The sequence below is a fragment of the Mytilus galloprovincialis genome, chromosome 9, assembly GCF_965363235.1.
Source record: "Mytilus galloprovincialis chromosome 9, xbMytGall1.hap1.1, whole genome shotgun sequence".
NCBI classification, from domain to species: Eukaryota; Metazoa; Mollusca; class Bivalvia; order Mytilida; family Mytilidae; genus Mytilus; species Mytilus galloprovincialis.
This window is the reverse complement of record NC_134846.1, coordinates 80,478,299-80,585,546: the sequence shown is the minus strand read 5'-3', so window position 1 is coordinate 80,585,546 and position 107,248 is coordinate 80,478,299. Positions and strand designations below refer to the sequence as shown.

Here is a 107,248-nt window from a genome sequence, read left to right as displayed (position 1 = left end):
TCAATTTAGAACAAACTCCTTTCATTTTTGGTGTTGAAAAAACTCAATAAAATTGTTTGCGGTTTGCGTCGAAATAAAACTGACTTGGACCAAATACCATATTTATTAATATTACGGTGACCCTATCTTTTCTGTTGATATTTTCAAAGCATTTTCTAAAAGCTATATTCTCGTATTTTATTTTAAAATTTTATAATTTAGTTTAGCTTCTAATCACATAATGATGTTTTTCCTGCATAATATAAAAAAAGAAGATGTGGTATGATTGCCAATGAGACAACTATCCACAAAAGACCAAAATGACACAGACATTATCAACTATGTATAGGTCACCGTACGGCCTTCAACATGTTCAACAATAAACAAAGCCCATACCGCATAGTCAGCTATAAAAGGCCCCGATAAGACAATGTAAAAAACTGAATTCAAACGAGAAAACCAATTAACGGCCTTATTTATGTAAAAAATGAACGAAAAACAAATATGTAACACATAAACAAACGACAACCACTGAATATACAGGCTCCTGACTTGGGACAGGCACATACATAAATAATGTGGCGGGGTTAAACATGTTAGCGGGATCCCAACCCTCCCCCTAACCTGGGACAGTGGCATAACAGTACAACATAAGAACGAACTATAAAAATCAGTTGAAAAGGGCTTAACTCATCAGACACATATTATAACCATATAAAATGTATCATTTGTTCACACTATCATAGTCACTACTGTAGATTGAGCTTGAAAATGCGCCGTGACCTATAATTTTTATTATATGCTTGAATATATATATATATATCAATATACTACGTTTTTGCAAAGTATATATGATCAAATTCTATCATTTCTAATTTAGACTCCAATACCACCTTGAAATATAAAATTATGCAAAAGCACATCTTTAACAATGACATAAGAATAGAATAATATCCACATTTGACATAAGTAAATAAAAACGTAAAAAAACAAAAACAAAAAAAATAAATAAATTAAAATCTTTATTAATATGCTAATGTTCTGATAATATAGTAATTTGATTAAAATTGTCAATTGAATTTATCATTTACAAAGAAAAAAAATATTTAAACTTGGATATTATATGAACTTACTATCACAGTAATAAGTTATTCAAATGAATGCTCCCTTAATCTGTAAAAACAACTGGTTTTTATGTCGGAATACACACAAAACTATTTCGATTATTCAGTTTTAGATAAATATCATTTGTGTTATAATGACAATAATACATGAGTGCCTGGGTGGAGGTCCGGCTTCGCTTCAGTTTCCGAGTTTATCTTTAATTGAGCCGTTTTTCTCTATTCTGTACAGTGGCGGATCCAGGGGGAGGGGGTCCGGGGGTTGGAACCCCCCTTTTTTGGCCGATCAATGCATTTGAATGGGAGCATATAGTTGGAACCCCCCTTTACTCTGGGTTGGGACCCCCCCTTTAAAATGGCTGGATCCGCCACTGCTGTATATACAAATCCTTGCCTAAACTTAGCATAAATCTAAACTTACTCTAACAATGAACTAAACCCTGTCTCCTTAAGAAAATGAAAACCCGGTCAATTAAGGATATAAGATAAGAGGCAGAGGCAATCTCCCCTATGTTTGAGATGTCTTGGAGATGAATATATAGAAGACATTCACCTATCCACTATAGTTTATATTACCATTATTTGACCCATGAAAGTATTGTATTGAAAATATAGGACCATGTAATACCTCTATGGTTACCGAACATCATCACAGTCTCATCAAAATAGACCATACACTTTTTTTTTGTTTTTTTATATCGTTGGTTAAGTCCGTACTAAATTGTTTACATCCACTTCATTTGAACTTTGGTGGATTGTCTATTTATTAGACTGTTTTGTTTCCACAGTTTTAGTCTTGTTTTTTTTTGTTATCCGTCATATAACTCATCTGGTACACCCATGCCTAGTCGCGAAGACCATAGTGGGCGGCAGAAGTGAGAAGCAGGAGCTGCTTACCCTTCCGGATTACCCGAGACCGTCCCAGTTTTTCGGGACTCGTCTTTTCTCCCCTCGCCAACGTATAGGAAAGCCTCCGTCCGTCCGTAACAATTCTTGTAAATATCCTAGAATCAACATCACTTTTGTGATTTAAACAAACTTGGTACAATGAATGTCCATGGCAAATCCTTGAACCCTATTGATTTTCAAGGTCATGGGTCAAGGTGATTTTTGGGACTTCGAATTTTTTGGGGGCATGTTTTGTATAATGAAATGTCTAATATCCTTCAAGAACAGTTTGGGAACAGTTGGAACAGTTTGGGTATCAAGCGCATTACAATAATGAAAAACCGTATCATAATAGAGAAAAACCTCATCATAATAAAGAAAAACCTCATCATAATAGAGAAAAAAATTCATCATAATATAGAAAAACCTCATCAATATAATGATAAACCTCATCAAAATAGAGAAAAGCCTCGTCGGAATAAAGAAAAAACGCATCATGACGGAGAAAACCATCACCAAGATCAAGAAGGAGGAACCATAAGGCAGTTACGGCGTTCCATAGAATGTGTATTTCATTATTTGGCCATTATTCTTTGTTCTGTAAACCCCATCCACAACTGTTACATCAATTATGATTTCGAATGGTCCCCGTTTTTCTTTCTCTGTTTTATTTTGAGTACAATTATAGACACACTGCTTCAAAAGCTCAAACTTGCGCTTTAAAAGAGGGACGAAAGATACCAAAGGGACAGTCAAACTCATAAATCTAAAACAAACTGACAACGCCATGGCTAAAAATAAAAAAGACAAACAGAAAAACAATAGTACACACGACACAACATAGAAAACTAAAGAATAAACAACACGAACCCCACCAAAAACTAGGGGTGATCTCAGGTGCTCCGGAAGGGTAAGCAGATCCTGCTCCACATGTGGCACCCATCGTGTTGCTTAAGTGATTACAAATCCGGTAAATAGTCTAATTCGGTAGGTCATATTCATGAAAGGGAAGGGGATTGTAGTTACGACGTAAGGAACATATCCGATATCATTTGTGATTAAGTACGTAAGGAACATATCCGATATCATTTGTCATTAATATATACTCAAACTGTAGGAAAGTCAACACACCGACAATAAAAACTTATACTACCTAGTCTAGTGAGACTGCAGATAGATTTTATTACATCTCGTCTAGGACTGGTTCCCGCCAAACTACTTTAAACCGGAAAGACAGATATTGTAACATACTACATATATATTTTTTTTCAATATTTCATAAAACTGTAGAAGATGTTACCATTCAAACATCGCAATCCCCACTCGAAAGCATTTTCCGCTGGAAAGCACAGACATTTGTCGATCTCTATTTTTATTTTTACATTTAGTACTATAATTAAGGCGTAGCTTACGTTGCTTCAGATTTATTAGTTGATTACTGGTACCTACATCCGGCTAACCAGGTTTATGTAAATCAAATCCTTAGTGAACATCCCAGGTTTTAATTAATATGGAAATGGATAAACTTAATGTTTTTTTGTCATCGGCTTGAATAGAATATTTTTTTCTCATACTATGATGGGTTTTTTTTTAAAGTTAAATGGTCGTTCCCTTACATATGAATCCCACGTACAATAGTTTTTGATAACAATTTTGGTCAAAGTTTGTTTAAATAGATTGTAATTAAAAGTTGGGATTAAAAATAGCCTCTCATCACGGTTTACTCGTCTATGGATCATTAATTGTTTCAGACAAAGTGTGATAAATAAACTCGATAAGGACATACGTTTTTGGGAACTTATTTGAACAAGCTGAATAAGCACACTTATTTTCCTTACATTTATTTTGTCAAATTTCAATTTCTGCCCTTTTGCATGGAATTTCTGTAGTTCTGTACTGAGAAAAATCAAATAAATTAGAAAAAGTGCATAAAAGAGAATTATTTGTGTACGAAGACTCTCATATCAACAGTTTCTTGAAAAGGCTAAGATGCCTTCTTCATTGCATCTTAATAAAAGACAAAGATCAATGGCAATTGAAACTTTTATATAGTCAATAAATTAATAAGCACCTGCGTATTCGCAGGGTAGCATAAAAGTTGACATGGATTATGATCCGTAATCTACCGGAAGTCGAAACACAATTTCCGGCGGAAGGTCTTTTCTAATATTTTGACTCAGGTCTGCATGAATATTCTCGTTAAATCATTAAATATCTTTTCCATCTTTCTCATAATTCCTCTATCATCAATGAATATGTCTTCAACAGTTTGTATTTTAAACTTGAGAAACGATTTTAACGCGCTAAGCCTTGAACAAAAGAAGAAATTTAAATTGATACTTGATATTTCAAGTTCTTCCAATATTTTGAAAATGTTGCAACTGCTTAACATATTGGCAGACAGTAAACACTTAAAAGCATTATATAGTTATAGAAAGGATCAACAACTTTCGCAGAACGTCTGTATTAAACGTAGAATTGCTGATGAATGTATGCATGAAGATAGTTCATAAAAATATTAACCATCTCTTGACAGACACAAATTTGGGAGCTGGATAGTTTCTGGTCACTATATATAAGCTAACCTTTTTGCCATACACATTATGCCTAGAACACAAATACATAGATGTCACTGTCATATATCCCACATTTCTAAATTTTCCAAGAATTGGGTATCTGTTTTGTCTAAATTAATACACAATACACCTTATCGCTATTTGTACGCAATTACTGAACTTCACACAGGTTCCCCGTAAAATTTTGACGTCATAATATTTATATCTGATGCCTTAATGGAAAAGTGATTGTTGTATGACTTCAATAGTTCAAGCAGGAAAGATTCACGGGTCAGCCGGAACAGTGGTTAGGTCTTTAGTCTTTTTTGTGACGTCTTCGAAGATGTGATTATTATTATTTGCACTAGATATCTAGTCTGTTGGCTCAAAACTTCTCAAATGCGTAAATTAACACACCATGCTTTATTTTCCAAAGTATGTTTCTCTGTGATACATGTATGTGGTGAGATTGATCTGGAGCTATATTATCAAATCTTCCAGTTCTGTTGATTGAATACACATTATCGCTATATCCAGCTGACCAGAGAATCTATCCCGCTAGAACTAATGATTGTCATACAACAATAACTAGTTCATTGTGGTGTCAGATGTTTTGTTTAAAGACATCAAAATTTTACGGGAACCTGTGTGATGGCCAGTAATTGTGGACAAATAGCCACAAGTTGTATAGACGTCACGTATTTAAACTTGTAAGTAAATATGTCCGCCATAACGTAAAATCACACAGGTTTACGTAAACTTTGATATCATTTGACGTCACAACTATAAAGTGATGTTTCTTAATTCAGAAGGTTATTCTGAGCCGATCTAACAGGTTGGGAACAAATATAGATATTGTAGAGTGATAACAAACCCTCTATATGGTGTTTATACCTGTATTGACAGATAAACCTTCTATAGAGGGATATTTTTCTTTAGACTGGGTTTAAAACAAAGGAAGGCAAAAAGGCATTTTCTACTTATTATGGCAGTAACCTGCAACATTTGATGCACCAATTGATATACTTAATTAAACATGCATATGCCCAGTTTACTGCTACACTGACTGGATATACAATCTACATGAATTGTTCATCATAATTGAAAGCTATGATTGTCAGGTAAATTCTCAGTTTCAATGATCATAATTTCTATATTTAGATTTAACGTAAAGTTTAAAGGTCAACTGTCCCTTTTGTTGTTGATCAGGTGTTCAGATAGGTATGTAATAGATTGCAAGTTTTGTCACTTCAGCAGAATAGTGGTCATCCCAATTTTTGCAAAGTGCAATAAATAATGCATATAATGCTATAGATTATAACTAGAAAACACCATTTTGCCTTCTCCTGCTTTAAATCCAGTCTACTGGACAAAAATATCGCTTTCTATATACATATATAGAGGGATAATTTTACCTCCCTCTACATGTTTAACACCATATAGAGAGTTTGTTACCAACCTATCTAAGGTCATTCAAGAGACCAAATTCAGCAGCTAAATATCAAAAGTGTAAATAGTTTATTAAACTAGAAATCTCTCATGTTACTGACAAATAGATTTGTTTTGTTTGAGGCAACAAATATGAAAAAATGTCTTTTATCCATCACAATGGAAAATTTAAGCTGCTTCTTACACAGAGGTATAAATATTACTACAAAGTAATGATCAATAATGATATATTTTGTTTCTTTTATCAGCATGGCACCCAGAAAGGGGAAAACTCAGCAGACTGAGCAAGTGGTGTTAGGACCACAAGTAAAAGAAGGCGAGAATGTGTTTGGAGTTGCACACATCTTTGCCAGTTTCAACGACACATTTGTACATGTGACTGACCTGTCTGGAAAGTAAATATAATTTAGTATCCTCAGTTTGTCTTTCAGTGTTGAAACAAAGCTTGCATACCATTCTCTCGACATTTCAATAGGTTGAAGTGTTATTGATAAGTTAAACGACCGATGTACTTAAGGGAAAATTAAACATGTGAAGTGGATAAGATAAGATAAGATAATTTTTATTTACCAATCATGGTGCCCAAAATTTGAGCTATACAATCAAATGAATTACAAAATAAAGCACAGAAAATGATTAGAATGATTAAAGTACAATTAAACAAAAAAAACCACATGAATACACATTTACACTAATTAACCTGATATAAACCAAGTTATTGACAAAACATAGTTGTTATGGGTGCCACTGTGACCTGGAGAAATTACATAAATCTTTAGGATAGTTCTAGGTCTATGGGAGACAACTCCTGATCAATTTTAATTTATATATATATATATATATATATATATATATTTTTTTTTTCTTCTATTTTTTTTTTTTTTTTTTTTAAACAACAATATTTTCTATAATTTTCTTTCGTTCTTCAAAAAGGGAGTGCAATAAATTAGATAAGTTTGAAGTAACAAACAAATCTTCAGATGAAAGAATCCAAACAAATTTCATTTCATCAGATAATCTTGAAAAATTTTTGAATTTAGAATTTAAATTAGATAGATGTTGAGATCTAGTATCTTTTAGAACAGGACATTTTAAAAGAAAATGTAGTTCGTCTTCAACTGCGTTCTTACATAGCTTGCACTTTCTGTCTTCAGCTTTAATTCCAATATACCTCCCTCTTTCTATTTCAAGATCATGACAGCTAGTTCTAAATCTTGTGATTATTTGCCTGTCTTTTTTTGAATTCATTTTTAAATATGGTTCAAATATAAAAATATTTTTAAATTTTCTGTAAGTTCTTAATTTATTGCCAGATTGTAAATTAGTACACTTCCCAGAATTGCTTTCTAAACTCGCTAACCAGCTTTCTTTAAATTTAATAGTTAAAGATGTTTTTACTTTTTTTAGAATATGGTTTTGTTTAAAGTTTGACTGGTTAACAAATAGATATTCTAAGTCTAGAAATTTAAATATATGTTTAATGCTTCCTATCCAAGATTCCTGGTTATGTTTGTCCATAGAATGAGATAGATTTATGGCTTCCCTTAGAATAATATTTGAAGGTTCAATATCTTTCATAAGATGGATCCAATATTTTACCATATTCATTATTACATAATACAGTGTAGGGAGTGAACCTAGTTCTCCTCTACATGCCATATTTGATGTTTTTATATTAACTCCAAGTGAAAATTTACAAAGCTTAGTATGAATTTTCTCTAGTACAAGATAATCAGTTTCTTTTGATATAAAGTTATCCAAATGTATTTGTTTCTTATGTGGTATATAACCCCAAATTTCAGATCCATACAACAAGATTGGTCGGATTGTATGGTTATAGATGTGTAATAAAGTACTAGGTTTTGGGCTTTCCACTGAAAAGGTCTTCCTTAATTTGAAATATGCTTTCATTCCTTTGTTATAAAGTTCTTTCTTTGCTATTTGGAAACTCCCAGACGATAAAAAATTTATACCTAAGTATGTGTAGTTCTGTACACATTCTAAAGTCTGGTTTCCTAATGATATTTTAATATTTTTAAGTCTTCCTGATTTGTTAAATACAAGAACCTTGGTCTTTTTTATGTTAACTGTCATTTTATAATCAACTGTAAATTTATTTAATTTGTTAACACAATTTTGAAGTCCTTGCTCTGATGATGATAAAAGAACTACATCATCAGCATACATTAAAATATTTAAAGGATGTGTATTTAATGGGATTGGGTCACATGTTTGGTCAAAATAGGTTGGCAAATCATTTAAATATATATTAAAGAGACAGGGACTGAGATTATCCCCTTGTCTTACTCCTATATTTGATTTAAAAAGGTTTGTCCTGTGTTGGTCTATTTTCACACAAGTTTCTGTGTTTTCATACATACATTTTATAATGTCATAAAATTTTGATCCAACACCTATACATTTAAGTTTGTAAAAAAGGTGGAGATGTGAAACTGAATCAAATGCACGCTTAAAATCTACAAAGCATGCATACAGAGGCTTCGAATTATTTTTCACAAATTTTTGAATGATGGTATTTAACACATACATATGGTCTGTTGTGCGACATCCTTTAGTAAAACCAATTTGCTCACTTCTAATTATATTTCTAGTTTTTAAAAATTTTGTCAACCTGTTATTTAGAATTGAATTAAATAACTTGCCTATGTTATCTGCAATAGTAATGCCCCTGTAGTTTGATGGATCATGTTTAGATCCAGACTTGTGAAGGGGGGTGATAAAGCCTTGGCCCCATAATTTTGGATAAATACTACTGGAAAATACTAAATTAAAGAGTTTTTGTATTAGAGGGATACAAACGGTTTGGCTATATTTTATCATTTCATTCGAGATCATGCTGAATCCACTCGATTTAGAATTCTTAAGACTTTTTATTGCTTTTTCTATTTCCTCAGGTGTTATTAAGTAGTCAAGTTCATTAAAAACATTTTCATTATGGAATGATTCAAGTTTCTTCTTAATCAAATCATCACTATATTGTTCATTCTTATTTAATTTTTGAAAGTATTCTTGCCATTCAGATGGGTCGATAGTATTCTCAGATTTGTTTTGACTATTATTTGAGATATTTTTAATTTTATCTAGTAGTTGCCAATAGGCTTTGGGATTTTGAACATATAAATTATCGAGTTTATTCATGATGTCTTGTTTGAATTTTCTTATTTTTGCTCTTCTTTGTTTTCGATATGATTTCAGGCATTTAAAAAAGGACCCTCGTATATAAGGATCTGTGTTGTGATTTTGCATTAATTTGTATTTTCGATATAAGTTTTGTTTTAAATTTATTATATCTTGATCTTGCCATTCTCTATTCTTTTTAATTTTCTTCTTCTTGCTTTTTTTGGGTTTTCTAATAATTTTCTTTAGTGATAAATCTGCGGCTTTTAGAAAAATCTTATTTAAATCTTCTGCGGCATTATTAATTGAATCTTGGTCATAAATTTTATCTTTATACTGTCTAATAAAATTTTTGATTTCATTTGAATTTATGGCATCTTGAAATGCTGAGACTGAGTTATCATCCCATATATATTTATCTGGCATTAAAGCTAGATTTAAGTTTCTTTCATAAATTTTTGTGTTGCATTTTAACATGCATGAGATCTGACAATGATCTGAGAAATCAGGTAAAAAATTATGAGTGTGAAAATATGTGAAATTTGGTAAGAGTTCCTCAGATGCTAAAAAATAATCAACAACACTACTTCCTAAAGGTTGGAAGCAAGTGTGTGCACCCATTAAATCACCCATTGTTCTGCCATTAAGGATACGCAATGATGAAGATATACATAGAGATAGGAGTTGTCTGCCCCTAGTGTTAATAGAACTATCTTTACTTTTTCTTTGAATTAGACTAGAATCACATTTGTAATTGTCAAATAATGGAATATGTTTGTCTGAATCCATTTGGATATGATCAATTTCACAAGCAGTTCTTGCATTTAAATCTCCTGCTATCATGATTTTTCCTGATTGGGAATATTTTACTAAATCATTTTCAATCATTTCAAGAATATTATAATCCAATTTTCTATAGTAGGAAGAATTTTCAGGTGGATTGTATACAAAACAAATGTATAAATCTTCCTGAAACCCGAAGAATGTTCTGTCTAACTTTAACCATATAAAATCATTTGTGGCATGTTCTAAAAATTTAACACCCGGTCTTATTGTATTAAGTATATATACTGACAAGCCACCATGTCTTTTCCCACTAGGTTTGGTTCTAGGTCTTATAAGATGAACCGGTCTTTGAAAATTTGGAAGTTCTAAACAATTATCCAGATCACAGTGGGTTTCTTGCAAGCAAAAAATGTCTTGCTGTAAAAGATTGTCAACAAAAATATCATCTTCAAATTTGTTAAATCCCTTACTAATATAACCATTGATATTCCATGTTGAAATTTTCAAATTTTTTTTTGTATAAATCATGTGTGCTTACAATGATCAATAAAATAAGCATACACTAAAACCAGTAAATATAAGTCATAAAAATATGAGTTGCATGTAACTGTGTACCACAGAGATTTGTGATGTATAAAATAAAGTACATATATATATTTCTTTATATTCATAAAATTGTACATTTTCTTAGGAAATGTATACATATATCAGTTGTTGCGTGTGTGTACATACATGTATTTATAATGAAGTGGATTTTATACAGTAAAATTTGGAGAAAAAAAATAAAAAATGCCTGAATGGATCATTGAAAATGAAAAGTTCACTGGCAGCGGCCTACATTGTACTTTCAGATTTAATATCAGATTAATAACGTAAAGCAGTAAAAGCATACAGTACCATAGTATGTTAACAGCTTTTAAGTCAGGTGGTACTTTCAACTGGTAAAAGTACAGGTTACCACAATCTTTTGAAAATAATATATAAGCTAATGTGGCCAAATGGATAAAAAAAAATGTTGTTAATCATTTGGTTTGTACGTATTATTCAAATGTTGCAAGAAATATGAAAGTATTTCAAAGTAGTAATCAAAACAGTTTTTTCACAAGGTTGGGGTGTTAATAAAACGTTTACCTTAGAAGCTTGAGGGAGTCCACCAGAATCTTGTTTTAACCAATCAAGTATCAAGTAAAAATGATAAAAACATATTCTTTGTTTCATATTTTGTTATAAGAGAATTTTCATATGATCAAGCCACGTTAACTTGCACATACAATGACAAGATGTGAAACGATTATGATTGATCAATTTATTTATGTTTGAGATTTTATTGTTTTCTCTGTTTCATAGGGAAACCATTGCCAGAGTGACTGGTGGTATGAAAGTGAAGGCTGACAGAGATGAAGCATCTCCATACGCTGCTATGTTGGCTGCACAGGATGTAGCTGAAAAATGTAAAACTTTGGGAATCAATGCCCTTCACATCAAACTGAGAGCTACTGGAGGAAATAGGTAATTCTAATGAATTGTTCCTATACACTTTTAAAATGCACATCAGTTTTCCCTTGGTATATGTTCAAAATGGCCCATCTCTATTGTTCATTATCTTTGCTGTTTTGATACTATTGCAGTTTTGAAAAGTTTAAAATTCACATGGCTACAGAAGGTTTTTTTTTTTACCCATTCTTTGCATCTCCTGAATCAACTGAGCTAAAAAAAAACAAAAAAAAAAACCTTGACATGAATGATTCTTAGTGTCTAGATTTATCTTAATTATATGCTGGTCTATCAATAAACACAGTTGGTGTGAATAAATATAGATCATAGAATTATCTTAAAACTGTAATAATAAAGGTAAAAGATGCCAGGGGTTAAATGCTCATAAAGTCTAGATATACTAATAAACTATAATAATAAGGTTTAAAGATGATGAGGCTTAAATGCTTATAAAGTCTGGATATACAATGTACTAATAAACTATATTCATCAATTTTATCTCCGATGGGGTTGGTTTGCTTGGAATATTTTTAGAGTTAGTTATTTGTATCCTTAATAAAATTTAACTTATTAAAAACTACACTGAAGAATAAAACATTTTGGCCTGATTACACTAAAAAAGCATTCCAAAAGCTACATAGTTGAAAATGAAAATTTTGTTTCTTGAATAAAAATTGTTTGATTGGTATTTGGGGTGAACACTAAATTTTCCAATAAATCTGGAGGCCTGTGAGATGACTTAATTTGTTTAAAATTGGTATGAATGAAAACTTAAAAATGCAGTACAAGCTAATGTTTATTTGTCACAGAAATATGTTTCAATGACATTTTTGTCCAATTTCTGTATTGTACCTTTGGTATTCGTTCACTTAGATATATGAAATTAACTGAAACTTGTAAATCAATACATTTTCTTAAAAGTAAACATTAGCTTGTACTGCATTTATGCTACAGTATTCATTCATACCAATTTGTAACAAATTATGTCATCTCACAGGCCTCCAGACTTTTTGGAAAATTTAAGTGTTCACTCCAAAAACCAGTTTGGTCGTAAAAAAATTCAAGTTTATGAACAATTTTCACAGTGTGCATATGTTAAGTATGTTTAAATGAACATATGTTTCTGTAGTGTCCTATATTTTGATTTGAGTGGAACCTTAATCACAAACACGTGTTAAAGATTCAGTGAAAAGGATCATGTTTAGCCCTCCCAATGGTGGGATGAATTAAATATCAGGACTTTCTATGGGGAGTATTATATGTCTGGACTCATCATTTGCTTAACTGGTGTGTCAAAATATGCATAAAGATAGTAGCTAACCCACATATCAGCTTTTTAGCTCACCTGTCCCGAAGGGACAAGTGAGCTTATGCCATCACTTGGCGTCCGTCGTCGTCTGTCGTCGTAAACTATTTCAAGAATCTTCTCCTCTGAAACTACTTGGTCAAATACTTTCAAACTTTAACTGAATGTTCCTTAGGGTATCTAATTTATAAATTGTATCCGAAGTTTTGATCTATCAACAAACATGGTCGCCATTGCTAAAAATAGAACATAGGGGTCAAATGCAGTTTTTGGCTTATAACTCAAAAACCAAAGCATTTAGAGCAAATCTGACATGGGGTAATATTGTTTATCAGGTCAAGATCTATCTGCCCTGAAATTTTCAGATGAATCAGACAACCTGTTGTTGGATTGCTGCCCCTGAATTGGTAATTTTAAAGAAATTTTGCTGTTTTTGGTTATTATCTTGAATATTATTATAGATAGAGATAAACTGTAAACAGCAATAATGTTCAGCAAAGTAAGATTTACAAATAAGTCAACATGACGGAAATGGTCAGTTGACCCCTTTAGGAGTTATTGCCCTTTATAGTCAATTTTTAACCATTTTTCGTAAATCTTAGTAATCTTTTACAAAAATCTTCTCCTCTGAAACTACTGGGCCAAATACTTCCAAACTTCAACTGAATGTTCCTTAGGGTATCTTGTTTGTAAATTGTATCCGAAGTTATGATCTATCAACAAACATGGTCGCCATTGCTAAAAATAGAACATAGGGGTCAAATGCAGTTTTTGGCTTATAACTCAAAAACCAAAGCATTTAGAGCAAATCTGACATGGGGTAATATTGTTTATCAGGTCAAGATCTATCTGCCCTGAAATTTTCAGATGAATCAGACAACCTGTTGTTGGGTTGCTGCCCCTTAATTGATAATTTTAAGGAAATTTTGCTGTTTTTGTTAATTATCTTGAATATAATTATAGATAGAAATAAACTGTAAACAGCAATAATGTTCAGCAAAGTAAGATCTTCAATTAAGTCAATTTGACCAAAATTGTCAATTGACCCCTTAAGGAGTTATTGCCCTTTAAAGACTTTTTTCACAATTTGTTCATCATGTTGACTTACTTTAAAAAATCTTCTCCTTTGAAACTGCTGTATCAATTTCAGCCAAACTTAGGCTAAATGAGTTTCAGAGTATCTAGTATAAATTTTATATTTTATTTCCTTGTATGTCAAGAAACATAGCTCCTATGGCTAAAATAGAACATAGGAGAAAATGATTATTTTTTTTGGCTTTTGAAGAAAATAGGACGATCCAAAAAACATTTAAATAAATTGAAAAGCCAAAATAATCATTGATGAGAGATTTAACCAAAAGAATTAAGGTGAGCGATTCAGGCTCTTTAGAGCCTCTTGTTTTTCTAGTAATAGTTTGAAATTAGGTCCTGGAACTGAAATAATAACTCCAGTAGCAATACATTTTCTTATTAATATAGGACTCGCTAAATATAAAAGTCCCTTCACACAATTTCAAAAATCCTTTGGGAATCCTAAATACATCATAATACTGTTAGTTTCAGATTTCAAATTCAAGTCTCGACTCACCTGCATAGTTGTCAGGCAATTACACATTTACCGCTGTTTATGACCATCTTAACAGCATGCATACATGCAATACATTTTATTGATAAAACTCATCATTGTAAAACCATATTTGTGACTTTATTGTTCCATAATCAAATGAAAGCATTTTAACTTTCAACTATATCAGAAAATAACGAATCTGTTTTAAAAAAAAATGTTCTTATTTCAGGACCAAGACACCTGGACCTGGAGCACAGTCAGCTCTTAGAGCTTTGGCTCGTTCAGGAATGAAAATTGGCAGAATTGGTAAGTAAATAAAATTTGTTGCAAGGCTATTTAAAATTATGTAGGCAATTTTTGCTGGTTAGTCTTCCAAAGGCGACTCCAATGGTTGTTTTCAGTGCCAGAGGTCAATAAAAATATTGTATTTGTCAGATGCTTCTCAACTAAAACACTGCATTTAGATCCCAATGTAATGAGTAAAGACTGAGTCAGAATAATCAGTTTAGCATGGTGACATATTTTCTGTTGAATGTTACGTTGTGAACCAGCATGTTGATAATCTATCCAAGTGTGTTGATTAAATACAAAGCTGAGGACATATACATATCCAATTAAAATGTTTGCTTCCTTAATATGCATTTAATTTCCCCCTAGATGTGGATAGGTTTTACCAATGCCCAATGTTCTTGCTGAAGCTATTTTTAAATGAGTTGTTTTCTTGCTTCGTTGTAGCTGAATAAAAAATTATTTCATTGATTATTAAAGTTATTGCAAAATATAATTGATAGTTCAAGAAACTCTATTACATATCACTATGCATTGTAATACAAAATTGTTTCTTTTTTGCAGAGGATGTTACACCAATCCCATCAGACAGTACCAGAAGGAAGGGAGGTCGTAGAGGACGTCGTTTGTAAACTGCAAATAAATTATCAAAAAGACTAGTGTTTCAATATGATTGTAAACTGATATTCTTTATGCCAATGCATGATCTAATAGGTTCTCACCATCTTGTTCAGTAAAAAAAAGCATAAATAAATGCCAGATATCTAGAAGTTTCTCCTATTTATTAATGTCTCAAATGGAGATGTAGATATGCTTCAATGATTAATCTGTGAAATGCTGTACGCTTACTGTTTTGAGTTTTTTGTCTTTTTAAAAGCTGATTCTTGTCATATTTATTGTATATAATGCAGTGTTTCAGTTTGATTGCTGTCCTTTTTCTGACGCTCTGTGCCATATTTTGCAAGTCCATGCCTTCGTTGGCATATTATTTTTATGAAAATACTATAATTCTACCCGTCCATGTTTCTGACAAGTTTATGTTCCTTGCCCTAAAAAGTTGGATGATTAGCAAGTGTGATAAGTTATAATTAATAATCTACTTGTCATCTTCAAATGGGTCATAAATTATTTGTCAATAAAAGTAAACCTCTTAATTGACAATATTAGGTCTACCCCTGCTTTAAAAAAGTGGGGGTATGCTGTTTTACCTTTGTCTGTCTGTCCCATGAATAGTTTTGCTTCATTAGGAACTACTTTACAAGGATTTCTGAAATTAAGGTTTCTGGGTTTATATTAGTTGGCTATATAATACATCTATACACCGTGATGAGTTCTCAGATTCACTCATCAACTTGGAACACTTGCATAATTTTCACATAAGTAGCAAGGTAAAATTTTTCATGCCATTTTTCTCGGGAACTGTATTACAAGGACTTCTGACATTTGATTTCAGGGTTTGTATAAGTCAGCTATACAGTTTGATGCATTTTCAGAATAATCACTTGTCCACTTTCTGTATACCAAAATATTTTTAGAGAGAGGTGTATCGTCAATGAGCAGTGGCTTGCAGTTTCACTTAAATTCCCCAGTAATAATGGTCCGTCCGCATTCTCTTTTTCAGAAGTTTTTAGACTTGCCTATTCATTTATATTGGATCCCTGTCCTTTTGAAATCCTTGCTGGAACCCTAATGAGTAGGTTCTCATTTTTTGTCTCGCCTGCAAGACGGTTAATAAACTTTTAAATAAAATTTTATATTACAGAAGGTTGAAGACCTGAATGCTTCATACCTTATATGCAATTGCCTTGACCTCATTTTCATGGTTCAGTGACTGCTTGAAAAAAAATAATTTGTGTGCATTTCTGACTTATTATAAGCAATAGAATAACTATATTTGGTATATGGATTCCTTTCAACACTTGCATGTCAATCGGATTAGAGTTCACCTTATCTGTACCTCATTCAGTGATCAAGGTAATTTAATAGGTCTGTTTCTCCGATACTGAAAGCAGTAGGTCAATTATATGTGGTATATAGAATGATTGTAAGGGTCACATCCGTCGCAGGTTTTTAAACTGACCTTGACATCAATTTCATGGTTTACTGGTCAATTAAGTTTTGGTGTATGTAATGTTGAGCGTTTCATCTGACCTTGACCTCAATTTCATTGTCCATTGGTCAATGTTAAGTTTTTGATGTTTTGGTCTATTTAAACCATTAATAGCAATTGGTCCGCTTTATTTGATGTGTGAAATAAAAGTAAGCTGTATATGTCTGATTGGCAGGTATCATCTGACATTGACCTCATTTTTGTCGCAGAAAGGTTGACATAGGGATAGTGATACGGCGACGTTGGGTTACTTCTTAAAAAGCTATATATTTTAGAAGGTGGAAGACCTGGATGCCTCATGTAAGAAGTTCCGTCAGTCGTTTTCATGGTTCACTGACTACTTGAAAGTTAAATTTTTTGTAATGTTAAATTCTCTTATAAGTTATAGGATAACTATATTTGGTATGTGTGTACCTTGCAAGGTCCTCATTCCTGTCAGTTTTCAATTGACCTCAACCTCATTTCATGGATCAGTGAACAAGGTTAAGTTTTGGTGGTGAAGTCCATATCTCCGATACTATAAGCAATAGGTCAATTATATTCGGTGTATGGAAGGATTGTAAGGTGTACATGTCCAATTGGCAAGTGTCATCTGACCTTGACCTCATTTTCATGGTTCAGTGGTTATAGTTAAGTTTTTATGTTTTTGGTCTGTTTTTCATTTACTGTATGCAAAAGGTCTTCTATATTTGGTGTCTGGAATGATTGTAAGGTGTACATGTCTAGCTGGCAGGTGTCATCAGACCTTGACCTCATTTTCATGGTTCAGTGGTCATAGTTAAGTTTTTGAGTTTTGGTCTTTTTTTCTAATACTATATGCAATAGGTCAACTATATGTCAGTCGTGCAGGTGTTATTTCACCTTAACCTCATTTTCACGGTTCATTGCTCAATGTTCAGTTTTTGTGTTTTGATCTGTTTTTCTTAACTTTAAGCAATAGGTCAACTATATTTGTTGTATGGAAAAATTGTTAGCTGTACATGTCCGACTGGCATGGGTCATCTGACAGACCTTTACCTCATTTTCATGGTTCATTAGTCAAGTTTAGTTTCCTTGGTTAATGTTAAGTCTATGTGACAGTTGTAATAAAGCTTTATATCTAGGACTCAACATATCAATGGTTAGTAATGAAAGCGAGACAATTTAGCGTGTGCTCTCGTCATTGTCAATGTTAAGTCTTATGTGTGTAGGTCATTTTTTTTAATTACCTTAAGCAAAAGGTCAGCTACATTTAATAAGTCCTTTATCTTCAAGACTTTCAACATAATCAATGGTTAGTAAGGCAGCTGAGACATTTCAGTGTGTGCACTCTTTGTTTAAACTAGATGTACCCTCTGAATGATGATTGTGGCAATTTAAAGAAACGTAAAAGTTAACAGATGCCAAGTGATGAGAAAAGTTCATTTGGCCATTTTGCCAGGTCAGCTTAAAATGAAGGATTTTACTGCATCTCCAACTTCAAAAGTAGGTCTTAGTGACCACTCCTCTATCAGGCAGACACTGGTAACATAGTAGTGACATTTTGTTAGGCAGCAACCATTTGATTTTCTGGGGCGGGCTATGGTTTTTTTTTGAAAAAAAAGTTTGTTTCCAGTTTTTGGAGAAAAAAATAATTTGTTTTTGATTCTGAGTAAAAAAAATTGTTTGTTTCACCCTCAGCTGCCACTATATGTAATGCTAAAATTGAAAGAAAAAAATTGTTTTTGACTTGTCGCGAAAAAAATAGATTGTTTTTCGCCGCAGGCGAAAAAAAAAGTTTGTACAGAAAAAAAAAACCATAGCCCCACCCAGAAAATCAAATGGTTGCTGCCTTAGCTTTAGAAGGAATGATTTTATATTTGGTCTGCAGCTTCATAATGTTAAGTTGTAGTGGTTAAGCTATTTTTATGCCCCATTTATGGGCATTATGTTTTCTGGTCTGTGAGTCCATCTGTTCGTTCGTACATCCGCGTGTCCCGCTTCAGGATAAAGTTTTGGTTAAAGTTTTTGGTCAAGGTAGTTTTTAATGAAGTTGAAGTCCAATCAACTTTAAACTTACCAGTAGTACACATGTTCCCTATGATATGATATTTCTAATTTTATTGCCAAATTAGAGATTTTCCCCTATTTTCACGGTCTACTGAACATAGAAAATGATAATGCAGATGGGGCATCCGTGTACTGGGGACACATTCCTGTTAAATCTGCTGTGCAACCACTTCCTGTCTGAACTTTGAAATTCAAATTACACTCATTGTACAGGGAACAATACTTTCTTTGGCTTCTGTGAAAGGGAATGATCAGTTAGGCTTCAGTTTGCATGTTGTGTGTAGTATCAAAGATATGGACTTGACTACCTGTACTAAACTTTCACAACCTTGACCAGTTCCATGAAATTTGAAGACCAAAATTAACCCTGTCTGGTTGCTATGTACAAATCTGTAATATTTGCATTAAATATACCAAACTGATGCTTTTAAATTAATGTATACATGCTGTACAATGTTTTTCGGAATTATTTTACTCCATTCGCTAACATATTTCTATGCTAAAACATCACTATATTTTATATTTGTCCCTTTAAGGGTGCAATCAACAGTTTTTTTGAGGGACCATGTATAAGTGACCCTTAGTGGTGGACTGATTAATAAAGATACTTGTATAAAACTAGATATCACTGGAATCAGAATGTTCTCTAGTTTATAATGGAATAAAAAAACAGTGTACTTTTAATGGTATAAAAAAGTTTTATCCAGAGAAACTGGGAAAAACATTGCCTAATTTAAGCTTAAAAAACCTGAAATCAGGTCATGTGCACACCCCTGAAGACATGATACCTGCACATTTTTCATAATCAAAATTGTATGAACTTCATAGATTTTTACCTGGTCTTTCAAAAAATTCATGCTTCAGGGTACGTTCGCCTGCTCCGAAAAGAGCTACAGTGGCTGCAAATAAGTTTTCAACTTTCACTGCCAAAAAAACAGACTGTTTACAGTGTTGTCTCCCCTTAAAACATGTATATTTAATCTAATTTTTTAAATTAGTTTAATCATTCAACCTGCTTTAATTGAAGTTAATTAACATATCTTTACAACCAAATACAAAAAACATGATACTGTTTCACCAATTATGTTGATAAAAAGGGACTTCCCTCCATGTCTATTTTTAGTTGGGGAATAACCCCTAGTTTTTTATACGAAACTGTTTATAGCACCCTGGACACATGAAATAAACTTCTAAATCAACATAAGACATTAATTAGCACACAAGGTATAAAGCATCAAGGTCTAACTTCTGAAATATAAAGCTTCGAGCAGATTGTTAAAGGGGCACTAGCTGTTAAATTTATGTTTTGATTTTAATCAAATTTTCATATTTGATTAATCTAACAATGTAAAACATTTATCCAAACTATTTTAAAAAGTCTAAAATAAGCAATTAACAGGACACAGGCATGAAAATATGTAGCTTTGTTTCGTGTGTATTTAAGTATAGACACTATCTAATTAACTATCGAGTTGACTTCTAGTCATCAGATGACCATATAAGCAATGTAAACATAAATATAGATATAAATAGATTAAGCAAACTCATGCTCTTGGATTTTTCTAGGTCTATTCAATTTTATATTATAGATGAAAAATAAATGTTTATCATCGTTTTTACCTGTACAAAAATGATTTTTTTGAGGATCGAATCAGTCAATCAAATGATTTACCTTTGTTTCACTTTCAATGTTGACATTCTTTTCCTTTAAATAACTGTACACATACAATTCACGTGATATCAATCTCAAGATAAATTGGTTTAATTGAAGTTCACATGAATACAGATTCAATGAGGTCGAATTATTCACTTGCAAGTGAATAATTCATAATCAATTGTTGGTTTTTTTTAGCTTATTTTGACAAAATGGAACCATACTGGCTGCTAAAAGCAAATTATTATTTCATTATTGACATTTCTTTAATGATTGAGCCAAAAAAATAATATATTAGATGTTTTATACATCTCGTAGCTAGTGCCCCTGTAATGCAGCCAAATTATTATCACTATGTGTTACATCATTCGACTTTTGTCACCGGACTCAAAGTTCCTATAAGGACATGTGTGTAATATTGGTGGACAGTTGAGTGAAGATCCAGTCAACAGTTTGTTTTACATTTCTTGCTATAGCCGCTTAAATTATTTGCAGATTTCCTTTATAATTTTCCCCCAAATTCACCTAAATAATATATATATATATTAAAGGCATTGTTTATAATGAGACATTGCCAGCTGGTTGAGAAATGAGAAAGTAGCACGGGGAAATGAGATGTTAAGCATAAAGGGAGACAAAAAGTTGTAAGTGTACAACAACAAGAGTCAAAGGTTACCCCTTAAATCATTTTCTGTTTTGTGTTTTCTTCTAACAGACACATTTTGTATTTTTTGTGCATTCCATGTATATATATTTTTTTTGCATAAGGCTTCTTTGATTTTTGGGAAAACTTCTCTCATAATATAATCAAAAGAAAAACACAAAACTGGTATTAATTTAATGACACACAAAATAAAACTAGCACATAATCTAAGTGTTTGACGAAGCATAAACAAAATAGTACTGTAACATACCAAAACAGCATTTAAGATAAAACAGATATATTGCATTAAAACACTTTGTAGGACAGTTAAAGTGACAGATTTGGATACAGCATACCCTGATCCCATTACATTATGATGAGCATTATCAGAAAAGTTCATAGAAATTGGATCATTGAAAAAAAAATCCAGTGATGGATAAATCCTATCTATTGAATCTTTCCTAATTGGGCTTATATGTTGGTAAGTATAATGAAATACAATGTATGAATAAATATGGTTCTGTGCTCAACCTCAACAAAAGCAAATAAATGTAAAATATACCCATTCACTCATTAATTATCCTTCACATAAAACATTTGAAAACACAATTAAAAAAATATTTCATGATGGAAAGTGGTATATTTTACTTAATTATACATAAACAAATGGCACAATTTTAAGGAATTTAAAATCAAGAAAACAGAATGAAAATTTACAAAAAAATTCACAGTAGATGTTTCAAAGTTAATAATTAACAAACTGTCAAAGTATTAATAATTTGCTCATAATGGAATAACTGACCTAGAAATGTATATTTTTTAAGTCACATAAGATAGATAAAAGTATAGCAATACATGTTTAAGTTTTAAAGTAATGTCTTATATACTACAGAAGATAATACCTGAAATGTTATAAAAAAGTATAATGAATTTTGAGAAAATGGTGAATATACCTCCCAAAATGAAAATGTTTCTGTTTTTCGTGTGTATAAAAGCAACCTGCATGAAAACTGACATACTGCACAAATCACAAAAATATGACCTTTCATGAAAATTAATGTCAGTATATAAAGTAGAAACCTTTTTATTCTGAATAATACAGAAACAAACATTGACATAATACTAGGTTGTCTTGGTGACCATGCTTCTTATACATTATAACTCTAAAGTAAAAAAATAATTTACCACTCGTATTGATTTTCTCATTTGGGAATTTAAAATCAAGCCAATCACACATTTTTTTCAAAGAAAGTAGAATGAGAATCTTGTTAAAGTTTGTCGTTACCTGGCTTTCAATTATTTCTATAAAGAATTCTCTTTTTATAAAGCTCATTATAAAATCTATTTGTTTCCTTACATGTCATGATTTTAAGAAATTAGTTAAAAAAATCGTTGTCCCTACATTTGCTAACTTTTGTCAACATCCTTTCTCTCTATCCAATTACTTGCTATCCCTTTCTATGATGTATAAAACATGCTACAGCCTATATGAGGAAAATCTACCATTATATTGATAATTCTGTTTTCCGAATTTACGAAAATGTCAAAGAGCTATTGTTTGAATACTTCAAATCATTTTACATTAAAACCGTTGCTTGAAATATCAAAGATTTAAAATGGAATGTCTCCAAATGATTAAAGAACTGCTACAAATGGATTAGTACTTTTTGCAATCTCTAGAAGTAATAAACAATTCAATTTAGAGTGGAAACAAAAGAATATCCTACTGCCCATTTCATTTTATAGTTAAGAAGTTTCGTTTTTATTTTTTAAAAGAATATCCTACTGCCCATTTCATTTTATAGTTGAGAGTTTTTATTTTTTACCTAAAAATTTTAAACCAGTCATATGGTGACCATAATGGTGAATGGCTAACAAAGTAATTGAGACATAATCTTTTTTAAATAAATTCCCATCAGCAGAGAGTAAACTTCAGTTTTACATGTTCTGGCCATGTGGGTCACAAATGCATGATGTTATTAGCCCAAATCATTTATCCACCATTGAATAGCTAGAACCTTTATGGAAAACAATTAATTTGTCCTCTAGCAAAAACTTTTTGACTTTCAGAAACCATAGGAAATGGTGAGGAAGTATTAAGAAATTAATAGTCTTAAGGCCATATCAATTTCAAACCCTTTGATTCTGCTAGCGTCTACAGTGACCAAATGGTAATGATTTCTCTGTTATACAAGTTAGTAGAAAAACATAAGTGTTATATTTGTATTGAAACATGAAAAATAATAATAGCTAAATTGTGCACTTGACTTACTGGTTATATAATTTATGAGTAGAAACAATGAAAATAAAAGGTTCTACTTGATATGAAATTATATGGAAATTATGTACAAACAGTTAGTATTGCTTATCCTCTTTAGTTCTTTGTCAACACGATAGGATTTTGGCCATCTTTTTTTACATAAAATACAATTTATTTACAAGAATATAAATAAAATCACAATCGTAGAATATTGCACAATGAATACAAAAACAATAGGACAAGCTGCATTAACATAAAATATTTTTGATTAAAAGTAAACTGACAGGGAAAGGAAGGTTTAGTTATGGATTGATTACAATTATAAGGATTTGTATCGATATGGGATTTCCTTGGCATCATATTTCAGATCTAACATATAGAAGGAAACTTCAGTCCAATAACAAGGTCTGAATTGAGTAATCTCTGGTCCCTTTTAATTATCAATAATCCATCAAATTATTTCAATTTAGTTTTTATCATTTCTCAGTAAAGAAATCAGATCGACATTTGATCATTTCATTGTACGGAAAACATATTGCGTACAACTAACACCAACAAATATTTCCCTTGAGGTTAAAAAAATAAGTTCCAAACTGGTAAAATACATCATTGTTCAAGATATAAAGTTGAAAAAAAATGAGTTGTATGACCGAGCCATTATGAATCATTTTAAAATTGAATGATAGTTTATATATTAAACTCAATCAATTCTGGTACAATTGTTTGATTTAATATTTCATAAATATTGATATTTTGCTAAGAGAACATTTTTTTTTAAATTCAATTAACAGTTTTCTAACTGTAATTCATATACCTATAATAAAAAAAATATGAATTATTATTCAAATATTATTTCAAAGTACAGTCAAGAAGTTTAAAAAAAATACAGAAAAATATTCATATATACGGAAACTTCTAAGTTACATTTGAATTCACAATTTACAACCTTGTTTATAACTTTTTCAACTTATCAAAATGATCTGAGATTCAATTATCAAATTATTTCCTCTCTGTGGAAAAGAAATTGATATTGAACTTGATAATTGAGCTTCGTAAATTTACCGGTAGTCTCTCTTATATTGGACCCATACCCCTCAAAACAAACACAACATTCCAGTGACAAATCAGCTATACTATAGTGCATTCAAAGTCTATGCCCTTATAGATACACTACTTATACTTGTGATAAAGCTATTCTTAAAATATTTTGTATGGAATGAAAAATATTCAAAATGTAAGCACAAAGTTTAATAATATAAAAGAAAACACTGTATGGGAACTAAAACCACTTTCTTTTTTCTGGGATCAAGATATTAAAATTTCGAATTTCAACAATTTGATTGTTATATGGCACAGCACCTGAGTAAAAAAACATGTTAACAATAATTTTCAGCCATTTAAATAGAAACAATTTGCTACAATTTTCTCAAACTATGCAAGATATTATGTCAGATAGCAATAAATTCCCAGAATTCCATATTTTCTCTGAAATGTTGGATACCAGACAACACAAAAAACATCACCAGACGACACGTTTACAAATAAGTAACAGCATTTTCCTGACTGATATAATCATCAAAGTTCCGTGGCGTAGTTGATTCGACTCTGTGGAAGAAACAGAGAAAAGTTAAAATTTGTATTTGTTTATTATCTTTTGTTGCTGTTTGAAGATGAATTTTAATATATATAATACTAATATTTCTTTCTCCATTTTTTTGCCTCAACTATGTGGATATCATTATTATAATATTTATGTTAATATATTAATAGTAGCAATAAAATCTTAAATTCTGAACACAATGTTTACTATAACATTGTATTACAATGCATTGCTTGACCTATTTTGAACTTATGCATAAAGGACAACATTTAGCGTAAATGCTCCTTTACCAAAGATTTGTTTAATTTGATCTGTTTTCAATATCTAATGCTAATTTACTTCTTCAGCTTGAACAAGTGTTATTTTGATGTTATAATCTTTGTTTTAGGTTTAATGAAGAATGGTTTAAAAATTGAAAATTGTTTTTAAGTCCTTACATTGATTGAGTGATTCTATAGGTTATTTATCATGCATCAAGCATAATCAAATTTTATTTGGTATCTAAAACATGCATATGTCTATTTCAATGAAAAACTTCTAAAACATGCAGAAATATTAGATAAAAAGATTAAAATATAATGTAATGCTTAAAACAGGGACGGAAGATACCAGAGGAACAGTCGCCAGATACCAAAGGGACAGTCATGTTGAAAAGACATGTTTAAAAGAAGTAAACAAAATTTATGTTTCATGACCATTGGTCAAGCGAAATGTTTCGGTATAAATGTTATTAATATTCCTTTCTATTTAAAGTTTCTGAGACACATATCATTAGACAGTCATTTCAATTCTTTTTCTCTCAATTTTTTTTAATAAAATCCATAAAAAAAAAATTCTGAGAAAAGGGCAATGTATGCCATCTCACCAAAGATAGATTTAGGAGAGACGGTAATATCCCAGTCCATAGCAACCATGCAATAGTTTAGTAACAAAATGGTGGAAATATTTTTCAACCACAAAAGATTGTTAAGATGAAGTTAATCATGCAAAAAGGGGGAAAATCCATTCACTCAAATGAAACAAAAGATAACTACGAAAATAATACTGAAGTGGTGCCCCATCATTCTAATATTGTTGATACACAAAACTAGGCTTGGATTTCAGCAACAAAAATGGTTTCAAAATAACAAAAAAAATCAACGTATAATTTCTGAATCCTCTCTGAACTTGTTCGTTTTTAGAAATCCAAGTTGGAAGGCTATTGGAAATGAACAGACTTTATGTAAGAAGTTATACTTATTACTCACCATAAAACAACCAATTGGGTGCAATTTGAATAACAAGAACAAAATGTTAAATAGGCATACTATACTTTTGTTTAAATTTAGAACAATTTGCCTTATTTTTTGTAAACTTCTAAGACTATGCAGTTTGATCATTTTATAAAGAAATAATAATATTGTTTATTTATATGTTATCATAAAAGTTATTTAGTAACGTAAATCAAAAAGTTATTCGGCCTGAGAGATTGACAAATCGTCATCTCTTAAACAGATATCTTCTTTCATAATATCATAATTTATTGACAAATTGTTTTCCCAGATCTTAATACTGAATAGATGAGGAGTTATTATAAGGAGGGGGTATGGTTTGGTGCCAAGTTTGCCATAAAATCAAATTACTTCAAAATTAAAAAGCTAACAAGTAGAACAAAATTTGTACATGTACTAAAATAAAACATCGCCTTTTTTATAACAATTTTCATTTCATGGATAATACCTCTGTGACTTCATCAAGGTGAGACAAAAACTGAGACGCAAAACAAAATATGAGACAAATAATCAGCCGAACCTTTTCACATAAAAATGAGCACATACATGTACATTTAGGCAGCAACCATTTGATTTTCTGGGGGGGGCTATGGTTTTTTTTTCTGGACAAATTTTTTTTTTCGCTTGCGGCGAAAAACAATCTATTTTTTTCGTGACAAGTCGAAAACAATTTTTTTCTTTCAATTTTAGCATTACATATAGTGGCAGCTGAGGGTGAAACAAACATTTTTTTTTTCTCAGAATCAAAAACAAATTATTTTTTTCTCCAAAAACTGGAAACAAACTTTTTTTTCCAAAAAAAACCATAGCCCCCCCCAGAAAATCAAATGGTTTCTGCCTTACATAAAAATTGACCATATCAGAATCTGTGGAATTTATCGATCTTATAACAAACTTGAAATAGTTATTTATTTCCACATTATAAACCAATCAGCATTTTGATGAATATTAATAAAAAAAATCATCAAGAATCCACAAGTATCTGATTGGCAAATTAAAGAAGCTATAATAAACTAGCTTCTGAGTATGATTCATGACCTCCTATTCTCAAGCAGTACAACCTGATGAAACTAACACTAAATTAACCTAAAACTAATGTTAAAACTTTACATATATTATTTTTTTTATTGATTTAAGGTATATAATCTGAATGAATTTGTGACTCTCAGTTCAATTTAGATATGGTAAAAACAGCTCTTTGCTTTTGTTTTACATCTATCAACATTTTATTTGTTAGTACTGGAAACGTTCCCAAAATTAATGTCTGTCCACCATGTCTCATTTATTGATTTATTACTATAATAATCAATATTAACCCTGCTTCCATGTGTATATGAATTTCAATAGTTATAAGTTTTTTTAAAATACTTTATTTCATAGTTAGAAAGATCTGACTAGTTGCAAAATCACTAAGCACATGAATAAAACATTCTCGAGACATATTTACTTAGGAATATCAGGATCCTTCCACCATTTTAAACATAATACCATATAATGTTAAAAATAGGATTCAAAGCATGAGACAAATAGTTAAAAAATCATATTTATATAACAATGGTATATTGCCAAAAAAAATCCATATAGCACAGTTAACTAGAAAATGTTTGGCCAATACGTAATAAAAAGCACTAATGTTAAAGCAGCCTATACATACATAAGTCATTATCAAAGCAGAAACATAAAAGTCTGAAATCTTTGAGATTCCTTCCAATTGACAAATATATACTAAATTAAAAAAAAAGTTGACTAGTAAAAAATAAAATGTCTAAATTAATATGGCACCCTGCTGCAATTCAACCTTAATAGAAAGAAAAAAATCATATAAATAACCCCTGACAAAACCAGATCATTTGTAATTACTAAGCCCCAATATACTGTATATTGGCACACATGTAATGTTAAAAAATGAACAAAAACATTTTAAACACTTAAATATGCTGTTTGATACAAGAAACATCTTTACAAACAATGAGAACAATATTGGTACTTTTGGCCCCTAATTCATTTTTATAGTTCACATTTTTTTCTTTTCAAACATTTTTTTTCTACATGTGATTGTGATTGTTGATCTGGCAATTCAACTAAAAAATAAAACCTTGTAAGCAATAAAATTGGAAACAAAAATTCAATTAAATCTCCTATGGTGCAAAGTTTAGGAAAGGGGTGAATAAAAGTTATTGGACACTCTTCAAATGTTCAAATTACAATGCATTAGGTTCCCATCACGGACTAGCATTCCATCATTTCATGCCAGAATACACCTGTCATATAAATCCCAAGCAGACACACAAACACACAGTTTTACTGTGTATCATTCTAAAAATATATCATACCAAGTATTTACACTAGTGTACCAATCACTGTTAGGTTTTCTGTTCTAATAAATAAATAATAATAAACAATTATTTTACTTTCTGTAGAGTCACCCCCTTAGGATTTTTCCCTTAAAGGTCTGACTTAAATAGAAGTTGCTTAAATTATAAACACATCATTACACATGCTAAAATGTAATATATCTACACCTAGAACAACATCAGAAAATTTTATATAAAATTTAAAAAAATTTGCTCTGTGAACCTAATAAAAAGGAGGGAAAATTTTGTGGTGTATAAAGTTTCATAAAAATATATATTTAATGTTTGAAATTGTGAGCAGGATTGTCTTAGACAGTTTAAAAGTTACTTCAGGATTCCTCCCATGACGGTAACTGCAGAATCATATTTTATGTTGGATACATAGTTTGATGCTAAAATGATAATTTGAACTGGAGGCCCCAAGGAGCTAAGCTGGCACTATGCCCTATAATAAATATGTTTTATTAAATCTTTATAATGTAAATTCATACACTCAATTGGGATGTCACACATTCAGAAAGATTTTTAATCAGAAACCTTTACAGTGCTTAGAAGTTGTAAGCTTAACTTAATCTAAATTGGCCTTAAATTGTTTAAAGGAGATCTTTGAATGTACTATTCAACAACATCCTATGCAAATCTATACTCTAAGAGAGCAGAATTCTTAAAAACAGGCAGATTGTCAAACCAACATCTAGTAAAAACAGAACACAATCCAACAATTTTTGATTTTTTTTTCAAAAATTTCTCCATTACAGCAAGTACATTGGATGAACAGGAGGGCTTATTAAAAACATTATTCTGAAAATTGTCCAATATTGGGTTCAGCAGTTGCCTATAACTGATGATAATTTAACAATAATTATAATTAGTATGTTATCCTCTAGATCTATTTACTATTATTTGTAACTGTGGTGCTAATTCCAGGTTAACAAGGTCATCAACCTTGAAATTGAAAGAAGACCAATGGGCTAATTCAGGTAAACTTTTGTTTTGTGTTTTAAGAAGAAAAGTTCTTTGAAAATAGTTACCAACAAACAGTGGACACTTACATTAGGGAGCAAAGCATAAGCAATAGCTTACTTGGTTTTAAGCAAGGTTAAAATTAATTGTTTATACCGTAATAATAATTTTTTTCAAGAAATTTGATCTAATACTGTAGTTTTCTGTATGTGTATGTATGAATCATTATTCATGGTACATGTATAACATGTATTTATAATTTTACTATCAACTTGAATGTAAAAATTAAAGAACTAAGAAATTGCAGCAAAGATATCCACCTCTGTAGTAGTACAACTATAGTACTACTATGTTTTAGTCAACAAGACTTTCTGGCTAAAGCAAAGAGACATTATAGATGAATGTTAGTAGCCTTCTCTCCCATGCTCCCTTCTCCATGCATGTCACTGTCGTGATAACTATTTCAGCACCAATGTTACAAATACTGTTACCACAGTAACCTTATTTATATAATTTGGAAGTCTGAGTGTTCATTATTATAAATAGCCTCACGGTAACTGTACCTATCTGAGAGACTGCGTTGAACAGGATGTTGACGTGCTGGTCGCCCAACCGTGACAGATTCATCATCCTCTCCTATCACAGTTTCCACTAATGAAGGCTCTAGTTCTGGATATGAAGACAAGCGTGACTGTATTAGGTATACATAGGTTTTATATCTTTTTAACTGAAACAAAAAATGATATGTCAGTTATATAAACAAGATTTGTCAAAATATCGACCTTTTTCAATTATTCAATATAAGCATCCTTTGAACAGTAGCAACATTCCAGCAGCACCTGCATACAGGGTAGATATCTCCCAATTGATACGATATTCCCGTGCTTGCATTTCTTATCATGATTTTCTTGATAGAGAGTTGCTGCTCACAAGGAAGCTATTAAACCAAGAGTTCAAAATGGTTAAGTTGAAATCATTCATTCGTAAATTTTACGGACGCCATCACGAGTTGGTTGACCGTTATGGTTTCACAAATGATATCAGATATGTTCCTTATGTAGTAACTACAATCCCCTTCCCTTTCATGAATGTGACCTACCAAATTAGACTACTGTAAAAGCAGAAATTTTCGTGGGGGATTTAATTTCGTTTATTTCCTGGATAAGATTATCCACAAAATTTAAACCCCAACGAAAATTTAACTGTAGATTTACATTATTTTATGATCTGACAAAATCTTATTGATATTATATAATAGGTGAACATACATGCATACAATGAAATAAATAGGTTCATTGATTAGACATCGATATTCAAAGATTTTCTTTGAGTCAGATGATAATCCTAATTCTTTGTTTTTACAGTAATTAATAATGATCAAGAACTGTCAAACAATGTCATTTAACAGACTGATGCGTCTGTAATGCCCTCAAGTCGCAATACATTTATCACACAAGCATTGTCCTTTGATAAAACATCAAAGGTGTGTAAAAGCCAATTAGCGTGTGCAGGTAACAACACTTCATTAGTGCTCACTGTTACTACGAAATGCAATTATTGATTTTCCCATCATCGAAAGTTCAGATCAATATCATTGAGTATTGTCAATTATAAAGTGACATTATTATAATTGTTTTCTAAACTTAAAAGCCACGAAAATTAATCCCCAGGAACTTACTTTTGGATACAAAACCATGAAATTTTAACCCCACGAAAATTAATGTTTATACAGTATTTACCGGATTTGTTATAATATAAGAAACACAACGGGTGCCACATGAACAGCAGGATCTGCTTACCCTTCCGGAGCACCTGAGATCACCCCTAGTTTTTGGTGGGGTTCGTGTTGCTTATTCTTTACTTTTCTATGTTGTGTCATGTGTTCTATTGTTTGTCTGATTGTCTTCTTTCATTTTAAGCCAGGCGTTGTCAGTTTATTTTTCGATTTATGAGTTCGACTGTCCCTCCGGTATCTTTCGTCCCTCTTTTTCAAATAATAATCTTTTTTCTGAATATAAGAGATTTCTAGTAATTATTACAAATGCCTTACTACGCAACTTATATTTCTTTTTGAAAAGTCCACCTCAAGCTCTATATCAAATGAAAAATGACATATTCCTGAAATTTGAAAATATAATGTATTTATAATAAATGCTCAATATGTATAAACTATATTTTACCTCATATTCTAAAAAACTTTCTTTTTCCATATAATCTGCAATAATTCTGGCCTTAGCACTTTTATCTGGAGGATACTGCCTATGATCCTTTAGTTCTTGCTCTAGTTCTTCTGTTTTCACTGTATGTTTGGCAAGCTGCTCTCGCTACATATATAAATTATTATTCATATTTTAACTTCATTACACTTACACTCTCAGTATACTTCAAATTTCCAACACCAATGAGAACTAGTTAATTTGTAATTTTTTTGAATGTGAAAAATACTTCTTTTTTTTTAAATTACCTAGTAAAACCAATGTTTTTTGGGGTAAACTTGTGCTTCTAAGTTAATTAGAAGACGAAGAAGGACGCCTCTGGGTGCGAGAATTTCTCGTTGCATTGAAGACCTGTTGGTGACCTTCTGCTGTTGTCTGCTCTATGGTCGGGTTGTTGTCTCTTTGGCACATTCCCCATTTCCATTCTCAATTTTAAGCATAGACAGTCTTATATCTTCTTTTTGTTTAAAACAAAACAAATAAACACGAAACTAGAAATAAATGTTTTTTTTAATATTAGCATTGATTTTTCAGATTACAACAACACTGTACAAATTTCATTTTCTTCATCTTCTTGTGAATATGTTATCTTACCAAGTTAAATCTTGTGTAAGTAGCAGGCAGTAATGGCCGTTGAAATTTTCTCTGTGAGCCAACACCACCAGATAAGGCAGGGGCAGATAATGTAGCTGATACAAAGTTAATAGTGTCAATCCAGTCCTGGAGTTCTTTACTGTCACTATAATGTATAAATACAAATTCTATTACAATTTACCACTAATCACGATTTTTAATGGAGAAAATCATATATTACAAAGGGGTAACTGTATTTCAGTCTGTAACTAAGGGATGTCACCATTTTCAATTGACAATGTTTGCAGAGTTTTGATTCATGAGTCGTATAGTTTGTTTATCCCTTCTACAGCAATGAAATTCCTTATATTTTCTAAATACTGGCCAACTTTTAATATCTTTTAATGATGTAAAAAAATAAACTTTACAATATGCTTTAACTGTGCTGTACTACAATCTTTAAATGATGAACTAACCTGGTTTGGAATAAGAATATTGCCCAGTCAGCTGTCTGTAATCGAAATACATGTTGTTTTTTGGTATAATCAGCAGCTCTCACTGCAAGGCTATGGTGGACACGTATGGCATTCTGGTTACCTTCAGGTAGCTGTCCCTTTTTCATCATATGTTGGTCTTTATAAAGGTACAAAACCATGTCTTGTAAACTGGCATAAAACATCTTCCACCCTCTCTTCCCCAAAGGAGCTGCAATAGAAAAATAAAAGTATTGTGAATCCTAAACCGAATGTTCATTTATAAAATTCTTCACAACTTTGAGGTAGCTGTGCACTATTCTTCTACATTTACTATCCTTTAATTATTATTTTTTTCTTTTTTTTATTCCTTATTACCCAATTGCAAAGTTTTAAAGTTCCTGACTCAAGACTGAAGAGTAGATACTCATATTTGCTTGTTGTTCATGGAAGCTATTGTAACATCATATAAATATAACTGATTCCATTTATATACTGTTTTATTAAAACATGTAACACTAAAAGAGTATCAAAATTCAAAGTTACTAGAGGCAGCTAAAAGCTGCCAGCTGTCAACAGAAATGCGTTCATGAAAATGCAACATAATACAAAACATATTAATAGCAAAACATAAATATTTCTAGAAATTTTAGCATTTGAACAATATATACTGAGTAATGGGCCTCACAAACTGAACTGAATTGAAATGTATGAATGATAATGAATCATGATAAAAAAATATCAATGACCAGTTAGAAGTATTTTTCCTATAATTGATTATCATAAACTTAACATAAGGTGATGCGTATGTCATCGATTGAAAATTAACACCTGTTTTGCATCACAACAAATCTTCATTATGTTCAACAAAAACTATCCTATCAAATTATAATATATTTCTTTTTCAATTTGTACTATAGCCATGATAGCCCACTCAAGAGTTTGGTACTTACTTTTCTTTTTATCTGGTTCTTTACAACATTTTCTCATGACATATCCATGTTTAAATTCTGTAGCATGGTTTGGATCTGGTACCTGTTTAAAGTATTTAAAATAAAATGGAGGATAAAACAGGTAGGTTTGAAAAAATATATATCACTTAAAACAATCAAGATTAAGTACTCTTCTAACATTAACTTTTCATTAGTTAAAGTCATAGCTATATTAATACAATTTTTAAAGTAACATGGAAGAGCAAAACTTGAAACATGTGAAAAGAGGATTAGGTCAAATGATCACTATCAGATAGAGATGTCGCCTTACAATGATTTTACAGACATAATACAGTTGAATTATTCATTGGTATCTTAAACTGTCAAAGTTAACATTGCTAAGTGAAAATCATATTACAAGGTTTCTATCGAACAAAGAATGTTTTATATAACTATAGTTAACCAAACTGTCACTGAGCAGTGGACCAAAGGCAAGAAACTTAGGTTGATCATTGAAATACGAAACAGAGATCAATGTCATAGTATTCACGACAGACAAACAGAAATAGTGTACAACAATTCTCTAGATTAGATTACCTGATAGTAACTGAGAAACTGTTTTAAACATAAATGAACTTAACAGTGATAATTGGATCATGAAATTTTGATTTTAAGAAATTTGATTAAGATATGTATGAGCTCAAAGAACTAATAATGTATCTCCCTTAAACACTGTAAAAATTCATTTTGTATACACTAACTAATGTTGTCATAGCCATTACAATTCAACTTTTATTTCACTGAATCAAATTTAAGATAACACCCGAACAACATTTATATTTGAAAATTTCTACCACCGTGAGGTATCCTTACATCTAAATATGGATTATGTCCTATGGCACTTTGTGGCATTGTAGCTGACACTGGGGCCATCTTTTCTTCCACATGGTTAGTCTCTTCCTCAGGGTTGTCTCTGTCAACAAAAACATTGAAATGGAAAAAAACTATAAACTAGACCTATTTTTATAAAAAAAAATAATCATGTTTCAAGAATGTTTGAATGTTTCATTTCTCAATTTACTGTATGAGGTATCGGAATGATAAGAAATTATTCCAAAAAACATAGAATAATAATAATTTGTGAAAGACAGTTTTGTGAATTGAATATGTAAGTTTACTTGCCATTTTTTAAATCTGTGTACCATAATTATCACTGAACATATTTGGTTAACTATGATATTCATCTTGCAATGCCAATTTATAAAAGCACTTTTTTTTTATGGGGTGTGTGTGCCAGAAACAGAGTTAGCATACTTCAATGATAATAAATGTTAACTTGTTATTAATGGCTTTGTATAAAATAATGTCTTATGTTACAAAATACATGTGAGCCCATTCAATGGAAATAAACATGCTCTTCTATTTTTCATCTTAACAATAACTGGAACCTAAAGATAACTGCAGACGCTTTGGTTTAAAATAAGTAAAATTCATTCAAACTTACAAAGCCCACTCAAATGGTTCATGCTTTATATTTTGGTATAGAGTCTTAAGTAATTCTTTAGGGAAATTTTCCCCATCGTTTAATTCTGCTAGATTGTCAATAAATTCTGAACATGTCATCCTTTTTCCTATATTCTGTAAAAAATAAATTAAAAAATAATATTAAACATAAACCTGTTCCAAAGTTTGTTAATTAAATGTAATAAGTATTTTCATACAATGGCCATACCATTTATAAATATACGGTAAATAAGAACACCTTCAATACATTATTACTGAAATTTTGGTTTGGATAAGTCATGAAAAGGGAACTACAGTTTCAAGGATTATATGATAATCAGGCTATTCAACAAGACAATGCTACTTATTTCTGAAACAATATGAACATAATGCCCTTGTATGAAGCTTAAGGTGTTATGGTAGATTAATGCACGAGGGAAAACATTATCATTGGTCTTTAGTCACAGATGATAATTTTTCACTGAGGGTGTTAATCACCCTAACACCTTCATCCATGTATATATTTTTACTATACATAATGCCTTTGACTCAAGTGTGCACTCTATTATTAAAAGGACAATTGTAAAAAAATAAAGCCACAAATTAAGATAGTTTACTATAATAACTGTAATTATTTTATTTTGCGCGTAACATTTTACTTAAGTGTTCCATATACATATAACATCACATCCTTGGTTACTTTTTTAAAGCTTTCTTATATAGATTCATTTATATACTTTCCACTGTCATTTTTGTTGTCTAGGTTTTTTCAATGATCAATCACATCAACAGAACGATAGAGAATCAGTAAACCTTGGCCGTAGCAGTTGTTAATTGTTCCAAATTTGCAGACCTTGAGCTCAGGCCGGTGTTAATTTTAAACATTAACACGCGTTGCTAATATTATCACATGTTGCTATGGGTGGGCCGGGTTAATAATACATGTAGGTCAGTCAAAATTAACAAATTGCAGTATGTCCATGATGTCCAATGAAATGAATGGATGATATAAAAAAATTGCATAAAGTGTAATAAATATACTTACTGAGCCATGTAGATCTGTGTTCAGTAACATTATTGCACATGTTAAAGTATGACAGGAATCTGTAGAAATAGAAACAAAAAAAATCATTAATTTATTGTTATCTAATAAAATGTGTGAGAATCCAAGAAAGACGATTTTTTTCTAATTATAAAAGCAACCAGGTGCTCCGCAGGGCGCAGCTTTATACGACCGCAGAGGTCGAACCCTGAACAGTTGGGGCAAGTATGGACAAAACATTCAAGCGTGATACAGCTCTGAATTTGGATTGTGATCAAATTTTTGACATTACATGGTTTTTTTTTACACAAAACAAATGTCAAGATTTTACAAATCAATTAAAGATTTCTTCTTCAAACTTTTTAAATCTAAAATTAAATAGTTGACACAGCATAGGTTTCTGACACAGAATGAATGTGGTCTAATGAACTTTAAAGTTTTTTTTTGCCTTTGAGCAATTCACTATGCTGTTGAATATTAATCCTCTCAAAAAAATGTTTGAAGAAATTTTCTTTTTATTTATGAAATCTGAAATGAGAAAAATTTAACCCCCCCCCCCTTTTTTTTCACATCCCTGTTTTCCTTTTTCCAAAACTGATATCAATTCAAATTTCTAAAGTGCTTGTTATCACTGAATGGTAAAGATTGGTTGGTAGTAAAAGTGAATATACATTGTTTATTGTATAAAACAATAAAAATGAACCCTGAACGGTTGGGGCAAGTATGGACACAACATTCAAGCTGGATTCAGCTCTAAATTTGGATTGTGATTAAATAGTTGACACAGAATGAATGTGTTCTAATGAACTTAAAATTTTTGTTTTCTCTTAGAGCAATTCACTATGCTGTTGAATATTAATCCTCTCAAAAAAATGTTTGAAGAAATTTTCTTTTTTATTTATGAAATTTCAAATGAGAAAAATTGAACCCAATTTTTTTAATCACATCCCCCTTTCCCTTATTCCAAAACTAATCTCAATTAAAATTTCTAATGTAGTTTGCAACAATAACTGTTCATTTAAATACATCATAAAATATTAAGATGTAAAAAAACTGCTTGTTATCACTGAATGGTAAAGATTATTTTAATTTATCAGTTGGTAGTAAAAAGTGAATATACATTGTATATTGTATATAACAAAGATTTAAGTTGATTCTGGACAAAGAAAGATAACTCCAATTAAAAAAAAATCTTGCTATTGCACAATATTTTGCAATTAGATATTTCTTGCTTACTATTCTGGACAAAGAAAGATAACTCTAATTAAAAAAAAATTTGCTATTTCACAATATTGTGCAATTAGATATTTCTTGCCATTGCGCAATACTGTGCAATTGAAAAGACTTGCTATTGCACAATACTTAATATAATAATTTTAGATCCTGATTTGGACCAACTTGAAAACTGGGCCCATAATAAAAAATCTAAGTACATTTTTGGATTCAGCATATCAAAGAACCCCAAGATTTCAATTTTTGTTAAAATCAGACTAAATTTAATTTTGGACCCTTTGGACTTTAGTGTAGACCAACCAAAAATGATGAATCTACATACACAGTTAGATTTGGTATATCAAAGAACCCCATTTATTCAATTTTTGATGAAATCAAACAAAGTTTAATTTTGGACCCCGATTTGGACCAACTTGAAAACTGGGCCAATAATCAAGAATCTAAGTACATTTTTAGATTCAGCATATCAAAGAACCTAACTGATTCATTTTTTGTCAAAATCAAACTAAGTTTAATTTTGGACCCTTTGGACCTTAATGTAGACCAATTTGAAAACGGGATTAAAAGTTAAGAATCTACATACACAGTCATGACAGTTAGATTCGGCATATCAAAGAACCCCAATTATTCAATTTTGATAAAATCAAACAAATTTTAATTTTGGACCCTTTGGGCCCCTTATTCTGTTGGGACCAAAACTCCCAAAATCAATACCAACCTTCCTTTTATGGTCATAAACCTTGTGTTTAAATATCATAGATTTCTATTTACTTATACTAACGTTATGATGCGAAAACCAAGAATAATGCTTATTTGGGCCCTTTTTTGGCCCCTAATTCCTAAACTGTTGAAACCAAAACTCCCAAAATCAATCCCAACAGTTCTTTTGTGGTCATAAACCTTGTGTCAAAATTTCATAGATTTTTATTAACTTAAACTAAAGTTATAGTGCGAAAACCAAGAAAATGCTTAATTGGGTCCCTTTTTGGCCCCTAATTCCTAAACTGTTGGGACCTAAACTCCCAAAATCAATACCAACCTTCCTTTTGTAGTCATTTACATTGTGTTTAAATTTCATTGATTTCTATTTACTTAAACTAAAGTTATTGTGCGAAAACCAAGAATAATGCTTATTTGGGCCCTTTTTTGGCCCCTAATTCCTAAACTGTTGAAACCAAAACTCCCAAAATCAATCCCAACCGTTCTTTTGTGGTCATAAACCTTGTGTCAAAATTTCATAGATTTCTATTAACTTAAACTAAAGTTATAGTGCGAAAACCAAGAAAATGCTTATTTGGGCCCTTTTTGGCCCCTAATTCCTAAAATGTTGGGACCAAAACTCCCAAAATCAATACCAACCTTCCTTTTGTGGTCATAAACCTTGTGTTAAAATTTCATAGATTTCCATTCACTTTTACTAAAGTTAGAGTGCGAAAACTAAAAGTATTCGGACGACGACGACGACGACGACGCCAACGTGATAGCAATATACGACGAAAAATTTTTCAAATTTTGCGGTCGTATAAAAATGACAAAGTCCATGTCTTGATATGAGAAACCCCCAAAAATCGCTCAGATTAAACATAAAATGGCAAGTGCACAACTTCATGCCTATATGTATATTTGGTGGAACTCTATTTTTAAGGTGTTGCAGATACACAAAGTATATGACACAGACAAAGATGATGCCAGACAACAGAAGTGACCCCTTTGTTTCACATCAGCAATGCAGCATTGATGTTGGGTAACTCCAAAAATATCTTTACCAGGTAGTACATGATACAACAACAAACCTTATGATTTAATACTTACTAATATCAATATTGTTTTTATTTATTATTTTTAGGCCTAAACCGCTAAATGTACATAATTATTAAGAACATTCATCCTTGTAATGTCTATAAAGATTGTTAATATTCAACTTTTAAGTCTTATGTATGATTGATTAATTCATGGTGTTTTAAAACTACTTTTGGGGTATTTCGTGACGGCAAGTTTTGATTGGTAGAAGTATCCAGAGTGCCTGGAGATCTTTTGATAGGAAAACTGAAAATTCTTGTCATTTAAGATTGGCGTTGAGCTCACAACCTCAGTGTTGACTGGCTAGTGATTCCAGCAGTAGAACTACTTAAGACCACTTGGCCACTAAGTCCCCTGTCTTATTGGTTGAATGTCTACTGTGCATCTTTATGGTCTAAATGTATGTCTGCATCTTTAAACAGAATGTGAGTTATTTATAATAATGCTTTCAGAATAATAATGGGATATCAATATAGATGTAGTGCAAGTAATATGATTATCGGACATGAAGTTATGTCCTTCAAGGAAGTTATTCAAAAGTCAATGTTATGTTATTCAAATCACTTGGTTAACAGAGATTTATTGTATTCTTCAACATTGTTGAAAGTATAAAGTATGGTTATGATGCGTTATATAATTTTTTTTTACAATAATTAACTCTGTAAGTATTTTAACATTGTATCCTGTTTAAATAGAATACTTTGTGTCATGTTTAGTTTGATTTTTTTTTAAATAAAGTTTATGTTATCTTATTGTATCTTATAACTGTAGTAAGACACGATAAGATAACTTAAACTTAATGCGCGATTTCGTCATGGTGAAAGTTCCCCAATTGTTTAATTTTCATCCATGGAGATCCCTGTTGCATGCATTAAAATTTAACAATCATTGTTCTCCCAACTAAAATTAAAAGAACATCCTGGTAAACAGGAAACTTTGAGATTACATCTTGTTTCTAGAAATGAGCATCACATCCATAACATAATGATAGATTGAATCTATAATATTCAAGCAATATAGCACTGAATTACTAGGATTCTAAAACTTTTTGGGGAAAAAACTGAAGTAATGTTTGTTAGCTTGTTGCTGTCTAACATAACTTTCAGTGCCATGAGTCTATAATGGCTGCCAGCTTCTATTGGAAAAGGAAGCTGGAATGCCTGGCCACAGAACTTTGACAGGAAAATGAACATGCCTTGTCAAATAAGATCAGAGTTGAACACCTTGCCATGGGCAGGTGCAAAACTTACAATTTGTAAAATTGATCACTGGATATAAAAAAAACTTCCAAAAAGTTGTGCCAAATACATCTAAAGTAATCTATGCCTGGGATAAGAAAATCCTTAGTTTTTCGAAAAATTCAAAGTTTTATAAACAGGAAATTTATAAAAATAAGATCAGAGTTCAACACCTTGCCATGGGCAGAGGCAAAACTTACAATTTGCGAATTGATCACTGGATATAAAAAAAACTTTTATCACAGAGGTCTAAAAATATAACCATAAAAAATATTACTATTAAATTTATTAACTTTTGATTTGACAATAAATTAGTTTTCACTATGAGGGTTTTTTTTTTTTTTTTTTTTTAAATAAGTTGAGCATAAGTCATGAAAGGACTTCTAGTATGTTTCAATGTAAGGTCAAATATATAAAGTACCAGGTGTACTATTAATTCACTCACCTTCTGAATTATAAATTCCTGTATTACATTCACAATATCGTCTAGAGAAATGTGCCAGCACTCTTTCTCGTTCCTGAGTTTCTCCAGATAAACAAAACTGCTGTAAAAATTCTCTTAAAGCATAGTCTAATGTACGATCCTCAAAGGAAAAAAGTTTTAAATACTCTTCAGCAACCAAAGTGCTAAAGTCATTTCTGAAAAGAAGTAAGTATAAACATACACATATTTAAGTTGAACCATTCGAAAATTTATCATTTACTGAAAATACTGACATGACTGAGAAATAATTAATTTGTTTGTGCTACGTGTGTATATACATTATGATACTTGTGATATTTTGACTCGTCTATAAAAATTACACTGGATGAAATTAAACATATATAAAGTATTTGCCCATACTTACATAATTTCCAATGGGGTGTAATTTCAAAGTGGTATACATATATCACTTGGTATACATGTAGGAATTTCTTTGTCAAGTGTCTATATACATGTATGCAAAACTTTTATATATGAATGAGGTGTGTCTGTTTCAAAGCAATCTGAATGTCTGTACAAGAAATTTGAATGTTGAGATCCCCCCTCTTGGAATACAATATTATCAAACATTAAAGGTGTTCTTACTTTTTACTCAGATGTCTGGAGACATCAGATTTTCTGAAGCCATCCAACTGATACAACCTTTTGGCCAGTCTTTGTGCTGATGGTCTATCAACACTTGTAGAAGGTGGTTGATATTCCAATAAGTTAGGATCCCGTGAAGGATCAAATGAGTCTCTATCAGACCGATTAGATGATATACTACTATCAGGGGATTGATTAGATATATCATGTGGAGAACCATTATAATGTTCACATGGCCACTGTGAATTATTATATTCATTCAAATCGTCTGTTTTTAAGGCAAAATCATCATTCTGTACTCCTCTACCTTTTTTCATATCAATGCTAATAAATCCAGGAATAAATGCTTTGTCACTACTGCGATGTTCTGGTGAGTTATGCAGACTCCTGGATACTTGATCATCTATTATTGTTTCTATTGGTTGTGAGCCACGTTGAGGTATCTGATCTAAGGAATAAGCCATATTATCATCAATGTCAATATCTACTATAGCAAATTCCCCATCAGATTTTAGTTCTTGACTTTTGCTTGGTCTAACATACTGCTGATGAGCAGACTTGTCCAACGCAATTTTTTCAGCACTTTTGCTAGTCACTATTTTTGATTTTTCTGATTTCTCAACTTTTACAGGTTTTGGTGAACTATTACCATCTGAATTTTCATTATCAATGAATTTCATATTATCATTCAAATTTTCCTGACCTTTTACATCTTCTTCATGAGGTGAAATTAATCCTGAATCACCTTCATTGAGTATAACAGTTTGTTCAGAAATGTCCGACTTCATGTCTGATGAAACCGATGATATAGTACTGCTAGCTGCAGATGACTGTGATTGACTCATTACATCACAACCAGTATTTGACAATGAAGGAGCACTTTTTGTTTCACCGTTTTTACTAGAACTTTGCAGTTCAAGGGTACTGGAAGCAGACGCCTGTCCCTGATCTTCGAAACCTGATTCTGCTGACCTCTGAAATTTTTTATCTAACTTTGGAGAATCCTCTATTAAATCATTAGTGTAGTGAGATGGGGCATCCATATCAGCAGCAACACATGAATCCGAACTGTCAGAAGCATTTCTACTTGATGCATCTCGTCTTGTTTTTGGTGATGCAGTAGTTCTAATGATCATATCCCCTGTCATAAGGAATGTCTCAAATCCTTTATCTTTCTTCCCGTTTTCCTCCTTAGAGGTGTTCCCATTTTCTACTTCAAAATTAGATTCTAGGTTTCCATTGACATTTTGATCAGAGATGTTTAATTCCAAGGATCCATTTTGCACAACATTTGTGGATTTAACAGGGACAGGGATACGGGACAGACCATGGGGAGACCGGTCAACCATGGCAGGAACAGCATAGGTCCTGTCTAACCTTTATCTACATACAACATGGTATCTATCCTTACACTAGCCTACAATATAGAACACAATAATAAATCAGTCACTGTTTGAAACGTAATTTATCTACATACAGCATGGTATCTACATTGTATCTTATACTGGCCTATAGTGTAGAATACAGCAATAAAGCAGTGTAAATTTTATACATGTATTTGTCTATATGTTCTTGTTCAAGGAATTTCAGTCATTCCTTACACATTTAAAAATCAGTTCAACTATGCTTAAAACAAATTAAAACAGAGACATGTAAGAGTAAAAACTTAAGTAGTTTTGAGAAATACACTTCGGAATGTTCCCAGAAAACTTCATCATGCTCATGGGCTTTTCCTTATGACTTTATGTGACCAAGTGCAAGTCCTACACATAGTTGGCTCATGGTCATAATACAAGGAACTATTGTTAGAAAGTTTTGATATTCGTGGGAGATTTCTAATTAATATGTTTCCTGTTTCATGTATATAGATATAAGAAGATATGGTATCATCAGTGACAAACTGACAATGAGACATCTCTCTTTCCAAGTCATAATTTGAAAAGGTAAAACATTATATAGGTCAAAGTAAGGTCTTCAACACAGTGCCTTGGCTCACACCCAACAGCAAGCTATGAAGGGCCCAAAAAACAGACTAGTGTAAAACCATTCAAATGGGAAAACCAAATACCTTGAATTATTTCAAAATAAATCAGGAAACAGTACATACAAAATTTAATGTGTCGTTTCATATGTCCATATCTGTTTGTAAATTGAATGTTTACAGTTTAATATGATGTTATATTAATGTGTCCTGAAATTGAATATACAATGCAGTACATTCTAGATTAGTTAGCATATAATTTTCCAAATAATATTCACAAGATGCACCCAACACCCATTTAAGATTATATGATTACTACCCTGAGTTTTTGTAATTTGGTTCGCTTTCGGGTCGATCCGGCCCAACGTCGATCCGGCCCAAGTCGATCCGGCCCTACGTCGTTCCGGCCCATATGTAAAGTCGATCCGGCCCCAATAAAAAATATATTTATAAGGAATAGAAATAAAGATATATATTAATTGTAATTCATAAATGTTTATGATTTTTATTATAATGTAAAAGGTGTACGTTAAAAAAAATAAAAAAGGCCTTTGAAAAATATTTTTTTAGATGAGTATAAAACAACTAGGTTGATTATGTTTTTATTACAAGTTTTCAAGATTATTGTATAATTATATTAAAACGTATATAACAAATAGTTACATACACAACGGTACAAGCCGATCCCCAAGCTGATACATACAAACTTTGTTTTTCTTTTAATTTCTTTAAATTTCTAAACTGTTGTTTGATTTGCCGAATCCTTGTGCATTCAATGTCATGTTATTTTCTTCAATAAAGCATAATGGATACTCATATAACTTGTTTTTATTTATCTACACACAACTGTTCAAAATATTGTCAACTTTAAGAAAAATATATTGACTCAGGGCTCACACTACTTCAGAATTATAGGGAGAAGTGACTTCTCTTTTTGAAACTGATAGGGAGAAGTGGTGAGATTTGAAAGAGAAGTGCTCATTCGGGCGGTGCGCTACAATGTTTGGATTTTACTATAGTATAAAGGGTCATATGTAAATAATGTTCTTTTTATATTATTCAATTCATATCTTAGTATACAATTAAAGTAACATTTCAAATTAAAAGTTGTTTAAGTTTAACTAAGGTTTTGAAAAAAACTACAAACTAAGTATTTATATCTAGCACAAAAAAATATTTTTTTTATTTTAAAAAATGTAAAGAAATTATAATATATCAATTACAATTTAATTCAAATCTATCTTGTGTATGAAATTCAATGTTTCTCATAAAAAATATAAAAGTTATTAAGCTGGGCCATAATATAATTAATAGTCTCACAGTTGAGCAACTTTGAAACAATCCATAAAAAATATAGGGAACTATATACACCAATCAATTAGATGTAACCAAAAGTCTCTTAATGTGTGTGGAATACGTAATTTTTCCCTTTGGGATCAATATTCTTCTGTCAGCTGTTTCATCCGTGCCTCCGTAGTAATTATTGTAAAAGTACGGATTTCTGTCATAGCTGGTCCGGTTCAGATCCGTAGTTTAGAAATCGGTCAATGGCGGACAAATGCAAGAAAATTTACAAAAATAAACGATGTTTGACAAGTTATTTGGAAAGGAACATGACGTTTTTAATGCAATAAATGGATTGAACATTTACTGGAGGCAACTTTTATCACGTTTAAATGAAGTAATAAACTTATTTTGCCGCCGAAATTTAGGTTGATGTACGTTTTCGAGTAACAACCACCGGAACTTGCGGAAATGCACGAAGTAATAAAAAGTTGTATTTTTATCAAATAACCTGCTACACACTGCAAAGACAATGCTTCAACCTCTTTTCTCAAGATAATCACTCGTTTAGGTGTAAATTTCTTTAATTATCAATTAAAAATTGATGTTTCATCAACTTGGTAAAAATTGAATATGTCCGATGACGGAAGCGACTGAAAGCGAGTATTGTCAAGAACAGGGCGACTTGTTTTCGCTTTTGGGGGTCGGGGAAAGCGAAGTGACGGTCGGGAAAGCGACTTCTTCGCCCAAGTCGCCTGGTAGCGTGAGCCCTGTTGACTATATTCGATATTAAATATTTTATTTAGCTACTCTGTGTGAGAAGTAAATAAAATAAAAATCGCCATGACATTCAAAGTCAACATGGAAAATATCTTCACATTTTAAAATATGTTGTAGCTGCTATACACACAGACACAATACCACTCAGTTTCGTTTCGATTTAAAATAGTTCTTTAACTGGTACTCCAATACTTCACTTTACCTGTTGTCATCCATCATCGACACTTTTTGCAAATTCCGTTTATATTGTTCAAATTTGTGACAAATTCGTCCATATAGTGAATATAGTTTATTCATATTTTATTATGGGGTCGGATCGACTTGGGGCCGGATCGACGTTGGCCGGATCGACTTGGGCTGGATTGACTTTGGGCCGGATTGACTTGGGGCCGGATCGGTTTGAGGCCGGAACGACCGGATACCTTTGGTTCATGTACACAAAGAAATTAACCTACAAATATGCATTTTCAGTAGAATTTCTGGTGCTCAAATAATTGAAACTGTCTATTTTTGGACAATTTTACAGGAAAAACAACTGGTGAGATTCCACTTTTTGCAAGAAAATAAAATTAACCCTCCAACATGTCATAATTTTTCATTTTTCAGACTGGCAAAGAGGAAGCAAAATATAGAAGTAATTAATAAATGCTTGTAAATATGACATATTACACAAATATGTGGGCTTTAGTAAATATAATAATTAACAGCAGATATTCTATTATTTCTTAAATTATGTCTCTTATAAAAGAGGTAGTAACTAATCAAGTGGTCATCTTCTTCAATGGGCATATCCCTATTCAGAAGAATGCTGTGATTAATTTGTTGACAAAGGCATTGTTTAGAAGGTGGATTTTAGATGGGATGAGGTGACTTCATTCGATTATTTTGTTGTTAGTAAAAAAATCTTCTTACAGATACATAAATACTGTATAAATCAATTGGTTTAAGAAGGATTTAGGATAAATTACACAATATTACCAACAGGAAAATAAGCCACTTCACCTATTTCCTCCCAGGAGCGAGTAATAAAAGAAACGGTGTTCGGATTACCGGATTACCGGAAGTGAATATCTAGATGCATTCGAAATTTTTACTTGGGTGTTACCATCCAAGCCACTCCATTAATTTTTAATATAGGATCTCATATTGATGATAAACTTTCTTTTCCGTAGTAACAAAGAACTTCTTTCATAAAGAATGTATTGTTATACGTGAAAAGGACAACATGTATAATGAACTTTCTGTAGAGAGACTCAAAAGTTTAGAGAGAGCCCACTGAATTGCCTTGACATAGGACTCTTTCATGAATATTAATGGGTAGAGCAAGCCAGTGCTTTGGGGAGCTATTTTTTTCTAATTTCCTTTATTGGGCTATTAAAGAAGGCACTGGCTACGGTTACATGGAAATGTAACAATAATAAAAGTATTATTGTTACATTGGAGACTAATTGCCGGAATGCAAAGTTGGGTGAGGAACCGATTAATTACGAATGTAACAATAATTACTGAGGCTACGGTTACATTACGTTATTGTTACATGAAAAACAGCAATGTACGCTAGATTTATTAAACTTAAATCTTCTATAGTTGTTTTGCTTAATTCTTTCATATGTACTAAACAATACTTGTAATACTGATAAATTTAATATTACTAACCAACAATCAAATGGTGTTTAACTTGAATAGTTTTACGTATTAATGGTTTTGATGTTCTTAAAGATACTACTCAAGATTAGGAGTGTCAAAGGCGAAACATATAGTTCAATGGTTTCTCTTTTTTAAAGTATTTAACTGCACACCTACTCTTATTACTGTCATTATACTTTGAACCAATTTTGTTTAGGGTGAACAACTTAAAAAATTGGGATGCTTTTTAAACCGGCGAAACTTAAACAAAATCAAGACATAAATTTCATACAGCTATACAACTTGACCCAAATTGATACATCAAAAGCAAAGTTTGCTAACTGTAACTTGAATACTAAGAACTTCTGTATGTACACGTAACCGTGGCAGACGCAATTTCGTTCATCAAAAATGTGTCGGACTTTAAAAACCACTTACTTGATTTGTAGAAATTGTCATTGTAAATACTAAAAAAAATTACAGTAAATAAATTGTATGTAATAAATGTACATTTATGTATTACAAATATAAAATAAATGTCTTCATTTTTTATTAGTTAATACATATTACTAGTCCCATCGTACATGCTGTTTTTCATGTAACAATAACGCTATGTAACCGTAGCCTCAATAATTATTGTTACATTCGTAATTAAACAGATCCTTACCCAACCATGCATTCCGGCATTTAGTCTCCAATGTAACAATAATATTTTTATTATTGTTACATTTCCATGTAACCGTAGCCAGTGCCATTAAAGAAACTTGCCAAGTTGAGACAGTAACTGCACATTATTTACTAAGAAGGATCTATTAAAAAAAGAGGGACGAAAGATACCAAAGGGACAATCAAACTCATAAATCGAAAATAAACTGACAACGCCATGGCTAAAAATAAAAAAAAATGTAAGGGTTCCAGTGTCTCGCCTACTCTTTCTGTTTATCGCAAGCTCAACAAAAATGAGGAAACAAATCAATAAAATATTCCTGTTGATACTATCTTTTGATTGTAAGAAGCTTCTGTCCAAGTTTGGTAAAAATCCAGGATAGTTTATGTAATAAATGTTTAAAAAATTTAACTGCACACTGAATGTTATGTTAACTAGAAGAAAACAAAATTTCCTTCTAGATACTAGCTTTTGATCATAAACAAGCTTCTTTCCAAGTTTGGTACAAATCCAAAATAGTATAAGAAAGTTATTAAAATTTTAAAAAGTTAAACCACAGAGTGAATGTGTTGTTTCGCAGTAAATTTAAGTCACTTTAAAAGTAAAATACAAAAAAATAGATTTATTTTTTTACAAAATTTCCTTCTAGATACTAGTTTTTGAGCATAAACAAGCTTCTTTCCAAGTTTGGTACAAATCCAAAATAGTATAAGAAAGTTATTAAAATTTTAAAAAGTTAAACCACAGAGTGAATGTGTTGTTTCGCAGCAAATCTAAGTCACTTTAAAAGTAAAATACAAAAAAATAGATTTATTTTTTTACAAAATTTACTTCTGGATACTATCTTATGAGCATACACAATCTTCTGTCCAAGTTTGGTACAAATCCAATATAGTATAAGAAAGTTATTAAAATTTTAAAAACTTTAACCACAGAGTGAATGTAATATTTCCCGGCAGAAAAACTAAGTCCATTTATAAGTAAAATACGGAAAAAATGGAATTTTATTTTTACAAAATTTACTTCTGGATACTATCTTTTGATCATAAACAAGCTTCTGTCCAATTTTGGTAGAAATCCAGGATCGTTTGAGAAAGTTATTCAAATTTCAAAAACTTTAACCACAGAGTGAATATTTGTGGACGCCGCCGCCGACGACGACACCGACGACGACGGAATGTAGGATCGCTTAGTCTCGCTTTTTCGAATAAAGTCGAAGGCTCGACAAAAAGACAAACAGACACACAATAGTACACATGACACAACATAGAAAACTAAAGAATAAGCAACACGAACCCCACCAAAAACTAGGGGTGATCTCAGGTGCTATTAAATTGTCCCTCTCTTATATGCTGCCTTAACTTAAGTTTTACGTGAATTTTGATACCTGTATGGATAGTTTATGCTTTCAGCTTTCAGGACAATTCAATTACTCATTTGTTATCATATTTCATTTATAAATGTGTGATAGTAACCCCAAAATTTTGATTCATTAGCCTAAAAAAGTACAAACTTTGCAATGAGAGGTAAATGGACCCAAAGGGATCTGATAATGAAAGCAAAAAGGTGCATGAGTGGTGTTGTCATCTCAGAATCATCTTTTGTATCAATATTCAACTGGTTTTATGCAGAATATTTGACCATTTATTGGAGAACTTATTGCTCTACACTATATTCTTTCATGATGCAGCGTGATTTTATTTGTTTGACAAAGTTTTGCACAAATCGCTGTAGATTTCATTTTAATTTATACTTAATTTCTCTCAAACTTTTAGCTTATAGCTTATTATAACATAAGTTGGCACTAATGCTTGTTAATGTAGTGATCGAAGTGGTGTAATATACTGACGACTGGATTAATCGGGTTATGAACATGACGAAGCACCTATGCATTCTAAATGGGACAAAATAACATAAAATAACAGCTTACTACATCACCACAAAGTCTTGTGGTGTCTTACTTAATTGCATGAATGGTGGTAAACATATATTTCCATTCAACTGTTGTAATGTTCTTTTTGGCATTTTGTCTGTTGAAGTATTTTAACTACTCAGTTTCATGTGCAAAAAATATTGATCCCCCATATTGAATTTATATAAAATTTGAACCCCCCTTTTCCACATATATAAAAAAAAACTTGACCCCCCTGTATTTTGACCAGCCCCCCCCCCCCCCCCCTCCAGATAAATAACGATAAGTCCCTAAAGCAGATCATAGGTATATGTTTCCCGAGATAGAATTTTCTTATACATTACTTTGCAAAAATGAAGATTTTACTATGCTCTTTCAAAAATATAAAAAAAAGGATGGGTCACCGTGCTATTCAGTTTCACGCAAAGAGTCGTTGAAAATTGTCTTATGTGCATAAAAAGGAAATCTATGAGATAGAATTTTGAAATAGATTAAGAAAAGATGGGTTTTGTAATATGTTTTAAGAATTTAAAAAGAAAATATGGTGTCGCTTAACTTGTTTGCTTACTACAAGTAACAAAAATAATTTCCTATCAGACCAGTATAAATTTTGTACTAACAGAGTTATCTCCCCTTAAATGGCTTAGTTGAAAAACTTTATTCTAAAGCGCAAATGTTTGTTATTTGTTTAAATATTTTGAATAATGCAATAAATGTGCATTTTTTCTTTATATAGATAAACAGTGTAATTAATAAAATTGCACATCTGTCTACAAATTTGAAGATTTGGGCAAATGACTAGACTAATTGTGTACTGCGATTGTACAATCAAAGATGGCGGAATACCATGAATCTACCTTTTGTTTAAATCTGGTGATCCGTTTATTTAGCAATCGGATTTGCCATGGCAGTCAGCAGGGTTCAAGATCATCTGTTGTTCGACCTGCTAGTCAAATGCGTTATGTAGTTAAAATATACATTTTCGCTTTTTTGGTCTTTTGAAAAATGTTGTTCGTGCTGTATTTAGACCCTCTGCCAAGAAATTTGTCTTGCATGCACACGTATAAAAACTGCGGTTTGCATCCAATGCAATCATAGGTTTGAACGTTGTTTTTAATTAAGACTTGTTTAAAAAAAAATCATTTGGGCTTTTATTATATTTACCATCGGGTTTATATGATCCGTTCATTCTATTTAGACACTTCAAAATTCAAGATTCTATCCTAAATTTAGGAAAATTATAAGGTCCTGTCAAATACTGTTTCGATTTCTAACATCACTAAAGAGACATTAATTGTCGAAATCCGGATATGGTGTACTAATTTTGGCACCTCTTGTTTGGGGTATACCATCTTTTCCATAAGTTTATTGTACACTTTGTGATTGCTGCTCTAAATTTTGTTATTTTATGTCTATATTTTTAACTTGAATACCTTCACGAGGGGCTTCAATAATGGTACATTATCAGGTGCGATTCCAGGAAATTGAAAAGGACGAGGTCTAGTTAACCAATGTTTGAACGGATGCTTGTAAAAAGTATATTCATTTATCAAATATGTAGCCCCATTAGGGGTTGGTGGCCATCTGCCCCAAATCCATCTCTGTTTTGAAATAGAGGGTATATTGGATAAAGAGTTGTTGGAGGAGTTCATTGCGTGCAGAGAGCGTGGTATTCTCTCTTCACGCCCGATATTCTCTCTTCGCACCCTATTCTAACTGGATACTGCATACTTGTAATTTGCTCTAGATTGATTGCCGTACGATAAGTTTCATATGTACAAATATAACAAATACGGACCTACCTCTTAATAAAAAAAATCAAATACCCTGTTTCCTTCTATTTATTCATGTAGTAATCACAAAGTTGACAAAGTGCATGTGACAACATCAGGTCTAACTAATTGATTTTTCGACTTAAACAGTTAAAGAATCATATTAATCATGTTCATCCTGTAGATCAAGCAAGTTAGACTCTAGTTTCATCTTATATAAAAAAAAAATCATAAAACATTTTTTTCGCTTTGATTTGTTTTTGTTAATTTTTATTTCGTTTTGTTACGTTCTTATTCTGTTATACACTTGTAACAGGTATCCGCTTTTGATTCATTTCCGCTTTCCTATATATTTTATCAAAAATCAAAACAATCAAACATCAAAAAGCGAAATGATAAACTGTACGTTCATATTACTATTATTAAAATTTGCTTAAAAAATATCTACACTATTAAATTCAAAAACTAATTCATTATTTTGAGAAATTTTCAAAATTAAAAAAAAAAGACAATTAGGGAATACAGATTTAAATAATAAGCATTTAAACTACTTTTTTTTAAATCCATCGATAAAGAAAGTATTCTTAAATAGGCAAACTCGCATTTGAATGAATAAAGCTTAATTGAAAATGTTATTTCAAAATATTAATTTCTATGATAAGAATGTAGAATATAAAATAATAATTACCGGTACCTGGTAAAAACGAAAAATTCCAAAAACTAACTACTTTATTCAAACTGGAATCTCATGACAAAAGACGAAAAAAAACAAACTCTCTTAAAAAATAAAATAGCAAAACCAATGAAGGAAAGTCCTTGGTTAAATGTCAAAAAACACCTCAAACAAATGCATGGTAAACAACAGTCAAAAGGATGGTTGCCCACGTGCCTAGAGATCCCATTTTTTCCCGTTTTTCCAATGATATGTTTTAAAATTTCCAATTGCAAAATAGAAAATATAACAAATGTTAAAAATCAATTCTATACTCTTCTTCAAAACACCACCAAGAAAACGTAAATTCCCTTGACTAGTGCACCATTCCATGATTGAAGGAGAATAGGCAGAAGATACAAAAGGAACATTCATAACTCAAAGTAACTTCATGGCTATAAAACATTAAACGACGACAAGAAAATCAAGCCCACAAAACGCCAAATATAGAAAGACTGATCATTACGAACCGCAGTAAAAAACTTGTGGGTGATCTCAATTGCCCTGAAAGGGTAAACAGATCCTGCTCCACAAGTGGCACTTGCCGTTTTACTCATAATAAGAACAAGTTGCACAATCGAGTCAAAGAGGAAGGGGTTGCGGTTATAACTATTGGAACATGAATGTTGTCATCTGTAACACAGATATTCCACAACAGTCAACCAACTCTTGATGGCGTCTGTAAAACTTTCGAAATAGAGACCGTCGGCGAACTTCGTATTTTACCGTTTGAACTATAAATTCAAAAGCTTACATACAGCACTCATGATATAGGAAACATACGCTCCAGAATAACGTATAAAATTGGAGATATTTACGCCTTTTCGTGCAGGTGCTGATCAGGAAATGTTGCTAAATAGAAATGGAGAGTTCACTTGACACAAGTAAAAAAAATAGTTTTAACATTGATATTTTTTGACGTTGGTACTAAATGCATTGATAGCCTTATCCAATTTAAAAGTTTTAAATCTAAGTCTGCATGGCGACAGTCATCAGCTGCTAAACATAACTTTTTCTAACCCTACATATGAAAAAAAAACCCAAAATCCATCAATTTCCTAAACCAATAAATTGTATATTTGAAAATATAATTCCTAGCCTGAACTGAGTTAATTCCTGTACAACTATAATGGTGGGATTTATGTATTTTGACGGTAAATGGTATTAGACCTACAACTTAGACGTGTATGCACAGAAAGTGAGACTCACAGTGTGGACTGGTTCATTTTGGTCAGTTTTACTACGTTCTTTGTTGTGTTTTGTATACTGTCGTTTGTCTTTTGATCGTTTTATTTTCTGCCATGCATTGTCAGTTTATTTTCGCTTTACATGAGTTTAAATGTCCTAGGCTAGATTTATTTTCGAATTTATTTGACGTGTAGTACTCAGTGGAAAGATATTGAGCCCTATTTTGTAAAATTGTTTGTTTTAAGATTGTAACACAGTGATGACTGCTGTACCCATGTTTTGACTATTTTATTTATCATATATGTCTGTTTTGTTCACGTATCGTTGTAAATATAACGGAATTTGATGAGTCTGTCGTACAAGTGAGAGGTTTAGCGCTATAAAACAAAACAGAAGGAATCATACCAAAATTGTCTGGATAATAAAAAGGGACATGGAAATCAAACTAAGGATTATTCATATTGCTGATTTATGATAATCTATATAAATAAATATTATTGATACCCGGAGTTTCTGTATTTTCCGGATATTACAAAAAAAAATCAGTAATCGCTTTTCTTCAAACGCACCGTCGATGTTCGTCGGTCATGTGACACAAAACCCAAACTGTCAAAATGTCGAACGCTCTGAAAGTTGTATTGGTAAGATATTTTAACATTTTTGATTACACTATTTGACATACCTTATGACTTAGAACATGAAGATTTTTTTTTTAATTTTCAAGTGAACTTTATTGATCAGACCGGGAGAAATGAGGTTTATATAAAGTGTCTACCGTAATCTTGTTGGCAATGTTGCATAACAAATCGATTGGTAACCATATTATTAAATACGAAGCATGTGTTACCCGTTAAGGAGGACGACGTCCATATAATTAGCTACATTGTATCTGAAAAAGCATTGCTTAATTTTTCAAATTTGAATAATAAACTAGTTTTGAATTGTGTTACATCATGTACATGCTGTCTGCTGTCATGAGTCATGACCAAAGTGACTAACGTAACGGTACCCAAATTGCACAGAGTACCCAAATTGCACCTATTTAGCAAAAGTAGCAGCGAAAATCTTACAAGATTTCATAGAGACTAAACAATTTGTATTTTTATGATTTGATACTAAGCACATCTTTCAACATAGGTAAAACTATTTAAGGGCATACGATACAGTAGAGATCCCTCGTTGATTTTTTCTTAAAATTTTGATAGAAGGTCAATTTCAATGTGTACTTTTCAAAAATGCGAAGAAAACAGTACCTTCATGACTTACTTTTTGAGATAATTTGGTTCGAAATTTGCATATTTGGAAGAAAATCCATGAAATTTCATAAATTATGACTTTTAAAGAAAGTAACAATACTTTTGAATGAAAAGTCACAACTTAACCGGTTTTTTTGTAAAATATTCCCTTGATCCATGGCATCAACATGCTGAAACAAGTTTAAGGTTAAATCAAATCATCATGTTCCGGATTTAGATTGCTATATCTGAAATAAAGAAATTGAACATATTTTTGCGTCTTTTCGGCAGTGCAGAAAAAAATTTGATCGTTGATTTTTTCCTGAAATTTTGGCGGAGTGTTCTTGAAACAGTACTTGATTGATTGCAAAAGAAAAAAATTGGGGTCCATGTGCTTGTTTTTTCAATAAAAGCCATAAACCTTAATTTTTTACGACGTCTGTCAGTATGGCGCTAAATTACGTTAAATTTAGTTTTAATCGCAACAACGTCGTGTAAGCATTCCCGCCGTACACGAGTTTGCAGGTGTTTTTCAAAGCGTTGATACTTATCATAAAAATAAGATGGTAAATCATAAAATGAAAAAAAAACATTTGTGCTAAACATTTACGAAACGAAATTTGGACAGGAACCTTTTCATTAAAAAAAAGACTATAAAAAAGAATTCTAGCAGATTGCTTTGTCAGATGTACGGCAAAAAAGAAAATCTGATTGAAATAAAGGTGCATCTCCGTCCGAGATTAGTTCTAAATTGCTTCATGAACTGTAAGAGGATAGACAACTTTATTGACATCACAAAATGTGAACCAACTATAAATTATGTGAGGCGATACCTTAAATTGACAACAGTATAACCTTCAACAATGACAAAACCGATACCGTATCGTCAACTTTAGGTCTCGACGTACTTTGATTTTTATTTTATTTTTACATTCAAAAGATAATCATCTTTCAAATTTAAATTATAAGCAGTACTTCTTGTTTTATAATAAGAGCTGTTTTGTGCAATTTAACTCATGCCATTATTGCCTCAATCGACCGAAAATGAAGTTGTAATATAATATTTCATAGGAAGTGCAGCAGCCGGTATAAGAGAATAATATTGAAAGATGTCTTTATCAATAGATAAGTTACATAACCTTTTTTTACAGCGTATACATATGAATATTGGCGTACTTGTTTGTCTAGAAGTAGAGCTATATTGAAAACAATTTGTTCGTCTGTCCGATCGTCTAATTATACGACGAGTTTTAACGTGTGTACACTTTCTGATCTGTCTGTCTGCAATTAGTGTAAATTTGCCGATACTTCAATTTTTATCTCTCAATACATTGAAGTATAATAGGGACGTGCTTATACATGCAAATAAGAAGACGTGGTATTATTACAAATGAGGCAAATCTCAATCAGAGACCAAATTGCTTAACGACTATAGGACATCGGACGGCCTTCAACAATGAGTAAAACCCATACCGCATAGTAAGCTATAAAAGGCCCCTATACATGACAAATGTAAATCAACTCAAACGGAAAACTTACGGCCTGATTTAAGTACAAAACAATGAACAAAATACAAATATGATGACCAATACCAAAAGACACCATTTAATTACAAACCCTTTTAACAGCATGTGAAAGTGCGTTTTCTTGTTTTGGTCTATTACATCCAGTTTCATATACAAAAATAATACATCCAATTAAACAAACTAACGTGTGACAATTCTGCATCTATTGGTAATATTTTGCTTAAATTCAAACCAAAAACGGCACCAATATTTTTTTTTTAAATCTTTTTAACGGACTTTTATTGACAGTTTTTCTACATACACATACAATATAATATGTTTTTAAAATATCAATTAAAATCGGCAATTTTTTTTATGTACCAATTTCAAGTCCAGAGCAGGATGAGACAATCTCTTTTTTATTATTTTATTTACGAATAGGGATGTTATACGACCTTGTCCACCAATGAGGGTCTCGCACATGCAGTCGGTTTTGTTATTTCATTGATAGTCTGTTAAATTTGGCCTTACAATGTACAATGACAATGTTCCGTAAAACTTGGAGGCTGCCAAATTCTAAACAAGAAAAGAAAAAAAGACACAAACTTAACTATTTTGATTCTGATATTTTTCAGTTCAAGATAGTATTATTTACTTCGAATTCATTATCAATAAATGAAAATAACTGTTCTCGTCATGAAAAATATTGCACAGCTGTACAACACTCCGTAGTAATGACTTTTGTGTATGGATTTCAACACCAGACCCGATTCGGCCACCCTATAACAATAGATTTTGTTAAATTTTTACTCATTAATCACGGGTTCATACGTTTTCTCATTTCTATAAGTTTCATTAAAATGACATTTGGATGTCATAAATGTGTAATTAAATATTTGCCGCTGGACGTTAAGTAGCTACCAATACTCATAATTAGCTATTGCAGGTCGTTATGTTCCGAATTGTGTTATTGGGCCGTGCAGTTTTGGCAGTTATTCAGTGCCAGACTAAAAAGCTCCACAATTCTTCTTCCGTCTTTCCATGTCAGTACTCTCTTCTGTGTCTAACACCATTTCATCAATTTCGTCATGCAAAATTGTATTTGATTTATTTTTGTACATCTCAAGTATTTCCTTTAATCTCACTGCTCTTCGGTGGGTTTCTCGGTCTTTTAGAAACGGCATGGCCACTTTTTTAGCAGGTACTTTTTTGAAATTCGCGCAACCGAAATTAATGACGTCAGAGAATATTCCGCGAAATATGACTTATTCTAAAGCGACGTCGCGAAATGTTAACGTTCTTATTAGAAACATCGCGAAATTACAACGTTCTGGTTACCAACGTCGCGAAAACAACACGGACAGTTTTGAAAACGTTATTATCTGCCCCTGCTACTGTATCGTATTCCCTTAAGGAGACTCAAGGGTATAAAAATTTCAGAAAAAAAATAAACATTTGTTTTTCATTTCAAATTTTATTTGTTACCATTTGTAGTTGTTACTTATCATATGGTACAAAAATCATTCAAAACAAACAATTCGTGTTGGCCCCAGATGACTTTTAAAATGTATATATCATTGAAAAAGTTCCAAATTATCTCCCTTTGGTGGAAAAATGCCATTTTTTGGCTTTAAAATTGAAACATCTTTTTTAACTCATCGGTGACCTATATTTTTTAATATAATTTCCATATAAGCTGTACTTAAACTAAATTATTGTAAAATTTGAGCGATTTCTGTAATAAATTTCTTTTTTTTTTTCGATATTATATTTATTTTTCCTATTGCTTCAACAGAAAAAACTCACTTTTACAAAAATGTATGCTTCTTTCGAAGGCAAATTGTGAGCGCAAATGAACGGTGACCCCACTTTTTTATTTTATTTTTCTATTAACTATAAGATAAAGTTCATTTATAGAAAAATATAGAGAAATCCTATATAAATGATTTAGACCCGCGAACCCCCTTAAATATGCACAAAACGTTCACAGTATTTATCAACAGATGAAGTATTTACTGAAAAAGCAAAATGTACTGAAACGTCGCCATGCGACGTCATCAAAACGTCATCTTTTTAAAATGAGCAAATACAATATTTTACAAGTATCCATTTAAAAAATAATGAAGAGTAAGCATGGACTAATATCCAATTGTTCAAAATATTTGAAGAAATTAAACAAAAGCTCTGTTATTAAACTTTTGACGATGTGAATTTAGGCATGGATGCAATTTGGGTACTCCTCATTTCAGAATCATTGATGGTTTGGAGGTCAGTTTAGACCAATTTTTCTATGATTCCATATGGAATAAAAATCAAATTGGTGTACCTTTATAATAAAGAAGGATACGGCTACAAAATAAACACAGAATGGACATTTTTGTCTTTATCATAAAAAAATGTAGATGAAAAAACTGTCAAAATAGGTGCAATTTGGGTACCGTCACGTTAAACTAAAGCCATCTTTTACTCCTACATCATAATGATCGTACAAGAAATAACATAAATGATAAATAATAGAATACATTTACTTATGTAATCAGTCACATTTCAGAGTTATACATCAGCAGACTTGAAACTTCTTGTAAGTTGTAGTGATCATCAATAATTTAATTTTTCAGTGTGTCAGAGTTACTAATTGGCTAGCTGAGTAACCATAGCTCTTAGGTCCTTATGTTATATTTTGACTACATGTATTTGTGTATGGTCTGCAAAAAGTAAAAAAATAACTTAAGGACCTTTAGAAGAGCTACCGTTCCACAGCTACTAATTGGCTCGTCAGATGTAAATAAATATTAAAGAAATTATAATTCTGAATAAAGAAAATGCAAGGGGTGTCAATGTTACTTAAAACCAGTGGTATATTGATCAGTAATTAATCAATAACTGTGTCACCAGCTTTCAGTGATAATAATTTGCTTCAGACAATAAGCAAAATAGCCTATTAAACAGGTCTAAACCCTTAGATATGCAATAAATATAATAAATTGTATTTACTTTTATTCCCAATATCATTATCTTGGAACAGTGTATGACATTTGTATTTTCAATTACAAGAATTGCATGTTTAATAATTATAAAAAATCAATTCTCATTTTGATAAAAACAATTTTATTTTATCCTCTGGTAAACTAAAACATCAATTAATAAAATGACAATGCGATCCTTAGAAGTGAGAAACATCCTCTTTCCAACCATATAGAAATCATCAAATAATCAGAATAAAAGGAGATGTAAATAAAACACACCATCCAAAATCTAAATATTTGAATATTAAAGTTGCTAAGAAAAAGAAAAATTCTCTTAACTTGGAACACCAGAATAACAACTAGATGATAAAATTATCCTATGCCTGTAACCCTTCAATTATTTTTTTCCAATGTCATTATCATATCATTTTTATGGATATCAAAAGAAAATCCAAAAAGAGGTTCAAAATAAAAAATAGACACTGAACAGAAATGCTTCTAAAAACAGATATATTTAAAGGCATGACAGGTAAAGTTAGCTGGGCAATAAATGAATGAAAATGAAAAATATAGTTACAAGACCCTCAGCCCTCTATACATATACATATATAATGATCGCATTGTCATTTTATTAATTAATGTTTTAGTTTACCATCTCAAGTTCGATACATGTACATGTGATAATTGAAATCAGTTTTTGTTTTCAATTATCATTTCCAAAAGTCTCTGATTACATATAAGAAGTGAATAAACTTGGTAAATCTCTTGGTGGAAATAATGAAAGATAAAGAAATACCATCTGCAGGAAATAAATTGATTTTTTCTATATTTTACTGATCAGCATTACATTTTAAACTGACAGCAGCAATCAAGGGCAAGACTGCCACAAGAGATACCGTTTTTCGTAGACCCTTTGCAAATTTTTGTCATTCCTTAAAATTAGGAAGGTATTTACTCAAATCATTCAGTCAATTGTAGAATTGCCTTGTTAATAGTATTTATTTTTTAATAAATATACCATGATCATGTTAACATTCTATTATTTATTTTCAGGATCCAGCTTTTGCTGGACTAGACATAGTGAAGGATAAAATAAACTCAGTATGTCAGAACTTACAACCTTGGCAGGTAGTCCTTTACACATGTGGTACTACAGTTGTTGTTATATCGGTCAAGAATTTTTTATTCAATGAAGAAGAAGGTGAGTTGATGACAATAATTGATTCAATTCTTGAAGCATTTGTTATGATTAAGATAAAAAGTCACACAGAATTACTACCTAACATTGTATAATGATAAAAAGTCACACAGAACCACTACCTAACATTGTATAATGATAAAAAGTCACACAGAATCACTACCTAACATTGTATAATGATAAAAAGTCACACAAGTGTGAAAAACAAAATCTGATCATGTAAAAGTCATTGGTTTTAGAATGTTTTAATTATGGTTCAAACTAATGCAGACAAAGCAATGGTAATTTAAAATGGTTTAGTATTGAAATTGAAAGTTTTTAATGATCTAAAAGAATTCATTATTTAAAGTACTGAAAACATATCTTAATTGATATAATGAGATGTGGAGTGTATACAAAACGTAACAAAAGAGATAGCAACCCATCAACACTGAAAGACACACATCAGACATTGAGACATCAAGTTACAAGTCTTATTTCCATGGAAATTATAAAGCCCTACCCCCTCATCATGGTTCATTGACTTTGAAACTTTAACATAGTTTACAAGTTAATGTTTGAGTTTAGGTTTGTATAAAGGGAACGACTTATGATAAGTCATTGGTATTTGGTGTGCAGTTGTATTAACATTTGCACACCTTATTTCCATGGAGATTGTTCAGCCATGTACCTTCAGTGATGGTTCATCGACTTTGAATATTTACACAACTTACATGATACAGTACTGCTATTTTAATTTCAAAATTACAAAAAGGCGAGATATATCTCTGTGATGACAGTTTATGTTTGTTTCTTATAGATCTTGTACCTCGTATGAAGAAGAAAATCTTCAGACTTGTTAAAATGATTCCACAAGTGAAGAAGAGAATAAAGGACGAAAAAGCCAAAATGGCTCATGAAATGGAGGAATCATTCCACAAACAAGTAGAAGGTTACATCTTAGCTCTTCCTGCTAAAGGATTGCCAATGGTAAGAGAAATAGTAATTTTATTAGAAATATAAAGGAAAATAACTACCTGTATATCATAAATAACATCTTTTAGGTACAAATCTGCATTTGACAAGTTATATAGATATAAGAAGATGTTGTATGAGTGCCAATGAGACAACTCTCCATCCAAGTCACAATTTATTAAAGTGAACCATTATAGGTCAAAGTATGGTCTTCAACACAGAGCCTTGGCTCACACCAAACAGCAAGCTTTAAAATGCCCCTAGAATTACTGGTGTAAAACCATTCAAACGGGAAAACCAACGATCTAATCTATATAAAAAACAAGAAACGAGAAACACTTATGAACCACATCAACAAACGACAACTACTAAACATCAGATTCCTCACTTAGGACAGGTGCAAACACTTGCAGCTGGTTTAAACGTTTTAATGGTACAAACCTTCACCCTTATCTGAAACAATAGTGTACCATCACAACATAGAAAGACACACTATAAAATATCAATTCTAATGCTAATCGTTTGTAACGATAATTTTGATTGGGCGTTGACAAATCTTTTCAAGTGGTAAATTCCATGTTCTACCAGTCTGTAACTAAGAAAGCCACCATTTTTAATTTCAATTTTTTTTTAGTATGTGATTTTTCACAAAATAAACATGAAAGTCACATTTTGTCAACTTTGAAACCATTCTGAATTGTACGAAAGGTATAAATACTTCTAGAACTTGATGTTTGACATTGTGAGTATACATATGACGTCACATTGTTTAGTTGCTAAAGACAATTCTACAGTTTTAGGGACTTTTTCATTTATGTCATATTAGTTTAATGTTATTTATTTTGATATGCTGCATTAGAATGGAGATAACTGTATTGTATTTTAAGCTTGGCCTTTGTAAAACTTTATTTTACTGTCGCAAATATCCGTATACTACGTGTCACTAGGTAAACTCAATTTGTGACAGTAATATCTATGTTTTAAGAAGGGCAAGCTTAAAATACAATACAGTTATCTCCTAATTGAAATTGCTTAACTCAAACAAAAGACAAATGTTTGAATCATTCTACAAACACATTGTAATAAAATTAGTGCCAGGCTCTTCTTGCATACACATAGTTCTTATTCATCAGGTTCAGAATTTAGCAATACAAGAAGAAATCTGACAGTTGAAATCATTTTGTATAAGATATAGTTTTATGAACGTAAAATAAGTAATTCCTTGAACTGTAAACTTTTGTGTGAAAATTTATTTAAAAGTTTTGATACAAAATAATATCACATTAACAAATATATTTGATTGCTTAATAAACAGTGGCAAGTATTTCATGTATATTGATGCATATATTTGATAACTGAAAACAAATATATTATTGTAATTTTTGTTTCTAGGACGGTGTTATCGACGAATTAAAGAAATACCAGCAGATAGGTAAGTAATGTATTATGAGTGTTACATGCATGGTCATTATCACCTAATTTAAATAAACATTCCTTTTTTGAGAGATTGAAATAATCCTAATGGAATAAATTTTATGTTTGGTAAAACTAAAATCTTGATAGAAAAGAATAATACAGTACACAGAAGGTCATTAGGAAGGCTCAAGGGTACAAGAAAATCAGCAAAAGTTGAAACATACATTACAGTACACAGAAGGTCATTAAGGAGCCTCGAGGGTACAAAAAAATCAGCAAAAATTGAAACATTTGTTTTTTCATTACAAATTTTATTTATTACGCTATTAGTTGTTTCTTTATGATATGGTATAAAAATCGACAAAAAAAAATCAATAAGTTTTAGCACCAGATGACTTTTAAAATGTTTATATCATTTAAAAAGTTCCAAATTATCTCCCATTAGTGAAAAAATGCCATTTTTAGCTCACCTGACCTTATAGGTCAAGTGAGTTTTTCTCATCACTTGGGGTCCGGCATCCTGCATCCGGCGTCCGTAAACTTTTACAAAAATCTTCTCCTCTGAAACTACTGGGCCAAATTTAACATACTTGGCCACAATCATCCTTGGGGTATCTAGTTTAAAAAATATGTCCGATGACTTGGCCATCCAACCGAGATGGCCGCCATGGCTAAAAATAGAACACTGAGGTAAAATGTATATTTTGGCTTATATCTTTAAAACCAAAGCATTTAGAACAAATGTGACAAGGTAAAATTGTTGATCAGGTCAAGATCTATCTGCCCTGAAATTTTCAGACAAATCGGACAACCTGTTGTTGGGTTGCTGCCCCTGAATTGGTTATTTTAAGGAAATTTTGTAGGTTTTTGGTTATTATCTTGAATACTATTATAGATAGAGATAAACTGTAAACAGCAATAATGTTCAGCAAAGTAAGACCTATAAATAAGTTAACATGACCAAAATTGTCAGTCAAACTTTTTAGGAGTTATTGCCCTTTATAGTCAATTTTTAACAACTTTTCGTAGTTTTTTGTTACTTGTACAAAAATCTTCTTCTCTGAAACTACTTGGCCAAATTTAACCAAACATGGCCACAATTATCATTGTGGTATATAGTTTAAAAATGTGTACGATGACCCCTCCTACCAAACAAAATGGCCAACATGGCTAAAATTAGAACATAGTAGTAAAATGCAGTTTTTGATTTATGTCTTTGAAACTAAGACATTTAGGGCAAATCTTTCAAGATTTAAATGTCCATCAGAATAAGATCTATCCCCTCACAAATTTTCAGATGAATCTGACAACCCATTGTTGGGTTGCTGCCCTAAAATTGGTAATTTTAAGGAAATTTTGCAGATTTGGTTATTATCTTGAATACTATTATAGATAGAGATAAACTGTTAACAGCAATAATGTTCAGCAAAGTAAGATCTACAAATAAGTCAGCGTGATCAAAATTGGTAGAGGACCCCTTAAGGAGTTATTGCCCTTTATAGTCAATATTGAACAACTGTCATTATTGTAACTTGTACAAAAATCTTCTTTTCTAAAACTATGGGCCAAATTTAACCAAACTTGGCCACAATCATTACTAGGGTATCTATTTAAAAAAAGTGTCTAATGACCCCACCTACCAACCAAGATGGCCGATATCAGTAAATACAGTAACAGGTGAGCGATACAGGCTCTTGAGAGCCTCTAGTTTTGCATAAAAATTGAAATAACTTTTTTTAATTCATCAGTGACCTATATATTTTTTTTTTTTTTTTTTTTCAAATGAACTGAACCTTAACTAAACTATTGTAAAATTTAAGCGATTTCTGTAATTTACTTCTTTTTTTATTTCGATTTTACCTTTTTATCTGCTATTAGTTCAACAGAATAAAAGGACCTTAACAAAAATGCATGTTTCTTTCAAAGGCAGATTGTGAGCTTAAATGAACGCTGACCACATATTTTTATTTAATTTTACCATTCAGTATAGGTTAAAGTTTATTTATAGAAAAAAATAGCAAAATCCTATATTTAAAAAAAAAATTGATTTAGACCCAGGAGCCCCCTTAAATAAAACAAATAATCATGCTGTTTTTTTTGAGTGAATTCAGATGATTTGAATGAAAATTTTGATGTCACGTTGATTTATTACCATGTCATTCATCATCTATTGAATATTAAGATAGATATTCCTGTAGAAAATAAGAAGAATTAGTATGGTTCTTTTCATTATGTCACATTTTTGTTGTCTGAAAAGAGATAAACAACTTTAATATTTTTAATGACTTTTTTGTTTGCAGCTGAAATTGACTGGGAGTCAGGACAAGTATCTGGTACAGTATACAATGGAGACCCAAAACTAACAGATTTAATGTCCAAGGTATGTATTATCATGTGTTTTTCTCCAGTTCATGTACATACCTTTCTTGGTATGATAATTATTGTATCCCTACTCTAAGAGTAGGTCCAAATCTGAAATCTGCATTTGATTTTTCTATCAATCAATCTGTATTTTTGGTTGCCAATGAATATTTCAGTCATACTTTTCTCATGTACTTTACAATTTGACAACTCCATTATTAAGTTAGAAGATTGACAAGGAAAATGATGAGTTTTTAACTGTTGTAAATTGAGAACACTTTTTGTATCCTTCAGACACCTGTTTTCCAATACTTTGAGTTATGAGTGACAATGGATACATGGTGTTGATATAATGTGAATTCCTTTTATTCTTTGATACCAGTTTTAGTGGATATTTTTGACATATTCTGAATACTAGCCCATAGGAAATTCCTATTTTATTAAACACTTTAATTCATGGTTCACCGACACCCATGAACACCTAGTAAATAAGTATCCCAAAATTAAAGGTTTAAACCACAAAAATGAATATGGTAAATACCTCTAGTTAAAGAAAAAATTTTTGAGACTGCAGGTGGGAATTCTATAAATAAACCAACACCAGAAGTTGTGATTGTGCAATAGGCTAAAAATGAGTGGATACCGCTGGGTATTCTCAGTTGTCTGAAAATAAATAAGAATATGTCACCATAAAGGCAACAACACTAAAATTTTTACAGCATTGCAATAGTTTATTTGACGACAGGTTTTACCAGCAAGTGTTGCGTCTTCAGGATAAGTGTATACGAGAAATAAAACAGTAAAGTACACATTTTGTGGTTATTTCTGTTGACCAGAAGAAATATTAAAATAATGGTTGTTTTGACACCTTATATAAATAAAAATAGTAAGTGAAAAGTGAAAGTGGAATAAAATTAGTTAAGTTGAATAAAAAATGAAAGTAAGTCATTAAATTATAAATGTTTGTTTTGCTTCTATACACATATATGCATGTATGCAGTCTTATTAGAGGTTCCTAGTGGTATTGTTATTGAGATGTTGATAGTGAATGATAAAATGTTTGGTTTAATTTCTCAAGTAAAATATGAATAAGAAATGGGGATTAAGTACATGTACAAAGACATGACAAAAAGCATAGTTAAAAGGCAAACAAACGCAGACCAAAAGACGGTATATATGTATATATATTTAATCAGTTATTCAAAATTCTCAGAGTTGATAGTTAAGTATCTCACATTCAAATTTTACATGAAATTTGAAAATGAATTTACTTACATTATGTGTATATATTGTAGACATATGGGATGTTTGCCTGGACTAACCCTCTACATGCTGATGTTTTTCCTGACATTAGGAAGATGGAAGCTGAAGTAGTCAGGATGTGCTGTTCTTTGTTTAATGGAGATTCAGACACTGCTGGAACAGTAAGTTTAACATCAAGTAGTAAAAAGGTATTCCTTGTTTAGGAGGAGAGACTAATTAAACATTAAGTCTATTGAGGAGGAGAGACTAATTAAACAGTAAGTCTAGTGATTTTGGTGTTCCTTGTTGAGGTGAGAGACTAATTAAACAGTAAGTCTAGTGATTTTCGTGTTCCTTGTTGAGGAGGAGAGACTAATTAAGCAGTAAGTCTAGTGATTTTGGTGTCAACATTAACCAAAAGTTGAACTAAGTAGTGGTCAATATTTTAGTGTAAATGAGCACTTAAAATAAAGCATGCAAGTAAAATATAAATTTATAAATTCCTAATGCAGGATATGAATGAACTTATGACTAGATACTTTTTACTATTTCATTGCAGCCAACTCAAATAAAATCATATTTTTGGAGTCAAATTTCTACGTGCATGAAAGAGTTATAATCATGTTATTATCTTTTGTTTAGATGACATCTGGTGGAACTGAGAGTATATTAATGGCTTGTCTAGCTTACAGAAATATAGCCAGAGAAAGAGGCGTAAATATTCCTGAAATGTTAGTAGTTTGTATATGATTTATTGTTATTAAATATTTAAGTCTGTGTATATGTATAAAGAGGTTGTTTAAAGGGATTGATAAACATACCATAAAAGCATGTTATTTCAAAAGGTATGAGAATTAGATGACATATATTTGGTTTATGTAATCCTTATGGTATGAATGTTCCATCTAGAATATTTTAGTTTTCAACCACACATTTTTGGATCAATGAATTGATAAAATTATGGTATATATTAATGAGATGGTCAGTGTCTAAGTCTATAGAATACCTAGACACACACTGCTTGGTCTATTGATGCTTTGCCACAAGTTTACATCAGTCTGACAAATGATACTCTTCCCTTATTTTTAAGTTCGACTGAATCCCAAATATTTGGGTTATATTTTTCCGTATTTACTCTGTTAATTTATCTTAATTTAAATTAATTTTCAGTATTGCACCAATCACAGTTCATGCAGCTTTTGACAAGGTATTTATCTTTTAGAATGTTTACTCTGTTAATAAACAACTTTCGAGTTCGATGCATTTCTATCAAAAGCTTTGGTTTTAGTGAACATCATTCGTGCGTTTAGGGACATCGTCACTTTCGTTCCAATGTTGAGCGAGTGGTAGGAAAACTATGATGCTATATTGTACAAATTTATCAGCAAATTGAGTTCTCATAATTGACAATCAGCACTGCTGTCATTAGGGCATTGTGATTAAGTATCTTCTGAACAACAACAAATTTACATGTAAAACAAAATACTGATTTTCAATAGGCTTATTTGCAGTATATATTTAAACCACAAAATCAGTCACCAATGAAAACATTATTTTCCTTGAAACCTTGTTAGCTTGTACCCACAAAAATAAATGAATCCACAAAGTTTCTGTGTTTAAACTTAAAATATTTATCATAGGCAGCATCATATTTCCGAATGAAGTTAACTCATATACCAATAGATGAAGAAACAAGGATGGTTGACATCAAGGCTATGAGGAGAGCTATCAATAAAAATACATGCATGGTAAGTGTTAATGTTTAGGTTAATTGATAAAACATGAAAAGGTAAAAATTAATTTAAAAAAAACATTGGACAACAGAAAAAACTCCACATACCACCAACATCAACTCCTCATTAAAATCAACATCAAAATAAAGAAAAACAGCCGTGAACATCACATGGTTTGTTTTGGTAAAACATTTGATGGGGTTAAACCAGTTATGTGTGCTCAAACCTCTCCTATTGTGTATTGATATAATATAATCAAGGAAGGAATAAAGAAAAGAAATTATCTTGAAGATACTTACCAACTTGCAGGATTTAGCCTTGAACTACACAAATTGTATCCCTTGTCCAGATTGCACTAATATGACCCCAAAAAATTGTGTAAACTGCATGAACATTTTTTATAATCCAGAATTTAATTGTTGCAAACAGGAGGCAAATGAGGCGTTTGATAACCAGTCAATCAAATTTGGGTAAAATTTTGCTACAGGTTCTTCAGCTCAATAATCTTGTCATGTCATGACAAAGTTGTTGTCCGGATGGAATGATTTTAGAGTGGGTTGCATTAATGATAAATACTTATTTTTGTTTACAGTTGGTTGGATCAGCACCACAGTTCCCTCATGGAATTATTGACTCAATAGAGGAAATATGTCAGGTAAGTCAACTTAATGAGCTCTTAGATAGGATTTTAAAACTATAAAAGAATATTTTCTGGTAATTGTGTAAGTAAAGTATAGACGTTACAAAAGAAATTTGAAAATCTATCATAAAAATTTGTTCAAATGCTATTTCCAAATTGGTTTATCAATGACTCCTCACTTAATATATGAACAGATATACATTTGTATATATATATATATCATTATTGTCCTGTCCATCCACATTGCCTGTTGTACTTTCATTTTATATAAAATGGGTTTCATGAGGGCATGTGGAAAAAATAGTTGTGTAACTAACTTTTTCATTTTATGAATAAAGAAGAATTATAATAATGGTCTGTTTGTCACAAAGATTTGTTGATACAAAAAAATCTTCTACATTTTACATGGGTATTGAATGAAACGTGAAATCTGTTATTTTGTGTTCATGGTTACATAAAGCAAATTCCACACTGCTGTAATAATAAATTCATTGAAAAGCTATTTAAGGGAATAATTGAAATTTAACCAATGAAGAAATTAAAACAGTAAACAACAATGTCTTTTGTAAAATAATACAAAAATCAGTGATGACTTGGTGTGCTTAGCTTTGTACTGTTGTTTTATTAGTTGGGAGTGAAATACAATATACCAGTCCATGTGGATTGTTGTTTAGGAGGATTCTTGGTGCCTTTTATGGAAAAAGCCGGGTACAATATTCCTGTGTGTGATTTCCGTGTAGAAGGAGTTACAAGCATATCAGCTGACACACATAAGGTAAAATATGAGCGATTTGAAAATATTATAGTATTTAAACAATTTCTTGTGTTCAGTATTTAAACCAACTATTCAGCAGAGATTTTCATATTTTAGGTTAGGGGACAAGAACATGGGATATGAATATGAACATTCCTTGATTTTATATGACACACTGAGCAGGATGTTTAATGCAATTCTTTACAAGATGAATTTTGTAATGATATTATATTAAAGATGTTTTTTGATACTAGCATTTTGTTTGAGTAATCATTATTGTATTGAAAAATCCAGTAGCTGGAGATATTTTTTTATACCCCATTTATGGGCATTATGTTTTCTGATCTGTGCGTCCGTTCGTTCATCTTTCGTCTGTTTTTCCATCCCGCTTCAGGTTAAAGTTTTTGGTCAAGGAGGTTTTTGATGAATTTGAAGTCCAATCAACTTTAAACTTAGTAAACATGTTCCCTATGATATGATCTTTCTAATTTTAATGCCAAATTAAAGATTTTCCACCATTTTCACGGTCCACTGAACATAGAAAATGATAGTGCGGATGGAGCATCCATGTACTTTGGACACATTCTTGTTTAGAATGAAAACTAGAATCTGTGTACATTAAACAAGCATCATAAACCTAAAAATAGACCAATAAAATGTCACAGTATTGATTGAGGTATTATTTATATATTTTAGTATGCCTTTGCCCCTAAAGGTTCATCAGTTATCTTGTACAGAAATAAAGACATAAGACAGAGACAGTTCTTTGTTCAACCAGAATGGCCTGGTGGAATCTATGCTACATCTTCTATGGGAGGTAGGATTATTATCTTAAAAATATAACATCAGACATGGTGGAATCTATGCTATATCTTCTATGGAAGGTATGATAATTATCTTAAAAATATAACATCAGACATGGTGGAATTTATGCTACATCTTCTATGGGAGGTATGATAAAAATATAACATCAGACATAGTGGAATCTATGCTACATCTTCTATGGGAGGTGATAAAAATATAACATCAGACATGGTGGAATCTATGCTACATCTTCTATGGGAGGTATGATAAAAATATAACATCAGACATAGTGGAATCTATGCTACATCTTCTATGGGAGGTGATAAAAATATAACATCAGACATGGTGGAATCTATGCTACATCTTCTATGGGAGGTATGATAAAAATATAACATCAGACATGGTGGAATCTATGCTACATCTTCTATGGGAGGTATGATAAAAATATAACATCAGACATAGTGGAATCTATGCTACATCTTCTATGGGAGGTATGATAAAAATATAACATCAGACACAGTGGAATCTATGCTATATCTTCTATGGGAGGTATGATAAAAATATAACATCAGACATGGTGGAATCTATGCTACATCTTCTATGGGAGGTATGATTATTATCTTAAAAATATAACATCAGACATGGTGGAATCTATGCTATATCTTCTATGGGAGGTATGATTATTATCTTAAAATATAACATCAGACATGGTGGAATCTATGCTACATCTTCTATGGGAGGTATGATAATTATCTAAAGAATATAACATCAGACATGGTGGAATCTATGCTACATCTTTTATGGGAGGTATGATAATTATCTTAGAAATATAACATCAGACATGGTGGAATCTATGCTACATCTTCTATGGGAGGTATGATAATTATCTTAAGAATATAACATCAGACATAGTGGAATCTATGCTACATCTTCTATGGGAGGTATGATAAAAATATAACATCAGACATAGTGGAATCTATGCTACATCTTCTATGGGAGGTATGATAAAAATATAACATCAGACATGGTGGAATCTATGCTACATCTTCTATGGGAGGTATGATAAAAATATAACATCAGACATGGTGGAATCTATGCTACATCTTCTATGGGAGGTATGATTATTATCTTAAAAATATAACATCAGACATGGTGGAATCTATGCTATATCTTCTATGGGAGGTATGATTATTATCTTAAAATATAACATCAGACATGGTGGAATCTATGCTACATCTTCTATGGGAGGTATGATAATTATCTAAAGAATATAACATCAGACATGGTGGAATCTATGCTACATCTTCTATGGGAGGTATGATAATTATCTTAGAAATATAACATCAGACATGGTGGAATCTATGCTACATCTTCTATGGGAGGTATGATAATTATCTTAAGAATATAACATCAGACATGGTGGAATCTATGCTACATCTTCTATGGGAGGTATGATAATTATCTTAAAAATATAACATCAGACATGGTGGAATCTATGCTACATCTTCTATGGGAGGTATGATTATTATCTTAAAAATATAACATCAGACATGGTGGAATCTATGCTACATCTTCTATGGGAGGTATGATAATTATCTTAAAAATATAACATCAGACATGGTGGAATCTATGCTACATCTTCTATGGGAGGTATGATAAAAATATAACATCAGACATGGTGGAATCTATGCTACATGTTCTAAGGGAGGTATGATCATTATCTTAAAAATATAACATCAGATAATAATAGTTTTTGTAAGTTCCAAACCTTCTATAAAAAATGAATGAGGGAAAAAAATAAAAGTTGAAGGTTTGTAATGCATGTAAATATTTCATTATGATTTGAATTTTCAGGTAGTAGAGCAGGAGCTATCATTGTCATATGCTGGGCTGTGTTGGTATTATGTATATAAATATTACATTAAGTTTTGAATTTTCAGGTAGTAGAGCAGGAGATATCATTGCTGCATGCTGTAGTGTGTTTGTATTATGTATGTAAATATTACATTATGATTCGAATTTTCAGGTAGTAGAGCAGGGGCTATCATTGCTGCATGCTGGGCTACACTTATTTACTTTGGTGAAGAAGGATATGTTAATTCTACAAGAAAAATAATCAGCACAACTAGAAAAATTACAGATGGGTAAGTAAGAAGTACTTTATTTAAAATATAATTATTATATATTTAGGAATTAATTTTCAAACATTGGAATTTATTTTAGGTTATTACTGTGCTATGAATATTGGAATATCTTAATACATGGGCTGCATCGGATTTAAATCGACCTTATGAAATCAGTATCGGCATCTATATATCTGATAACCTATTTCTGGTTGAAAACTTCTCCTTGGAAAACCTGTAACTGTTTGAAAATTGAACTGTTATAAGACTCCAACAAAATTCATCTCTTGTTTTGTATTTGAATGATCCAAAATCAATCAAAGTCTTATAGATATACTGGTATACATGCATTTGACTTGCACAAGGTCCATTTCTATCTGACACAGCTCACATTATATTGGGTCATTTTTACCTCACCTGACCTGAAAGGTCAAGTGAGCTTTTCTCATCACTTGGTGTCCGTGGTCTATCATCCGTAACCTTTTACAAAAATCTTCTCCTCTGAAACTACTGGGCCAAATTTAACCAGACTTGGCCACAATCATCATTGGGGTATCTAGTTTTAAAAATGTGTTTGATGACCTGGCCAACCAACCAAGATGGCTGCAATGGCTAAAAATAGATCATTGGGGTAAAATGTAGATTTTGGCTTATAACTCTGAAGCCAAAGCATTTAGAGCAAATTTGACGTGGGTTAAATTGTTTATCAGGTCAAGATCTATCTGCCCTGAAATTTTCATACAAATCGGACAACCTGTTGTGAAGTTGCTGCCCATGAATTAGTAATTTTAAGGAAATTTTGCAGTTTTCGGTTATCTTGAATATTATTATAGATAGAGATAACAGTAAACAGCAATAATGTTCAGCAAAATAAGATCTACAAATAAGTCAACATGACCAAAATTGTCAATTGACCCCTTAAGGAGTTATTGTCCTTAAGGGGGTTCGCGGGTCTAAATCATTTATATAGGATTTCTCTATATTTTTCTATAAATGAACTTTATCTTATAGTTAATAGAAAAATAAAATAAAAAAATGGGGTCACCGTTCATTTGCGCTCACAATCTGCCTTCGAAAAAAGCATACATCTTATAAAAGTTTTTTTTTTCTTCTGTTGACCTAATAGGAGAAATAAAGTTAATATCAAAATAAAAAAAGAAATTTATTACAGAAATCGCTCACATTTTACAATAATTTAGTTTAAGTACAGCATATATCGAAATTATATTAAAAAATATAGGTCACCGATGAGTTAAAAGAGATATTTCAATTTTAAAGTCAAAAAATGGCATTTTTCCATCAAAGGGAGATAATTTGGAAGTTTTTCAATGATGTTTACATTTTAAAAGTCATCTTGGGCCAACACGAATTAATTGTTTTGAATGTTTTTTGTACCATATGATAAAGTAACAACTACAAAAGGTAATAAATAAAATTTGTAATGAAAAACAGATGTTTAATTTTTTTTCTGAAATTTTTATACCCTCGAGCCTCCTTAAAGGAGATGTGACATGATTTTTTTTTTTTTTTTTTTTTTTAAATAAATATTTATTTATACATAATTACCCCCCAAAAACATCGATAACAATATAATTATCGTTTAAATGGATAAAAAATAAATTTAAATATATCGATCTGTCGACATACTAATTATGCATATTTCAATCCCGGAAGTCACTCAGAACGAGGCTGTGACGTCAGTGGTTACATCAATCATATTTGACTGACGGGTGTAAAGGCATAATAAGCCCAATTTCATATTCGAATATCTTCCAACAAAACCCATGACAGTGATTAAAAATGGTTCTGTGTTCTGCCAGTAGATGCAACAATAGGCATAAGGACAATTTGATAAAAAAAAATCCGTTTTCTGAGTAACCCGCAGATTAGTCCCAGGAAGAGATAGGACTTCCTACCAAGCACTAGTCATAGACTTTGTTCCGCCCACTTTACAAATGCATGTTACGATCGTGACCCAGAAGTTATGAAAAATCTCGAGGGATGTCCTACCATGAAGCCAAAACTTCGTCCAAATGTGGTACCTGACATTCCATTGACACACCCAACAACAGCTGAGCCCCACCTAAGCGGGGAGCTTGTGAAATGCGGAGAATGGCTGAGGGAGAAAAAAATCTTTTTCTTCGCAAATATTTTTTGCGTCCCTTATTAATGATTTTTTTAATAGTTTAGTCATATTTGTGTATAATTTTATAGCCAAATTTATCTCAATGTTCTAAAATCTAAAATTTGGTATTGTGAACTTCCTGTACCTCCTGCGTGTACCTCACTACCTGTTCACGTGTGCAGGTGTGTACACTGAAATTGGACATAATAAATTAAAAGTCATCAACATCGATCAGAAGTTACAGGTATGCGGCACACTTTCTCTGCAGTGCTGGGTTACCTTTGAATTTGAAAGCTACAGGTGTCATGCCCCCGGGTGGTGATATATATATGACATCGGCAATACGCACTATTGCGTAACATGCGTCGAATCTGTGTACATCCATGATCACCTGCTGGGTGCACAGGTGAGGTTGGAAAATATACTAGAGTAATGGTTACAGATATAGGTTACGTAATGCATCTGTTTAACCTGTTTGAATAAACAATAGTCAATACCTTACTGTCGGCTATGGGGGTTTACAGAATAGAGAAAAGAGGACTGACAGTGCAGCTTAAAAAAGGGGGCGGATACAAAATAATGTGTTTGTGAATTTACTTAGTAAAGAATGGAATAATATTAGATAAGCAAAATAAATAGAGAATTAAGAAGAAATGCTTCTAAAGTAAATAATTAATTAAAAAAAAAGCCTGTCAGTCCCCATAACTAATACATAACCTGTAGTGGGTACATAAATTTCCTTCTGAGTTTTCTAATAAAAATTAGGCAGATATGAAGTGTGTCATGCAATAAGTTATTAGTACTTACCTATTCTATTTATTTATTAAAAATCATTTTATTTCTTAATAAAAGATAAATTGTGAAGAGATATCAAGTGATGCTTTTAAAATGACAGACCATTGATGCAAGGTTATCGTGGTGAAAAATTATATGCAAAAGGTGACTTGAATGAGAAACAAATATTTTGGCTAGTGAATGTATGCAAGTCTTTATATTGCATAAGACATGGAGATGAATAACATAGTTTTAACTTAAATAATGCGGATAAATCCAATCGATACAGACCTGGGAGTAGTAGATAATGTATAAGTATAGACTGAGTTAGTTAAAACATATTTTACTTGCTGAATTAAAGCAAAAAGGATTAGACACAAGTAAATCATACTTATGAAGTCTTCTCCATAATACAATATAAAATTACAATAATAGTATTATATAATGGACATGCATATAAGGAAAACAGTTTATAGAATAATACTAGCTTTCATACGTAAAAAAGAGAAAAAGAAAGTTTGAAAAGTCATATGATTCTGTGACGGTGACGTGTGTACTGATGATGACAATGATGTTCCGTGCCAGTAACAATAACCTCTATCAAGGCATAAAAAATCTGTTTGACCATTTTATGAAATTTTGAACATGTTTGAAAATTTGAATATTTTGTGTTCATTCGAAAGTTCCATGTGTCCGCAAATTAATAGTTTTGTATTTAAAACAATGTTTTCGGATAGCCAGTTGAGATTATTGAATAAGGTTTTTCTACATAATGTGTATTTTGGACAAACAAAGAAGTAATGGTAGACATCATCAATATCTGACCCACAATGACAAGAAGGATCATTTATAAATTTATAATATTAGCTCTAAATAGATCATTGTTTAAGAATGAAGGGGAACATCTCAATTGCGTTAAATGATATTCAATTTCCTTGGGCCGTACAAATGAAACGTTTCAATTTTACATAATGGCCTATCGTTTTTTTAATTCTTTCTGTTATGCATTACTACTCTCTGTTTTCTGTCGTGTAGATAATCCTGAAACCAATTCAATAAGTTTCCGTCAATACCATAAGCTTTCATTTTACATATAAGGCCCCTATGCCAAACTTTGTCGAAGTTGAAGAGAAGTCACAAAATACAAAACAATTTATAGACTGAGGATATACCACACGGAAAAAATATCACAAAAAATAAGCCAGTACTCATAGAACATTTTCAATGGGATTATTATGGAGGAGAAAAAGACATATGAATATATATTACTGTTTTAAAACTTCTTTAAATCTTACTTATAATATCCCCCCCTGTTATGTCATACTTATTACACATTTATTTGGGGCAGCTTTAGTAATTCAAATTTTACACCCAACACTCTTGGTAAGGTGATAGGTAATTTATGACGATTGTTGAGAATTGTTTTTAAATTATAAGAGAGTGATCTTGAAATATTTTATTTTATTACATTTATTCATTTTCGAGTTTAGGAAATTTTTCATGAAGCTTGATTAATGAAAAAAATTTAAATTTTTACAGGAATGTGATCGACTTCGTCCTTTTTGAGACATTTTCTCAGATTGTATCCACTGACGTCATCACGATCACGTGACCGGTATCTCATTAAAAATCAAAGATTACGACAAGCACTGGATTCTTTGACCATTAAAAGGCCGTTAAATGAGGTTTTGACAAGAAAAAATTATTACAATATGTTATTTGACCGATATTTATTAATTAATTAAAAAAAAATTAAAAAAAAAAATGTGTCACATCTCCTTTAATGGTCAATTTTTAACAATTTTCATAAATTTTTGTAAATTTTTGTAAATTTTTAGAACATATTTTCCACTGTAATTACTCGGCCAAGTTCATTATAGATAGAGATAATTGTAGCAACAAGAATGTTTAGTAAAATAAGATCTACAAACACATCACCATCACCAAAACACAATTTTGTCATGAATTTATCTGTGTCCATTGTTTAATATGCACATAGACCAAAGTGAGCGACACAGGCTCGTGAAAGCCTCTAGTTTTACAACCACACATTTCTAGATCTAAATTTGTATTCCCTCAGACATTAAAATGATGCTGAATGCATTAGAAAAATAACTTACACTTGTTGGAGAAGTGGTTTCTGTATAAGGATGACAGACAAACTCCTTTGAAACTAGAAGCCAAAAATGGCAACTGAATGTGAGGTTTTATTATTAATAACCTGATACTAGTGTTTTTTCCACATTAATAAAGACATTACAATCATTTCTGAATGTACAGTAGTTATGAAATATACCATGGAGACTTGGCAAAAAAAAAAGTTTGTATGTAAAGGTAAATGTATTATCATATTTGGTTAAAATAGCATCATTGTTGTTTGAATTATAGGTTAAGAAAAATCAGAGGAATGAAAGTATTTGGTAATCCCTTGATGTCAGTAATAGGCTTTGGTTCAGATGAGTTCAACATCTTCAGACTGGCTGATTATATGACCAGTAAAGGATGGGCATTAAATTCACTGCAGTACCCAAACAGGTAAGACTTACTCTAAACAGTGTTTATCATGCTTACATCAATTGGTTTATGAGACTTAAAACATCCAACAATAGAGAGGCCTGAATTTCACAAAAAATCTTATGACTTAAATTAATCAAAATTTTACTGAATGGTTCATGACAAACAATCATCAGATAGCATATTTACCTGACCATATCAGGATATTGGTATTTAGTGAATTTTTAACCGGAATTTGTGACACAATTAGAATTCCAAAATATACAAAATGTAAACAATAGGTAGAAATGATTAGGCTTTAAATAAATATATATTTGGATAAGTTAATGCAAGCACATGAGGTGTATAATGTCTTATACGACTACAGGTTTGTAATGTTTACAACTATTTTATATCAGTGTGTAAACACGTTAGTTATGAGCTTTGAAAGTCAAGTAGTTAGAGCATTTTTCTGAGTAAGTGTTAAAAGATTTTAAACAAATATTCTTTACTGTGGATTAGCATTCATTAGTCGTCAGTATCCTATAGATTAACAACTTGTGGTTATATTGATATTTTAGAATCTTCTTTGAAGGTGGTGCACAAATGTGCAGCTAATTAATTCCATTGATGTGTCATTTGTATGCAAGAGTTATTTTCCTTTGAACTATGTTCAATTTCATAAAGTCAATGTGTTAATTGTCTACCTTGATCAGGGTTATAATTTTATTAACCGGATTTTTGTGACAAAAATGTTGGTTATTGATTTGGGGATGTACGGCAGGCGGCCGGGCGTTACTGACAACAAAATGAAGGTCAAGTTCAATAATGACAATTTTAACTTTTACCGTTTATGGTTCTTGAAAGATTGAAAAATGGCATTTCCAGTCGTGTCCTTGCATTTACTCATGAACTGTTTAACCAAAGCTTTTAAAATTTTAATATGTTGTTACTGATGACAAAATGGAGGTCAAGTTCAATAATGTTGATTTTGACTTTTACTGTTCAGGAGTTATGGTTCTTGAAAAATCGAAAAAAGGTGTTTCCATTCATGTTGTTACATTGACTCATGAACCATTCAACCTTAGCTTTTCAAATTTTAATATGTTGATACTGATGACAAAATGGAGGTCAAATTTGATATTGACGATTTTCACTTTCACCGTTCATCAGTTATGGTTCTTGTGATATTGCCAGGATACAAATAAATGTTAATAAATCGGGTTTGCTGTCGTTGTGACAGCCTCTTGTCTTTTACATATATAGTTTTTACCGGATTTTTGTGACAAAAATGTCGGTTATTGATTTGGGGATGTACGGCGGGCGGGCGGGCGGCAATCAAATGTTGTCCGTGCATTAACTCATGAACCGCTAAACCAAAGCTTTTAAAATTTTAATATGTTGTTACTGACAACTAAATGAAGGTCAAGTTCAATAATGGCGATTTTGACTTTTACCGTTCAGGAGTTATGGTTCTTGAAAGATTGAAAAATGGAGTTTCCAGTCGTGTCCGTGCATTTACACATGAACTGTTCTACCTAAGCTTCCCAAATTTTAATATGTTGTTACTGATGACAAAATGGAGGTCAAGTTCAATAATGGTGATTTTGACTTTTACCGTTCAGGAGTTATGGTTCTTGAAAGATTGAGAAATGGAGTTTCCAGTCGTGTCCGTGCATTTACGCATGAACTGTTCTACCTAAGCTTCCCAAATTTTAATATGTTGTTACTGATGACAAAATTGAGGCCAAGTTCAATAATGATGATTTTGACTTTTACCGTTCAGGAGTTATGGTTCTTGAAAGATTGAAAAATGGTGTTTCCAGTCGTGTCCGTGCATTTTCTCATGAACCATTCAACCAAAGCTTTTCAAATTTTTATATGTTGTTACTGATGGCAAATTAGAGGTCATGTTCAATAATGACGATTTTGACTTTTACCGTTCAGGAGTTATGGTTCTTGAAAGATTGTGAAATGGCGTTTCCATTCACGTTGTTGCATTTACTCATGAACCATTCAATCTAAGCTTTTCAAATTTTAAGATGTTGATACTGATGACAAAATGGAGGTCAAATTTGATATTGACGATTTTCACTTTCACCATTCATCAGTAATGGTTCTTGTGATATTGCCAGGACACAAATAAATATTTATAAATCCGGTTTGCTGTCGTTGTGACAGCCTCTTGTTTTTATTGAATTTAAAATCGTTACAAAATCTGTAAATGTACTAGATACAAGTATTTTTCATAAGTTTATCAAAGACAGTTATGTATATCTATAATTTCTTTTATTCGTTTTGAAATGTTTAAAATTAATGTATACGAATATAAAGAATTATTTTATTATGTTATAAATATGTTTTTGTAACATTTAAATATTCAGATCGTGCAAAAACGTCATATATGAGCAAGGTCAAATCTACCCTCATCATCATTAAGTTTCTTAGTGCAATGAGACTAACTTCTCTAAATCACAGATCACAAGCACTTGTTTCAGAATACAAATTTCCTGTATAATACCTTAATATAACATTAATGTATATAGGGGGAAATATTCTAAAACAAAGTGCCTATGTCACAGAAGAAGCATCTTCTTCCAAGTATTCATGAAATTGCTCTCCTGGAAATTATTAAAAAAAAACACCTTTCTTTCTATTTTTAATTTGAGGAACAATATCCTGGTGAAAAAATAGGTTTAATTGTGCTGTCAAGAATTCACTGTTTCAAGTTGTGGTATGCATCAAAAATATCCCAACAGCATTTGTCTTTCTACTCGTAAAGGCATTTGTTTCTACGATCTATATGGTGTATGCAATTATGTCAGAACTCAAATGAAGCAGAAACGCTGATGTAACTAATCTGCAATACTCGATCCCTAAAGACAAATACATGAAAAAAGTGTAATAACGCCTAACACAAACACACATATGCACAAACACAAAACAGTACACCAATTTATTCCAGAAGCTTCTAACTGATGGTGAATGCTATAGTGAAAAATTGTAATTGGAACCTTCCCCAAACAATCAGAGCTTTTCTGAAAAAGACTATAAATGAAAACATCATATATCATCTTCCCATTATGATTGAGTGTTAGGAAAATTGAGTTCTCTAATTTTTGTGCTATTTTCACATTTCCTGACTGGTGTGAGAAAAATATTTCTCCTCACTAGTGAAAAATCTGTTCTCGGCAAATGATTAGTCAAAATTTGATTATGACGTCAAAATGTTTTGTTTTCTTCTCAATTTTCCTATTGTGACGTCATGAAAAAAGGCGACCTTGCCTGATGACGTCGCATATAAAGAGCACAATTTTCTGAAAATCTTTGAAAAAGAACGATAAAAAGCATCAGAGAAACAGATTCCGACACTATAACTCGTGTATTACGATATTTCTCCACTCTCGACAGTTAAATTTTATTATTTAAAGGGCTCAGCAAGCCTCACGCTTTAAATAATAAAATTTAACTGTCTCGAGTGGAGAAATATCGTAATACACTTGTTGCAGTGTAAGAATCTATATTTATCTTACTTTAATCACAGAGAGGGGATAGCAAACAATTTTTAATTTAAGCCTTATTAACATTAAAACAATTTTCCACAAATAATGTTACTTTATTCAAATATAAGGACTTTGTTAGCTAAATCTACTAATTTTATTAGATATTATGATTTTTTATCACAATAGATAAACATCTTTAGTGGATAGTTGTCTCATTTGCAATCATACCACATCTTCTTTTTTATACTACATCAGACGTTAGATTTTTTTTTTAAACTAGTGCCTGGTGTCTATGTAAAATAATACATCAAGCTCTAAATTGTCCTGATCTATAAGAGTTGTGAATTAATTGAATAGAAACTATTAAAGATCTGCACTCAATACACCCTATCGCTATTCCTGGATGACCCGAGAATCTGTCCCGCTTTAACTATTGATGTCACACAACAATCACTGTTTCATCGGCGTCAGATATTTTGTATTATGACGTCAAAATTTCACGTTCAGTAATGGCGGACAAATTGTTTAAAGGTGTATACTTAATTCTCTTAAAAACAATTTGAAATAACATTAAGACATGACATAAGACAATCCTTCCTTACCTGTATATAGGGAAGACAAACTCATGGATATCTGTGTCAGGTTTAAAGCAGACACTACAAACTCTTGTAGTAAAAGTACAATGCACAAAAAGGAAGCTATGTTATAATCTGAAGGGCAGGAGGATTTTTTTTCCATTACATTGAAAATTAGACTATTTACTTGCAAACAGGACCCATCCAATTTATTTCACTGTCTAATGTTAAACTATTTCTTTCAGTGTACATTTGTGTGTTACATATGTACATACACATGAGGGTGTAGCAGAACGATTCCTTGGTGATGTAGAAAATGGTGTTACAGAAATTATGAAGGATCCAAACTCAGAAATTGGAGGAATGGTATGATTATTTGCTTTAGATTTTGTGTGTACATTTGTTTATATAAGCTGAAAAAGCACAAGGTACATTTTTGGGATTATTTGGCCCTGTAAATACATGTCATCTCTGAAGGGTCTGTAGTTGGCCTGTTGGAAGGTAAAATTTCTACCCTAACCAACATACCTTTATTTTCCAGTGGCACCCTAATAATTTTCCACCTGTCATCATGGTCGTCCCACGGTGCAGAACAAACTTTTGTTTGTAATTTATTTTATTTGATCTGAAAAAACACCTAGCATTGTGATACATAAATACATAGAAAATTCATGATACATGTATTAATATTAAATTTTTCAATATCAGTTAATAAAATTAAATTAAAAAGTTAGATATGCTAATTGTATATTTTATATATGATAATTATCTACTCGATCATACTCAGCATTTATCACTCAGGATTAGAAAAACAACTTTGCTCATTCCAAACAGTCAACAATGATTCAAAGAATTGTCTGAACTCGTAAAGCTGCATTTCCAGTCCTCCCATGTTTTGAATTTTATTTGTAGGGATCAAGGATATGATGAACTGTAGATAATTCTTAATGCTTTTCCACTTATATTTTCAGGGTGCTATCTACGGAATGGCTCAGACTATCCCAGACAAGTCCATGGTAACAGAATTAGTTGGGTGCTTCTTAGATGCACTTTACGCCACAGATAAACATTAAAGCGTCAAAGTTTTTCTGTGATGTTATAATACTCACATGATTATCTTTGATATTATAGTGGATATAGTCTAGATGTTATACCATATATGTATTTCTAGAGATTTTGGTGCCAAGGACTTAGGTTATTGTTTCTTTTCATAGCCTTGCCATTTTACATGTTATTTGATATGATATTTGAGATACTTTTTACATGTAAATGGCAAATCATACATGTTATTTACCACATAATTGACTGTATGATGGATTTGTTTTATATAATAGAAATGCTGCCAAACAAGCATATATCTGCTTTTCAGAAGAACTATATCTCTGGAATGGCACTTAATTGTTTGATCTAATTCTTCATGATTTATATGTATGTTTAAAACTTTAAATGTTGTTTATTTATTTCATAGTTTTTTTATTGTTTGAAGAAGTATGTTATGTTTATTTAGATTATTAACTAGAATGTCAAGATGATAATATTCTACAAAATCATCATGTGAGTTTCAACACTTCTAAATTATTGATAGTTAAATAATCAAACTGCTTGGCAAGTCTTGCTTTTTAAAATTTGAAAATGGAATTGTGTTGCATTCAGAAATATTATATCTAACATTTGTTAGTAATAGAATTTGTAAGCTTCCTTTTATAAAAAGGAGTAGGTTCAGTAAGACCCCTTTTTGGCCCCAATATATAGCAGTTTTAGAAAATTGTGAAAATGTAATCTTTAAGCTTTATTTTGGAAAGTAAAATGCTTCTGCTACATAAATATGAGCTATTTTTGAAAATACAATGCACAAATATCGCGTTCTAGCATCATTAAATCATGCTAAATTACTGAAATCTTCAAAATTTTAGCATTTTGGTTAATTTTTAGACGGTTTCCGTCTAAAATGAAAGTGGCCGCATTCGTGTTCATTCATAATATTGAAATGTAAGTTGTATTTGATGATAATACAACACATATATAAAGGTTGAGGATGAACACGGATGCGGCCACTTTCATTTTTGAGAAAAACCATCTGAAAAGTGACGTTTTTTTGCATATTTGATAGATTTTTCATATTTAAGCTTCGATCAGAGCGTTTTTAATGACTAAATCAGTTAAAATCTTTCACATAAACTAATCGAATCAATTGAAATAGACACTTAAGTGTTTAAAAAGTGTCCAAAAACTTTTGTGAGATGAACCTGAAATTTGAGGCCAAAATCGGCCCTTACCGGACCTACTCCTTTGATTTGTCAATTACAAGTATAGTTTACCAACCTATTTACCTCACTAAAATGCCTGTCTCATGTCTTGTTAATTTTGAATTATTGTATAAATACATAAACTATAAACGGTTCAATTTCTATACAAAATGATTTGTAATACTTGAAATTAAACAAGTAGAAACGAGTTCAGAATGTGTTATAAAAAAATTTTGTTTTGAAAAAACATAATCTCTTGAATGCTGCTTTGCTAAATTTGACATCATAAATCTTTTCCAAACTTTCGATATCAATTTAAAATGGCATGCATTAAGAATATATCAATGTTTGAATTTGTTTTACAGTAAAAGATAACAAATGGGAACAGCATAAGTGCTATACAGCAATACTAAATTTACCATTAGCACATCTCATTTCCATAAAAGATTAATTAGCCCTGCTCAAAAAGTTATGGTCATTTGACTTCAATTCTGCACATCCAGAATATATTTGTATGTATGTTAAGGATAGGTGTTATGTTTTTGTAAAAAAGGCAATAAATTTAAATAAAAAAATCAAAAAAAAAATCTGTTAGTTTGTTTGAAACAGATGTGATTAAGTGTTATATTCAGTGTTACTTTTCATGTTATTTTTGTAAAGTTTTACAGTCATCAATATATTGCTAAAAAAATCCATGATGTGAAAAATTTGTTCAAAGGAAATGATTTTTTACAATGATTCTTCTAAAAAATATTATATCATCTATTAATGCTCGATTATTCATCTTGAAGAATTATGTGTATTTTTTTCATAACCAGGAACAATCTTTGATTATTGATATTCAATTTATAATATCACGTATTTTGAAATTGAATATGATCTTTAAATCTTGATATATTAATGCAAAATAATTGGCAAAAATTAAGGTATAAATGTTAAAGACTCACAATTTCTGTTTCAAGGTTTCTCCACATTGTTTTCAAGCTCTTTTTTGTTTTTGTTTCGTTTAACCAATATTTATTCAGATTCATCTTCCCGTAACACCATAAAGCACTTGAAATAAATATCAAGAATTCACAAACAAGCAAAGTTGCTTTGACAAATCTGTCTCCCTTTTGAAGTTTGCCTATGTTTTCTTTCTTTTTCTAATTTTTGCATTCTGATTATGTTAAGTTTTTGCCCTGCCATCTTTTAAGCCTGAATGCTATGGGGTAGGTTTCAAATATTGTCATGAGTAGTACATTGTTATTATTTTGTATCAATGTCATTCTTTTAATTGGTAGCTTGCAATAATGCCAAATAGGGTTGTCCAATTTTGAAATCTTGCCATACAATAAATTATGCTCACTGTTAAATACTATGGATTCATTATAATTGGCAGGATATACTAGTGTTCTAGAATTTTGTGGATATAGATTAGTTACAAATTTAAATGTTCACCTAAGTACAAATGTCTATAAGCTTATTATAAGAATTTGGCAAAACCATGAAATTAAATATCCATGAAAACTGGAACCCACAACAATAAAAGAATTCACAGAAAGAAATGTGATGTCAGGTTATAACATTATTGTCAGATTTGATGATCAGAACCACTATCTTAACTGTAGTTAGATTATATATTTAGGAAAAGTATAATTATACAATGTTCCAAACTATTTTACAATTTAAGGGAAAGACATTCCTGGTAAATATGTAGCTGTTAACACTGGATTACTAAAATTATTTATTTTCGTAAAAGTGCTAGTATTTAATATTTATTTATTATCTTATGAGTTTTATTTTAAAAGACTTAATTATAGATTATTTGTTGAGGTTACCGGTATTTCCAATTTGATGTCATGTGACTGTTGTCTCGTTTATATATATAAATTTCATTTTATGTCCCAGAAAATAATAGCAAGTCAACAAACATGAACTTTCTTAAAGAAATTTACTATCTTATATGACTAGAAATATTTATTATGTTCTTTTCAATATAATATGGAACAAAACAGGAGGTTTGTAGTTATTAAAAGATATCTTTTAAAATTGTAAAGTGCTTTTTTATATTTTTTTGCCAATTATATATCTACCATGACCTTACATAGATGTTTTTCTTGTGATGTTTTTTTTGTCTTGTGTAAATGCACAAACAATGCAATCATTGTGAATAATGTATGTATATTCTACATTTATAAATAATTTTTAAAATTGAAATTTTATTACAACGATGCTGGTCTGAATATTTATAGTGAAAATGGGTATAATATGTGTTCAAGATAAAATGTTCTTGCAGTAAATAAGAGCTTATTTAATCAAAGATATCTATATTTTTTAAATAAGAGTTAACCAGAGAAGTAATATAACTTATAGTTTACTAAGTATCAGCCTTATTTAGAACTGGAAATTCACAAGTTTATTTTGAAGAAAATGTGACAACTGACAATCTCAATGTTTAAATCCAATATATGTCTACTTTTACTTTCCATGGTATGTAATGAATTGATTCCCTATAAACAAAGATGTGATTGATAAGTTGGTTATTACATGGGGCACTTAAACATCCTTGATCTGTAACCCTATAAAAGATTAGGATCTTGGCAGATTGCAAATATAAAGCCTTGCATTTTAACGGGGGTCCTCAAATCCAACTAATAAGTGCACTAATAATTTCTGAATTTTCAGTATAGCATTACACCTGTGTAACTGATGATTGAATATGTCAAACATTTCTTTATTTTTTTATTTTTCTTAAATTTCCTGGTAAGGAGGAGACAAATATGTCAAATACAATTCCTGTTCATTTGCACATTATGAATGCATTATACAAATGTCTTATATGTTTGATACTTACTATTTGTAAAGTTTATGTCTCTTCTCATGAAAGTACAATAATATAGTATATAAAACACAGTCTGTAACAAAAAAGAATTCTATTGAATAGAAAAACACTGCTTCTGTATGCCTCATTATTGATTTTGAAAGTATTAGGGACCAGTCATTTTAAATTTGTATTTTACACTAATCTATTTATAATGAAAGACCATTTGTAGATCATTTTATTTGATTGTGACTTTTTATCATGTACATGTGATTAAATAAAGTATAAAATGAGTGTACAGTGGGCAAATCAAGTATCATACATCAGCATGACAACTGCAAGAATCTTCAGAGTCTGCCAAGAATGCCTGGATTTGTACTTGACAGCGTAGTTGTATCATATCTTTGCTATATTAAAATGCAATAAATACATTCTAAATTCTCATCTTCTCAATCAGTCATAAATGAAGGTTTTCATCAAATAGCAAAATATTGTAAATTTAAAAAAAACAACCTTATATTTAAATATACATTATAATGCAAATAATGTGACTAACTCCCATTCTGATAGCTGATGCATATGTATGTATTGAGATTTTCCTTAAATTGTGAATATTAATCTCTCATTTTTGTACATTCTCAAAAAATTGCAATAATAAATGGACACAATAATTATATCAATAAATGGCTACAAACTCTTATCAATCCACTGTATATGTCTTCTGATTTAATATGTTTTTATTGAAGAATAACTTAAATTCTCATATTGACAGAAAAGAAGGGTCATAATACAAGTAGAAGTCTTGACATTGGATTCTAAGCTAAAACATCTTTTCACTGACCTGAAAGAAATACAATTATAATTTTACTTGCTGACATCAATTCAACCAGTAGTTTTATTACATTGAGACAATCATACTCAATTGAGTTTACTGAAAACATCAAACAATAAAGTTAATGCAACAGACCAAAATAAAGAGGAAAATTTAGTGGATCGATCTGTTCATTGTCAGACTCTTTACCCTTCAGAAGAAACTGTCATATTGTAATATTAGATTAAAATGGTTTTTTTTCAATATCCACAGATACAGTATTGTGATATTGTTGTAAAGTAATGAAATATATGGTTACAATAAAACTAATGTTTTAAAGATTTGGTTTGAATTAACTTGTTCTAATTGTGTCCATTTTAAAGCTGCATGTTTATTGTTTCAACACACAAGAGCAATAGACAACTTACGAGTTCGATGCATTCCGTTAAAAATTCTGGTTTTAGTGAATAGTGCAGGGATATAGACGATCCCCTCTATCTGGTAAATGACGTCATAAAGGCACGTATTATTGATGAGTTTTTTCCGGTGACGGATGAACTCGAAAGTGGTCTATTGTTTTTAATGCTGAATGTCTGTTAACCACCTTTGATACAGTCTCTGAAGATGTAGTTTTATATACTCCTGCTCCATGGGTAGGTGTTAATCTCTTCAACTTTCTGTTTACCAAATACTAATATAGGTTAACAAATACTGGCTGTGTATGAATTTTTTTCAAATTTTTCCAGGGAACTACTGATACTTGAAAATATTATCATGGTTTACCATATGAAGTGTTTTAACATCCATTACTCTTTCAACTTCCTGTTTACTGAATACTTAAGTGTGTGTATCAAAAGATAGCAACAACTCCGTCTTTCTGTCTGTTATTCTGAAAAATTTGGAGTTGATTGAAGATAATTTAAAGATTCTGTTCAACTTAGTGGCCAGCCACCCCATAGTGACCAATCTGTTTATCTGTCTGTAACAAATTGTGTCTACTCTATAACAAGAGAACCTTTATGATTTCATACTTGGTACTTGACATGTATATTGACTAACACCAGAGGGTGTGTCATACTTTATGTACAACTTCCTAGGTCAAGGTTCAAGGTAAACATTGTTTTCAGTTGAAAACCCCATGTCCTATGGTAAAGATAGTGTCCCCTCTAAGTCTTGAGAACCGTTATGATTTCATAGTTTATACTTGACATGTATACTAACCAAATTCAGAGGTAGTGTCATAGTGTGAGTACAACTTCATAGGTCAAAGGTCAAGGTCAAAAACATTGCTTTCAGTTGACAACCCCAAGGCCCATGGTAAGGATTACAATTTTTACCACATGTTATTCACAGAGGGGCCCATCTCAATGATGTCAGGTTTATTCACTCCTTTTATTAACTTAAAGCTTCAAATATTGTAAAGAAATCGATCTTTCTGTAAATGCAAAAATCTTGCATTAATGTTTTAAGAATGTATCACATTTATGGTCATTTTCAGAATGTGAGTTTTTATTATTGTGGTATTCACTCATTTGCAATATTTGCATTTAAAAAACCTGGAAATAATTTTTGAATGATCAGAACTTGGTTGCCTAGTAGGTGTCTGGTTATTTTTGTTGTTGGTTAGCTGTCTTAGTGATGTTAACCCTACATCTCTTTAATTCATCTTTATGACAGTTTTCTGTATTCAGCTGTGACTTTACCACATGAGGGGCAGTTGATTTCAAATGTTATAGGATTCTGATGGTAAGTATGCTTTCCTGTTGAAGTTTTTATTCCCCGAGGATATCACCAGACAAAGTAGTCAGCAATTTTGTGTTGACAAAAATTATCATTGATATGGTCATAATTATAAATTAAATGTTTAAATTTGAATTTTGCTTACAAAATTGTAATCCTGGTATCTATGAATGGTTTATTTGACATACACTTTTGCCACTTTAAACTCCATTAACCCAGACTTGGCGGCTCAAGTAGGATATACGGTACTATAGTTCCGGCTTTTGCAATAAATTCATACGCGTATGTATTCATGAGTAATAAAGTTAACTGTTTAAATTTTACATTAAACTGAAATAAATGAGTGATTTACAGGTTGACAAGTCGACATGTTGACAATTTTAAAAACGTTATGGTTGGAATAAGTGGTTGACAAGTTGACAAGTCGACAGGTTGACTATTTTAAAAATGTTATGGTTGAAATAAGTGGTTGACAGGTTGACAAATTTAATATAATAACAATTAAGTTCTGGTTGACAAGTTGACAAAATGACTGATTGAAAAAAAGATATAAAAGTTATAACTCAATACTTGTAAAAAAGGTTAAAAACTGAAGTTAATTTTATTTTATTTAATGGATGATGTACTTTTATTTACTTGTTTAATTGTAAAATTAAACCCTTCAACCTATCAACCTGTCGACATTAACATTTGTCAACCTGTCAACTTGTCGACCTTAACATTTGTCAACCTGTCAACCTTAACACTTATCAAACTGTCAACCTGTCGACCGTAACACTTGTCAACCTGTCAACTTTAACACTTGTCGACCTATATAGTGTCAACCTGTCGACCTGTCAGTCTGTAAATTTATGTTCATATACACCGATTTACTTCTAAAGTTAAACCGATTTATTACTCTGTTCTTCCGAAGGAACTACAGTACCGTTTATCCTACTTGACCCGACTTGGCATACCTGTTAAAATTTCAAATCACAAGGAATACATGTACTAAATTCCAGTTGATGTGACCACAATCTCATGGTAAAAATTTAAAAAACAAAAATACTGAACTCCAACGAAAATTCAACGGTTCGTAAATGATGAAAATGATGAGCGCTAGCAAAATCACTAAATCATCCTGAGATGAGACAAACAAATGGACAGATACAGACCAAAAAACCTTGGAAAAACATTATGCTTCCTTCTATAGTAGGTTGGATATAAAAACATCAAACACAATGATTGAACAATAATAGCATAATTAAACCTAAGCTGGTAAAAGAAAAATGATGGTCAAACTCAATTCAAATGGACAAGGGTATTAATCTATGAACATTACAGTATTGGTAGAATATCATTGACTATCTGTGAGATTTGGATTGTATGTAGTAGCAGAAATACTAGGGCAGATCTATAACTTACTTACTGCCCTTGTACCCCATCCCAGGTATAATTATTTGTGGAAGGACATTTACCGTCACAACAAAGTTTGCTGTAGATATAAGAAATAAGCCATGGTGGCAAATATCAGTCACATTTAATTGCTTTTTGAAACTTGTAAGAGTGAACAGTGTAGCGGGTGTTTCTTCAAAATCCAACAGAATAAATCAAATATAATTTATTTGGTATACAATAAATAGGTTTATAGTTAATATTTATTGTTAACAGTAACTTTACAAAAAGAATAATGGCAACATAATAACAAAATCAGGGTAAAATTTAGAGACCATATTAACACTAATATACTTAATAAGTACAGCAATACAATTAACATGCAAGATCATAGTAATATTCTGCTTCAGTGTAGGCAGATGACTTAATTACAGACATTCAAAACTGTCAACAATAAATCTTTGTGTCCACTATGCTTATCACAAATGAAAGGCACTCAATTAACATCTATATTTATTAAAGTTATAGAAAAAAAAGTTGACCTTATTCTGTATTCATATTTTAAACAAAATTATCATGAAAAGTTATGAGCTTATTCTCTTAACAAAATTATAAAACATAACTAACATAATAAATCTCTTGAAAATCATAGAAATGTGTATATAATATAAAATAAAATGAGACAAAATTCAGTATATAAATATAGTCTAGTAAAATATGTGAGTATGATAGAAAAAAAATTGTTCTTGTGAATGACATCCTACTACAAGTATGTCATTGTAATAACATACATTATTATCAAGGGGGAATTTCAGTGCCTTAAAACTTTTGCCTTTCCAGCTTGTTTCATTATATTTATAATACATGTAATATTTTAACTATTTAAAAAAAAAGTTGACTAAATAAATGAGATCATTTTTTCGTATGGTTACTCACAAAGAATACATTTATTTTCATGGATTGGGGAAAAAATATCCCTAGTTTATATATTGTAAAGTTCAACTAGTTTTGTTGGTTTTCTTACATATGAAAAGTGATTAACACTATGTACCAGGAATGGCCAATCATTCCGACCAGTTCAATATGAAATCACAGAATAACGTATAGCATATTCATAAATATGTGTTATAATTTCTTATATGACTTTTACAGAATTATAAAATAATGTTACTTAAGACCTATAATAACTTGCTCAGGTATACAAATACATTCTGTACCTCAAAATATATTGATCACTAATTTTACAGTGCAAATAAAGAATATTATTTTCTTGGAATTGACAATTTCAATCATATTACATAATTAGCTTTTATAACTAATAGCAGTTTTTAAATATAAACTAGGATATTTAAAAACAAAATTATCCTTTAACACAAGTTAACATATAAATGTGTAAAGATTAAAAATTCCATTTGAACAATTATTCTAACTATCTGCATTTTTTCCTAGCCAATATTTGATGGAGAAAAAAGCTCTAAGAAAAATATGTAGCAAGTAATTTGGTTCAGGACTCTGAAGTAAATAAAATTAAACAAATCAATGTGTAAATACCCGGCCAAAGTATATAATCAGGTGACCTACGTTAAGGATGACAATAAATGTATCATTGTTGTAAGTGTGTGACAAGTCAGTATTTCCTCTGAACAGTGCACTCATTTTAAGTTACATTATTAAGTTACCACTGCATTTAAAAGATTGAAGTGGCATTACTTTCCAACAAATCAGAATAAGCTTCAATTTGATTTAATTGCACATCATTCGTAAGAAATATTTCAAAAATTATTCTTTAAATTCAAAATCCATTTTTACTATACAATAGTAGTAAACCAGTTATAAAGTAGCAGTTCTGGCCACTGTGATTTCCTGTTCTGTGGGTTTCTTCAGTAGCAGTGCTGGCCACTGTAATTTCCTGTTCTATAGGTTTGTTAACCCATTCAAATTAACATGTTTTCACAAGGAAGTTTTTATGGGGCTGTTTTGCATCAAAAAATTTTTTTGAATTGAAACATGATTTCCTGAGGAAACAACCCAATCAATCTCACACATGATGCATGAGAGTCATTTAATCTCCAAATATCCAACAAAATTCTCTTTAAAGTTTTACATTTTCCTTGAAATTAAACATTAGATTAAATTAAAATTAAGGGGGCATGATATCTGATAATTATACAGCATCTAAATGTTCTTCTTCTTCTGCTAAACATAATAAAAAGTTGACCGAAAGATTGTTGTTTGCTTAACGATGATATCCAGTGACAAATGTTTCATGGAAAGTAAGGATGAATATGGTAAATGGGATAAAACAAATATATAATAATAATAATCAGTTATACCATACTTAAAGAAATCCAACTCACAACATATTATATATAATGTCCATGATAAGGAATAACGCATGAAATGTTTGCCACTTGACATTTAAAAAGCAATTATCAATCAAACTGATTGTATATAAAATCCTTAGTTTTTCAACCATTCAATTTCACCTTAAAAAACAATTAAACTTTGTTTGATAATATACTGGAAATGTCAGACAATACCATGAATATCATATACCGTAATGTTACCTAGATGAAAAGTACATGATTTAATATTGATATAACATAATAAATAAATTTGGTGTATTTACTGTCTTCTGATTGGTTAAAATTATTAGTTTTATTTTCAATGTTGTCAATTTTGATGGCGACACCCCCACTCTGACGTTGTGTATTCATACGCCAACATGTGTGTACCTTGTTATTGTTAATATAAATAATATAAAATGTTCTTTTAGCCTTATTTTTTATAGAAATTTATTTATAATAAACGGCACTAATTTATTTTGATTTTATTGAACCATAAAACTAATTTTTGACTCTTCACATTTTACATAATCCGCTTCGCGGATTATTCAATGCAAAGAGTCAAAAATAAGTTTTATGGTTCAATAAATTCAAAATAGATGTTTATTAGCAGAAAATAATTATCAAAAATTAAACAAAATTAACTGTAACATATACAACTTTAAAATTGGATAATCACACTTGATTATTGGAAGAAACATCTAATATTCAAAACATTTTAAGAACATATCATACATATTCAGCACCAAGGATCCTGAATGCCTTAAAGCTATCTTCAGGTACAAGAATCAATTCTGTAATAGTAGAAAGTTAAATCAATAGGACCCAATTGTTTCAGTAAATCAAGTCTATCTTCCCAAAATTTATTTGGGAAGAAAAAGCAAAAATGATCACTGTAAAACTACATGTTACAGCCATAAATGTAGAAAATGAAAAAATTATTGCACTGATAAGTCCGACAGATGGACTTCTATCTTCCCTTATATATCATGGTAGAGCTGTTACTAGAGTATTTCTTTAAATATACTTTTTGTTTACTTATAACAAATTAGCAATGTTGATAGGGTAAACGTTAGCATATTTCTAGGTCTTATAAAATGTATTACTCAGTCTTCTACAAAAGCTTTTAAAAAAATGTTTAACATAGTTCCTCACAAGTCAACACTCTTTTCTTATCTGTTACAACTTCAGTCTAAGAAGGTTTTAAATTCATCAACAAAATAACAGAACATATTTTTCACAATGAGGATCTCGAAATTTAAAATAAGAGCCTATCGGTGAAACAAATTTTTTTAGAATGACTTATATAAATGTTATAGGAGAAACCATCTGTCAGTATGCTATGTGAAGTATGTTCAACAGAATATCTACTTACATTACAAACAGAAGGTATAATATAGAATTTATGACATAATTTTAAGTTGGACTATGAAGTTGCCCATACTGAAGGTGATAGCGATTAAGTTCTGTCTGTAACTTCATCACTTTTGACACAGCACCATTTCTATCTAACCTTTCTTTTTCAAGGTCCTTTCTTAATTCTTCCATCTGATTTGAATGTTGCTGGTTAATTGCCTGAATTCGATCTTTGTATATTTTTTCACTATTTGCACTGTTTGTACGCAACACATTTATTTTGCCATTGTAATTGGTTTTAAGATCCTGAATTTTTGCCTCATATTCTTTCCGAGTGCTTTCTAATTCTGTTTTAAGTTGTTCATTTATAGTTTTGAGATCTTGTATTGCTTCTGACTCAGTCTTATCAGTACTATTGGTTCGAGACAATGGGGAAGTAGGGGATAGATCATCACCCCCATTCGGACTTTTCTTCTTCCGTCTAGCTGGTGGAATGGGTTTCTGTTTTGGGGGATCAGATGGTGATATAATATTATTATTGTCAGATTCTTTTTTGACAGGCTCTGTGAAATCTAATAAATCCATCCCACTAGTATTTTGTTTATCTGAATTCCTACAAGATGGAAACAATGGTTGTAATATATTGTTATCTTTCCTTTTTTCAAGCTCTTCTGTAACGGAGGTAAGAAGAGATGAGCCTCTTGATCCTGCTCTATTATTTCTCAGAGAAAGTCGAGGAAGAGGCTTAATTTCATCCTCAGACTCAGGTTTTTCAGAAAAATCTAACAAATTTTCTACAGGAACTTCAGGTTTTGTCTCTTCTAATTTGTCTTCTTCCTTTTTGTCAATGAATATCTCCTCACAATTATTTATCAACAAGAAACACAACTGTTGAGTTAAATCAGCAGTAGCCATCATTAGTTCTGGACTATCTGCTTCAATTACATTACGTATTATGTTGGGTCCAAAAACTGTTGCAAGATTTAAAGTTGTCATTTTATTGATGTGTGATTTTTCTCCCACTTTACATAAAAATTCACATAAATATTTAACAATTACGTAATTATCATCTGGAAGACCTGATAATGCATCAGCTGCATTTGCAACAGCTGCTTCCTTTTTCTCAGTTTCTTTAGCATCCTGAAAATTCATGGCAACGTTCATCAATCGCTGATAATAAGATGATGGTATAATGGATTCTGGAAGTTCTCTGAAGTACATTTTTAACAGGGATGCCACTGAATGTACATCATGATCTGATATATCAAACACAATTCTTTCTGCACAATCAAATCTGTCTTTTAACTCCTTAATTAATGTTGTTCTTCCCGGTAATCTGTAATATATTCATATAACTTTAAAATACATGTATAACCTTTATCAGAAATTTACTAAGGCTGTAAATTAGTTATCAAATCACATAGAGAAATATTACAAAGGATTTCATTTGTATATTTATTTACTTGAAAACTTCTAAAAATTTAATAAATCTTACTTTTATACAAGAAAATGATCTTTCAAGAAATTTGTGTCATGATATGTTGGTCTATGTTTCCATGTTTTAAAGACTATCACATTCATGCTGTTTCCTGTACAGAGACATTGTTTCTATGTCAGATTCATATTACACCACAGACGTGTACTCAGGATTCATTGAAAAATTATATAACATCTGCATCTTGTTATTTTTGTAGCTAATCCAGAGTGCATCTTCATCTATGAGAATTGATCAGTAATTTTTTTAGTAAGTGTCAATACAACTACAGTTATTTATGCAACCATCTCTGGCTTCAGATTCATGAAAATGAAATCAATGTAACAGAAGGCTGACCATAACATTATCTTATCATCAGTATTATTGGTACTAAAATTTAATAAAATTTACAGCTAATTTCCTAATGCATTTAAAGCAAAACTTTGGTTAGCTTGCTTGCTCTGTTTGTATATTGGGATAACGTCCAGTCAAAGGACAAGGTTCACTTTTGGCACAAAATGGCCTAAAATACCAACTTCAGGCGCGGATCCAGAGGGGGGGTTCCGGGGGTTGGAACCCCCCTTTTTTTTGGACGATCAATGCATTTGAATGGGGACATGTAATTGGGCCCCCACCCCCCTTTTATTCTGGGTTAGGAACCCCCCTTTTTAAAATGGCTGGATCCGCCCCTGAACTTTATTATAAAACACCAAAAAGGTCACAATTTGGTTCCTAAATGGGTCTCTTTCAAATGCCCTAATGCTAAATGAATCAGTTTCATTTCATTAAAGTACATAATATTCTCCAAAGTAGGCCCATTTTGAACATTTTGTCAAAATATGGTTATTTTGTGCAATTTTCAGACCTTAAAGCTTTCTAACTTTAGCCTCCACCTACAATCTCAAATATCTTTTAACCAAAAGATTCCAATTTTGATATAGAATTCATAAATATAAAAACTTTTTGGATCGTAGATAGCAGCCAAGGTTAATTATGCCAAAAACAATTAAAATTATGGAAAAAAATTACCAAAATTGACTTAAAATACAAATAATGTTTATTTCAGGGGTCATAGCTTCATTAATTTTAAATAGTAGTGCTACAAAAATATAGTTTTGTCTTAATAATATTATCACAAGTATTTCTATGTGAAATTTGTAATTTTGTAGCCCGATTTTAAAAACGTAAAAAATTTAGGGCGAATTTTAACCCTTCGTGAACCTTCTCCTTTAGATATATTATGTACAGGTTGATATGATTATCAGTATCTATATTGTTTGAAGACTTCAAAGCTTGAATTAGCAGTTATATAAACAGGCAGCAAGCAATAAAATTGAGAATGGAAATGGGGAATGTGCCAAAGAGACAACAACCCGACCATAGAGCAGACAATCCTACCAAAGTTTTACTCTACAAGCATTAGGAAACTAGCTGTAAAGTAATAATATTTTCTATTCTATTACATTGCTGATTACCTGAAAATACCTTCAACTTCTAGACCATATTGTGTTAAGAATTCTACACTCTGTTCAATCAAGTATGGAATAGATCTCTTCATTCTCTGTTCATATAGCATTGTCTCCTCTATACTCTGACCAAATATTGCTACAAAATAGTCAAGTTCAATAATTAGCATTTTTTCACCAAATTGCCACATCAGTTGTAAATTTGCTTTTTGTATATATGTTTATTTGTTTGCTTATTTATGGAGGTTTATTCATTAAATGCCACTTTCTATGACTTAATAATTGTCTTCATGTACAATTTCATGGTTGTATGGATAATTGGTGGATGAAAGCAGAGGGAAAACCACTGACCTTCGGTAAGTAACTTACAAGTTTTATAGCATATTGACCACAATAAGAGTTGAACACCTACCATGTTGTTGATTGGCTGATGTCTTCTGTACAATTTGATGTCATCAACCAGAAAAAATTGGCAAATAAGTAAGAATCGAAGAGTTTCTCGTTTCTCATTTTTTATATAGATTAGACTGTTGGTTTTTCCATTTTGAATGGTTTTACACCTAGTCATTTTTGGGGCCCTTTGTAGTTTGCTGTTTGTTATGAGCCAAAGCTTCCGTGTTGAAGACCGTACTTTGACCTATAATGGTTTACTTTAACAAATTATGACTTGGATGGAGAGTTGCCTCATACCACATCTTCTTATATCTATGAGATTATTAAATTACCTCCTCCAATATCAGAGTAAATGACTTTTCTTATAGCTTTCATCCATTGCTGTCTCTCATCATTATTACCAGCACAGAGTTGAAAAACTTCACTTGGTGCTGTTCTAGACTGAGTTTTACCTGAAATCACATTCAAAAGTCTTCATTTTATTTATGAAAGAGTGTTTAAGTTAACAATGTGAACCACTCCCATGATTTTAAAATCAAACTCCAACTAACAAGAGATATCATTGCTTTTCTTTGTTATATATATTTGTTTATAATTGAATGTGTAGATTAATATTTCCTTTTGTAGTAATGTGTCCATGTGATTTTTATCTAAGTCCTGTTGTACTAAAAATGCTAAATCTGACACATAAAGATGAAGCTGTGAAGAAACACAATGTATAGAGCTCTTGACAGAACTAAATAAACTGACCGATGGTTTACGTTATTACCTTATAAATCCTTTCTCCTTTACAGTGCCAGTCATCAACCCTACTTTTGGTCAGGGGATTTTAGAATGAATGATTTCTTGTTTCTATTGTGTTATGTTTTAGTTCTTAATATGCCTATAATATTAGCTGTGATGTGATTTGATAATATGCCTATAATATTAGCTGTGATGTGATTTGATAATATGCCTATAATATTAGCTGTGATGTAATTTGATAGGTACTGTAAGTAAAGACAATTTGAATGAACATTTAATGTCCTTAATTTCATTTCCAACCTTGCTTACCATATTTTCTTTAATTGCCTCCTTTCTAAACTGGGTTTCATTAACAAGTTACTATACCCCTTTTTTAACATGGAAATATAAGTTCAAAGACAATGTTGATGAGAAACAGCATCAGTATATCAAAATATCAAACTTGCAACTTCTATCAATAAACAAATGTCTTATAAGTCCACTTTCTTTGATATATGGTTAAATTTAAGTATATCTGGGAAAGTCCCATATTATGTTTTGTAACTTTATAAACAAGTTAATGCTTCTCTAAAGTTAAGTAGGTCATTCTGTTGGGGAGGACATCCCGCTACAGGAAGTTCATACTTATATAAGATCACTGCAACTTGTACACAAATCAATAAAAAAAAAATGTACCAGTAAGTGAATAAAAAGTAACTAATTCATGTATGTTTTAAATGATTTAAATATTATATATATATATGCTTGATTATACATGTTATAAGAATTTACCCCGGTACTCTCAAAAATTATTAAAAAAACATTTTTTTACAATAGTGTCTACCTGTGACCATAACTAAAGTGTGCAACATACATGTGTCACATCTATGTGTTACAGTATACATTGATACAAATTCAAAGAATTAATGGGTTAAAATTTTGATATAAATTTTATTTTATTCATTGACGAGGTAAGAATTACAAGAAATATTAGTAACCATGGTAACAGTATATATTACCATATATTAGCTGTCTTTTAAATTAATTAGTTCAAATGAAATTAGCAACAGTTTGTTATCTTGGAATAACATTTATCATATTTTTGTAAATCAAGTCAGAAAATTTACTGAAATTTATAGCATTTCAAATTAAAGCAGGCTATATCAAAAGATCTTCATATGGCTATTACTAGTAAAGCATTCCCCATTAAAGCAGACAAGCCAATATAGCACTAAAGAAATCACAATGCATATCGAGACAAGCTATTCAAAGTCGTGTATGTATATAATGCTAATATCTTTATTATACAAAGTTATCGTGTTTCTTAGAAGATGTGTGTGTGTGTGTGTGTTAGAGCTAGTAAATAACTGCTGAAATAAATCAGTATAAATTACTAGCCAAAAACAAGAAAATCATCACCTGTGCAATATTATGATGAGTAAAAAGACAATCTATTAACAGTATAAGCATAACAAACAAATTATTGTGATATACTTACACAATTCTGCATCTGAAAAGTTATAGGTTTTTACACCTTATCATTATCTTTTTTTTATTGTTTACTTTATGAATCAGGGTCAAGTTTCCCTATCAAATATTCTGCATAGACAAGAGAATATTTATGGTCAAGAAGCAATTCTGCTACCACACTTGATATGCTTTAACAAATATTAAAACTATTTTGAAAGATTCTAGTAAAGACTATTTCCTACCAAAAATACATTTACTTGTTTACACTGCAATTGTAACACATGTCACTGAAAAAAAACAGTTACTTCCAATAATAAGAAATTAAAAATGTCAAATAGACAGCAAAACAGATAAATGTCTAAAACCTATCTAGTTGAAAATAAGAGAAATATATTCAAAGATATGTATAAATAATTCAGTTTACATGGTCATAATGATATATATAAGATCACATGCTGTTTCAAAATGAAGTTTTAATACCTTTTAAGTCTCAAAATGTTAAATCTATGTAAGCATGTGAAGAAGCAGGAAAATTAAATTTCTGGATAACTTCCATCACCAGAAAAATTACACCTTTTATATAACTCAATCTTCCAGTTAGCTAAGCGTGCTTTATGAAAACCATTGAAGTCATATAAAACAAAGATTGAGCTGCTAATTTGAAAGAAAACTGGGTTTTCTGTTTAGAAAGCTCTGTCGTATTTTTGACCTGTCGCATTCTATGCTTATTTTACTAATCTATCAATGACCAGCAAAAAAAAAATATCAATATTCAACTTGACCTCCATTTTGTCTTCAGCAACAACATATCAAAACTTTTTAAGGTCCAATCATAAACTACTTCAATACAAATATTTGTCATCCTTGGTCATTCTTTGGGCATATGATAATGAGGTAATATGTTTTTGCTGCTGTAAGAAAGCAATACTTCTGCTGGCCTACCACAAATTTATTGACAGGGGAGATGACACCAGCATTAGTCTGCATTAGGCAGCAATAAATGTATTAAAAATCCACAAACTAAAAGTTAATTTTTCTTGTATGAAGTGATTACCATTAAAAAAAAAACAAGTGTTTTAAGTATGAATAAACAAAAAGAAATTTATACACTATATTCATAGAGCAACACAATATATTTTTTTTATCTATAAAAGAACAATAAAAGCAAATTAATTTAATTAGACCAGCCACAAATGCTTATATTAGAGCATGCCTATCCCTAACTTTGATTTTTGTTGTTATTACCTGGACAAATTTCAAACAGGTATTTATCTGAATCATCAGGTGTCCATTGAATCTCAGCTATTCTGTTTCCAGGCAAGAAAATAGATCCTTGAGGTCTCAGGTCGTCTTCTTTCGTGAAATAGAACAAACAGTCCCCATTTAAACAGAACCATCGTCTATGCCATGTCCTGACCATACCACCCTGTTTACGTAACCAGCCAGATTTGGTAATCCTCTGTCTATGGATTGGGTTATTCATCTTTTCTTTATTCCTGTAAATAAAAATAAAACATAGAAAAAAAGTTAAATTATGTTAAGTAGAAATAGTACAATTTCTCCAATAATTATCAATATAAACCTTCATTTTACTCAAGTTCAAGAAAAATTTGAGTAAAATAATAAATAAAATAAATTATGCACAGGAAGTAGTCTGATATTTATGATTAATTCAGCAATTGATAAATATTCATATTTACAATTTTCAGAAGAAACAGAAACACACATTGTAATTCCACAAATATTTCCTGAAGAAAGTGTTGACTTGTTTCTTTTTTATACAATAACAGTGAATTCGCGCTTCCTTGAAACACAAGAAATAAAGAGAAAGTGTCATTATCATTCTCATCTCCCAGATATTGATTTAAATGAGTGATTTTCTATCTTTATCATGATTATATGTATCAATATTTAACCTGAAGCATTTTGATAGTTACCCCACCTTAATCAAAAGGTGTTGATTTTCTATGATAAACAATAAAACACAGATCAAAGGTGCATTTCGCTAGGGACCGATCAGTGGGTGTCCAAATATTTCAGTTCTGTTCATATAATATTTTTCTCCAAAATACTGACTTATATATCTATACATAAACATATTCTACAAGCAAAATCACTTTGAACTGGAAAAAGAAAAGGGTGATGTAACTGCCTGTTAATTAACTAAAACCCAGGAGACACTTGTATCTTAAACAATTGTATTTGTATGTACACCTGACTTACAGGTAAACATTGATACATTCCTATGGCCTTTTTTATTTGTGACCTACAAAAGATAAACAAATTAAACATCTGTTACATCAATGACTAAGTAATGACAAGTATCATCTTGATCAATATACAGGTATGTATCTATCCTAAGTCTCAATCAATATCAACATGATCAAAGAAGACATGAATTGTCTTAAGAGATTTAACCAGATGTTCTGCAGGGCACAGCTTTATACGACCGCAGAGGTTGAACCCTGAACGGTTGGGGCAAGTATGGACACAACATTCAAGCTGGATTCAGCTCTAAATTTGGATTGTGATTAAATAGTTGACACAGCATAGTTTTCTGACACAGAATGAATGTGGTCTAATGAGACTTAAAATATTTTGTTTGCCTTTGAGCAATTCACTATGCTGTTGAATATTAATCCTCTCAAAAAAATGTTTGAAGAAATTTTCTTTTTATTTATGAAATCTGAAATGAGAAAAATTTAAAAAAAATTATGGTGCGAAAACCAAGAATAATGCTTATTTGGGCCCCTTTTTGGCCCCTTATTCCTACACTGTTGGGACCTCAACTCCCAAAATCAATCCCAACCTTCCTTTTGTGGTCATAAACCTTGTGTTTAAATTTCATTGATTTCTATTTACTTATACTAAAGTTATTGTGTGAAAACCAAGAATAATGCTTATTTGGGCCCTTTTTTGGCCCCTAATTCCTATACTGTTGGAACCAAAACTCCCAAAATCAATCCCAACCTTCCTTTTGTGGTCATAAACCTTGTGTCAAAATTTCATAGATTTCTATTTACTTAAACTAAAGTTATAGTGTGAAAACCAAGAAAATGCTTATTTGGGCCCTTTTTGGCCCCTAATACCTAAAATGTTGGGACCAAAACTCCCAAAATCAATCCCAACCTTCCTTTTGTGGTCATAAACCTTGTGTTAAAATTTCATAGATTTCTATTCACTTTTACTAAAGTTAGAGTGCGAAAACTAAAAGTATTCGGACGACGACGACGACGCCAACATCATACCAATATACGACCAAAAATGTTTGCGGTCGTATAAAAATTGATACAAAATAGAAAAAAAATGTTTCATTATACATTACCATGATTACAGTGTACCCCAAACTCTGTCTGATTGATAAAATGTCAGACAAAAAATCATTTGGTCAGACAGAATATTTTAGATTTTTTAGTTCAGACAAACCCTAAAACAGTTTGGCACATACTGCTGATTACTATAAATAAGACATCTAAGATGTTACATCTATACCATGACAACTTGTGTGATTTTAAGACAATAGACAATATAGACAATATTTTATTGGCACAAACGCATTTACAATAAATGGTAATGACTGAATGGATAAACAATTTGCTATACATGGTAGTAAAATACAAACAATTATATATATATATATATGTGAATAAAAAGGTATAATGAAAATCTATTACAATAGATTACTTCTTGCATTTAAACAATTTGTTACGAAAGAGGAAGATAATTTTAGTGCCGTATCAGCTGTATTATTAAGTATAAAATTTATCTTATCATTATCGCACAATGTGGTTATACTTTTTCCTGTAATTTTGAACATTTTTAATACAAAAGTCTCTCTAATACTGGAGTAACCTCTGCAGTGTAGCAGCATGTGCTGTTTATTTTCAATTTCACCACTTTCACAGATTTCACAAATTCTTTGATCTCTGGGCATTTTTAGATATCTATCTCTTTCAATGGCAAGGTTATGAGAACTAACTCTTAATTTACATACTGATGATCGATCTGATCTATTTTTTAAATCATCGAAGTAGGGCTATAAATCTCCTTCCTTATGTAAACTTTGATAGGGTAATTATCACAGCTTCTAATCTGAAGTGCCTCACTAGTTCTACTACAAAAGTATCACATGTAAAAGATAAATAACTTCCTCAATATTACAACTTTTAAATATTGGGTTTTAAAGTACATGTATGTGGACTGAATTTATCTGTATGAACAAGATATAAGTATTTCTAAGGGAAATTTATGATTTTTACTATGTCAACTAAATACTTTAAAAAAAGCAAAATTTACACAATTAAAATAATTAAGGTTATTCTTTAAGATATTTATCTTTTTCCAATTTTATCCACATTTACATCTCAAGATGAGTAACAACTGTACAAATGTGTGTTCTGCATTCATACATTACTTTTGAAGATTTTTTCTTTGCAATACAGACTTGAAAAATATTTCTAAAAAGTTAATATTCTTTTACACAAAGAGAATTTCTTCCAAAATTTAATTTTTCAAATTTTCCCAAACAATTACTATGCAATTATTATTTTTTTTTGACACAGGGAATATATCTGGAAAAGCTACAATATCTACATGAATATATCAATTTTAGTTGAAACAAAATTTTCCCACAAAAAAGTGCCCCCCCCCCCCTCCTGAATCCACCTCTTGCCTCTGGCTGTTGACAAATCTTTTTAAAAACATTTGTAAATAAGGAATTCAATCATCCTGGTTAGACAAAAATCAGTATCCATGTTAAACTAGCCAAGAAAAATATCTTCAAACAATCCTCATGGAAGCAACTGAAGACAATGAAAACAGTCATGACTTGGTACACAGACTTTAAAAAATTCTGCAAAGGACAAAAGATTGTCCATAACTTGGCATGACAAACTAAAAGATTTTTAAATTACAAATGTAAAATAAATTGCTTCCTTGAGCGCAGCTAGATATGGTCCACAGTCTGCAGAGGCAGTCTGCAGAGAGAGGTCCAACCCTGAACAGTCAGGGCCAAAATGGACACAATATTCGCACTTGATACAGGTCTGAATTTGGATTGTAATTAAATATTTGACAAGTAATAGGTTTTTGACACAGAATAACTGTAGTCAAAGATCTTGAATTGGTTATGTGATTTGAATTGATATTATTTTTTTTGCTTTTGTGCAATACACTTTGCTGTTGCAAATTTTAAAATAGAAAATGACTTACATAATCAAGGCTAAATAGTAAAATTGAATTACCTTCATCAGCATTTTTAATATAATAACTTCTAAAATAAATTGACAGCTAATTACTTCAAGACAATACAACATTTTCACAGTGTATCATCAGTACAGCTTATATAGGTACCTAATCAAGTGGGGTGTCATCAATTTTGACCTTACACAGTAAAAAAATCTTTGTTTTGATTCATCTACATTCAGTGTACATTTCTGAACATCTGAAATTCCTGCTCCTAAAGTAAATAATTTTTGCATCAATTTTTTTCCTATTTATAAGACAACTTTTATATTCTAATAAGAATAATAAACTTTTACATGTACAAATAGTTGTAAATGTCAACACCAACTTTCAATTTCAATACAGTTGTCGAGCCATTTACATGTTTAATCTGAATGAAGGCTAATACAGGGCAAATTTCGGTGTTAATTTGCACTGATTTTCAGAACAGAATTGAGGACAGAATTGTTCTTTCCAAGAATAAGGGACTGGAACACACTTTTGAATGCAATTAAGTAAATAATTTTCATTTTCCAGGGGAATAACTCTATTAAAAATAGTTAATTTGCACCGATTTTCAGAACAGAATTGAGGACAGAATTGTTCTATCCAAGAATAAGGGACTGGAACACACTAACACTCAACACCACCAGTGCATGTACATGTAGTCTTGAATGTTTTAGACCGAAGTCAAGGATGTTTAACCTCACTTTTCATGCTTTTACTGTATATTAAGGAATGTTTAATAAATGGTGGAAGTAGAAGTATGGTACAATGTCAATGACAACAAAATATGAATAGTGTCACAAATTAAACAAATTGTCAAACATGCAAAATGCACTTGTTTAAACCGATAGTTTCAGGAGACCAACCAGTAGCATATGCCTTATAAGAATAATTGTATATTACTTGTAAGTCTTTAAAGGGGATTCAATGTCCTACATATGATACAAACTCGAATTGTTATTATTTTTAGGGATAAAACTGAAAGTAATTCATAGAAGTTCGTGCATGGTGCAAGACAGTCAAATGTTTCGATATAATTTAATGTAAGAAATTGCTATGTTTACCTTCTGGTGTTTTCTTTGAAGTCATTGCTTGGGATTGTTTAAAATCATTTTGATTTCAACTTTTCAACTTCCTACTTTTAGAAACAGGAAAGTAACTTCCTTTGTGCACACAAATCAATGACATCATCAAATTTAAATACCTAAAAGATGTACTACAAATTCGATTATTTGTTCTATACAAATCATTTTCTTTTAAAATCAATGTTGAGGATTGAGGGTTAGATAGGTTCATGTACTTAATAAATTTTAAAAATGCATCATCCAAATGTATCTAAAAGTTTTAAGGTAGGCACTGGCTACGGTTACATGGAAATGTAACAATAATAAAAATATTATTGTTACATTGGAGACTAATTGCCGGAATGCAAAGTTGGGTGAGGAACCGATTAATTACAAATGTAACTCTAACAATAATTACTGAGGCTACGGTTACATTACGTTATTGTTACATGAAAAACAGCAATGTACGCTAGCTAGATTGATTAAACTTAAAAATCTTCTATAGTTGTATTGCTTCATTCTTTCATATGTACTAAACAATACTTGTAATTTAATACTGATAAATAATAAAATATTATTATTCAACAAATGGTGTACAACTTGAATAGTTTTACTACGTATTAATGGTTTTGATGTTCTTAAAGATACTACTCAAGATTAGGAGTGTGACTGTCACAGGCGAAAAATATAGTTCAATGGTTTCACTTTTTTAAAGTATTTAACTGCACACCTACTCTTATTACTGTCATTATACTTTGGACCAATTTTGTTTATGGTGAAAAAAATAAAACTTGGGATGCGTTTTAAACGAAACTGAAACAATATCAAGACATCCATTTCATACAGCTTTATAACTTGACGCAAATTGATAATCAAAAGCAAAGTTTGCTAACTGTAA

The 107,248-nt window shown here is 31.1% G+C and overlaps 4 protein-coding genes across 11 annotated transcripts; 2 read left to right on the top strand and 2 right to left on the bottom strand.

Annotated features, from left to right (window-relative positions):
- Positions 1-4,130: 4,130 nt before the first annotated feature.
- LOC143046098 (small ribosomal subunit protein uS11) lies at positions 4,131-15,227 on the top strand. Of its 2 annotated transcripts, none has more exons than XM_076219088.1 (5): positions 4,131-4,168; positions 6,241-6,387; positions 11,264-11,425; positions 14,513-14,589; positions 15,136-15,227. In XM_076219088.1, exons 2-5 carry the CDS (start codon positions 6,242-6,244, stop codon positions 15,201-15,203), a joined length of 453 nt encoding a protein of 150 aa, XP_076075203.1. In that variant the 5' UTR covers positions 4,131-4,168; position 6,241; the 3' UTR covers positions 15,204-15,227. The 2 variants fall into 2 exon arrangements, with proteins under 2 accessions (XP_076075203.1, XP_076075202.1); XM_076219087.1 differs by lacking the exon at positions 4,131-4,168 and adding an exon at positions 5,667-5,764.
- A 5,957-nt stretch (positions 15,228-21,184) lies between these two features.
- On the bottom strand, positions 21,185-46,630 carry LOC143046109 (PH and SEC7 domain-containing protein-like). Of its 4 annotated transcripts, XM_076219109.1 has the most exons (13): positions 46,557-46,630; positions 41,534-42,950; positions 40,910-41,103; positions 36,197-36,255; positions 35,153-35,286; positions 34,522-34,621; positions 33,670-33,751; positions 32,720-32,948; positions 32,265-32,409; positions 31,635-31,778; positions 30,018-30,181; positions 28,471-28,514; positions 21,185-24,871 (listed from the first exon to the last, which is right to left on the bottom strand). In XM_076219109.1, the coding sequence occupies exons 2-12, from the start codon at positions 42,880-42,882 to the stop codon at positions 28,478-28,480; spliced, it is 2,637 nt and encodes an 878-aa protein (XP_076075224.1). In that variant the 5' UTR covers positions 42,883-42,950; positions 46,557-46,630; the 3' UTR covers positions 21,185-24,871; positions 28,471-28,477. The 4 variants fall into 4 exon arrangements, with proteins under 4 accessions (XP_076075224.1, XP_076075220.1, XP_076075223.1 ...); XM_076219105.1 differs by lacking the exon at positions 28,471-28,514; XM_076219108.1 differs by lacking the exon at positions 28,471-28,514 and having other exon boundaries at positions 46,561-46,584.
- Positions 46,631-54,031: 7,401 nt separating this feature from the next.
- LOC143046108 (sphingosine-1-phosphate lyase 1-like) lies at positions 54,032-88,055 on the top strand. The gene is made up of 16 exons (XM_076219104.1): positions 54,032-54,096; positions 60,215-60,362; positions 61,159-61,328; positions 62,706-62,745; positions 65,030-65,109; positions 66,386-66,514; positions 66,975-67,063; positions 67,503-67,539; positions 67,973-68,080; positions 68,658-68,720; positions 69,334-69,480; positions 70,156-70,276; positions 72,290-72,407; positions 77,674-77,820; positions 82,102-82,222; positions 82,828-88,055. The coding sequence occupies exons 1-16, from the start codon at positions 54,070-54,072 to the stop codon at positions 82,927-82,929; spliced, it is 1,647 nt and encodes a 548-aa protein (XP_076075219.1). The 5' UTR covers positions 54,032-54,069; the 3' UTR covers positions 82,930-88,055.
- Positions 88,056-93,773: 5,718 nt separating this feature from the next.
- Positions 93,774-106,476, bottom strand: LOC143046097 (rho GTPase-activating protein 24-like). Of its 4 annotated transcripts, XM_076219085.1 has the most exons (8): positions 106,351-106,458; positions 104,052-104,171; positions 102,281-102,323; positions 101,303-101,553; positions 100,086-100,097; positions 98,197-98,316; positions 97,481-97,610; positions 93,774-95,867 (listed from the first exon to the last, which is right to left on the bottom strand). In XM_076219085.1, exons 4-8 carry the CDS (start codon positions 101,538-101,540, stop codon positions 94,592-94,594), a joined length of 1,776 nt encoding a protein of 591 aa, XP_076075200.1. In that variant the 5' UTR covers positions 101,541-101,553; positions 102,281-102,323; positions 104,052-104,171; positions 106,351-106,458; the 3' UTR covers positions 93,774-94,591. The 4 variants fall into 4 exon arrangements, with proteins under 4 accessions (XP_076075200.1, XP_076075199.1, XP_076075198.1 ...); XM_076219084.1 differs by lacking the exon at positions 104,052-104,171 and having other exon boundaries at positions 106,351-106,461; XM_076219083.1 differs by lacking the exons at positions 102,281-102,323; positions 104,052-104,171 and having other exon boundaries at positions 106,351-106,476.
- Between the last annotated feature and the right edge of the window lie 772 nt (positions 106,477-107,248).

What these genes read in the sequence shown, in the direction of transcription:
- LOC143046097 (XM_076219083.1), bottom strand. Translation starts at nt 101,540, where the DNA reads ATGAATAACCCAATCCATAGACAGAGGATTACCAAATCTGGCTGGTTA. An exon ending in TTACTCTGATATTGGAGGAG is followed by an intron (nt 97,611 to 98,196) that starts GTAATTTAATAA and finishes ACTATTTTGTAG; the next exon opens with CAATATTTGGTCAGAGTATA. An exon ending in GAAGTTGAAGGTATTTTCAG is followed by an intron (nt 95,868 to 97,480) that starts GTAATCAGCAAT and finishes AATATATTACAG; the next exon opens with ATTACCGGGAAGAACAACAT.
- LOC143046108 (XM_076219104.1), top strand. Translation starts at nt 54,070, where the DNA reads ATGTCGAACGCTCTGAAAGTTGTATTG. An exon ending in ACGCTCTGAAAGTTGTATTG is followed by an intron (nt 54,097 to 60,214) that starts GTAAGATATTTT and finishes ATTTATTTTCAG; the next exon opens with GATCCAGCTTTTGCTGGACT. An exon ending in TTCATGCAGCTTTTGACAAG is followed by an intron (nt 67,540 to 67,972) that starts GTATTTATCTTT and finishes TATTTATCATAG; the next exon opens with GCAGCATCATATTTCCGAAT.
- LOC143046109 (XM_076219105.1), bottom strand. Translation starts at nt 42,882, where the DNA reads ATGGTTGACCGGTCTCCCCATGGTCTGTCCCGTATCCCTGTCCCTGTT. An exon ending in TCCAGACATCTGAGTAAAAA is followed by an intron (nt 41,104 to 41,533) that starts GTAAGAACACCT and finishes ACTTCTTTTCAG; the next exon opens with AAATGACTTTAGCACTTTGG. An exon ending in CTTACACAAGATTTAACTTG is followed by an intron (nt 31,779 to 32,264) that starts GTAAGATAACAT and finishes TTATATATGTAG; the next exon opens with CGAGAGCAGCTTGCCAAACA.
- LOC143046098 (XM_076219087.1), top strand. Translation starts at nt 5,682, where the DNA reads ATGATCATAATTTCTATATTTAGATTTAACGTAAAGTTTAAAGGTCAA. An exon ending in AGAGCTACTGGAGGAAATAG is followed by an intron (nt 11,426 to 14,512) that starts GTAATTCTAATG and finishes TTCTTATTTCAG; the next exon opens with GACCAAGACACCTGGACCTG. An exon ending in AATGAAAATTGGCAGAATTG is followed by an intron (nt 14,590 to 15,135) that starts GTAAGTAAATAA and finishes TCTTTTTTGCAG; the next exon opens with AGGATGTTACACCAATCCCA.